The sequence below is a fragment of the Pseudophryne corroboree genome, chromosome 3 (assembly GCF_028390025.1).
Source record: "Pseudophryne corroboree isolate aPseCor3 chromosome 3, aPseCor3.hap2, whole genome shotgun sequence".
Lineage (NCBI taxonomy): Eukaryota > Metazoa > Chordata > Amphibia > Anura > Myobatrachidae > Pseudophryne > Pseudophryne corroboree.
In genome coordinates, this window is record NC_086446.1 from 629,471,848 (window position 1) to 629,616,026 (window position 144,179).

Sequence of the window (144,179 nt, forward strand, 5' to 3'; positions counted from 1 at the left end):
CGTCCACAGCTATTGCCTGAGGGTCTCTTGACCTGGCGCAATATCTGTCCAATTTTTTGTTGAGGCGAGACGCCATCATGTCCACCTTTGGTCTTTCCCAACGGTTCACAATCATGTGGAAGACTTCTGGATGAAGTCCCCACTCTCCCGGGTGAAGGTCGTGTCTGCTGAGGAAGTCTGCTTCCCAGATGTCCACTCCCGGGATGAACACTGCTGACAGTGCTATGACATGATTCTCCGCCCAGCGCAGAATCCTTGCAGCTTCTGTCATTGCTCTTCTGCTTCTCGTGCCGCCTTGTCGGTTTACGTGGGCGACTGCCGTGATGTTGTCCGACTGGATCAACACCGGCTGACCCTGAAGCAGCGATTTTGCCAGGCTTAGAGCATTGTAGATCGCTCTTAGCTCCAGTATATTTATGTGAAGGGACGTCTCCAGGTTTGACCACACGCCCTGGAAGTTTCTTCCCTGTGTGACTGCTCCCCAGCCTCGTAGGCTGGCATCCGTAGTCACCAGGACCCAGTCCTGTATGCCGAATCTGCGGCCCTCTAACAGATGGGCACTCTGCAACCACCACAGGAGAGACAACCTTGTTCTTGGTGACAGTGTTATCCGCTGATGCATGTGCAGATGCGATCCGGACCATTTGTCCAGCAGATCCCACTGAAATGTCCGTGCATGGAATCTGCCGAATGGAATTGCTTCGTAAGAAGCCACCATCTTTCCCAGGACTCTTGTGCATTGATGTACTGACACAGTTCCTGGTTTTAGGAGGTTCCTGACAAGTTCGGATAACTCCCTTGCTTTCTCCTCCGGGAGAAACACCTTTTTCTGAACCGTGTCCAGAATCATTCCCAGGAACAGCAGACGAGTTGTCGGGGTCAATTGAGATTTTGGAAGATTCAGAATCCACCCGTGTTGCTGAAGCACTACCTGGGTTAGTGCTACACCGACTTCCAGCTGTTCTCTGGACTTTGCCCTTATCAGGAGATCGTCCAAGTAAGGGATAATTAATACGCCTTTTCTTCGTAGAAGAACCATCATTTCGGTCATTACCTTGGTAAAGACCCGAGGGGCCGTGGACAAACCAAACGGCAGCGTTTGAAACTGATAATGACAGTCTTGTATCACGAACCTGAGATACCCTTGGTGTGAGGGGTAAATTGGGACATGCAGATAAGCATCTTTTATGTCCAGGGACACCATGAAGTCCCCTTCTTCCAGATTAGCTATCACTGCTCTGAGTGACTCCATCTTGAACTTGAATTTCTGTATGTACAGGTTCAAGGATTTCAGGTTTAGAATAGGTCTTACCGAACCGTCCGGCTTCGGTACCACAAATAGTGTGGAATAATACCCCTTTCCCTGTTGTAGGAGGGGTACCTTGACTATCACCTGCTGAGAATACAGCTTGTGAATGGCTTCCAAAACCGACGTCCTTTCTGAGGGAGACGTTGGTAAAGCAGACTTTAGGAACCGGCGAGGGGGAGACCTTTCGAACTCCAACATGTAACCCTGAGATATTATCTGCAGGATCCATGGGTCCACTTGTGAGCGAGCCCACTGATTGCTGAAAATCTTGAGTCGACCCCCCACCGCTCCTGAGTCCGCTTGTAAAGCCCCAGCGTCATGCTGATGGCTTTGTAGAACCCGGGGCGGGCTTCTGGTCCTGGGCAGGGGCTGCTTGCTGCCCTCTCTTACCCTTTCCTCTGCCTCGCGGCAGATAAGACTGTCCTTGTGGTCGCTTGTTTTTATAGGAGCGAAAGGACTGCGGCTGAAAAGACGGTGTCTTTTTCTGTTGGGAGGGGGTCTGAGGTAAAAAAGTGGATTTGCCGGCAGTTGCCGTGGCCACCAGGTCCGAAAGACCGACCCCAAATAATTCCTCTCCTTTATATGGCAATACTTCCATATGCCTTTTGGAATCCGCATCACCTGACCACTGTCGCGTCCATAAACTTCTTCTGGCAGATATGGACATCGCGCTTACTCTTGATGCTAGAGTACAAATATCCCTCTGAGCATCTCGCATATAAAGAAAAGCATCCTTTAATTGCTCTAGAGTCAATAAAATACTGTCCCTATCCAGGGTATCAATATTTTCAGTCAGAGAATCCAACCACACTACCCCAGCACTGCACATCCAGGCTGAGGCTACTGCCGGTCGCAGTATAACACCAGTATGTGTGTATATACTCTTCAGTGTAGTTTCCAGCCTCCTATCTGCTGGATCCTTGAGGGCGGCCGTATCAGGAGACGGCAACGCCACTTGCTTTGATAAACGTGTGAGCGCCTTATCCACCCTAGGGGGTGTTTCCCAGCGCGCCCTAACCTCTGGTGGGAAAGGGTATAATGCCAATAACTTCTTGGAAATTAGCAGTTTTCTATCTGGGTTAACCCACGCTTCGTCACACACGTCATTCAATTCCTCTGATTCTGGAAAAGCTACAGGTAGTTTTTTCACCCCCCACATAATACCCCTTTTTGAGGTACCAGCAGTATCAGAGATCTGCAAAGCCTCCTTCATTGCCGTGATCATATAACGTGTGGCCCTATTGGAAAATACGTTTGTTTCTTCACCGTCGACACTAGATTCATCTGTGTCGGTACCCGTGTCGACTGACTGAGGTAAGGGACGTTTTACAGCCCCTGACGGTGTCTGAGACGCCTGAGCCGGTACTAACTGGTTTTCCGGCCGTCTCATTTCGTCAACTGACTTTTGTAATGTGCTAACATTATCACGTAATTCCATAACTAAAGCCATCCATTCCGGTGTCGACTCCCTAGGGGGTGACATCACCATTACCGGCAATTGCTCTGCCTCCACACCAACATCGTCCTCATACATGTCGACACACACGTACCGACACAGCAGCAGCCACACAGGGAATGCTCTAATCGAAGACAGGACCCTCTTAGCCCTTTGGGGAGACAGAGGGAGAGTTTGCCAGCACACACCAAAAGCGCTATAAATGTATATAAACAACCCTAGAAGGTGTTGTTTTTGATATAAGCGCTTTTAATATATCAATATCGCCAAATTATGCCCCCCTTCTCTTTGTTACCCTGTTTCTGTAGTGCAGTGCAGGGGAGAGTCCTGGGAGCCTTCCTCACCAGCGGAGCTGAGCAGGAAAATGGCGCTGAGTGCTGAGGAGAATAAGCTCCGCCCCTTTTTCGGCGGGCTTTTCTCCCGGGTTTTAAGAAAACTGGCCTGGGTTAAATACATACATATAGCCTTAATGGCTATATGTGATGTATTTATTTTGCCACTAAAGGTATTTAATATTGCTGCCCAGGGCGCCCCCAGCAGCGCCCTGCACCCTCCGTGACTGAATCAGTGAGACGTGTAGCAACAATGGCGCACAGCTGCAGTGCTGTGCGCTACCTTCATGAAGACTGAGGAGTCTTCTGCCGCCTGCTTTCCGGACCTCCGTCTTCAGCGTCTGTAAGGGGGATCGGCGGCGCGGCTCCGGGACGAACCCCAGGAGGACCTGTGTTCCGACTCCCTCTGGAGCTAAGTGTCCAGTAGCCTAAGACTCCAATCCATCCTGCACGCAGGTGAGTTGGAAATCTCTCCCCTAAGTCCCTCGATGCAGTGATCCTGTTGCCAGCAGGATTCACTGAGATTTAAACCTAAAAAAACTTTTTCTAAGCAGCTCTTTAGGAGAGCCACCTAGATTGCACCCTTCTCGGACGGGCACAAAAACCTAACTGAGGCTTGGAGGAGGGTCATAGGGGGAGGAGCCAGTACGCACCATGTGATCCTAAAAGCTTTATTTAGATGTGCCCTGTCTCCTGCGGAGCCCGCTATTCCCCATGGTCCTGACGGAGTCCCAGCATCCACTAGGACGTTAGAGAAAAGAAATATACTCAGAATGAAGAACTCCCACTCTCAGACGAACTGGAAGAGTCCTTAAGGAAATGACTGCGTCAAAAATCTTGCTGCCATCCACGGCAGTCAAAGAGATGGACGAGGACAGTCTCTCGGTGGGTAGGGACCACCGTTTAACATAAGCTTCGGTTATGAAATTCCCAGCTGCTCCGGAATCAAGGAGGGCAATGACGTTCCTGTAACGTTGAGCAATTTGGAGCGACACTGGGAGGTTACAGTCATGAGGAGATGGAGAGGAGATCATTACTCCTAGCCGGCCCTCTCCTTGGCGAGCTAGGATCTGGAGTTTCCCGGACGTTTGGGACAGGCATTGATAGTGTGCGACGGAGCTGCACAGTAGAGACAGAGAGACTCAGAGAGACGTCTTCGGTGCTCAGCGGGAGATAGACGGGAACGACTAATTTGCATAGGCTCATCCTTGGATGGAGATGGTTGACGAGGAGGAGGAGCATAAGATTTAGGAGTAGATGATCTTCCTCGCTCGGTTGCTCTCTCTCTGAAACGTAGATCAACCTTCGTGCAAAGAGAAATTAGCTCATCCAACTTAGAGGGCAAGTCTCTGGTAGCTAACTCATCCTTGATGCGTTCTGATAAGCCATGCCAGAATGCAGCATACAGGGCCTCGTCGTTCCATGCCAGTTCGGATGCCAGGATTTTAAACTGTATAAGATACTGTCCCACAGTACGTGTTCCCTGGCGTAAACGGAGAATCTCAGATGAAGCAGATGTTATCCGGCCTGGCTCGTCGAAGATGCGCCTGAATGTAGCTACAAAGTCAGTATAGGAGGATAGCAGGGGATCAGACTTCTCCCATAAAGGTGATGCCCAGTCAAGGGCTGAGCCACTGAGAAGGGAGATGATATAGGCAATTTTGGTACGGTCACTGAAGAAATTGCCAGGTAGAAGCTCAAAGTGGATTTCACATTGATTGAGAAATCCCCTGCAGAACCTTGGAGATCCATCAAATTTTGCTGGCGTTGGAAGATGAAGATGTGGACTGGAAATGGGTAAGGTGGGTGGGGTTACAGCTGGTGTCACTGTAGTGGACGCACCGGACGTGCCAGGTCCACGGAGGGTCGTTTGAATCCCATCCAGCCGTGTAGAGAGATCCTGGAGACAGCGGATGATGTGGCCCTGTGCAGCCTCCTGATGTTCAAGTCGGGCTGCCAGTTCTTGCATCGGCCTGGCCGCTTGATCCTGGTCTCCGGCTGGATTCATTAGGTCAGTGCTTACTGTCACAACTGAGGGCCTGAGCTGACGGGAGGCAGCCTCAGTTGTAGGGGCTGAGATGTAACGGAACCTGGGAGGTTGTATCAGACCCCTAGACATGTAAGTAACATGTAGAATAACTGCCCGAAGGCGTGACCACGACAACCAGGATAAAAGTCAATGATGTTTATTATGACAAACTCCGTAACACAGCAGCAGTAAAGGAAACATAATAGTCAACAGAGGATAAATACAATTCCTGGGTACTACAGGGTGGCAAGGGCCACAGGCACTGGTAGTGTGAGACAGTTCTTATAATCTTCTAGTTGGAAAGTCCTTACCAGGCCTGACTGTAGCAATGGAGAGAACCCAGGATCGTACCAGCTGGTGTTCCAGGAAAGGCTGGGCTGCTGAAGATAAAACGGCTGCTGTGGATACTGGCTGGAACCAGACTGTTGTTGGTACGGAGTGGATACTGGCTGGAACCAGTTAAATAATAAACGAACTTGAGAGCGATGAAATAATAATGAAGTTTGGAGTTTGAGAGCGGTGAAATAATAATACCGGTGGAGAGTGGTAAACTGCAGAAAAGGACACCGGCCCTTTAAGAGAAGCTGTACACTGCTGGAAGCTGGGCTGGAAGCAGGTGATTGATAATGAAGTTTGGAGTTTGAGAGCGGTGAAATAATAATACCGGTGGAGAGTGGTAAACTGCAGAAAGGACACCGGCCCTTTAAGAGAAGCTGTACACTGCTGGAAGCTGGGCTGGAAGCAGGTGATTGATAATGAAGTTTGGAGTTTGAGAGCGGTGAAATAATAATACCGGTGGAGAGTGGTAAACTGCAGAAAGGACACCGGCCCTTTAAGAGAAGCTGTACACTGCTGGAAGCTGGGCTGGAAGCAGGTGATTGTTGTAACTGGAAACAGGTGAGTCCAGAATGGATCGGAGAGTCAGGCTACACCGCAGATGGAATGCTGGTGCGGGTCTCTATAGCAGAAGTCTGGAGACAGGAGCTGGAACCTGGAAGACAACCACAGGAGAGAGACAAACTGGAACTAGGTTAGACAACCAAAGCACTGACGCCTTCCTTGCTCAGGCACAGCTTACTTATACCTGCAGCAAGGAAGGGGTTGGCTAGGCAATTATGCAAATCAACAATACAGACAGCAGATTGGTGGAAATGATCAGATGACAAAATCCAAGATGGCTGCGCCCATGCAGACACTTGGAGGGAAGTTTGGTTTGTAATCCATGTGAGAATTGAAACAGTAATGGCGACGCCGGCCACAGGAGACAGGAGACGCCAGACTGACAAGCGCACATTTAACCACGCGGGCACAGCGGAGGCCGCGGCTGATGAAATCACCACTCTGACATTCTGCATGTGGAAACTCAGGAACAGCGGGATCCGGTCCTGGAACGCTGAGCCAGCCTTAGGAGGCATCTGAAGGGTAAGTAATGGCGTCCAGATACCCGGATCGTGACAACCTGCTTAGGTGGTGTGTCAGTAATGTGTAACACATCCCTAATGGCGTCAATCATGAGCTGCACCCCCTTTGCCAGGGATGCTGCCCCTCTAAGCACATCCCCATCACTGTCTGCTTTGTCAGAGTCGGTATCCGTGTCATCTTGAATAATCTGGGCAAGTGCACATTTCTGTAGGAACATGCTAGGGGATTTAGAAGGAATAGGAACAGAACCTGACCAAACTGCCATAGAATTCTTTAAAACCTGCGTCTCAGTCTTAGTATGTGCTACCCTAGTAGATATCTGAGAGATCATTCCCTTAATAGAAGTCAGCCATTCTGGCTCAGTAATAGGAATCTGAGACAAAACAATACATTCCTGGGTACATGGAATGGATTCCTCTGGAGAAGAAATGTCCTCTACAGCATAAGACACCGAGTTCCTGGACATGGCTATGTGAGAAAACATACACCCACACACATATAGGAAAATGTCAGACAGTTTCTGTCCCAAGTACTCTTAGAGAAACACAGAGTTCGGAGCCAGCACACACACAGCGCTTCACTTGGTAGTAATAAAACAAACACCGGCGCTGACTGTGCACCCTTAACAGACTACACAGTAAATAAAAAGCCCCCCCCCCCCCCCCTTCTACAACCCGCTGGTACCGCACATGATAGCTGGAGTCGTGTGGAGGGACAGCTCTCCCTGTCAGCGTCTCTGTAGCTGGATCTGCAGGGAAGAAAATGGCGCTGAACGCTGCTGGGTCCGCTCTGAGAAGCTTCTCCCCCTGAAGATGGCGCGTCTTCCCGCACTTTCAAATTTTATACTGGCCGGAGAATTAGTACTAGCAGTGTAACCTAAGGTCCCTGATAGATGTTTAGTGACCAGTGTAGGGTATTATGTCGCTTGCTCAGGGCGCCCCTCCTAGCGCACTGATGTACCGATGAGCACTCCGGAACACAGATAGTACTGCACTCCTACCCTGTTGCCGCCATTCACACTCGCCACCGGAATCTTCTGGCTCTGTTAGGGGGTGGCGGCATGCTGCTGGAGTGAGCGGTCACCTCGGGCGGCTAACGATCATCACCCTCAGGAGCTCAGTGTCCTGTCATCGGAGACAGTGGCCATTAACCTCTCAGGGTTGGACACTACCCCCCCTCCCTCCTAATGGTGTGCACACACGGTGAGATTTTTTCTTTCGATGTTGAGTATATAGTCAAAATCACAAGAAAAGTTAGTGCAAATCGCAAGGTGTTATGCCACTTGCGATCCCGTTTCGATCCCAATGTGCGGTCCCGCCAGGTCGGTATCGCAAGAAAAGATAGACTGTGCAGGTGAGTCAATCCTTGCTAGATCGGTGTACTATCTAATTCATCTCACATGTCAATTATATCTCACATAAGCCAAAATCTCACATAAACCAAAATCGTAAGCACACATAGTCCATAGCTCAAGAAAAGTTAGTCAAAATCGGTGGTGCTGGGCTCCGGAAAGTTCAGGGGAATCGCAAAGTGAAAATCGGGCATAGCAAGGATCTCACCGTGTGTACACATTAAACGTCCCACGAAGCAGGGAGGCTGTTGCCAGCAGCCTCCCTGTGCTTAACTCTAATAAATATAAGAAAACCCCTATGGAGCTCCCCTAGCTGTGACCAGCTCCGGGCACATTTTCTAAACCGAGTTTGGTAGGAGGGGCATAGAGGGAGGAGCCAGCCCACACTATTAAACGCTTGCCAATGGCTCCTTGTGGTGGATACCGGTAGATGCTAGAATCAAGTGGGCTAAGGGACCTTTTCCGTAAGGGGGAGGAGTTACGACGCAAGGGGGAGGAGCTAGGCCAGCGGGATAGTTCCTCTACTATCCACGCCACCAACTATTACCTTTAGTAATTAGGTGGTGAGCGAAGCGGAGCGGAGCGAGCCACCGTGCCCGAAGCGTGGCGAGCGTACTTTTCGGGTACCCTGTTCGCCCGTAGCTCCTCCCCCTGGTGATGTAGCTCCTCCCCTCAATACGTCACAAGGTCCCTTCAGCCCCTCCGATATAGAACCAACCATGGTACTAACGTGGACCCCAGCATCCTCTAGGACGTAAGAGAAAATCCTACTTAAAAATAAATGTAAAAAAGCTTTCTGCACAGTAAGCGAGATGCCGCCTTGATGCGGCCTGACTCATCACCTGGCTATTGTAGCGTTGCCAGCATTATGCCAGGCCACCCATACTGTGTGTATAATATGTGTACTATGGTAGCGTCTAGTTTGTTTCCCACATGTGTATGTGGTCAGGTCACCAGGCGGAACCGAAGTGTGGTGGGGACGTGGGGGGGGGGTTACTTCCGCCGGAAGGTGTCACATCAGCAGCTGCCCGCCACACACCACCGGCTTTGCCCTCACTTCCTGGATCACTTGAGTCACCTCGCAGTAAGTATAACGTCCGTGTCTCCCCAATGTGTCACTCTCGCCGTACGTCTCCCGCTGTCCTCACGGCCGGCTCGGTCAGTTCAGGCCGCGTGCCCCTCAGTGAGCGTGTGCCCGGGAGAGAGGGAAGAGAGCAGAGGGAAGGTCACAGCAGCGGGCTCCCATGCCGGTCACTGGCACAGCAGCCCAGCGCTGCTTCCCCCAGCAGTCACCCTGCGCGGTCTCTTCTTTTACACAACCCTCCTTATACAGACTGATCACCGCAGTGCCATGTGCTGGAGCTATGTCCTGCATTATCAGCTATTTATTCACCAGTCCTGTATATCATCTGGGACTGTAGGTTCCGGATATTTGTCCCCAGCACATCTGCAGCTTGTGTGAGTGTATATATTATTATTTATTTATTTATTTTTCCAAGTTCTGAACATGGGTTGGCATAACTCGGCTACTTCAGAACATCAGTAAAGGTGGGTACACACTAATAGATATATCTGCAGATCAATTGATCTGCAGATATATCTATGTACGGATCGGGCAGTGTGCTGTGCATACACACTGCCCGATCCGTCGGGGGACTGACGTCATGAACTGGGCGGGCGAGCGGGCGCCCGCCCAGTTCAGCTGTCAATCACCGCCGGCCGCCACAGCATGTGTACGGGCGGTCGGACGACCGCCCCGTACACACACAGCGACGCAACAATATATCGTTAGATATATTGGCCGTCGGCTGTGCTGCGCAGCCGACGCGATACGTCTGTGAACGACGGAGTTCACAGACGTATCGCCCGTACACACTGGCTGACGGTCCCGCAATGTATCGGCCGTTCAAGAGAACGGCCGATATATCGACCAGTGTGTACGGGCCTTAAGGGGCAGTTTTATTAAGCTCGGTGAAGTGATAAAGTGGAAGGTGATAAAGGACCAGCCAGTCAGCTCCTAACTGTCATTTTTCAAACCCAGCCTGTGACGTGGAAGTAAAGGGCCCTACACATATAAAGATCCGCTGCCGAGTTGCCCGACGACGGATATGGCCGATGGGCGACCTGGCGGCGGGGGGGGCAGTGACGGGGGTAGTGAAGTTTCTTCACTCCCCCCCGGCTCCATTGAAGTGTAGGCAAATATGGACGAGATCGTCCATATTGGCCTGCATGTACAGCCAACAGGGGGAACCAGCGATGAACGAGCGCGGGGCTGCGCATCGTTCATCGCTGTTGACTCCACACTCAAAGATATGAACGTTAACTCGTTCAATAATGAACGAGATCGTTCATATATTTGAGGAATATCGGGCAGTGTGTAGGGCCTATTAGGATCTGACTGGCTGGTCCTTTATCACCTTCGACTTTATCACTTCACCGAGCTTAATAAATCTGCCCCTAAACCTGTTTAGAAGTGTACCCTCGCAGGCTTCCTGCGCTGATCACAGGTTATTATTTCCAAATATACCCCTTTCACACAGAAAATGAAATCACCGAAGCAGTTCTACCCGGTAATTTCACGAAAAAATCGGGTCCTTTTTCTGTGTGAGAGGGTTAACCCAGGTTGAAATTCCCGGGACTTAGACCCATGATCTTACCAGGGTTGGCAAAATGGAAATTTCAACCCGGGTTGACCCATTTACACAGACTAAATACCCATGTTGATCCAAAAATTACCAGGTCGAAATTCTTGACCCGGTAATTTGCTTCTCTGTGTGAAAAGGGCGGGGGGATGGGGGGGTCAGACAGGTCCTGGCAACATGACCCACACTAAAATTCTACTGTATGAAAAGGGTAAAGGGTAATAGATGTCCACGCCACGTGTATGGTGTACTGAGACAGTTTGGTTATGCTAGCTCAGGGGGTCCCATGTTCTGAACTTGAGCCTATATATTTATTTCATAGAAGAGGGCATTCTGATGGGATGGAATGTCTATCATAAACATAAAAGTCCACAGTGGTAATATCAGTCCATAACACTTTTGTATCAGAGCGCCCTCGTGAATTGATTTAATTGGATATGTAAGTTTTATTTGAGAGGTGCTGCACATTTACAGTCTTAGATATTAAGCTAAGTATATTTTATTATATAAAGCGCAGTAGGGGTAATTTGTTTACGACATAACAGCAATGAATTGCTCGGGACCCATCTAGTGTCCACCGGTGCGCAAAACACTTGAATTACCCACATAGAGGTGAGGAGCAGTGTGTGTGTATGTGTATATGTATATATATATATATATATATATATATATATATACACACACATACATACATACATACATACATACATACATACATACATACATTATTAATTTCCAGTTCCACGGTACCTCGCATATTCAACTTATTTTCTGTTGTCCTATTGCTCCTGGTTATTCTACTTAGAGTTCTTAGTATCTATACATGTACAGTATGGTGGTGGGGGGGGGCTCTCGGAGTCTTGTACAGACTTGTGGTGAGCAGGGAAATACTATTCGACCCACATCCTGACACCTGTGTCCATGTGCATGATAGGGCATGTTCGTCTTTTTTTTTTTTCTGCCTTAGCAGTACAAAGAAAGTGAAAGTATTTCATGTTACAGTTTAACGAGTTTATGATTTCAATTCACAGATCCCATCAGCGGTGCAGCGCTCCTGTACGTAAATTGCATAGGTATCCATGCTGCACCCCCTCTTTATACTGCCGTCCTTTATGGCAGTCGGTTTATGCACAGTATGTCTAACCGTCTTATTAATGCTGCATATGTTATAGCACCAGTTTCAGCCTGTAGTTGAAGATCAGAGGCGGGCTGGCCCGTGGGGCAGGGTGCCATGTGCCCCCCAGGCAACGCTACTGCCAAGGGTCACAGGCCGCCACCTTCCACTACACCAGCGGTGGCCAACCCCCGGCTCTTTCTATTTTCCGCATGCGGCTCGTAAGCTCCAGTCTGCAGTGCCCGGCGCCGGCCGTGAGCCAATCAGAACTCGCGGACCGTCAGCCAACCAGGAGTCTTAGCTGCCGGTCCACGAACTCTGATTGGCTCATGGACCGGCACCTAATTAGAGAGAATCAACGCCACCGGAAAGTGGAGACTGAGGGGCAGGAGAGGCGCACGCTGCGCTCTTTTCCCCTAGCAAGCAGCAGACTGAGCAATGCAGCACTTTGGGGGGGGGGGAAGGGGGGAGTGTGGGGACATGTGTATCTTACACTGGGGGGAATTGTGTGTCTGGCACTGGGGGGATGTGTATCTGGCACTGGGGGCCATGTGTTTCAGCTACTGGGGGCATATCTGGAACTGGGGGGGACATGTATCTGGCACTGGGGAGATGTGTATCTGGCATTGGGGGCATATTTGGCACTGGGGAGATGTGTATCTGGCACTGTGGGGTCATATATGTATCTGGCACTGTGGGGGCATATGTGTATTTGGCACTGTAGAGGCAGACATTTTTTGATGTTTTTATATGTATGTGGCACTGTACAGGGGCTTTATTTGTATGTGGCACTGTACAACATGACTAAAAATGGGGTTATGACACGAGGTCATACTCCTACAAACGTCAAACCGAAAGGTGTGCGCATAAACATGGGGTGTGTCTTTGTGACAACTATGCCACGCCTCCATTTTTGCTCGCGCGATATGGCTCTTACCTTTCACTATAGATCTTTTCTGGCTCTTTGCCACTGATTGGTTGGCCACCCCTGCACTACACAGCTCTGCTGAAGCCGCGGCCGCACTGACAAATTTATAATAAAGTATCTTTGGTATAATTTACACCAGGCCTAATTTTTTTTTATGAATAAATATTTTTGAAACAAAAAAACCTCCATTTAAGATGGCACCATAACTTATGGGCCAGTGCTCTGGACTTGCCCCCCAGGCTAAAAATTGCCAGCCAGCCCCTGTTGAAGATGGTGTTATACTGGTGTCAGTTTTCATAGACCTTGTGCTAATATAAACCGTAATAGTTTCATAGAACTGTGTATAATGTAGTGAGTTGATAAAGGGCAGCAGATGCTATGATAGGAGCAGTAAATGTGTGGAGACTCTACCTGTAATCTTTGTAGTATAGAAGTCTTGATCTGTTACTAAATCACAAGAACCAGTTACACAGTAAAGAGATATAGGTCTGCTTGCAAGAGTTTACCATTTAATTCGACCAAGCAATCAAGACACTGTAGTAGATTTGTGAAATTGACAAAAATACATATTTTTACTTAATACTTACTGTCCCATCTATTCTTATGATGTTGTTGTTCTTAATAATAATATAAAATTTTATTTATAAGGCGCCACAAGTGTTTCGCAGCGCCATACAAAGGACAGTACAGGGAGACAAAACAAGCATTGCAGTCAATAAATAACAAAAATACAGTACCGGTAACAAAGAGCACCACAATTCTCAAAACATAATACAGCTAAGATGTAAGTAGCGAGGGAGTGATCATCGTTCTACTTAGGGCTGGCGGCCATAGATGTTACGATTACTGTTTTTTTTTTATATTCACTTTTGCTTTCTCTTTCCATATTGCTATTTATATGAAGGTTGCAGCTTGAGCAGTAATCTAGTACTAGTGTTCCTTCTAGAATCAAGAAGGGGCAGGGCGCCGGAGTCCGGGGGCACATTGGCGCTCGCCCGAAACGGGGGCGTGGCCATGCAAGTTAGGGGGCATGGCCACAACCTGTTATTTTAGTGGGAGGTGCGGCCCACAGACGCTGCTATAGAGGACGTCTGTGGCTGTCGACGTCACTGTTCGACGGAGGTGCTGGGCTTCCCCCAGATTCCTCCCAATGCATGAATGGATGCTGCGCGCATGCGCATGGCATCTTGACACGCTGGGAGGGCAGGAAGCAGGAGGCTGTTCTAGCAGGGCGCCGCAAAAGGGGCAGGGCGGATTTTGCCTTTTAAAGATTGGGCAGGGCGCGGCGCCCTGCTAAAACAGCCTAGAGTGAACTCTAAGTACAGTACTTTAGTAAAATAGCTCTTGGCACCATAATATTAGAGAGCAGTGGGTTCCTACTATTAGATTACCCCCAATCTCCCTAATACACAATAAAACCTAGTTTTTGCATAGTTCTGACATTTATTAAACCTCATCTCATGAAGCAAGTAATGTTATAGATTTTACTTTATTATTTATCAAACAGTAATAACATAAAATACCGTATATACTCGAGTATAAGTCGACCTGAATATAAGCCGAGGCACCTACTTTTACCACAAAAACCTGGGGAAACTTATTGACTCGAGTATAAGCCTAGGGTGGAAAATGCAGCTCTAGCCGTACACAGCCCTCAGTGCCAGATATGCCCTCATAGTGCCAGATATGCCCTCATAGTGCCAGATATGCCCTCATAGTGCCAGATATGCCCTCATAGTGCCAGATATGCCCTCATAGTGCCAGATATGCCCTCATAGTGCCAGATATGCCCTCATAGTGCCAGATATGCCCTCATAGTGCCAGATATGCCCTCATAGTGCCAGATATGCCCTCATAGTGCCAGATATGCCCCACAGTGCCAGATATGCCCCACAGTGCCAGATATGCCCCACAGTGCCAGATATGCCCCACAGTGCCAGATATGCCTTCATGCTGCCAGATATGTCCCACAGTGCCAGATATGCCCCACCGTGCCAGTTTGGTTACTTACCCTCCATCGCTCCCGCGCTGTCTTCTGAAGGAGGGCACAGCACGCAGCTCTCCTGTGTCCCTCCTGCGTCTCCGGCGGCAGCGGCGTGTGTGTGTGTTAAAGGAAGTGCCGGTTCGTGCACTTCCTTTAACACACACACGCCGCTGCCGCCGGAGACACAGGAGGGACACAGGAGAGCCGCGCGCTGTGCCCTCCGTGTCCCTCCTAAATCCTGGATCGAGTATAAGCCGAAGTGGCTTTTTCAGCACAAAAAAAAGTGCTGAAAAAGTCTGCTTATACTCGAGTATATACGGTAATAAATTTCCAGTACTGACGGGGAGATTTCTCCCGGAGTTGTGTGCTGAGCGATCTGTCAGTGAACGCTCAGCACACATCCCTCCCCCCACTCAGCACAGCGCGCATGCAGGCCAATCTAGCACCGGCGATAGCGACACGCGGGACTGCGCATCACTATCATTGGGGGGCATCCACACGGAGACATCCGTGCTTCAAATCTAAGCTATCTAGTCAGATTGTATAGATTTTAAGAACGGATCTCTGTGTGTACCCACTTTACATTATAGTTGAGAAGTTTTAACCCTATCCTCGGGCATCAGTTCATTAATGTTTGAGGGTATTCTTTAGGTAAAGCTCTTGATCAGGTGAGCACAGTGGCTACAATGGGGCAGATGTATTAAGGGCCTAATTCAGATCTAATCGCAGCAGCAAATTTGTTAGCTAATGGGCAAAACCATGGGGGTAATTCCAAGTTGATCGCAGCGGGAATTTTTTTTGCAGTTGTGCAAAACCATGTGCACTGCAGGGGGGGCAGATATAACATTTGCAGAGAGAGTTAGATTTGGGTGGGTTATTTTGTTTCTGTGCAGGGTTAATACTGGCTGCTTTATTTCTCTGACGTCCTAGTGGATGCTGGGAACTCCGTAAGGACCATGGGGAATAGACGGGCTCCGCAGGAGACTGGGCACTCTAAAAGAAAGATTAGGTACTATCTGGTGTGCACTGGCTCCTCCCTCTATGCCCCTCCTCCAGACCTCAGTTAGAATCTGTGCCCGGCCAGAGCTGGATGCACCTAGTGGGCTCTCCTGAGCTTGCTAGAAAGAAAGTATTTGTTAGGTTTTTTATTTTCAGTGAGATCTGCTGGCAACAGACTCACTGCTACGTCGGACTGAGGGGAGAGAAGCAAACCTGCGTGCAGCTAGCTTGTGCTTCTTAGGCTACTGGACACCATTAGCTCCAGAGGGTTCGAACACAGGGCCTGACCTCGATCGTCCGTTCCCGGAGCCGCGCCGCCGTCCCCCTTGCAGAGACAGAAGAAGGAGATAAAATCGGCGGAAGAAGACTCCAGTCTTCATTAAGGTAGCGCACAGCATTGCAGCTGTGCGCCATTGCTCCCACTGCACACCACACACTCCGGTCACTGTAGGGTGCAGGGCGCTGGGGGGGGGGGCGCCCTGGGCAGCAATAAGTATACCTTTTGGCAATATATACACATAATACAGTCTAGAAAACTGTATATGTGTAAAACCCTCGCCATTTTTAGTCAGAAACAGGACAGAAGCCCGCCGCTGAGGGGGCCGGGCCTTCTTCCTCAGCACACCAGCGCCATTTTCTCTTCACAGCTCCGCTGGAAGGAAGCTCCCCCGGCAGTATCCTGGTACACAAAGGGTGAAAAGAGAGGGGGGGCACATAAATTTAGGCGCAAAAATTTGTATATACAGCAGCTACTGGGTAAACACTAAGTTGTAGTGTAATCCCTGGGTTATATAGCGCTGGGGTGTGTGCTGGCATACTCTCTCTCTGTCTCTCCAAAGGGCCTTGTGGGGGAACTGTCCTCAAATAGAGCATCCCCTGTGTGTGTGGTGTGTCGGTACGCGTGTGTCGACATGTCTGAGGTAAAAGGCTCCTCTAAGGAGGTGATAGAGCGGATATGTGTGTGAGAGGGTGTCTCCGTCGACAACGCCGACACCTGTTTGGATATGTGTAAGTGCTAAGGTGAATTTATTGCACAAAAGGTTAGGGAACAGACAGGAAATCTACCCATGTCTGTCCCTATGTCACAGAGACCTTCAGAGTCTCTCAATGCTCACTATCCATAATAACAAACACTGGTATCGACACGGAGTTTAACTCCACTGTCGACTACGATAATGCAAAGTTACAGCCAAGATGGCTATAAGGTATTCAATATATGATTATTGAAATAATAGATGATTTGCATATCATTGATGACTCATCTGTCCCTGACACGAGAGTACACATGTTTAAGGGGAAGAATGCTGAGGTAAATTTCCCTCCTCTCATGAGGAAAAAGAGCGGGAATCTCCAGACAAGAGACGGCAGCTTCCCACAAGAGAATTCTCAGGCTGTATTCTTTCCCCACTAGGGCCAGGATATGTTGAGAATCTTCCCCTGGGGTGTCCTGTTTGCACAGATGGTAGCACTTGCTATTCTCAGGGATCCTGCAGATAGCGTGCACATTCTAGTATACTACCCAGACCGGCGATTGTGTCGGCATGGGTTTATAGCGCTGTGGCAGCGTGGACAGGTACCTTATCAGCAGAGATGAGACCCTAGTATGCAATATAAATATATTAAAGATGCTGTCTTAAGTGATAGATATATAGTTATAAAGCATGCCCAAAGAGACATGAGTATACTGGGTCCTAGAGTCAAAGCTATGTCGATCTCTGCTTGACGTGTCCTGTAGAATATGCATTGGACAGATGATGCCGACTTAAGAGGCATATGGAAGGCTGAGGATTGTGTGGAGAAGGGTTCTCGGGCCTGGTCTCCACAGCTATAGCTGGTAATTCTGCTAGTTTGCCTTATATTCCTGCACAGCCTAAGAAAGCACAACATTATTAAATGCAGCCTTTCGTATAAAGAAACAAGAAAGTCTGAGGGGCGTCCTTTCTTGTCAGAGCCGGGCAGCTAGTTCCCAGGAACAGAAGTCCTCCCCGGCCCCTACAAAAATCCACCAATGTCGCTGGGGCTCCACAGGCGGAGCTAGGCCCGGTGGGGACACGCCTTCGTAAGTTCAGCCACAAGTGGGTTCACTCCCTGTTCGATCCCTGGGCAATAGATATTGTGTCTCAGGGATACAAGCTGGACTGTGAGAAGATGCCCCCTCACCGACGGCCCTGCGGGCTTCCCCCCAAGAGAGGGAGCCAGTGTTATCTGCAATTCACAAATTGTATCTTTAACAGGTGGTGGTCAAGGGTCCCCTCCTTCAACAAGAGGGTGTTATTATTAGACCATGTTGTAATCCCGAAACCAGACGGTTCGGTCAGACCCATATTGAATTAAAAATCCCTGAACATATACCTGAGAAGGTTCAAGTTCAAGATAGAATCGCTAAGAGCGGTCAGTGCAAGCCTAAAAAGGGGGAGACTTTATTGTGAATCGGGACATAAGGGATGCATGCCTTCAGGTCCCCATTTATCCACCTCATTAGGCGTACCTCAGAATTGCGGTAAGGGATTGTCATTACCAATTTCAGATGTTGCCGTTTGGTCTCTCCACGGCCCGAGAATATTCACCATGGTAATGGCAGATATGATTGTGCTCCTGCGGAAGCAAAGTGTCACTATTATCACGTACTTGGACGATCTCCTTATAAAAGCGAGATCAAGAGAGCAGTTGCTGAACAGCGTATCACTTTCTCTGGAAGTGTAACGGCAACACGGCTGGATTCTATATATTTCAAAGTCGCAGTTGTTTCCTACAGCTCATCTGCCTCTCCTAGGCACGATCCTAGACACAGACCAGAAAAGGGTTATCTCCCGATAGAGAGAGCTCAGGAGCTCATGACACTGTTCAGGAATCTATTAAAACCAAAACAGTGCATCACTGCACTCGAGTCCTGGGAAGGATGGTGGCATCATACGAGGCCATCCCCTTAGGCAGGTTCCATGCGAGGACCTTCCAATGGGACTTACTGGACAAGTGGTCCGGATCACCTCTTCAGAGGCATCGGTTAATCACCCTATCCCCCAGGGCCAGGGTGTCTCTCCTGTGGTGGCTGCAGAGTGCTCACCTTCTCGAGGGCCGCAGAGTCGGCATTCAGGACTGGATCCTGGTGACCACGGATGCAAGCCTCCGAGGGTGGGGGGCAGTTACACAGGGAAGAAATTTCCAAGGTCTGTGGTCAAGTCAACTGACTTGCCATCACATCAATATCCTGGAACTAAGGGCCATATACAACGCCCTAAGTCAAGCGGAGATCCTGCTTCGCGACCAACCGGTTCTGATCCAGTTAGACCGCAGAGGTTCATGTAAACCGCCAGGGCGGCACAAGGAGCAGGGTGGCGAGGGTAGAAGCCACCAGAATTCTTCGCTGGGCGGAGAATCAAGTAAGCGCACTTTCAGCAGTGTTCGTTCCGGGAGTGGACATCTGGGAAGCAGACTTCCTCAGCAGGCACGACCTCCACCCGGGAAAGTGGGGACTTCATCAGGAAGTCTTCACGCAGTTTGCAAATTGATGGGAACTGCCTAAGGTGGACTAGATGGCGTCCCACCTCAATAAAAAGCTAAAAAAGGTTTTACGCCGGGTCAAGGGACCCTCAGGTGATAGCTGTGGTCGCACTAGTAACATCGTGGGTGTTCCAGTCGGTCTCTGTATTCCCTCCTCTTCCTCTCATACCCAAGGGCTGATAATTGTAATAAAAGGAGGAGTGAAAACAATATTCTTTGCTCCGAATTGGCCAAGAAGGACTCGGTACCCAGAGCTGCAGGAAATGCTCTCAGAGGACTCAGGGCTTCTGCCTCTCAGACAGGACATGTTGCAACAGGGGCCCTGTCTGTTCCAAAATTTACCGCGGCTGCATTTGACGGCATGGCGGTTGAACGCCGGATCCTAGCGGAAAAGGGCATTCCGGATGCAGTTATTCCTACGCTGATAAAGGCTAGGAAAGACGTGACAGCAAGGCTTTTTCACTGTATATGGCGAAAATAGGTTGCTTGGTGTGAGGCCGGGAAGGCCCTACAGAGGAATTCCAGCGGGGTCGATTCCTGCACTTCCTACAGTCAGGAGTGACTATGGGCCTAAAATTAGGATCCATAAATGTCACAATTTCGGCCCTATACATTTTCTCTAAAAATGAACTGGCTTCACTGCCTGAAGTTCAGACGTTGTTCCGGGGGTGCTGCATATGCAGCCTCCTTTTGTGGCACCTTGGGATCTTAACGTGTTGGATTTCCTGAAATCCCACTGGTTTGAGCCACTTAAGACCATGGAGCTAAAATATCTCACGTGGAAAGTGGTCATGCTATTGGCCTTAGCTTCGGCTAGGCGTGTGTCAGTATTGGCGGTTTTGTCATGTAAAAACCCTTATCTGATCTTCCATATGGACAGGGCAGAATTGAGGACTCGTCCCCAATTTCTTCCTAGGGTGGTATCATCGTTTTATTTGAACCAGCCTATTGTGGTGCCTGCGGCTACTAGGGACTTGGAGGATTCCAAGTTGCTGGACGTAGTCCGGGCTTTGAAAATTTATGTTTCCAGAAAGGCGGGAGTCAGAAAGTCTGACTCGCTGTTTATTCTGTATGCAGCCAACAAGGTTGGCGCTCCTGCTTCGAAGCAGACTATTGTTCGCTGGATCTATAGCACGATTCAGCTGGTTCACTCTGCGGCTGGATTGCCGCATCCAAAATGGTAAAAGCCCATTCCACAAGGAAGGTGGGCTCTTCTTGGGCGGCTGCTCGAGTGGTCTCGGCTTTACAGCTTTGCCGAGCTGCTACTTGGTCGGTGTCAAACAAGTTTGCTAAGTTCTACAAGTTTGATACCCTGGCTGAGGAGGACCTTGAGTTTGCTCATGCGGTGCTGCAGAGTCATCCGCACTCTCCCGCCCGTTTGGGAGCTTTGGTATAATCCCCATGGTCCTTACGGAGTTCCCAGCATCCACTAGGACGTCAGAGAAAATAAGAATTTACTCACCGGTAATTCTATTTCTCGTAGTCCGTAGTGGATGCTGGGCGCCCGTCCCAAGTGCGGACTCTCTGCAATACATGTATATAGTTATTGCTTAACTAAAGGGTTATTGTTATGAGCCATCTGTTACTGAGGCTCAGTTGTTGTTCATACTGTTAACTGGGTATGGTTATCACAAGTTGTACGGTGTGATTGGTGTGGCTAGTATGAGTCTTACCCTGGATTCCAAATCCTTTCCTTGTTGTGTCAGCTCTTCCGGGCACAGTTTCCTTAACTGAAATCTGGAGGAGGGGCATAGAGGGAGGAGCCAGTGCACACCAGATAGTACCTAATCTTTCTTTTAGAGTGCCCAGTCTCCTGCAGAGCCCGTCTATTCCCCATGGTCCTTACGGAGTTCCCAGCATCCACTACGGACTACGAGAAATAGAATTACCGGTGAGTAAATTCTTATTTTTTACACTGCTTGGCAGTTGATATGAGGGTTGTGTGGTTATACGCTGTGGGTTTTTTTTTGTTTTGTTTTGTTTTTTAATCGCAAAATATGGCATTCTGCATTGAGGCCAAGTAACTCCACTTTGAACTTGTCTGTTCAGAAGACACTATGCCAGAAATTTTGTGTTTTCAAATGTTTTTTTGCAAACCTACCCTGTTCTGTGATATTTTTTTTTTGTGTGGGGGGAGGGGGAGCTGGAATTCTTTTGTCTACCCTTCCATGAAAGCCTTGTATTTTTCTGATGGTAGTTATGACTTTGACCGTGATGTTACTTACCTGTAGATCCGTGGATATAGCTTTTGGGTTGTTGGTGACTCCTCTGTGCATAATACTTTCCAGTCTTCTGGTGAATTCGCTGAGATACTGAATCAGTCAAACCATCGATCTTTCTATTATGCCTATATGCAGGTTGAGTATCCCTTATCCAAAATGTTTGGGACCAGAAGTATTTTGGATATTGGATTATTCTGTATTTTGGAATAATTGCATACCATAATGAGATATCATGGTGATGGGACACAAGTCTAAGCACAGAATGCATTTGTTTCATATACACCTTATACACACAGCCTGAAGGTCATTTTAGCCAATATTTTTAATAACTTTGTGTATTAAATAAAGTGTGTACATAGACACAATTCATTTATGCTTCATATACACCTTATAGCCTGAAGGTCATTTAATGAAATATTTTTTATATCTTTGTGTATTAAACAAAGTTTGTGTACACTGAGCCATCAGAAAACAAAGGTTTCACTATCTGACTCTCACTCAAAAAATTCCGTATTTCGGAATATTCCGTATTTCAGAATATTTGGATATGGGATACTCAACCTGTAATGAATTTCATACATACAATGTACTTTATTGAACACAGGGAAGATTATTCTCCGTGTTCTCGGTTTGTTATTTTTTTTTCTTGGTTAAATTATGGACTTTAAGTTGCTTGAGGGATAGTCTTATAACAATTCCAGACTGATAAGCTGTAGTAATGGCTGATCTCCTTGGCATGGTGTTAGCATTTTGCTATGATATTGAGGAAGTAACACTTCCCAGTGATGAAATAATGGCGTGTAATTGATAGCGTACAACTGAAATTCATTGATAACACAGTAGAATTACTGATTGAAAATCAGAATGAAGGCAGAAACTTTAGTTCTTAACTGATCCGGAAACAGAAAGGATGGGCATACAAATTGCTTCTACGTATCCGCTTTTTGTACTTTAGAAAAGGTTGCCTGTTAATTGCGCAATAAAATTAGATTAACAGACAAATCCCTAAGGGAATTAGGTAAACAAGCCTAGTTGTTGCAGAACATTCACATTATACTTACCCTAGCTTTGTGGGACAGAAGGGTAGATTTACTAAAGTGTGGGTTTTTAGAAGTGGAGATGTCGCCCAATGCAACCAATCATATTCTAGCCATTATCTTCTAGAAGGTGCTAGATAAATAAGTAGACTCTGTTTGGTGGCTATGGGAAACATCACTTTAGTAAAAAATACCCCATAGAGTCCAAACTTTGGTGATGTAAGAAAACACAAGTTGCACTTACATTCAGTGGAATCTATAGCAAGCCTTATACAGCTGTAATGAATCGATACACGTGCTTACTTATTATACCGCCTTATTAAGACTCCACACCCTTTGGCAAGTAACCTGGAACACCTCTCACCCATCAAAAGGAGATGAACCTTTTGAAGCATGTACTTAAGGAATACCTGAATGGGTTAACCAATATCCACTCATGTACTGATGTGACAGCCATACAACTATCCAATTCTTGTTATATGTGCCACTGAATGTACAGTAGAGCACTGTATACTTCTAAGTTCCATGTTTGTGACTCTTGATTCATTCTCATGCACAACCCCTAGCACCACTGCAGCATCACAAACGCTCGTTTAGTCCACTTTGTAAAGATGATTGCAGTCGATGGCTAGATATTGTCACTTTCATTTTTTTTTTTTTTTTATCAAATATGTTGTAAAGTTCCATTGTATACATAAAATGGGAAGTGGTTAGCATACCGCCAGTGGGGGTCATTCAGACCTGATTGCACACTAGCTTTTTTCGCTGTGCTGCGGTCAGGTCAGAACTGTGCATGCGTATGCACCGCAATGAACAGGCGCGTCGCTCGGGTACAAAGCGGATTGCTACTGTGCAATGGGTTTTACGAAGAATCCATTCACACAGCCGATCATAAGGAGATTGACAGGAAGAGGGTGTTTGTTGGGTGGCAACTGACTGTTTTCTGGGAGTGGTTGGAAAAACGTAGGAGTGTCCAAGCGTTTGCAGGGCGGGTGTCTGACGTCAGTTCCCGGACAGGGTGAAGTGATCGCAGCGGCTGAGTAAGTCCTGGGCTACTCAGAAACTGCAAAAGATCTTTTTATACCACTCGGCTGCACATGCATGCGCACACTTGCACAGCTAAAATGCACTCCCCTGTAGGCGGCGACTATCTGATCGCAGCACTGCAAAAAACTGCTAGCCAGCAATCAAATCTTAATTAGGCCCACAACACAGATGCCGGAATCCCGGCAAGCAGTGAGATGCCGGAATACCAGCTACACAGGCTATTCTCCCTCCGTGGGTGTCCACGTCACCCATAAAGGTAAAATATAACCTGTGGCGAGTGCAGCAAGGGTTTTCTAGCGCTCGCTCCGCTGCCAGCATACTGGTAGCCGGGATGCCGCTGTCTGTATACTGACGGCCGGCATCCCAGACGCAGGTATATCATACTGAATCCCATAAAACAGCATATTAAAATAATGACACTTATATGTTAGCTATTATTGTCAGAAAGCCTTACCTTTATAACATGGGAACTTTTTTCCTGTCTTCTTTAGAGAATGGTCCATGCAGAAGCCTTTTCTCGCCCTCTGAGCAGAAATGAAGTGGTTGGCCTGATCTTCAGGTTGACTATATTTGGTGCTGTCACCTATTTTACCATTAAATGGATGGTAGATGCCATTGATCCGACCAGGAAACAGAAGCTTGAAGCCCAGAAACAGGTAAGGGGCTGTATGAAAATAATCAGAGTTTGCTATAAATATGGAAAACAGTGTGTCTATGAAGGGTTAATGTTAGCCAGTCTGTTCAGCCACACCTCCACAGTCAGTCCTTCCAGGAAGGTATCAGGTTGGACAATGCTTACAAGAATTCATTTACAGTATCTCCTTTCTGTTTTCCAGGCTGAGAAGTTAATGAGACAGATCGGAGTGAAGAATGTAAAGCTTACCGAGTATGAGATGAGCATTGCGGCCCACCTCGTTGACCCACTCAGCATGCTGGTTAGTGTCAAACAATTTTATCTTACTTACAAGTTTTTTGTGAAGAATTGGCATAATAAACTAGTTTGGGTCTCTTAAAGCATTCCAGAGCAGTTTAACTATTATACAAAACATTAGATACAGCAAGGATATATTTAAGGGTAAGGACATCCTTCTTCTGGCAGTTAGGTGTAGATGTGCTGCGACTTTTTCTGTAACCACCCGGAACTCTGCATTGGGCAGACCACTGGTAACACTTCACCTCCAAGTGTACATCCATCTACAGATATGTTCTCATACATCTTTGCTGCAGTCACCGTACCTTGGCACGTCAGGTCGTGTCAGATTCTTTTAGCTTTGGGCATCTTTTCTTTTTTTCTTTTTTTTTTTGCTTCTTTTGCAGCGCAATGCGACTAGGACACTCAAGGAGACTGTGCTGATTATTTTGATATGACACTTGTATATATGTGTGAAACTGATTCTTTGAATCTGTATACTTAGTGCTGCTGTAGCAGACGCAGCTTTTTCCAGTACAAGTTCTGTTCCTCTCTGTACACAGTCTCCATTACACTCAATATAAAAGTGTCTTACCAAAATTATCAGCTCAGTCTCCTCTAGTGTCCTAGTAGCATTGTGTTGCGACTGAGATGCATTTTCAGCAACAACAAGAAAAAAAAGACGCCCAAAGCTGCACGAAACTGACAGCTCACTCGCGCCAGGTGTCTCATGCTGCATGGCGTATTGAGGCTAGATGCACGAGGACACATCTATATCTGTGCAGCTTTCAAATATTAAAGACTTATAAAATGCAACCTTTTATTTTAGAAATGAGTTACTCCATTCTTTGTGGCACTATGTGAGTTAATATCTGAACGTGTTTGACATCATAAATGAATACGATTTTTGTTGAAATTATCCTTTAATATTCAGTAGTTTTATCAACCTTAATTAGTAATTATCCATGACACTCGGCAATACTATTTAACAATGCTTCTTTTTCTTTTTTGTATTAGGCATGTGGCTACATTTTAATATAATATAGAAAGGAAAATGTAATTGGATGTCAGTGTATATGTATTAAAATACATAGCATTTGTCCTTACATTTTTCTCTGAATTTCCAAGAAAATTTACTTTATTTGTTCAATCACCTAATGCAATATCACATAGTATCTCATTTACATTTGGGTTTAGTTACGTATACTGGAATAAAACGGTCATAAAAAAAAAATATGTGGGCCACAAGGATTGTGTAACTGGTAGCAGCAGTCTTTTGTAGCAATCATAAATATCGAGTATATTTTAGTAAACGCACACTTTCTGCTGTCGGTACATTTTACCATGTAAAGTTTCCCATCAGGTAACGTGGAGTGACATCGCCGGCCTCGATGATGTTATAACAGACCTGAAAGATACTGTCATTCTTCCAGTAAGGAAAAAGCATTTATTTGAGAATTCAAGACTGCTGCAGCCCCCCAAAGGTACCAGCCTGTCACTTTGTTGTTTTTAGGTTTAGTAAGCATACATTTATTTTATTGGGATTCATTTGCTGAATAGAACAGTCTCCATTGGTGAAAATATCGTAATAAAAAGAAAGAATTGTACATTTGGAGTGTTCTGTTCCGTGTATTTATACTAGGTTGCACTTTCAATCCTGTAGGAGTTAGGGATACAATGGAACATTACATACAGTAAAATAGACTAAAAAAAAAAGGCTGAATAGGCTCAACTAATAGCTGCTACAGAAGGAGTGTGTGAAACTCCTTAACTGACTATCAGAAATTGTTTTTCTTTTTCATCCACTAGGGGTCACTGGAGTACTCTTGGGATATGGACGGCTTCCACAGGAAGAAGGCACTGAATAAATTAATTTTGGAACTACTCCTCCCCTCCATATCCCACAGTACCTCAGTGTTTTTTCTGTGCTCGACACAGCAAGAAGGCTTGTTGAGTTTGTCCACATTCATTGGAATTTTTTCTAAGTTTTTCAACAATTTCCACATCCCTTCCCCCCTTCCAATAGGCGTGGGTCCGGGATAGTGGAAGCTGCTACTAGCAGCTGTGGGTGTCGGGCCTCTCTAAAAAGAGCTCCCTCACTACCACGTGCAGGACTGCCTGCAGGAAGCTGGACGGAGCTTGAACAAGAAGCCCCGTCATAGCCCTCACTACAGGGAGTCCAGGTATGTTGGGTTGGGGCGGTCAGCTCACGCTCCCGCCCCGCTGTGTGGGGAACTGTATTGGGGAAAGCCGCCCGCCGCCGCTTCCAGCGCTGCCACCACTTACAAGTCCCCGCCGATACCCAGAGCCGCGCGGGCATAGGCCGCTCCACGGCTCTATGCTGTGCGCTCCCGCTAGCCGCCTCCCGGCCGCCGCTTCCAGCGCCGCTGCCGATACCCGGAGCCTCGCGTGCATAGGCTGCTCCACGGCTCTATGCTGTGTGCTCCCCGGCTCCCGCTAGCTGCCTCCCGGCCTCTTCTCAGCCGCATGTAAGCCCGGCTCCGTGTACCGAGAGCAGTACACGGAGCATGAAGGGGGGGGGGGAGGCACATAGAAAATGCACTTAGCAGCAGCGCTGCAGGGGTTTTTAGTAGGCTATTAAGCCTTGGTATCAGGATATATATATATGCAGTTTAGTGGGGATAATCTGCATTTTGTGTTATACTGGAAACTTGGCATATTTAACCATGCTAGCTGTTTTTTTTTCCTGTCTGTTTCCAGAGTTCCTATACTACATCTCTACTTCACTAAGGCGCAGGGGTGTTAGGGGAATTTGGGATCAGGTTTTTCATATTACTGGCGTGCACTGCACTTATATATATATATATATATATATATATATATATATATATATATATATATATATATATACACACACACAAGAACCTTAGTGCTATTTACTGAGTCGTGCAAATTGTCTGTGTTTGTATTGTCTGTCTGCATAATGAGTAAGGCACCAGCAAAGACTAAAAAGCAATTTCCCTGCCATGTCTGTAAAAGTGTGTTGCCTGATGGATCTACCACATGTACAGTATGTTTTGTGAATTCAGCTACAAATACAATTTCCACTCCGGTTTTAAAGCCAGTTTCATCTCCGGACCTTCCATGGGCTATGCTTGCAAATGTCCTGGTTGGATTGCAATCAGAATTGGCTGCCACTCGTCAAGAGCGGGATGCGGCAAGATCTGAGTCTAAGATGAGACCGCTAGAGTTACCGGAGGGGTCTCAATCTTACCAAAAGTCCAAGTCCACCTTGGGTGGAAAGGATAAGTTTCTTTTGTCTTATGATTTGCCAGTTTCTGCTATGCTAGACCTCACTGCGAATGAGGGTGAGGAGGGCGAAATAGACCAGCAGTCAGATAGTGACGATTTTGACAGCCTAGGTATTGATAATCTCATCAGAGCGGTGCGTCAGTCTCTGAAGTTTACAGAAACTGAGGAGCCTCTGACAAATGATGAAGTCGTCTTTACTAAACGACAGAGATCTCCGATGTGTTTTCCTGTTTCGGAATCTCTTAATAAAATGTTACTAGAAACACGAAAGAATCCGGATAAACGGCTTTCTATACCTCGCAGATTTAAGTCGAGTTACCCGTTTCCAGAGTCCATGACGGCTACATGGGAGAATCCGCCATTGGTGGATTCGTCCGTATCTAAACTTACAAAGAAATTAACCATACCAGTACCAACTGCTACTACGCTTAAAGACCCTTCAGACCGTAAAATAGAAGCTATGCTAAAGTCCATGTATATAGCAGCAGGAGTGCTGCTGAGACCTGGTTTGGTTGGCATTTGGGTAACTAAGGCGCTAATGGTATGGATAAAAGAGCTCAAGTCTGCTCTACAGGACGATCATCTTACACTTCTCGCTGATCAAATCTGGGAAGCTGCTGACTATCTATGTACAGCTTCTACTGACGTCTGTCAGCTCACTTCTCGCCTTTCATCATCGCTAGTTACAGCACGACGAGCACTCTGGCTACGTTCTTGGCAAGCGGAGGTCAAAAAAGGTATAGAGGCGTTACCTTACGGTGGCGAGAAGCTGTTCGGTCCTGAATTGGACAGATGGATTTCTGAGGCCACGGGAGGAAAGTCTGTTTTCTTACCATTGCCTCCAACGGTACCTAGACGCAAATACTCTGGTCCGGCGTTCAAATCCTTTAGACCTCAGTCCTTTCGTGGGCGCGGCAGAGGAGCGGCCACACTTGGTAGAAGAGGTCGGGGACGTGGTTTCCAACAAACCAACACAAGTCGTCAGGTCGCTAAGGTCGCCAACAAGCCAGTGGCATGACGGGCTCCCAGCCCATCTCGGATCTCCAATTGTGGGAGCACGCCTTCAGACGTTCCAGGGGGCGTGGCTTCAGACGTCCACAGATGGGTGGATCCGCAATTTAGTGTTAAAGGGTTACAAAATAGAGTTCGATTGTCTTCCGCCAATGCTGTTTTTTAAGACCGGTCTGCCTGTGTCGGACGACAAGAAGGCAGTTCTGCAGATTGCCATTCAGTCTCTGCTGAATGCAGCAGTTTTGATTCCGGTCCCTGTACAACAACAGGGGCAGGGTTATTATTCCAGTCTGTTTGTGGTACCAAAGCCGGATGGCTCGGTCAGGCCAATATTGAACTTAAAACGTCTCAATCGGTACGTCACTTACTACAGATTCAAGATGGAATCTCTGCGGTCAGTAATTGCAGGTTTAGAGCCACAGGTGAAGAACATGACTTTAACCTTATCCAATATGATTTTAGTTTAAAAATTAATAATAAAAAAAAAAAGTCCCCCACCCCCAACATTGGAACATCGGTAGGCACCATCATAAAAACATTGCAACTCTACTTTTTACAGCCCGGACAGCTGCCAGGTACACGGGGGACTTGGGAGGGGGGGGGGGGTTTGATTTACACTTCTGCAGCCGCTGGGTGGGGGGTCCTGCCTTGCTGACCGATCAGCAATGATTGGCAGCTTGGTTAACGCTAGGGGAGGGTGTGGGCCCTCTGACTGCAGCAGCGGAGGGAGGGTTCAGCTGCTAACACTGTTTATCTGACTGGTCGCATCCTATGCGATCAGGTCAGATAAAGCACTTGCAGGTGCGACCATGCCAGGCAAGTGGTTAAATAATTTAGATAAAGCGAGGAGTGCTGGGGTTTGGGAATATAAATAAATATATCTTTTTGATTTACTTGATAATAAACATTTTTAATAAAAATCAATGTATTGTGAACATTCATATATTTATAAGCAGACACGTATAGTAAAGCTGTTTGGTCTGATTAGCTCAGATAATACAGGACCAGTCTCATTAAAAACAGTCTCCGTTCCTTATTTAGGGATATTTAGTATAGGGAGATTCTGGCCTCTTTGCACATCAATGTATAATATAGATGTTAATACCTGGAATTCCGGTGTAATACCTAGCAAGAAGAAAGAAGTGTTGTTACCCAATCAAGATGTGCAGTCCATGCAGTCCCGTTTGCAGGGTATCCTTGCTATATGCAGGTAGGGACGATCGTGATGGGATTCTTTTTGTTCTCTCATTGTTTAAAGCTGGTCCGGAAAAGGCAAAGTTTCCAAACAGACAATATCCAGTGTGTGTTGTAAGATCTCAGTAAGGGCTCAACGCATTATCTGTGGAACAAAACCCACACCTTCATCAGGAGCATCTGATAAGCATTACATAAAATAGACACTAACCATGTTGTGAACGCACTGATGAATATTACACCTTGTGCCCCTGTATTCGAGCAGCTCATGTTAAATATGTATAGTTTCTTATAAAGTAAAGTTAGAAATATTTGTACATGTAATACTGTGAATTGTAATTTTGTCTTCCAGTGAATGTCATTCTAGCTTTGCTTATACTGTAGCACACACAAAAGTCTGTTCTACATTTTAAGTAATTGATTTAAATTAATTAATATGCCTCAATATTGGCATCAATATATTCTTCAGGAAACTTGATTAACCAGTTAATCCATTGTACTTAATACTATTGACGCATTTTGAATTTCTCTTACGTCCTAGAGGATGCTGGGGTCCACATTAGTACCATGGGGTATAGATGGATCCACCAGGAGCCATGGGCACTTTAAGATAATAGTGTGGGCTGGCTCCTCCCTCTATGCCCCTCCTACCAGACTCAGTTTAGAAAATGTGCCCGGAGGAGCCGGTCACAGCTAGGGGAGCTCTACAGAGCTTCTTTAGAAAAAGTTTTTTTTAGAGTTTGTTATTTTACAGGGAGGCTGCTGGCAACAGCCTCCCTGCTTCATGGGACTAAGAGGGGGAGTAGTGTCCGCCCTGCAGGGTCTGAGCCACTATCTCCGCTGACAGGACACTGCGCTCCTGAGGGGATCGATCGTTCCCCGCCACAGGGGATCGCTCACCCCAACAGCATGCCACCACCCCCTTAAAGAGCCAGAAGATTGGTGGCGAGTGAATCACCGACCCCCCTAGCAAGCGAGGGGCCGGTGTGAAGATGGCGGCAACAGGGTATGGAGCTCAGTATTAACTGCGCTCCAAGGCTCAGCGGTACATAGTGCGGCGCTGTGAGGGGCACCCTGAGCCAGCGCCTACACTGGTCACACAGCCTGTGGGGCCCCCGGGATCTCTGCAAGCATAATTCCTCAGGCCAGTATAATCCTATGAAGAGCGGGAAGACAGCGCCACTTTGGGGGCGGAGCTTCTCAGAAAGCGTTCGGCGCCAATTTCCTGCCTGCACAACGCTGTCAGTGAAGAGCAAATCCCTCCAGAACAACTCCAGCTACCACTCACGGTACCAGGTTTTTTCTCTGACGTCCTAGTGGATGCTGGGAACTCCGTAAGGACCATGGGGAATAGCGGGCTCCGAAGGAGGCTGGGCACTCTAGAAAGATTTATGACTACCTGGTGTGCACTGGCTCCTCCCACTATGACCCTCCTCCAAGCCTCAGTTAGATCTTGTGCCCGGCCGAGGTTGGATGCACACTAGGGGCTCTCCTGAGCCCTTAGAAAGAAAGTATAGATTTAGGTTTTTTATTTTCAGTGAGACCTGCTGGCAACAGGCTCACTGCAGCGAGGGACTAAGGGGAGAAGAAGCGAACTCGCCTGCTTGCAGCCGGATTGGGCTTCTTAGGCTACTGGACACCATTAGCTCCAGAGGGATCGACCGCAGGCCCAGTCCTTGGTGTTCGGTCCCGGAGCCGCGCCGCCGTCCCCCTTACAGAGCCAGAAGCAAGAAGAGGTCCGGAAAAACGGCGGCAGAAGACATCAGTCTTCACCAAGGTAGCGCACAGCACTGCAGCTGTGCGCCATTGCTCCTCATACACACTTCACACTCCGGTCACTGAGGGTGCAGGGCGCTTGGGGGGGGCGCCCTGAGCAGCAATAAAAACACCTTGGCTGGCAAAAATACCATAATATATAGCCCTAGAGGCTATATATGTGGTAAATACCCCTGCCAGAATCCAGAAAAAAGCGGGAGAATAGGCCGCGGAAAAGGGGCGGAGCTATCTCCCTCAGACACACTGGCGCCATTTTCTCTTCACAGTGCAGCTGGAAGAAAGCTCCCCAGGCTCTCCCCTGTAGTTTTCAGGCTCAAAGGGTTAAAAAGAGAGGGGGGGCACTAAATTTAGGCGCAATATTGTATATACAAGCAGCTATGGGGGAAAATTCACTCAGTAATAGTGTTAATCCCCTCATTATATAGCGCTCTGGTGTGTGCTGGCATACTCTCTCTCTGTCTCCCCAAAGGGCTTTGTGGGTCCTGTCCTCAGTCAGAGCATTCCCTGTGTGTGTGCGGTGTGTCGGTACAGCTGTGTCGACATGTTTGAGGAGGAGGCTTATATAGTGACGGAGCAGATGCCGATTAAATGTGGGGCCGACACCAGAGTGGATGGTTAGGTAAAAGGTATTAACCGACAGTGTCAACTCCGTACATAAAAGGGTGGATGACGTAACAGCTGTGGGACAGCCGGCTTCTCAGCCCGTGCCTGCCCAGGCGTCTCAAAGGCCATCAGGGGCTCAAAAACGCCCGCTCATTCAGATGGCAGACACAGATGTCGACACGGAGTCTGACTCCAGTGTCGACAAGGTTGAGACATATACACAATCCACTAGGAACATCCGTGACTTGATCCCGGCAATAAAAAATGTGTTACACATTTCTTACATTAACCTCTAAAAATGGGTTTTTATGTTTGGGGAGAAAAAGCAGGCAGTGTTTTGTTCCCCCATCAGATGAATGAATGAAGTGTGTGAAAAGCGTGGGTTCCCCCTGATAAGAAACTGGTAATTTCTAAAAAGTTACTGATGGCGTACCTTTTCCCGCCAGAGGATAAGTTACGCTGGGAGATATCCCCTAGGGTGGATAAGGCGCTCACACGGTTGTCAAAATAGGTGGCACTGCCGTTTTAGGAACGGCCACTTTGAAGGTACCTGTTGATAAAAAGCAGGAGTCTATCCTGAAGTCTGTATTTACACACTCAGGTACTAGACTGAAACCTGCAGAGCGTGCTGCTGCAGCGTGGTCGGTGACCCTGTCAAACATACTAGTTTGCTAACATGAGAACATATTAAAGACGTCGTCTTATATATGAGGGATGCACAGAGGGATATTTTGCCGGCTGGCATCCAAAATGAATGTAATGTCCATTCTGTCAGGAGGGTATTAGAGGTGAGGATTCGTGGCAGACGCACCAGACGAGGAGAGGACGGGGTGCTGACCATTGGAGCTGGTTTTCCCGGGATCGCTGAAACATCTGCACAGCTTACTTTTAAGCGCCTCAAAATTTCCCAAATCTGGTAGGAAGCCACCCTCACAAATGATTGGATGTAGAAGTGGATATATGCTATATCCGTATATGTCTGGATGATATTCCGCGATTGGAACAACTTTTAACATTAAAGAAATTGTTTTTATATATGTGTGGATGACACTCATTGGAAATTAGGATTAATGAATCTATCATTCTTAATTGAGATATTTGTATAATGGTAATACACTAGATTGTGTTTTATATATCTTTTTTACATGGTTTTGACACTGGACTGTTGGATGTTCACTGCTCAGTACTATTCATATTGAAAAACTATTGAGAAGGAAGTAAGACGTGAGAAAAATCTCCTGCCTTGATAAGATAAGTAGAGGTTTACTCCTTCTTTATATAGGAAACTGAACTAGAATAGCGCAGGAGATAAGATATTCAAAAAAATTTTAAATAACATTAGAGCTTTATTGGGGTGAAGGTAACACCCCTCTTTGGATATCTATTCCCCCGCCGCTTGTGAGCGCATTTTCATGCAGGTGTAACCTTCCTATTATTTGTATTAGAGACCTGTCACTGAACAGGTGATGCTGACCTTAAAAGGCGCATAGAGATTCTGCCTTATAAGGGTGAGGAATTATTTGGGGATGGTCTCTGGGACCTCGTATCCGCAGCAACAGCTGGGAAGAAATATTTTTACCTCAGTTTTCCTCACAGACTAAGAAAGCACTGTATTATCAGGTACAGTCCTTTCGGCTTCAGAAAAGCAAGCGGGTCAAAGGCGCTTCCTTTCTGTACAAATACAAGGGAAGAGGGGAAAAAGCTGCACCAGTCAGCCTGTTCCCAGAATCATAATTCTTCTCTCGCTTCCTCTGAGTCCACAGCATGACGCGGGGGCTCCACAGGTGTAGCCAGGTACGGTGGGGGGGCCGTCTCAAAAATTTCAGCGATCAGTGGGCTCGCTCACAGGTGGATCCCTGTTTCATTGAAGTAGTATTTCAGGGGTACAAGCTGGAATTCGAGATGTCTTCCCCCCGCCGTTTCCTCAAATATGCCTTGCCGACAACTCCCTCAGGCAGGGAGGCTGTGCTAGAGGCAATTAATAAGCTGTATTCCCAGCAGGTAATACTTAAGGTGCCCCTACTTCAACAAGGACGGGGTTACTATTCCACACGGTTTGGGGTACCGAAACCGCATGGTTCGGTGTGACCCTTCTTTATATTTAAAATCCTTGAACACATGCAATTCAAGTTCAAGATGGAATCGCTCAGGGCGGTTATTGCAAGCCTGGACGAGGGGGATTACATGGTATCCCGGGACATCAAGGATGCTTACCTGAATGTCCCTATTTACTATCCTCGTCAGGAGTACCTCAGATTTGTGGTACAGGATTACCATTACCAAGTCCAGACTCTGCCGTTTGGACTGTACATGGCACCGAGGGTGTTACCAAGGTAATGGCCGGAATGATGATACTCCTTCGAAAAAGGGGAGTTTTAATTATCCCGTACTTGGACAATCTCCTTATAAGGGCGAGGTCCAAGGCGCAGTTGCTAGTCGGGGTAGCACTATTTTGGAAAGTGCTACAACAGCACGGTTGGATTCTAAACAGTCCAGAGTCACAGCTGGTTCCTACGACATGTCTACTGTTCCTGGGGATGGTTCTGGACACAGACCAGAAATAAGTGTTTCTCCCAGAGGAGAAAGCCAAGGAGCTGTCATCTCTAGTCAGAGACCTCCTGAAGCCAAAACAGTTATCGGTGCATCATTGCACGCGAGTCCTGGGAAAAATGTTCGCTTCCTACGAAGTAATCCCATTCGGCAGGTTCCATGCAAGAACTTTTCAGGGGGACCTGTTAGACAAGTGGTCCGGGTCGCATCTTCAGATGCATTAGGCTGATAACCCTGTCTCCAAGGACCAGGGTATCTCTACTGTAGTGGCTGCAGAGTGCCCATCTTCAAGAGGGCCGCAGGTTCGACATACAGGACTAGGTCCTAGTGACCATGGATGCCAGCCTTTGAGGCTGGGGGGCAGTCACACAGGGAAGAAACTTCCAGGGACTTTGGTCAAGTCAGGTGACTTCCCTACATAAATATTCTGGAACAGAGGGCCATTTACAATGCCCTGAGTCAGGCAAGGCCTCTGCTTCAAAACCAGCCGGTCCTGATCCAATCAGGCAACATCACGGCAGTCGCCCATGTAAACCAACAGGGCGGCACAAGAAGCAGGATGGCGATGGCTGAAGCCACAAGGATTCTCCGATGGGCGGAAAATCATGTGTTAGCACTGTCAGCAGTGTTCATTCCCGGAGTGGACAACTGGGAAGCAGATCTTCTCAGCAGACACGACTTCCACCCGAGAGTGTGGGGACTTCATCCAGAAGTCTTCCAAAGGATTGTACACCATTGGGAAAGGCCACAGGTGGACATGAAGGCGTCCCGCCTCAACAAAAAGCTATAAAAGATATTGCGCCAGGTCAAGGGACCTTCAGGCGATAGCTGTGGACGCTCTGGTAACACAGTGGGTGTACCAGTCGTTTTATGTGTTCCCCCCTCTGCCTCTCATACCAATGGTACTGAGAATAATAAGAAGGCGAGGAGTAAGAACGATACTCGTGGTTCCGGATTGGCCAAGAAGAGCCTGGTACCCAGAACTTCAAGAAAATATATCAGAGGACCCATGGCCTCTGCCGCTCAGACAGGACCTGCTGCAGCAGGGGCCCTGTCTGTTCCAAGACTTACCGCGGCTACGTTTTGATGGCATGGCGGTTGAACGCCGGATCCTAAAGGAAAAGGGCATTCCGGAGGAAGTCATTCCTACGCTGATTCAAGCCAGGAAAGATGTAACTGCAAAACATTATCACCGCATATGGCGGAAATATGTTGCTTGGTGTGAGGCCAAAAAAGGCCCCAACAGAGGTATTTCAACTAGGTCGATTTCTGCATTTCCTACAAGCAGGAGTGTCTATGGGCCTAAAATTAGGCTCCATTAAGATACAGATCTCGGCTCTGTCGATTTTCTTCCAGAAAGCATTAGCTTCAGTACCTGAAGTTCAGACATTGTAAAAGGAGTGCTGCATATTCAGCCCCCGGTTATGCCTACAGTGGCACCTTGGGATCTCAACGTGGTGTTGAGTTTCTTAAAATCACATTGGTTTGAACCACTAAAAACCGTGGATCTAAAATATCTCACGTTGAAAGTGGTCATGTTATTGGCCTTGGTTTCGGCCAGGCGTGTATCAGAATTGGCGGCTTTGTCATATAAAAGTCCTTATCTGATTTTCCATATGGATAGGGCAGAATTGAGGACTCGTCCCCAGTTTCTCCCTAAGGTGGTATGAGCTTTTCACTTGAACCAACCTATTGTGGTGCCTGCGGCTACTAGGGACTTGGAGGATTCCAAGTTACTGGACGTAGTCAGGGCCTTGAAAAATTATGTTTCCAGGACGGCTAGAGTCAGGAAAATTGACTCGCTATTTATCCTGTATGCACCCAACAGGCTGGGTGCTCCTGCTTCTAAGCAGACTATCGCTCGCTGGATCTGTGACATGATTCAGCAGGCGCATTCTGCGGCTGGACTGCCGCATCTTAAATCAGTGAAAGCCCATTCCACAGGGAAGGTGGGCTCATCTTGGGCGGCTGCCCGAGGGGTCTCGGCTTTACAACTTTGCCGAGCTGTTACTTGGTCAGGGGCAAACACGTTTGCAAAATTCTACAAAATTGATACCCTGGCTGAGGAGGACCTGGAGTTCTCTCATTCGGTGCTGCAGAGTCACCCGCACTCTCCCGCCCATTTGGGAGCTTTGGTATAATCCCCATGGTCCTTACGGAGTTCCCAGCATCCACTAGGACGTCAGAGAAAATAAGATTTTACTCACCGGTAAATCTATTTCTCGTAGTCCGTAGTGGATGCTGGGCGCCCGTCCCAAGTGCGGATTGTCTGCAATACTTGTATATAGTTATTGCCTAACTAAAGGGTTATTGTTGAGCCATCTGTTGAGAGGCTCAGTTATATTCATACTGTTAACTGGGTATAGTATCGCGAGTTATACGGTGTGATTGGTGTGGCTGGTATGAGTCTTACCCGGGATTCAAAATCCTTCCTTATTATGTCAGCTCGTCCGGGCACAGTGTCCTAACTGAGGCTTGGAGGAGGGTCATAGTGGGAGGAGCCAGTGCACACCAGGTAGTCATAAATCTTTCTAGAGTGCCCAGCCTCCTTCGGAGCCCGCTATTCCCCATGGTCCTTACGGAGTTCCCAGCATCCACTACGGACTACGAGAAATAGATTTACCGGTGAGTAAAATCTTATTTTTTTAGAAGGGGGGGGGGGGGGGGACTGTATACAGGCTGTGTAACCTATTAAGGTGCACAGTCAGCGCTGGTTGGGGGTCTCCCTTCCCCTAAAAAAGTTTTGTGTGTGGGTTGGCTCCAATCTCTGTGTCTCTCTTGCCATTCTTGGCGATGAAACTCTGTCTGCCCTCCCGTGTGTGTGTGTGTATGTGTGTGTGTGTGTGTGTGGTGTCGTGTCTGTGGTCTCCATTAAGCTATGTCCAGAGACTCTGTGTCATATGCTGCAGAGGATATGTCCTCTCAGGATGATCCCATTCCTTGTAATCAGGATTGCACTGTTTTATCACAGATACTAGCAAGGGAGCCTGAGTGGTTATCCTCTATCAAATCTATGATTTCTCCTTCATCCACTAGGGGCCACTGGAGCGCAGTTACAATGGGGAAATAGTAGGCAGTAATTGGGAGCTGGCACTTTAAAATTCCAACACTGTGGCTAGCTTCTCCCCTACTATCTCCCCTCCAAGCCAGTCTTTAATTTGTGCCCCAGGGAGCTGGTTCACTTGGGTCTTCTATGAAGAAATTTTTTTTTTTCTTTCTTTTCTCTTACTTACACAGACTGGCAGCTCTGCCACTGCCAGTCTGCACCGCGGGAGGCTGCCGGCGGGGTCCCATCGCAGCTGCGTGCGGCTCGGGATGGGCCTCGGCTGAAGGAGACACTGAGCTCTCCGGAGCCGGACGAACACCGCTGCGTGCGGCGCGTGTCGGGGCCGCTCCATCGGCAGAAGATTCCGGCAGCAGTAAGTTTACGTGGCCGGACACCGCGGCGTGTGTCGGGGCCACTCCACCACACGCTGCAAAGGTGAGTGTGTGCTTCCTCTCCCCCCTCTTCCCCCCCTCTACAGTGTTTAATCAAAGGTGGCAGGGGGGGCTTGAAGGTAACTCTGGTTATTTTTTATTTATTTATTTTAAAGAAACTTGTCTCGCGCTCCCGCCCGCCCGCTCGCCCCCCTCTCCGCTAGGATCCCTGCTCAGCGCGGCTCACAGAGCCGCTACGGGGATCCTGCAAGAGGCGCAAAGCATGTTTAAATTTGGTGCCTTTGCGGAGGGGGGCGGAGCTTAGTCCCGCTCTGCGCCGCCGGAAGCAGCGCGCGCTGGCGGCCATTTCCTTTGCTGCAGCGTGGGACGGAGGAGCACCACGGACCTGTGGGGAGCACAGTGAGACTGTTACAGTGGGGAAGGGGGGCACTGGAGGGCACCTAGATCGTCTTTACAGCCTGTCACTGCACAGTATCGTGCAGGACAGATCAGGCTGCTGTGGCTGCATTTTTCCCTACTCTCCCCCCTCCCTCCCCTTCTGCCTATTGCTGGTTTCCTGTGGGGGAGGGTCACAGTGTTAGGTGCTGCCATGGCCAGTAAAGGCTCCAAGGCAACACAAAACAGGGTCATGTTTTATGTGAGGAGTCACAGCCATCTGCTCAGCCCTCCTCAGAACCCCAGAGCGCCCCGGCATGGACGACACAACTCACAGAGGTTATGTCCCTGCTGACTGGGGAACTGAAGGCCTCTCTGGAAGATAGGGAGGCGGCCCGGGTCCGACGGCTTGTCCCGGTACCGGAGCCAGAACCTGCATGGGCTGTCTCATTGGCAAAGTCAGTGGAAGGGCTTTCTAGGGCTGTAATCCCTTCCCAAGCCCCGTCCTTTAGCCCCCCTCAACAGGCTTCTAAAAAGAGATTGCTAGCCTCTGTGTTGCAGGACGTTGATGATGATATGCCTCAATTAGATGAGGCGGGGTTAGATGTACAGGATATACAGGATGTAGATATACAGGATACTGATGACGATCAAGTATACGGGGACTCTGAACCAGTAGCTCAGGGTATAGAGGCTCTTATTACTGCTATTCGCTCAGTATTACAGGTGGAGGAGACGGAGCAGGACGCCTTACGCCCTTCAAGGTTTGGCACCAACCAATGCCTGCCGGTGACCTTTCCAGTTTCGGAGGAGCTGGATGCGCTCATAACGGTAGCCTGGAAACATCCAGACGTAAAATTTCAGGTATCCAGAAAACTGTTGTCTTCCTATCCTTTTCCCGCAGATAGCAGGACACGTTATGAGACCTCTCCGATTGTGGATCCTTCGGTGTCTCATCTGTCCAAAAAGACGGTCCTACCGGTTCCGGGAGCGACTTCGCTTAAGGAGGCGTCCGATAGGAAATTGGAATCTACCTTAAAGAATATTTACTCTGCGGCAGGGGTATTACATCGCTCGGCGCAGGTAGGTTGTTGGGTCAACAAGGCGATCGAAGCTTGGGCGGAGCATTTGTCCTCTGGAATTCGTGACGAATTGCCGGCGGATCAATTGATAGAGTTGGCAGAACACATCCGTGAATCAGCCCTTTATCTTTGCGAAGCGTCCAAGGACATAGGTATTCTCGGAGCTAGAATTTCCGCTTTAGCAATTGCGGCCCGCAGAGCTCTCTGGCTCCGGCAGTGGCAAGCGGATACGGAATCCAAAAGGACGGCAGAAGCGTTGCCCTTTACGGGTGAGGTTCTGTTTGGTAAGGATCTGGATGCCTGGATCTCTCAGGCTACCGGTGGTAAGTCGACTTATCTTCCTTATGCTGCTCCAGCCACTCGCAGGCCATATAGGGGTCCCTCTTTTCGATCCTTTCGTGCCCCTTCCAGGTTTCGAGGCCAGGGGTGGAGCTTCTACCTTCCGTGGCCATAGAGGTAGAGGCGGCGGCAGGGGTAGAGGTTCCGCAGCCTCAGCCCAGTCAGAGGTTAAGTCCTCTACCACTACCACCGCATGACGGGCTTCCCTCCCACCTGGGAGATCACAGGGTGGGAGCTCGTCTGTGGGATTTCAAGGAGGTCTGGGTACAGTCCTGCCCAGACGCTTGGGTCCGGGATCTAATCACTTGCGGTTACAAGCTCGATTTTCAGGAACAACCGCCCCAGCGTTTTTTTTACCACGGGTTTGCCAGTTTCCGACAACCGGGGGGTTGCCTTAAAGGCAGCGGTCCAGAAGCTTCTATCCGCAAGGGTGGTGATCCCTGTTCCCTCTCATCATCGGAAACAGGGCTATTACTCAAGCCTTTCTCTAGTACCGAAGCCGGACGGCTCGGTCAGGCCAATCCTGAACTTGAAAGATCTCAATCCGTATTTGAGGGTATTCAAGTTCAAGATGGAGTCCCTCCAGTCTGTTATTGCGGGGTTGGAAAAAAACGAGTTTCTGGCATCCTTAGACATCAAGGATGCATACTTACATGTTCCCATTTGGCCTCCTCATCAGGCTTTTCTCCGGTTCGCAATACAGGACGCTCATTTATAGTTCCAGGCCCTTCCTTTCGGTCTCTCTTCTGCTCCCAGAGTGCTCACAAAGGTCATGGCGGTCATGATGGCCCTACTTCGGAAGCAGGGTGTGACGATTGTTCCCTATCTGGACGATCTGCTAATAAAAGCAAGCTCGGCAGAACGGTTACTTCAGAATATCCGGATGACGCAGGACCTTCTGATTCGACACGGGTGAATCCTGAATTTCCCGAAGTCTCACTTATGCCCCTCACAACGGCTGTTGTTTCTGGGGATGATTCTCGACACGGTCCGTCAGAGGGTTTTCCTTCCTCAGGACAAGATCCTGTCTCTGCAGACACTGGTAAGGTCGGTTCTTCGACACCGTCGGGTGTCAGTGTATCTGTGCATTCGCCTTCTGGGAAAGATGGTAGCATCGTTCGAAGCTCTTCCATACGGTCGCTTCCACTCTCGACCGTTTCAGCTGTGTCTTCTACATCAGTGGTCAGGATCTCATCTGTTCCTTCATCAGCGGGTGACGCTATCTCCAAAGGCACGGTCGTCGCTGCTCTGGTGGCTCCAGTCGACACATCTGTTGGAAGGAAGACGGTTCGGTGTATGGGAATGGACTCTCCTCACCACGGACGCCAGTCTGCGAGGCTGGGGGGGCAGTGACCCTGGAACATCAGTTTCAGGGGCGCTGGTCAATCCACGAATCCGCTCTCCACATAAACATTCTCGAACTAAGGGCGGTGTACAATGCCCTGCTTCAGGCACATCACCTACTGCGCGGTCGAGCGGTCAGAGTTCAGTCCGACAACGCCACGACGGTGGCATACATCAACCGTCAGGGCGGCACTCGCAGCCGTGCGGCAATGAGGGAGGTCACCAACATCCTTCTCTGGGCGGAGAAGTATGCTCTGTCCTTCTCGGCGATTTTCATTCCTGGAGTGGACAACTTGGAAGCCGATTATCTAAGCCGACAGGACATGCACCCGGGAGAGTGGTCACTACATCCCCAGGTGTTTTGGCAACTGGTACGCCGGTGGGGAAAACCACAGATCGACCTCATGGCATCCCGCCGAAACCATCAGTTGCCTCTTTATTACTCTCGGACAAGGGACCCGGCGGCGGCGGGCGTGGATGCCCTCACGGCTCCTTGGAATTTCCAGTTCGTTTACCTCTTTCCTCCTTTCCCGCTGTTGCCGAGGGTTCTGCAGCGCATCAAGAGAGAAAACGCTCTGGTCCTACTGGTGACTCCGGATTGGCCAAGCAGGGTTTGGTACTCCACCCTACACCTGTTGTCAGTGGCCGAGCCTTGGCCCCTGCCACTACGAGACGATCTTCTACAACAGGGTACTTTTCTTTATCCAGACTTACGCAGGCTACGTTTGACGGCGTGGCTGTTGAGAAAGCCATCTTGAAAAGGAAGGGGATTCCTCGTACAGTTATCCCTACTATGCTTCGGGCTAGAAAGTCAGTCACATCTTCTCACTACTACCGCATTTGGAAGGCTTATGTAGCCTGGTGTGAACGTCGAGAATTTTCTCCTTCCGTGTTTAGCTTAGCCCGACTTCTCCGTTTTTTGCAGGCGGGTTTTTCAGCAGGCCTAAGACTGGGTTCACTAAAGGTGCAGGTCTCTGATCTTTCGGTTTTCTTCCAGAAAAAGTTAGCCTTGCTGCCTGAAGTTCAGACTTTCTTTCAAGGGGTTCTTTGAATACAGCCTCCCTTCCGCCCTCCGGCAGCGCCATGGGACCTCAATCTGGTCCTCTTTTCTGCAGTCTTCATTGTTTGAGCCCCTGGAATCAGTGGAGATAAAATATCTCACCTGAAAGGTGGTTCTTCTCCTGGCGCTGGCTTCAGCTAGACGGGTGTTGGAACTTGGGGCTCTCTCTTGTAGGTCTCCTTACCTGGTGTTTCATGCGGATAGGGCCGAGCTTCGTACTCGTATGTCTTTTCTACCTAAGGTGGTGTCTGATTTTCACATCAATCAGCCGCTTGTGGTCCCGGCCCTCTCGGTGGACTCTCCGGATTCGGGATCATTGGACGTTGTCAGGGCGCTCAAGATCTATGTGGATAGGACTTCAGCTATTCGGAAGTCAGATTCCTTATTTGTTCTCTACGATGCTGCTCGCCGTGGTTGGCCGGCTTCTAAGCAGATCTTGTCTCGATGGATTCGACTGACCATCAGACAAGCTTATTTGGCAGCTTCTCGGGAACCTCCATCTTCCATTTCAGCGCACTCTACGCGCTCTGTGGGACCTTCGTGGGCGGCTGCCCGTGGGGTCTCCATGACTACTTTATGTCGGGCGGCTACTTGGTCGGGCCGACATACGTTTGTCAAATTCTACAAGTTTGACACTTGCGGGCTCTGCATCACAGTTTGGCCGAGCGGTTTTACAGGACTCTCAGCGCTCTCCCACCCGTTTTGGGAGCTCTGGGACGTCCCCATTGTAACTGCGCTCCAGTGGCCCCTAGTGGATGAAGGAGAAATCAGGATTTTGGTACTTACCGATAAATCCCTTTCTCCGATTCCACAGGGCCCACTGGACGCCCACCCAGCACTGTTTCCTCCTCTTTTTCTTTTCTTTTTTTAGTAACGGTTTGCAGATCACTATGTGACTGCTTGTTGAGTTCAGGTTAACCTGTTTTTTGTTAGGTTCTGTTCCAGGTTTGGTTTGTGTTATCCTGGTTTACAGGGCGTCATTAACCTCCTCTACCTTAAGGTTGGTTTATTCCAGCTCTCCTCGGGCACAGTTTTACGTAGCCTGGCTTGGAGGGGGGATAGTAGGGGAGGAGCTAGCCACAGTGTTGGAATTTTAAAGTGCCAGCTCCCAATTACTGCCTACTATTTCCCCATTGTAACTGCGCTCCAGTGGCCCCTGTGGAATTGGAGAAAGGGATTTATCGGTAAGTACCAAAATCCTGATTTCTACTAGGGTTGCACAGAATGAATCTGCAACTCAGGCTTTACAGATCTCTATGGCAGTCTGGCCCATTTCTGTTACCTCAGGATCCCCCGCTGTATATTACCAAAAACGTGCTCTTGCACAGATTATGCAAGATGACACGGATACCGATTCTAACACTGAGGACGGTGATGGTGATGTGCTGAGGGGGGCAGCATCTCTTGCAAAAGGGGTGCAGTTGATGATAGAGGCCATTAGGGATGTGTTGAATATTACTGATACAACACCTGTGCAGGTTGAGGAGGCTTTCTTTACTGAAAATAAGAAAGCCTCGCTAACCTTCCCTGCGTCAAAGGAATTAAATGCTGTTTTTGAAAAAGCATGGGAAAACCCTGAGAAAAAATTACAGATCCCTAAAAGGGTCCTGGTGTCGTTTCCTTTCCCTGTGGAGGATAGAAAAAAAATGGGAAAACCCGCCCATTGTTGACGCATCTGTATCCTGACTCTCAAAAAAGGTGGTTTTACCTGTTCCAGGATCCACCGCCTTGAAAGAGCCGGCTTATCGTAAAATTGATAATACGCTCAAATCCATGTACACGGCTTCAGGCTTCATTACTTGAAGATTTGGATACTATGGATAAATCTGATGTTGAACTGTTTTTGCGTAACATTCAGGATTCGGCAGGATTTCTGGTAGAATCCATGAAAGACCTGGGTTCCATGGCTGCAGGAATTTCTTCCATGTCTCGGCTCGTCGAGGACTGTGGCTGTGACAGTGGTCGGCCGACGCGGAATCCAGGAGAAGTGTGGAGACCCTACCCTACACAGGTTGGGTTCTCTTTGGGGAAGCGTTAGATGTGTGGCTCTCCACGGCTACGGCGGGTAAGTCACCTTTTCTTCTCTCAGCTGCACCTGCTACGAAGAAATTATTTTCTTCAACTGCATCACAGCCCTTTCGGGCTGCCAAGCCACGAAAGGCCAGACCGTCCAACACCTTCTTTAGGGGAGGCCGGCCTAAATCCAAGAAACCGGCTTCGGCAGGTTCTCGGGAAGAGAAACCTGCTTCAGGTACGCCGAAGTCCTCCGCATGACGGTGGACTGCACGCCTCGGAGGTGGGGTCGGTGGGAGCGAGACGCAGGCTTTTCTGTCACGTCTGGTTGTCGTCCGGCCTGGATCCCTGGGTGCAAGATATCGTGTCCCAGGGGTACAGGTGGAATTTCAAGATCTCCCCCATCACCGATTCTTCAAATCAGTCTTGCCAGCTTTGCTGGCAGACATGGCTGTCCTGCAGGCAGCCGTCCAGAAGTTGGTGGAGGCACAGGTTATTGTGCCGGTCCCTCCTCATCTGCAAAACAAAGGTTACTATTCGAATCTTTTCGTGGTACCGAAACCGGATGGTTCGGTCAGGCCCATTCTGAACCTAAAATCGCTAAACCCCTTTCTGAAGAAGTTAAAGTTCAAAATGGAGTCTCTAAGGGTGGTGATTTCAAGTTTGGAAGAGGGAGAATTCATGGTATCCCTGGATATCAAGGATGTGTACCTCCACATTCCGATTTGGCAGCCTCATCAGGCTTATCTCCGATTCGCACTGTTGGACTGTCACTATCAGTTCCAGGCTCTGCCATTTGGCCTCTCCACAGCACCGAGGGTTTTCACCAAGGTGATGGCGGAAATTATGTTTCTCCTCCACAGACAGGGGGTGAACATAATTCCATCTCTGGACGATCTGCTGATAAAGGCACCGTCCAAGGAGAAGCTGTTACAGTCCATCCTTCTCACAACCCACCTGCTCAGGGTACACTGTTGGATCCTGAATTTTCCAAAATCAAATTTGGAATCAACCAGGAGGTTGTCCTTTCTGGGAATGATCCTCAACATGGAAGTGCCGAGGGCGCTTCTTCCAGAGGAAAAAGCGTTGGTGATACAAACAATGGTCCGGGTGTCGGTTCATCAGTGCATTCGCCTTCTGGGAAAGATGGTGGCCTCTTACGAGGCTTTACAGTATGGGAAGTTTCATGCTCGGTCCTTCCAACTGGATCTCCTGGACAAGTGGTCGGGATCCCATCTACATATGCACCAGAGGATACATCTGTCACCAAAGGCCAGGATTTCACACCTCTGGTTGCAACTACTTTACCTTCTGGAGGGCCGCAGGTTTGGGATTCAGGACTGGATCCTTCTAACCACGGATGCAAGTCTCCGAGGCTGGGGCGCAGTCACTCAATGGGAGACCTTCCAAGGAAGGTGGGCAAGTCTGGAAGCCAGCCTGCTGATAAACATTCTAGAACTAAGAGCCGTATGCAACGGTCTTCTCCAAGCGGCCCATCTTCTGAGAAATCGGGCCATTCAAGTGCGGTCGGACAATGTAATGACAGTGGCTTACATAAACCGGCAGGGCGGAACGAAGAGCAGAGCTGCAATGTCAGAGGTAACAAGAATCATCCTCTGGGCAGAAAAAGACGCGTTGGTGCTGTCAGCAATCTTCATTCCGGGAGTAGACAACTGTGAAGCGGACTTCTTCAGCAGAAACTATCTCCATCCGGAGGTGTTCACGGAGGTAACAGTTCTTTGGTGTGTACCTCAAATCGACATGATGGCCTCTCGTCTCAACAAGAAGCTTCGGCGATATTGTTCCAGGTCGAGGGACCCGCAAGCGGTGGCGAGGGCGCCCTGGTGACTCCGTGGGTTTTCCAGTCGGTGTACATGTTTCCACCACTCTCACTCATTCCAAGAGTGCTAAAGCTCATAAGGAGAACAAGGGTTCAAGCGATCCTCATTGCTCCAGACTGGCCAAGAAGGTCTTGGTACACTGATCTTCTGGATCTATTGCTAGAAGAGCCGAGACCTCTTCCTCTTCGGGAGGACCTGCTGCCGCAGGGGCCGTTCGCCTTTCAAGACTTACCGCGGCTGCGTTTGACGGCATGGAGGTTGAACGCCAGATACTAGCTCGGAAGGGCAATCCGAACAATGTTGTTCTTACCCTGATACAGGCTAGGAAAGGAGTTACGTCTAAACATTACCATCGTATTTGGAAAAAATATGTATCTTGGTGTGAGTCCAAGAAGTTTCCTACGGTGGAGTTTCAACTGGGAGGTTTTCTCCTTTTTCCTGCAAGCAGGTGTGGATATGGGCCTGAGGTTGGGCTCCATAAAGGTCCAAATTTCGTCCCTATCCATTTTCTTCCAGGAACAGTTGGCTGCCCTCCCTGAAATTCAGACTTTTTTTGAAGGGAGTTCTGCACATCCAACCTCCCTTTGTGACGCCTACGGCGCCCTGGGATCTTAACGTGGTGTTGCAGTTCCTCCAGTTGGACTGGTTTGAGCCTCTACAGGAGGTTGAGATCAAGTTTCTCACGTGGAAGGCTGTCACTTTGTTGGCCTTAGCTTCTGCTAGACGTGTGTCGGAGTTGGGGGCTTTGTCCTGTATAAGCCCATACTTGATCTTCCATGAAGATAGGGCTGAGCTTCGGACACATCAGCAGTTTCTTCTGAAGGTTGTGTCGGTATTTCATATCAACCAACCTATTGTGGTGCCAGTTGCTACTGACTCCTAAATTTCATCAAAGTCCTTGGATGTTGTAAGGGCTCTGAAAATCTATGTGAAGAGGACTGCTCGTCACAGAAAATCGGACTCTCTGTTTGTCCTGTATGATCCCGAGAAACTAGGGTGTCCTGCTTCTAAGCAGACAATCTCTCGCTGGATCAGGTTCACTATCCAGCATGCGTATTCTACGGCAGGATTGCCATGTCCTACGTCTGTTAAGGCCCACTCTACTCATAAGGTGGGGTCTTCCTGGGTGGCTGCCTGGGGTGTCTCGGCTTTACAACTTTGCAGAGCGGCTACTTGGTCTGGTTCGAACACGTTTGCAAAGTTCTACAAGTTTGATACTTTGGCCGCTGAGGACTTGAAGTTTGGTCAATCAGTTCTGTGGGAGCCTCCGCGCTCTCCCTCCCGTTTCGGGAGCTTTGGTACATCCCCATGGTACTAATGTGGACCCCAGCATCCTCTAGGATGTAAGAGAAAATAGGATTTTGGTTACCTACCGGTAAATCCTTTTCTCGTAGTCCGTAGAGGATGCGAAGTGTCCGCCCAGCGCTTCGTTTTCCTGCTATCGTTATTTGGTTCAGTACAACTTTGTTTTAGTTGAGTACTGCATTGTTACTTTGTAAGTAATGTTTCAGCGGTTGCTGCGTTTCAAGCTAGTTATGATGTGCTTGATGTGCCTTGTATGTGTGAGCTGGTGTGAATCTTGCCACTATCTGTGTAAAATCCTTCTCTCGAAGATGTCCATCTCCTCGGGCACAGTTTCTAGATTGAGTCTGGTAGGAGGGGCATAGAGGGAGGAGCCAGCTCACACTCTGAAACTCTTAAAGTGCCAATGGCTCCTGGTGGACCTGTCTATACCTCATGGTACTAATGTGGACCCCAGCATCCTCTACGGACTACGAGAAAAGGATTTACCGGTAGGTAACCAAAATCCTGTATTTGCTATGGTCATATGATGTCTGGTCAGTGCTGTGTCCTTGCTTATACACAGTATAATGGATTTTTGTAGCACAATCATACCCAATGGATTGTTGTATTGGTTAAGTGTATTGTTCTATGCCTGTACACAGTGTAATAGATTTGTAGTGTGATTATATCAATGGCCTAAGGTTGTATGCATGATTATGGAATTGTAGTTTGATTTTATCCAACTGTGTGGTTGTATTGGATAGGTGCCTTATCTTATGTCTGTGCAATAGGGTTATCATAATATCCCTCTAATCAGGTATGCATATGTGTTAAGGCCAGTACTGACGGGAGAGATGTGTGCTGAGCGATCTTAACACAGACCGCTCAACACACATCTCTCCTCCCACTCAGCACTGCGCGATGTGTGCTGAGTGAGGGGGATGGACGGACGGACGGGCCGCTCATTTCACCCAGCGGGTGAAATGAACAGTGTGCTAGATTGAGCCTGCATGCAGGCCAATTTAGCACCGGCGATAGCGACGCGCGGGGCCGCACATCACTGTCGCTGTGAGGGATACACACGGAGAGATCAGATTGTCAGATTGCTTAGAATTTAAGCACTGATCTCTCCGTGTGTACCCCCCTTTACACAGAAACTGCAATTCATGTGTCCCTGATTAAAGGCATATTCTAGCAACTCTACTGTACAGTGTAATAGATTTGTAGTGCGACTGGACCCAATGGTTCGGTTGCATTGGGGTAGGTGCAGTGTCCTATGTCTGTACACAGTGCAATGGATTTGTAGCGTGTTTGTACCCAATGGTCTGGTTGTATTTGCTGGGTTCATTATCCTACACTAGGTACAAAGTATAATATATTTGTAGTTTGATTATACCCAATGGTTTGGTTGCATTGGGTACCTTTGTGTCCTCTTACATCTTTGCTCTGTGCGCTACAAGCGTTGCACAACGCGAGTGCCGCGTGACTCTGTAGCGCTGAGTGTCTTTTTTGCATTTTTCTCCACGAAAATGCTGATTAAAATGATATGCAGCATGCCTGTATTCTGTGTGTGAATGCGACTGTATTTACATACAAAATGCTATACTACAGTCAGTGATCGCGCTGAGCCCCAAAAAAAGTGGGTCCCAGGGACCCCTCACTTTTAAAAATTGGGGTCCTACCGGTTCTGTTCTGGGTCCCATCGGAATTAAGGTTTTTATTAATATTAATCTTATTTGGACACTACAGAAGTGTTGCAAGGTGGGGGAATGGGGTGACAGTGCTGCTGGGCTGTGTAACATGCAGTACACTCTGCCACAGAGCTTTAACTAGATATTTTGGTGCCCTTTGGCAGAAAGTGAATTGGAGCTCCACCTGCCAGAATCGAAAATTTACGGGCATGGCTTCATGGGGAAGGGGCGTGACCACATAATAGTGCCAATTCACATTACACCACACTGTAGCGCCGCTTATACACATTGCACCAGGTAGAATCTCCTATATACACTGCGCCAGGTAGAGCACGTTATACACACTGCGCCAGGTAGAGCACGTTATACACACTGCGCCAGGTAGAGCACGTTATACACACTGCGCCAGGTAGAGCACGTTATACACACTGCTCCAGGTAGAGCACGTTATACACACTGCTCCAGGTAGAGCACGTTATACACACTGCGCCAGGTAGAGCACGTTATACACACTGCGCCAGGTAGAGCACGTTATACACATTGCGCCAGGTAGAGCACGTACCTTCCGCACCACCAGGGCCCTGTGCTGTCACCGCTGTTTCCGTCAGGTAAAAGAAGTGAGAAGAAGTTTGAGGGGGGGGGGCACCTCGGAAACAGGCTCCCCTGTCACAGGCTCGCTAGCTGGGCGTCTGTAGGGATGCTGGGGACACCTGATGGTAATGGTGCAGCCCGCTCTTCTCACGGCAGCAGTATGGTGGCAGAGCACGGCAGGGGCTGGAGGTGAGGTTCCTGGCCGGTCACCGCTGCTCTCCTTCACACAGATCGCGGGAGAGCACACTGGAGGCAGCCGAGAGGGAGGCAGATATCGGGTTGGGAGGGAGCTGCAGTTCACGGTCTTGGCGAGTCACCGCCCGCCCGCAGCACAGCGTACAGCAGCCGCAGAGCCGTCTTCTCTCTCTGTCCGTCCCCCGTGTGAAGCCACTGCACGTGACCAGGAGGGGGCACCGCCAGACTGCCAGTGGTAAGGCTCCACCTCCGCTCTGTATGGGCAAGAAGCGCCGTCGCCGTCAATTTACAAGGAGTTGGCTGCAGCGGAGCGCGTCCCCGGGGACCCTTACATTTTTGAAAAGTGAGTCCCCGCCTTCAGATCCGGGTAAAATACGCGCTATAGCGCGTATTTGCGAACACTGTACAGTGTTTTCCTGGAAAACAATGTAACATTTAATTTCGGATGCAGATAGAGCCGCAATTACACACACAGAATATAGGCATGCTGCATATAGTTTATCTATTATTTTGTGAAAATTAATTCCACTCAAACCTTAAATCAAAGCAAAGAGTCCTTTCACAGCAAGTATGCTGATAGTTAATCAATGCTGTGCTCCAGTTTTATTTCCGTTCCGGTTTGTTTTATGAAACACCATAAATGTGTGGTCAGTTTCCTGCAGAAGTGGTCCTCGTTGGCAGCGTCTGATCTGGCATTAGGCACAGTACATGGGAGTGGGTAGCTGTGTATTGATCAGTTATCATAAACCTGTTACAGTATTGTCCGGATACCGGTTTCAGTGTATGCTATATTGTATGACTTCTATAGGAATATAATAAATGGGGGGTAAAAAGTATTAATTTAATTCCATGCTTGAAAAAGAGGCCATTGGATGTATCGCTAGTGGAAGTAGCAAAGATTAGGTCGGCAAGTTCAGGAGATATCCAGCAATATCTGCTTTATTCAGCATTCCTTTGTGGTTTTTGTGAGAGAAGGTACGTGCTGATCCAAAAGATTTGATGCGGGTAACTTACCAGGTGCTGAGCTCAAAGAAGACCGAGATGAAGAACTTTCATGCTTTGTATCCAGTAAAACATAATAAAGTGTTATTGCTCTCTTTATTTATCATGAAACCATGATTGCCAGCATTAATGGTGTACTGTATCATTCTATAGGCGTCCTGCTATACGGTCCTCCTGGATGTGGCAAGACTTTGATTGCTAAAGCAACTGCAAAAGAAGCAGGCTGTCGCTTCATCAACCTACAGCCGTCCACACTGACTGACAAGTGGTACGGGGAATCTCAGAAGCTGGCGGCTGCTGTGTTCTCTCTGGCTGTAAAGCTTCAACCGTCCATCATTTTCATTGATGAAATAGGTAAAGTACTTGTAAAATGCCTGTCTCCTGTTGTAGAGTCTGTTTAGCTGAGCAAGTTTCACACACATGGGCTGGTTCAGAGCTAGGAAAAAGACAAAACAAGATCTATTTTGCACCTGGACCAGGGGATTTCTGCTCTCAAAAACTATCCTAGTGTGTCAAATGTATTAATCCGTCACATGCAATATGAATGCCTAAATGGCATTGAATAATTTGATTAATGTGTATAATCACTGAGGATATTGGGGGTCATTCCGAGTTGATCGCTCGCTAGCTAGTTTTAGCAGCCGTGCAAACGCTATGCCGCCGCCCACTGGGGAGTGTATTTTAGCTTAGCAGAAGTGCGAACGCATGTGCAGCCGAGCTCTGCAAAAACAGTTTGTGCAGTTTCTGAGTAGCTCTGAACCTACTCAGCACTTGCGATCACTTCAGCCTATTCGTGTCCGGATTTGACGTCATACACCCACCCAGCGAACGTCCAGCCACGCCTGCAGTTTTTTAGACAACTGCGTTTTTGCAAACACTCCCTGAAAACGGTCAGTTGACACCCAGAAACGCCCCCTTCCTGTCAATCTTCTTGCGGCCGCCAGTGCGAAGGAAACCTTCGCTACAACCTGAGCACAACCACAAAGAGCTTTGCACCTGTACGTCGCGCGTGCGCCTTGCGGGGCATACGCATTCGCAGAAATGCAGTTTTTTCACCTGATCGCTGCGCTGCGAAAATCGTCAGCGAGCGATCAACTCTGAATGACCCCCATTATACAGCGTTGTGTAATTCACAGAGCAACTAGTGGAATATCACATTTTAATGGTTTGTTGCAAAAGAACTGAGGTATTTTGGAAACTTAGATATAATTGCTAAATTTACATCACAGTCATTTTATTGGCAGATATAAACTAAATCTATACATTAGCAGGTGCCAGTGGTAAAATAGTGACATGGTACCCCACACAAATGTGATTTCTTCTTTTTTTAAATCACGATCTTTCATTTCTTTGAGTGTGCTAACGTTTTTCTAATAAAATTTTGCTAAAATGTACTGCTTGTGGATCGTTACACCCTTTTAATATGAATAAAAGTTGAGTATTAAATAGAGAGTAATCCTTTATGCTGTGGACTGCTACAGGTTAATCAAACCACTATATTAATTCTGGTCTTTAATGCACCACAAGATTTGCGCTTTTTTTTTAATCTCTTTTTTTTATTTGCTGTACAGGTTGAGTCTCCCTTATCCAAAATGCTTGGGACCAGAGGTATTTTGGATATGGGATTTTTCCGTATTTTGGAATAATTGCATACCATAATGAGATATCATGGTGATGGGACCTAAGTATAAGCACAGAATGTATTTATGTTACATATACACACTATACACACAGCCTGAAGGTCATTTTAGACAATATTTTTTATAACTTTGTGCATTAAACAAAGTGTGTCTACATTCACACAATTCATTTATGTTTTATATACACCTTATACACACAGCCTGAAGGACATTTAATACAATATTTTCAATAACTTTGTGTATTTAACAAAGTTTGTGTACATTGAGCCATCAAAAAACAAAGGTTTCACTATCTCACTCTCACTCAAAAAAGTCCGTATTTCGGAATATTCCGTATTTCGGAATATTTGGATATGGGATACTCAACCTGTATTTGCATGTAGCTCACAAACACTAGGCAGCTTTTAATTTACTCTGAATTTTAGTGAGCTAGGATGCGCCCCTTCCAATGGTAGTGCCCATCATGTAATTTTCAACAATTTTATATTAATGTTGTATTATAGTAAAGTCATAATTGTCATGTGCAGTTATTAGCTCGTGCCATTTTCTCTAAGGATCCAATAACACTAATCCAGTGGTAGCCAACCCTGGTCCTCGAGAGCTACCAACAGTTCACGTTTTCCAGCTCACCTAGCAGGTGCAGTCATTACTCACTGACACATTTTAAAACATCCACAGGTGGAGCTAATTACCTAACTTGTGATTTTGTGAGGAGACCTGGAAAACGTTAATTGTTGGTAGCTCTCGAGTGCCAGGGTTGGCTACCCCTGCACTAATCTCATTAGTGACAATATGCTGAAAATACAGGGGCTGTTCTCTCTTTTATTAACATTCCAACATCTGAAGATGTAAATTTAGAGGAAACTTTGCAGATGATGTCTTATTTTGTGTTCAGGTTACTGGATAATGGGCAGGTAACCAGGCGTTGTTAACCATTACGTTTGTCTTTTATCCTTTAAAAAGATTCTTTCCTTCGGAGCCGTTCAAGTAATGACCATGAGGCAACAGCAATGATGAAAGCTCAGTTCATGAGTCTCTGGGATGGACTGGACACTGACTACAGCTGTCAGGTAATATAGTTGCCTTGTGACCAAACACTATAGCACACTACAATATACCAGAATACATATAGCCAAATAGCAAAGTGGAGATTATGGGTTTTTTTTTACAATATGTACATACCATTCATCATCTCAAAGATAGCAGTGTAACACATAGGGAGTATTCAATTAGCGTTTTCTCGGTAAAAAGACGCGAAATGACTGCAAATCGAGGTAAAGTTGCGAAAAGAACTGCACTTTTCAATATTTTTTTAGGGCGAATAGGGATTTGCCCAGGGCTATGTCTTCGCCTAGGTGAAAAATTCAGCAGGAGCAAAAAGCATGTGGATCAGCAAATCCACTTGTTTTCTCACCTGCACTGGCAAAAAAGCGGCCTGTTTTCACAGTTTTTTGAGGCATTTTTCACCAATGCATTGTCACCCAAAAAAAAGGTGAAAAGGCATTAGCAAAAATGCCTTAAAAATGGGTGAAAACGGCCCAAAATTGAATATGCAGGGGGTTGAATTCAGTAGCTTTTTAATCTCAAATTAACAGAGCTAATTGAATACCCCTCTATAGGTCAATATTCAGTTAGCCACAGTAATTTACTGTTGCTAATTGAGCCTCCGGGAATATTCTACTGTCCCCGATGCAGACAGGTATATGTAATTTTTTGGCATGCAAAACAAAATCCTAGATAATGAGTTTTGCCACCCCTGTTTTTTTTTTGTTTGTTTTTTTTTTTTTTTTTTTGCAAAAACACATAGGTCCTGGAACTTCTCCTGCATTCTATGTGTTTTCGCACAAAAACGGTATAAGTGAATAGCTCGAAGTGAAACATCAGCCAGAAATTGCGATAATACCCCATTTCGTTGTGCGAAAATTTATAGCGGACAGTTAAATATCTACTTCACTGAAAGAAAAAAGTCCCCCTAGCCATTAAAAACAAAACTCACATATTTTATGTTCAATTCTGTGTATGACTACAATATATTGTAGAATAACATCTGCCAATGAACTAATCCTATGTTGTATTAAAGTGATAGGCACTATAGAAACATGTAACTCTTTTCTTTCAGTAGACTCTTTTTCTGTCTTTTTTTTTTATTTTTTTTAAGTGAAATAGATATTTTAGGTTTTGGGAATGCAGTCATGGCATTCAGTCTTTCATCAGGCTTTCTACATTAGTACAAGAGGCTTCATTAATACTGTGCATGCCGTACATAGGGTCACAGTATCCTAAATGGCTATCTAAATCTTTACTTCAGCAATACAGTGAAGAAGAGGAATGAGATGTTCATTATTCCAGTGTAAGCATCTCTTGTGGTATAAATCTGTTAACCAATGTACCACGAACGTGCTGTGATTCTTGGTAACCATTAGTGGAGATAAAAACTCTCTCATCTTGATTATTCTTTAATTGTAATTTGCTATTATCTATTTATTTTACTGGAGGCAGTGTTGTTGGGACTTTCATCCCAACAGCTAGATGCAGAAAAGATATTGAGGTACAATTTATGTATTGTACTGTAACAGATACACTTCTGGCTGCCTTCATTGCTGAGAGCAGCAAATACAAATGACCCCAGGCCTGCCTAATCCGGCCCCCAGACCCTGCTACTGACTAGTGATGTCTGTGCAGGAACCAGTGACCACCAGCAACTGCAAAAGCTAATTTCTTGCATAATTAACTTGTCCCTCTTCAGCTGTTGTGCTGAGGCTTGTAGTTCCACATCTGAATGACACCCAAAGCTTGAATGATTGTATTGTGCTGCTCTCTGTCTCTTTCACCCAAACTAGCATTAAGTTTTATGAGGCTGTCACTATGTAAAGTGAAAATATTGAGTTTTGCTCATCAGGAAAACCACATTCTGAGAATGTAACAGGTGCCATGATTCTTCCAGTGCTCTTTTTCTACTCTGTTCTATGCTGCTTTGAACTGACTTGTTTTATATAGCCAACTAATAAAGGAGAACGGAAGCCACATGGTTAAAGTGAAGAACATGTTACAGTATAGGCTCGGACAGAGCCTATTTGAATTCTGTTGCCACATCTGACTTCTTGATAATCATCAGTGACTATGTTGCTATTGAGATCAAGTGAGGGGTCACACAATTGCTGCAGTGACACAGAAAGTTCTGACCACCATGGTGTATGAACGTAGGACCTAGATAAGCGCTGTATTCTTGGCACAAGCATGTGGTGGATTCATTAGTGTCTAGACAGTAGGCAAGCGGATGGACCCTGATTGTGGGCCATCTAGTGGGAATACATACGATTTACCGGACAGGCGGGATGCCGGATGTCCATATCCTGACAGAGGCATTCCGCCCGCCAGAATGCCGGCAGCAGGGCTAGCGCAAAAAGTTCCCTTTTGGCTTGGTGGCTTGCTGTGCTCGCCACAGGATCTGTTCCCACTCTATGGGTGTCGTGGACACCCACGAGTGGGAATAGTCCTGTTTTGCTGGGATTCCGGCTGGCTGGATTTCGGCATCTGTATCCTGACAGCTGGGATCCCGACAGCCGGCAAATTGAATGGATCCCATCTAGTGTATCTGGATCTCCAGAGGCTGCATGTCTTCATATGGTGTACTCTAGCTATAGAGTGGACTGTGCTCATTATTAACATGTGCACAATAGAGAACAAAACTAAACAGCACTGAGAAAGATGGATATATAAACTGCCAAAAATATCCTTTGTCCTTTAACAGTAAAAAAATTGGTTGGCTGCTCCTCTTGGTAGGTCCCAGTCAGCGTTGGACCTGAAACAAATCACTCACAAGACAAACTCCAAAAGGGGCACCACTGATGTATTATTTTGTTATACAGGTTGAGTATCCCTTATCCAAAATGCTTGGGACCAGAAGTATTTTGGATAGCGGATTTTTCCGTATTTTGGAATAATTGCATACCATAATGAGATATCATGGCGATGGGACCTAAGTCTAAGCACAGAATGCATTTATGTTTCATATACACCTTATACACACAGCCTGAAGGTCATTTTAGCCAATATTTTTAATAACTTTGTGCATTAAACAAAGTGTGTGTAAATTCACACAATTCATTTATGTTTCATAAACACCTTATACACACAGCCTGAAGGTCATTTAATACAATATTTTTAATAACCTTGTGCATTGAGCCATCAGAAAACAAAGTTTTCACTATCTCACTCAAAAAATTCTGTATTTCGGAATATTCTGTATTTCGGAATATTTGGATATGGGATACTCAACCTGTATAAGAAAAATACTTCAAGTGTTTTTCTTTGATAAAATTTCACTGGTATTCCTTAATCCAACCAGATGCTAATCTCCGTCAATAAAGTATTTCTTTAACGTTTTCACTGGTACTCTTTGTTCCAACCTGATAAGCTTTCTTCCACTTTCTAGTTTTCTGTGGAGGTCCTATAAATAGATCCCTGTACTAGAAGCACCAAGAAAAAGGCAGAAGGCCACTTATTTTGCAATATTTCACAAAATATAATAAAAAAAATTAAAATCTGTATTTAATAAAAAAAATATATATAATTTGAATACTCTTAGATTAGAAAATGTTTTTTGTTTTTTTCTCTATCGTCCTAGTGGATGCTGGGGTTCCTGAAAGGACCATGGGGGGGATAGCGGCTCCGCAGGAGACAGGGCACAAAAAGTAAAGCTTTTTCCGATCAGGTGGTGTGCACTGGCTCCTCCCCCTATGACCCTCCTCCAGACTCCAGTTAGATTTTTGTGCCCGGCCGAGAAGGGTGCAATCTAGGTGGCTCTCCTAAAGAGCTGCTTAGAAAAAGTTTAGCTAGGTTTTTTATTTTACAGTGATTCCTGCTGGCAACAGGATCACTGCAGCGAGGGACTGAGGGGAGAAGGAGTCAACTCACCTGCGTGCAGGATGGATTGGCTTCTTGGCTACTGGACATCAAGCTCCAGAGGGACGATCACGGGTACAGCCTGGATGGTCACCGGAGCCACGCCGCCGGCCCCCTTGCAGATGCTGAAGACAGAAGAGGTCCAGAATCGGCGGCTGAAGACTCCTGCAGTCTTCAAAAGGTAGCGCACAGCACTGCAGCTGTGCGCCATTTTCCTCTCAGCACACTTCACACGGCAGTCACTGAGGGTGCAGGGCGCTGGGAGGGGGGCGCCCTGGGAGGCAAAATGATTACCTATAAAGGCTAAAAATACCTCACATATAGCCCTAGAGGCTATATGGAGATATTTAACCCCTGCCTGATTTCTCTAAATAGCGGGAGACGAGCCCGCCAGAAAAGGGGCGGGGCCTATCTCCTCAGCACACGGCGCCATTTCCTCTCACAGTTCCGCTGGTCAGGACGGCTCCCAAGTCTCTCCCCTGCACTGCACTACAGAAACAGGGTAAAACAGAGAGGGGGGGGCACATTTATGGCGATAATTTGATATAACAAAGCAGCTATAAGGGAGCACTTATTATAAGGCTATCCCTGATATATATATATATAGCGCTTTTGGTGTGTGCTGGCAAACTCTCCCTCTGTCTCCCCAAAGGGCTAGTGGGTCCTGTCTTCGTTAGGAGCATTCCCTGTGTGTCTGCTGTGTGTCGGTACGTGTGTGTCGACATGTATGAGGACGATATTGGTGTGGAGGCGGAGCAATTGCCAAATATGAGGATGTCACCCCCTAGGGAGTCGACACCGGAATGGATGCCTTTATTTATGGAACTACGGGATAGTGTCAACACGCTAAAGCAGTCGTTTGACGACATGAGGCGGCCGGACAATCAATTAGTGCCTGTCCAGGCGACTCAAACACCGTCAGGGGCTGTGAAACGCCCTTTGCCTCAGTCGGTCGACACAGACCCAGACACAGGCGATGACTCCAGTGGTGACGGTGACGAATCAACCGTATTTTCCAGTAGGGCCACACGTTATATGATTTTGGCAATGAAGGAGGCGTTACATTTAGCTGATACTACAGGTACCACTAAACAGGGTATTATGTGGGGTATGAAAAAACTACCTATAGTTTTTCCTGAATCAGAAGAATTAAATGACGTGTGTAATGAAGCGTGGGTTGCCCCTGATAAAAAACTGATAATTTCAAAGAAATTATTGGCATTATACCCTTTCCCGCCAGAGGTTAGGGAGCGCTGGGAAACACCTCCTAGGGTGGACAAGGCGCTAACACGCTTATCTAAACAAGTGGCGTTACCCTCTCCTGAGACGGCCGCACTTAAAGATCCATCAGATAGGAGGATGGAAAATATCCAAAAAAGTATATACACACATGCAGGTGTTATACTACGACCAGCTGTAGCGACTGCCTGGATGGGCAGTGCTGGGGTAGTTTGGTCAGAGTCCCTGATTGAAAATATTGATACCCTGGACAGGGACAATATTTTACTGTCGTTAGAACAAATAAAGGATGCATTTCTTTATATGCGTGATGCACAGAGGGATATCTGCACACTGGCATCACGGGTAAGTGCTATGTCCATTTCGGCCAGAAGAGCTTTATGGACGCGACAGTGGTCAGGTGATGCGGGTTCAAAACGGCATATGGAAGTTTTGCCGTATAAAGGGGAGGAGTTATTTGGAGTCGGTCTATCAGATTTGGTGGCCACGGCTACAGCCGGGAAATCCACCTTTCTACCTCAAGTCACTCCCCCACAGAAAAAGGCACCGACTTTTCAACCGCAGCCCTTTCGTTCCTTTAAAAATAAGAGAGCAAAGGGCTATTCATATCTGCCACGAGGCAAAGGTCGAGGGAAGAGACAGCAACACGCAGCTCCTTCCCAGGAACAGAAGCCCTCCCCGGCTTCTACAAAAGCCTCAGCATGACGCTGGGGCTTCTCAAGCGGACTCGGGGATGGTGGGCGGTCGTCTCAAAAATTACAGCGCGCAGTGGGCTCACTCGCAGGTAGATCCCTGGATCCTGCAGATAATATCTCAAGGGTACAGGTTGGAATTAGAGACGGATCCACCTCGCCGTTTCCTGAAGTCTGCTTTACCAACGTCCCCCTCCGAAAGGGAGACGGTTTTGGAAGCCATTCACAAGCTGTACTCTCAGCAGGTGATAGTCAAGGTACCTCTTCTACAACAAGGGAAGGGGTATTATTCCACTCTTTTTGTGGTACCGAAGCCGGATGGCTCGGTAAGGCCTATTCTAAATCTGAAGTCCTTGAACCTGTACATAAAGAAGTTCAAGTTCAAAATGGAGTCACTCAGAGCAGTGATAGCGAACCTGGAAGAGGGGGACTTTATGGTATCCTTGGACATCAAGGATGCGTATCTCCACGTTCCAATTTACCCCTCACACCAGGGGTACCTCAGGTTCGTTGTACAAAACTGTCACTATCAGTTTCAGACGCTGCCGTTCGGATTGTCCACGGCACCTCGGATCTTTACAAAGGTAATGGCCGAGATGATGATTCTTCTTCGAAGAAAAGGCGTATTAATTATCCCATACTTGGACGATCTCCTAATAAGGGCGAGGTCCAGAGAACAGCTAGAGATGGGATTAGCACTGTCTCAAGAAGTGCTAAAACAGCACGGGTGGATTCTGAATATTCCAAAATCCCAGTTAATGCCGACAACTCGTCTGCTGTTCCTAGGGATGATTCTGGACACGGTTCAGAAAAAGGTTTTTCTCCCGGAGGAAAAAGCCAAGGAGTTATCCGAGCTTGTCAGGAACCTCCTAAAACCAGGAAAGGTGTCTGTACATCAATGCACAAGAGTCCTGGGAAAAATGGTGGCTTCTTACGAAGCAATTCCATTCGGCAGATTCCACGCAAGAATTTTCCAAAGGGATCTGTTGGACAAATGGTCAGGGTCGCATCTTCAGATGCACCTACGGATAACCCTGTCTCCAAGGACAAGGGTGTCTCTTCTGTGGTGGTTGCAGAGTCCTCATCTATTGGAGGGCCGCAGATTCGGCATACAGGATTGGATCCTGGTGACCACGGACGCCAGCCTGAGAGGCTGGGGAGCAGTCACACAAGGAAGAAACTTCCAGGGAGTATGGACGAGCCTGGAAACGTCTCTTCACATAAACATTCTGGAACTAAGAGCAATATACAATGCTCTAAGCCAGGCAGAACCTCTGCTTCAGGGAAAACCGGTGTTGATCCAGTCGGACAACATCACGGCAGTCGCCCATGTGAACAGACAGGGCGGCACAAGAAGCAGGAGTGCAATGGCAGAAGCTGCAAGGATTCTTCGCTGGGCAGAGAATCATGTGATAGCGCTATCAGCAGTGTTCATCCCGGGAGTGGACAACTGGGAAGCAGACTTCCTCAGCAGACACGATCTTCACCCGGGAGAGTGGGGACTTCATCCAGAAGTCTTCCACATGCTGGTAACCCGTTGGGAAAGACCAATGGTGGACATGATGGCGTCTCGCCTCAACAAAAAACTGGACAGGTATTGCGCCAGGTCAAGAGATCCGCAGGCAATAGCTGTGGACGCCCTGGTAACGCCTTGGGTGTACCAGTCGGTGTATGTGTTTCCTCCTCTGCCTCTCATACCAAAAGTATTGAGAATTATACGGCAAAGAGGCGTAAGAACGATACTAGTGGTTCCGGATTGGCCAAGAAGGACTTGGTACCCGGAACTTCAAGAAATGATCACGGAAGATCCGTGGCCTCTACCTCTAAGGAGGGACTTGCTTCAGCAGGGTCCCTGTCTGTTTCAAGACTTACCGCGGCTGCGTTTGACGGCATGGCGGTTGAACGCCGGATCCTAATGGAAAAAGGCATGCCGGAAGAAGTCATTCCTACTTTGATTAAAGCAAGGAAAGAAGTAACCGTGCAACATTATCACCGAATTTGGCGAAAATATGTTGCGTGGTGCGAAGATCGGAGTGCTCCGACGGAGGAATTTCAACTGGGTCGATTCCTACATTTCCTGCAATCAGGATTGTCTATGGGTCTCAAATTGGGATCTATTAAGGTTCAAATTTCGGCCCTGTCGATTTTCTTTCAAAAAGAATTGGCTTCAGTCCCTGAAGTCCAGACCTTTGTGAAGGGAGTGCTGCATATACAGCCTCCTGTGGTGCCTCCAGTGGCACCGTGGGATCTCAATGTAGTTTTGGATTTTCTAAAATCTCATTGGTTTGAACCACTAAATAAGGTGGATTTGAAATATCTCACTTGGAAAGTGACCATGCTTCTAGCCCTGGCTTCTGCCAGGAGAGTGTCAGAATTGGCAGCTTTATCTTACAAAAGCCCATATCTGATTTTCCATTCGGACAGGGCAGAACTGCGGACTCGTCCGCATTTTCTCCCTAAGGTGGTGTCAGCATTTCATCTGAACCAGCCTATTGTAGTGCCTGCGGCTACAAGTGACTTGGAGGACTCCAAGTTACTGGACGTTGTCAGAGCATTAAAAATATATATTGCAAGAACAGCTGGCGTCAGAAAATCTGACTCGTTGTTTATATTGTATGCACCCAACAAGATGGGTGCTCCTGCGTCTAAGCAGACGATTGCTCGTTGGATCTGTAGCACAATCCAACTGGCACATTCTGTGGCAGGCCTGCCACAGCCTAAATCTGTAAAGGCCCACTCCACAAGGAAGGTGGGCTCATCTTGGGCGGCTGCCCGAGGGGTCTCGGCATTACAACTTTGCCGAGCAGCTACGTGGTCAGGGGAGAACACGTTTGTAAAATTTTACAAATTTGATACTCTGGCTAAGGAGGACCTGGAGTTCTCTCATTCGGTGCTGCAGAGTCATCCGCACTCTCCCGCCCGTTTGGGAGCTTTGGTATAATCCCCATGGTCCTTTCAGGAACCCCAGCATCCACTAGGACGATAGAGAAAATAAGATTTTACTTACCGATAAATCTATTTCTCGGAGTCCGTAGTGGATGCTGGGCGCCCATCCCAAGTGCGGATTATCTGCATAAATTGTACATAGTTATTGTTAACTTATTCGGGTTATTGTTGTAGGAAGCCATCTTTCAGAGGCTCCGCTGTTATCATACTGTTAACTGGGTTTAGATCACAAGTTGTACGGTGTGATTGGTGTGGCTGGTATGAGTCTTACCCGGGATTCAAAATCCTCCCTTATTGTGTACGCTCGTCCGGGCACAGTACCTAACTGGAGTCTGGAGGAGGGTCATAGGGGGAGGAGCCAGTGCACACCACCTGATCGGAAAAAGCTTTACTTTTTGTGCCCTGTCTCCTGCGGAGCCGCTATCCCCCCCATGGTCCTTTCAGGAACCCCAGCATCCACTACGGACTCCGAGAAATAGATTTATCGGTAAGTAAAATCTTATTTTTACAATGAAAGTTTTTTTTTGTGGTTTTTTTTTTGTGGGTTTTTTTTTCAGCATTACATTTTTATTTATATTATAGAATTAAAACGAATACAGAAAAAACAAAAGAGAATAGGGTAACAATAGGGGAAAAATAATATAGGGGGAGAGACGGGACATCCAAAAGCATCACGTAAAACATACAATTACTTACAAATCATGAATTTCTTCAGATAAAGGGTTGCTCAAGTCACAAGGAGGGCTCTGTAGGGTAGGGGACGAAGGGGAGACTTCCTTAGTCTCAGAAATATATATATGCCATGGAAGCCACTTCATAATAGGAGAAGAGGGAATTGTAGAGTATGTAGTTTCCCTGGTCTCCATCTCGAAATGAAATTGGGTCTTAGAGATAACTTTTTCAAAGGGAGTGGGGGAGGAAGATTTCCAGTTTGGAGCAATTGTAGCTCTGGCTGCAATTAGAACGTGACCAAGGACATAACGAGTAGATTTGGGGACAGTGTCAGGGTACCAGTGCAGCAACGCTAAAAAAAGGGTCTTGAGTCAGTCGAAGACCAGTGATCTAATGGATAAGATCATATACTTTATACCAAAAGGAACGTAGGGCAGGGCATTCCCAAAAAATGTGTAAGAGTGTACCTTCGTAGTGGCAAAGGCGCCAACAGAATTTAGAGGTAGTTGGCCAAATCTTACGCAGTTTATATGTAAAAGTTACATATATGTAAAAGTTTATATGTAAATTTTTATATGTAAAGTTTATATGTAACAGTTACATATATGTAAAAGTTTATATGTAAATTTTTATATGTAAAGTTTATATGTAAAAGTTACAGTTTATATGTAAAAGTTACTATGTAAAAGTTTAATATGCATTTTAGTGTGGTTGGTACATTTAGAAAGGGAGAAGGAAGAAAGATGAATAGATTCCCATTGTTTAATAGTGAATGTGCGATGGAGATCAACTTCCCACTTAATTTGAATGGCAGATTTAGGTGTGGCGTCTGGAGGTGTCAGCAGACCATACCAAGAAGATATAGCTCCGAGAGATGAAGTTTTAGCCAGTCTATTCAGGACACTGCTAAGGGGGAATTGGAAGACGATAGGGCTAGTGGTCATATCATCTATCCAATGTTTAAGTTGGTAATAATAGAGCCAAGCTGAGGGGTCGAGACTGTACTTAGCGCGTAGAAGATGGGGAGAAGACATCAGCAAGGGAATCTATACCTAAACGTCTCCAATAGGAGAAATGAAGATGAGGCAATACTTTAACTAATGCAGACAGAGAAATGTTTCTAGTGGGAACAGTAATGTCAAAGGAAGACGAGAGTCTAGAATCCCAAATTGTTAAGGTATCGGATATGGCAGAAGGTAATAATGAATAGTGGGGACGGAGTTGTCAGGGTAGCCACAGAAGGTCATTGAGGGGGAAATCTTGAAAGAGGGCACGTTCTAGATCCACCCACGGTTTAGAGTGAGAGGGGAGAAATAAATCGCATAGATGCTTCGTGATACCTGTTTAAATCAGGGAGAGTGAGGCCTCCCTGTGACTTAGAGTGAATCATACATGTGTAGGCCAATCGAGGAGGTTTACTTCTCCAAATATATGACAGCATTAACTTTCGCATCTGGGTTAACCATTTACGAGGAACCGCGTAAGGGATGGCTCGGAATAAATACATTAGTTTTGGTAACAACATAATCTTAAATGCCGCCAAGCGGCCCAATCAGGAGACCTCGTAACCCATCCAAGCAGAAGTCAGTTAAGTTAGTTGAGCCAATAGTGGCACATAATTGACAGAGTGTACATTCTGGATATGAGAAGGGATGGAGACTCCTAGATATGTTAGGGAGGAATCTTTCCACATATATGGAAAACTGTATATAAAACCTGTAGTTGGGATATTAATAGGAAGAGCATCCGATTTCGTGGTGTTCAACTTATAATATGAAGCAGCGCTAAAGCGTCCTAAAATTTCATGTAGGATGGGTAAGGAAGTCCCCGGACCATATACAAACAATAAAACATTGTCTGCAAAAAGGCAGAGTTTGTGGGAGGTGTTACAAACCGTAAGACCGGGAAATTTAGGAGAGAGCTGAATCGTTTGGGCAAGGGGTTCTAAAGCCAACACAAATCTCAACGGGGAAAGGGGCACCCCTGCCTGGTACCATTGGAGATATGAAACGGGGAGGAAAGAAAACCATTACTAAATATTCTAGCAGAAGGGCCATCATAGAGAACTAATCTAGAATGATGGATGTTCTCTTGGAGTCCAAACTTGGACAACACCCGGCGCATATAACCCCAATGGAGGCGATCAAACGCCTTTTCGGCTTCGTGAGAGAGTAAGAGAAATGATGATTCAGTACGGGAAGACCACTCAACTAGATCGAGGACTCTTCGAGTGTTGTCAGGGGCCTGACGGCCATAACAAAACCTACTTGGTCTGAATGTATGAGTCGTGGGAGTAAAGGATTCAACCGATTGGCTATTAGTTTAGCGTAAATTTTTAGATCAGTGTTAAGGAGAGCAATAGGTCGGTGATTCTTGCAGTCAGAGGGGTCTTTACCTGGTTTTAGGATAGTTACGATTTGGGCTTCAACCATTCCCGCCGGGAAAGATCCAGTATTGGAAACTTGGGAATAGAGTTGCAGGAGGAGAATGTAGAGTAGAAAGAGTTAATAAAACCAACAGGCCCTGGAGCTTTGTCTTTTGGCAATTGCCGAATTACGAGTTGAATCTCTTCCAGAGACCATGGGGCATTCAGAGATGTCAAGGTGTCATCATCCGAGGGGGGAGGGGAAGGTCATCTAAAAAAGCGGAGATAGAAGCCGTCGAGGGCTGAAGTATAGAGTAATCCTCATTTAAGTTATATAATTGAGCATAGAATGTTGAAAATAAATTAGAAAATGTTTGTTTGTGCACCACTTTGGAACTCCTCTTTAGACTGTTGATGTTCACCCCCTCCAGCAATTATGAGCTTTGTGGAACTAGGAAAGTTATTTTAAAGAGAGTCCTCTCGCCAACTACCCAACGTGTTTAGTCTTTCTTGACTTCTTCAGGGGTGTACTTGGCAATACTTGATCCTCTCTTGTCTTTAGTTTTGTCAGAAATGGCATGTATCTGCTGTGTTTGATATGTTTGCGGGTGGACAGCATTCTGCAGACTTGTATTCTATATAATTAAAGCAGGAGTACCCTTAGCGCCAATGTTTTGGGTCTATAAAAACCCATCTTCAAGGAACAACAAATATATAGAATGTCCCAATACATATAAATTGTTACTGTGTCTGTAATTGCTAATTTTTTGGGTGATTTCAACTTTGTCGTATAGTTTTATAGCAGTGGTTCTCAAACTCGGTCCTCAGGACCCCACACAGTGCATGTTTTGCAGGTAACCCAGCAGGTGCACAGGTGTATTAATTATTCGCTGACACATTTTAAAAGGTCCACAGGTGGAGCAAATTATTTCACATGTGATTCTGTAAGGAGACCTGAAAAACATGCACTGTGTGGGGTCCTGAGGACCGAGTTTGAGAACCTGTGGTTTATAGGGTACCTAGACCAAATTTACCACTTTTAGAATTCGACTGAACCGATTTTGATATAACTTTACCTGTTCTATTTGGTATAAATCAGTCAATGGGATAGGCTATATAACATCGCACCCATACTTAGTGGCGCTTAGTACTAAACAAAAAAAATTATTGTGCTCAGGGCCTTGTGATCTTGAGACAAATATTGGCTGAAGTCTGTGTGCAAGGCTGCATGACTCCGGGGTGAGTGTTGGGTAAAGGTGATGGCTGCTCCCAATCTGTGTAAAGCTGGGTACATACTAGGCCACATGTCCGATCCGACAGATTGGGCCGGCATATCATTCACATTGGCGTGCGTTGGGCAGTGTGTATGCCCAATATGTGCACCCCCACCGTCCTTAACAATGCAGTATGGCATCCCACATCACTTCGTTGCCCCCCCTACGTAAGCATGTGTATGCACTTGCCAATGCTGGGTCCCGTCGTCCATCAGATCGGCTGGGTACACACGTAGTCTAGTGTATACCTAGCTCAACTCTGCTGGTTGCACAATGTTATTTAAGTAATCCTCAGTACAACAAACGCTGCAAATCTGCCCCCCCCCCCTCAAAAAAAAATTGTAAACACAACTTTGGTGCGCGTGAAGCCGCAGGCAACAGCTAATATAAAATTATATGTGTACATATATACGTTGTCTATGCTAATTTTATGCCTTTGTAAAAAGTGTGTTTTAAAGGTATTTAAAATATGCTCTGTTTATTTATTTATTTTATAGATTTTTTTTTTTTTTCATGGGTGTTTTTTTTTTCTCTGTGTTATTACATACTGTAAACCTCACATGGTGGTCACTACCTCTGTAGTCTAGAGCTGTTTTTCCAATTGTAATGCACAACGGAATATGCTGCGCTATATAAGAAACTGTTAATAAATTAAATAAATAAGACTCGCTGGTACGGGAGAATGCTGATGACCACTTTAGTTTTAATACCGTGTACTCCACACATAGCTACATTTATTTTATGGTGTTCGTATTAAATTGGTTAACACTGAGTAGGACATATAAACAGGAATGCTGTGCACCCCTTTGTGAAGTACCAGGCTAATCCTAACCGCTTTAAACAGAATTGGATATAATCATCTCACCTCATGTAACAATGTTTAGATTGTAAGCTTGTGTGAAGGGGGCCCTCTGCCCTCACAAGTGATAGCAGTGATATGTGCAAGGTTCTAACGCATCATCCAATCAGCTCCTATCATTTTTCAAATCCGTAATGATTGGCTGGTTCGTTATCACCTTGCACTTATCACTGCTTTATCACTTTTTTATCCCTTCTCCAGGTTTAATACATATGCCCTTATATAATAGTGATCACTACACCCTGATTACGTGAAGAAGTGAGCCTGTGGAGAAGTTGCCCATGGCAACCAATCGACTGCTCCGTACAATTGTACAGTATGCAAATTATAAATGTTACTTCAATGCTGATTGGTTGCCATGGGCAACTTCTCCACAGTCTCACTTCTCTACTCTTTTCACTGCCTCATGAATAGACCATATATAGGGAGAGATGTATCAAACCTTTAGAGAGCGATAAAGCACCAACCAATCTGCTGATTACTGGCATTTTCTCTATCGTCCTAGTGGATGCTGGGGTTCCTGAAAGGACCATGGGGAATAGCGGCTCCGCAGGAGACAGGGCACAAAAAGTAAAGCTTTTTCCGATCAGGTGGTGTGCACTGGCTCCTCCCCCTATGACCCTCCTCCAGACTCCAGTTAGATTTTTGTGCCCGGCCGAGAAGGGTGCAATCTAGGTGGCTCTCCTAAAGAGCTGCTTAGAAAAAGTTTAGCTAGGTTTTTTATTTTACAGTGATTCCTGCTGGCAACAGGATCACTGCAGCGAGGGACTGAGGGGAGAAGGAGTCAACTCACCTGCGTGCAGGATGGATTGGCTTCTTGGCTACTGGACATCAAGCTCCAGAGGGACGATCACGGGTACAGCCTGGATGGTCACCGGAGCCACGCCGCCGGCCCCCTTGCAGATGCTGAAGACAGAAGAGGTCCAGAATCGGCGGCTGAAGACTCCTGCAGTCTTCAAAAGGTAGCGCACAGCACTGCAGCTGTGCGCCATTTTCCTCTCAGCACACTTCACACGGCAGTCACTGAGGGTGCAGGGCGCTGGGAGGGGGGCGCCCTGGGAGGCAAAATGATTACCTATAAAGGCTAAAAATACCTCACATATAGCCCTAGAGGCTATATGGAGATATTTAACCCCTGCCTGATTTCTCTAAATAGCGGGAGACGAGCCCGCCAGAAAAGGGGCGGGGCCTATCTCCTCAGCACACGGCGCCATTTCCTCTCACAGTTCCGCTGGTCAGGACGGCTCCCAAGTCTCTCCCCTGCACTGCACTACAGAAACAGGGTAAAACAGAGAGGGGGGGGCACATTTATGGCGATAATTTGATATAACAAAGCAGCTATAAGGGAGCACTTATTATAAGGCTATCCCTGATATATATATAGCGCTTTTGGTGTGTGCTGGCAAACTCTCCCTCTGTCTCCCCAAAGGGCTAGTGGGTCCTGTCTTCGTTAGGAGCATTCCCTGTGTGTCTGCTGTGTGTCGGTACGTGTGTGTCGACATGTATGAGGACGATATTGGTGTGGAGGCGGAGCAATTGCCAAATATGAGGATGTCACCCCCTAGGGAGTCGACACCGGAATGGATGCCTTTATTTATGGAACTACGGGATAGTGTCAACACGCTAAAGCAGTCGTTTGACGACATGAGGCGGCCGGACAATCAATTAGTGCCTGTCCAGGCGACTCAAACACCGTCAGGGGCTGTGAAACGCCCTTTGCCTCAGTCGGTCGACACAGACCCAGACACAGGCGATGACTCCAGTGGTGACGGTGACGAATCAACCGTATTTTCCAGTAGGGCCACACGTTATATGATTTTGGCAATGAAGGAGGCGTTACATTTAGCTGATACTACAGGTACCACTAAACAGGGTATTATGTGGGGTATGAAAAAACTACCTATAGTTTTTCCTGAATCAGAAGAATTAAATGACGTGTGTAATGAAGCGTGGGTTGCCCCTGATAAAAAACTGATAATTTCAAAGAAATTATTGGCATTAAACCCTTTCCCGCCAGAGGTTAGGGAGCGCTGGGAAACACCTCCTAGGGTGGACAAGGCGCTAACACGCTTATCTAAACAAGTGGCGTTACCCTCTCCTGAGACGGCCGCACTTAAAGATCCATCAGATAGGAGGATGGAAAATATCCAAAAAAGTATATACACACATGCAGGTGTTATACTACGACCAGCTGTAGCGACTGCCTGGATGGGCAGTGCTGGGGTAGTTTGGTCAGAGTCCCTGATTGAAAATATTGATACCCTGGACAGGGACAATATTTTACTGTCGTTAGAACAAATAAAGGATGCATTTCTTTATATGCGTGATGCACAGAGGGATATCTGCACACTGGCATCACGGGTAAGTGCTATGTCCATTTCGGCCAGAAGAGCTTTATGGACGCGACAGTGGTCAGGTGATGCGGATTCAAAACGGCATATGGAAGTTTTGCCGTATAAAGGGGAGGAGTTATTTGGAGTCGGTCTATCAGATTTGGTGGCCACGGCTACAGCCGGGAAATCCACCTTTCTACCTCAAGTCACTCCCCCACAGAAAAAGGCACCGACTTTTCAACCGCAGCCCTTTCGTTCCTTTAAAAATAAGAGAGCAAAGGGCTATTCATATCTGCCACGAGGCAAAGGTCGAGGGAAGAGACAGCAACACGCAGCTCCTTCCCAGGAACAGAAGCCCTCCCCGGCTTCTACAAAAGCCTCAGCATGACGCTGGGGCTCCTCAAGCGGACTCGGGGATGGTGGGCGGTCGTCTCAAAAATTACAGCGCGCAGTGGGCTCACTCGCAGGTAGATCCCTGGATCCTGCAGATAATATCTCAAGGGTACAGGTTGGAATTAGAGACGGATCCACCTCGCCGTTTCCTGAAGTCTGCTTTACCAACGTCCCCCTCCGAAAGGGAGACGGTTTTGGAAGCCATTCACAAGCTGTACTCTCAGCAGGTGATAGTCAAGGTACCTCTTCTACAACAAGGGAAGGGGTATTATTCCACTCTTTTTGTGGTACCGAAGCCGGATGGCTCGGTAAGGCCTATTCTAAATCTGAAGTCCTTGAACCTGTACATAAAGAAGTTCAAGTTCAAAATGGAGTCACTCAGAGCAGTGATAGCGAACCTGGAAGAGGGGGACTTTATGGTATCCTTGGACATCAAGGATGCGTATCTCCACGTTCCAATTTACCCCTCACACCAGGGGTACCTCAGGTTCGTTGTACAAAACTGTCACTATCAGTTTCAGACGCTGCCGTTCGGATTGTCCACGGCACCTCGGATCTTTACAAAGGTAATGGCCGAGATGATGATTCTTCTTCGAAGAAAAGGCGTATTAATTATCCCATACTTGGACGATCTCCTAATAAGGGCGAGGTCCAGAGAACAGCTAGAGATGGGATTAGCACTGTCTCAAGAAGTGCTAAAACAGCACGGGTGGATTCTGAATATTCCAAAATCCCAGTTAATGCCGACAACTCGTCTGCTGTTCCTAGGGATGATTCTGGACACGGTTCAGAAAAAGGTTTTTCTCCCGGAGGAAAAAGCCAAGGAGTTATCCGAGCTTGTCAGGAACCTCCTAAAACCAGGAAAGGTGTCTGTACATCAATGCACAAAAGTCCTGGGAAAAATGGTGGCTTCTTACGAAGCAATTCCATTCGGCAGATTCCACGCAAGAATTTTCCAAAGGGATCTGTTGGACAAATGGTCAGGGTCGCATCTTCAGATGCACCTACGGATAACCCTGTCTCCAAGGACAAGGGTGTCACTTCTGTGGTGGTTGCAGAGTCCTCATCTATTGGAGGGCCGCAGATTCGGCATACAGGATTGGATCCTGGTGACCACGGACGCCAGCCTGAGAGGCTGGGGAGCAGTCACACAAGGAAGAAACTTCCAGGGAGTATGGACGAGCCTGGAAACGTCTCTTCACATAAACATTCTGGAACTAAGAGCAATATACAATGCTCTAAGCCAGGCAGAACCTCTGCTTCAGGGAAAACCGGTGTTGATCCAGTCGGACAACATCACGGCAGTCGCCCATGTGAACAGACAGGGCGGCACAAGAAGCAGGAGTGCAATGGCAGAAGCTGCAAGGATTCTTCGCTGGGCAGAGAATCATGTGATAGCGCTATCAGCAGTGTTCATCCCGGGAGTGGACAACTGGGAAGCAGACTTCCTCAGCAGACACGATCTTCACCCGGGAGAGTGGGGACTTCATCCAGAAGTCTTCCACATGCTGGTAACCCGTTGGGAAAGACCAATGGTGGACATGATGGCGTCTCGCCTCAACAAAAAACTGGACAGGTATTGCGCCAGGTCAAGAGATCCGCAGGCAATAGCTGTGGACGCGCTGGTAACGCCTTGGGTGTACCAGTCGGTGTATGTGTTTCCTCCTCTGCCTCTCATACCAAAAGTATTGAGAATTATACGGCAAAGAGGCGTAAGAACGATACTAGTGGTTCCGGATTGGCCAAGAAGGACTTGGTACCCGGAACTTCAAGAGATGATCACGGAAGATCCGTGGCCTCTACCTCTAAGGAGGGACTTGCTTCAGCAGGGTCCCTGTCTGTTTCAAGACTTACCGCGGCTGCGTTTGACGGCATGGCGGTTGAACGCCGGATCCTAATGGAAAAAGGCATGCCGGAAGAAGTCATTCCTACTTTGATTAAAGCAAGGAAAGAAGTAACCGTGCAACATTATCACCGAATTTGGCGAAAATATGTTGCGTGGTGCGAAGATCGGAGTGCTCCGACGGAGGAATTTCAACTGGGTCGATTCCTACATTTCCTGCAATCAGGATTGTCTATGGGTCTCAAATTGGGATCTATTAAGGTTCAAATTTCGGCCCTGTCGATTTTCTTTCAAAAAGAATTGGCTTCAGTCCCTGAAGTCCAGACCTTTGTGAAGGGAGTGCTGCATATACAGCCTCCTGTGGTGCCTCCAGTGGCACCGTGGGATCTCAATGTAGTTTTGGATTTTCTAAAATCTCATTGGTTTGAACCACTAAATAAGGTGGATTTGAAATATCTCACTTGGAAAGTGACCATGCTTCTAGCCCTGGCTTCTGCCAGGAGAGTGTCAGAATTGGCAGCTTTATCTTACAAAAGCCCATATCTGATTTTCCATTCGGACAGGGCAGAACTGCGGACTCGTCCGCATTTTCTCCCTAAGGTGGTGTCAGCATTTCATCTGAACCAGCCTATTGTAGTGCCTGCGGCTACAAGTGACTTGGAGGACTCCAAGTTACTGGACGTTGTCAGAGCATTAAAAATATATATTGCAAGAACAGCTGGAGTCAGAAAATCTGACTCGTTGTTTATATTGTATGCACCCAACAAGATGGGTGCTCCTGCGTCTAAGCAGACGATTGCTCGTTGGATCTGTAGCACAATCCAACTGGCACATTCTGTGGCAGGCCTGCCACAGCCTAAATCTGTAAAGGCCCACTCCACAAGGAAGGTGGGCTCATCTTGGGCGGCTGCCCGAGGGGTCTCGGCATTACAACTTTGCCGAGCAGCTACGTGGTCAGGGGAGAACACGTTTGTAAAATTTTACAAATTTGATACTCTGGCTAAGGAGGACCTGGAGTTCTCTCATTCGGTGCTGCAGAGTCATCCGCACTCTCCCGCCCGTTTGGGAGCTTTGGTATAATCCCCATGGTCCTTTCAGGAACCCCAGCATCCACTAGGACGATAGAGAAAATAAGATTTTACTTACCGATAAATCTATTTCTCCGAGTCCGTAGTGGATGCTGGGCGCCCATCCCAAGTGCGGATTATCTGCATAAATTGTACATAGTTATTGTTAACTTATTCGGGTTATTGTTGTAGGAAGCCATCTTTCAGAGGCTCCGCTGTTATCATACTGTTAACTGGGTTTAGATCACAAGTTGTACGGTGTGATTGGTGTGGCTGGTATGAGTCTTACCCGGGATTCAAAATCCTCCCTTATTGTGTACGCTCGTCCGGGCACAGTACCTAACTGGAGTCTGGAGGAGGGTCATAGGGGGAGGAGCCAGTGCACACCACCTGATCGGAAAAAGCTTTACTTTTTGTGCCCTGTCTCCTGCGGAGCCGCTATTCCCCATGGTCCTTTCAGGAACCCCAGCATCCACTACGGACTCCGAGAAATAGATTTATCGGTAAGTAAAATCTTATTTTACAGACTGGGGTCTAAGTACTAAGACTTGGATGGAGATAAAGTAGCAACCAACCATCTCCTTACTAATTTTTAAACACAGCCTGTAACGTGGCAGTTGGGAGGTGATTGGCTGGTACTAAGGGGTACATTTACTAAGCAGTGATAAGAGCGGAGAAGTGGCCTCATCAACCAATCATTCTATAGTATGCAAATTATAGATGTTACTTCAGCGCTGATTGGTTGCCATGGGCAACTTCTCCACTGGCTCACTTCTCTGCTCTCATCACTGCTTAGTAAATGTCCCCCTCCGTCCACTTTATCGCTCTCCAAGGCTTAGTACATAAACCCTTGTGTTTGAAAAAATAGCAGAAGTTGATTGGTTGATCCTTTATCTCTCTCCAAGGTTTGTTACATTTACAGCTATTAGGGGTATTCAATGCATGTCAGATCCTCTCCGACGGAGAGGATCCGAAAGTGCAGTATTCAATTAGCGGGCAATTCCTACAGGTTTTGCCTGTTTTCGACAATGCTGATCTGACTTTTTTTAAAGTCGGATCAGCATTGTCGAAAACGGGCCAAAATCCTGTCTGATTTGGCCGCTAATCCGACAAAACACGTGGATCCGCGGCTAATCCACCGAACCACTTGTTTTCCAACAAGTCGCAATTGTCGACCAGTCTGAAAAACGGCAGTACCAGTGAATAGGTCGAATCATGATTCGACCTAAAAAAGTCGGAAACTGCCGTCTTTCCGACTAGACGGCCGTTCCAACTTCAATTGAATAGACCTATATGCCTTTATGTGAAATAGTCATCTTATTTGTGCTCTCTATTCTATACTCATGTAACCTATTGGCAGTTATAGTCTCCCTGTCCTGCGCCACAGAACCCTTGTGACGCCTTTTAAATGATTATAATGATAGTTGTAATATAAGATACTATCATCTTTTTTTTTTTTTTTCTTCCATATAGGTGATAGTAATGGGAGCCACAAACCGTCCTCAGGACCTCGACACTGCAATTATGAGGAGAATGCCCACAAGATTTCATATCAATCAGCCGGTACAATACAATACAATTCAGAAACTTATTTGCAGCCAACTTCATTGCAATTATAGCCATATTCAATATTGATAATAATATGATGTTTTAATTGTTGTCCTGGCATATTTTGCCCGGTATGTAGTCAGGTGACCTGTGGTCGGGGTCTCTGTAGTCAGCATAGAGACGCCGGGATCCCAGCTGCCAGGATGTTGGCAGGGGGCTCAGGGCTATTCCCACTCGTGGGTGTCCACGACACCTATAAAGTGGGAATTGATCTTGTGGCGAGAGCAGCGAGCGACCGAGCACGCAAGGGCCTTTGTTGCGCTCGCCCCCCCCTGCTGCATCCTGGCGGCTGGGATCCAGACGTTGGTATGCTCACCGCCAGTCACCCAACCCTTCTGGCCTTTTAACCTACCCATAGAGCTGCCTTTCAGACCTCTTGTGTAACCACTGCTAGTATTTACAAGCGGATAGCCTGGAATTCTCATTATTCTAAGAATGTCAGTCCACCAAAAATATTTATAGTTTAATAGTGTATCTATGTGTTAACTAAAGTATTAAAATCTTTAGAAAATGCGTCAGTCTGTGTCCTCTTATTTCCCTTGAGCAATAGCATTTTTTGTATTTTCTTTTCCAGTCTACGAGGCAGCGAGAGGCAATCCTTAACCTCATACTGAGAAATGAGAATGTGAGTAACTCTTCTTAATCCTACGTCCACATTTACGCCCCAGCTTTAATTAGCGTTTACCCTTGTTTCCTTTTCTGTATATGCTCCTTAAAGCATATGGAAATAGGTAATTGTAGACAAAGACAATCCTTTTGGTTTCATTATTTACATGTTACTTCAGTGGAAACTGCCATTCTAGTACTTTGTTCAATAAAATAAATAAAAATAAGACTAAAGGGACAGTGTCAGAAAAATGATTGTGAAATACATTGATCATTTTATCCACTTGCCGACCATGCTATGGAAAGCAGGGTTTAGTGATGTGGACCGGGGCCATTACCATTGCTAAACTGTACACTGTACATAAAGGCTAAATACAGCTTAATGGGGAATACTGGGCTTATGTGTTGATACTGTGAAATCACCAGGGAACTTCCTGCTGCTGTAGTGGAGATCCCAGATGTTATTTGGCTGTCTAGTAACATAAATGACTTATCTGCTGCCATTCGATTCATGTAGCACCAAATCTACCAACGCTGCCAAAGGGGCCCTGGACCAGGCCGTCTGGATTACAAAAACAATTGTTTTTCTCAGTAGTTTTCTGTGGACTGTAATACTGTCATCTTGTATAAAAGATGCATATTTAGTATCCTTATGTCTGGGACAACTATTTAAATAATGCTTGTAAAATGCTTTTCCAGTTGCACTAATTGAGTCGAAGTATAATAATTACAGGCTTTTTTCCCCCTCTGATTTTATTTGTACAGTGTTTTTAAAATAACAGTATTTGCTTCATTATTGCACTAAGTGGGATACAGAGTTGTTTTCTCTAATCGGGGCCATTTCACATGAGCCCCTCTGCTTATGAGCCATCATTATCATCCTTTATACATAACGAGCTGGAAGGATATTCTGCAGTGCAGTGGGGAGTTAGAACTAAATCACCAATGCTGTATATAGCTAGACCCTAGGGGTGTGTGCGGCTTTCTAGCTCTTGCAGTGCAGTAAAGATGTTGGTTAATATTTTTTACTTTCATTCTACTGTAAACACTGATGGTCTTTTCCCCTTGTGCCCCAGGTGGACGGACATGTGGATTTGGTGCAGGTGGCCAGTGGTACCGATGGCTTCTCTGGAAGTGACCTGAAGGAGATGTGCAGGGATGCTGCCCTCCTGTGTGTCAGGGAAAGCGTGACCAGCAGCTATGAGGAAAGGTTGGCATACATACCAGGGCATGCAGAGCTGTCAGTCTTTATGAGACTGCATTGGCTGATCCCTCATTGGAGCGTTTATTTTTAATTCCTTTATTTTTGCGCCATTATAAATAAAAGTTAATGGACATGCTTTTACTATGTAAGATACTGGTGTGTAGTAGGTCGACATTCATCAAGTCAACATAAGAATGTTGACATGCAGCATTTAAACACTGCTGAAATTTCAACATGATTGAATGCGACTTCGAGGACCCAGTGGTCATGTGAGGAGCCGTTCTCCTCCTAGTGCCTGACTCTAATTCCCCCCGCCTGCCTATCCCTATCCTTCTCCTAGTGCCTAGCTCTAACCCTTCTGTCCCGCAGCCTAACCCTAATGTCCACATTATTGACTTCATATGTTGACATTGTGGTGTCGACATTATAGTTGTCGATATTGTGAATGTCTGCCTTATGACTGCTTCCTGTAAGATATTCTGGCTAGTAGGAGTAGAACTTACTATCACCCGATATGTCTGTCAAACATAGTAATACAAACTATGGGAAGCCTGACACTAATGTGAAACACCTTCATATGTTACCACGGATAACTTTGATCCATGCCTGGATCTGTTCTCTCTACCCCATCCCATGACATCAGTGACAGAATAGTGTTTTCAGAATATGGTATGATGTTATTGTTTGCTGGTTTCCATGAAGTCATGGTTCTTGGTACACAATACCCAAATATTACCTAGCTTGGATGTGGTGGGTAAAGTCAGGAATTGGTAAATTATGGGAAGCTTACAAAAAATGTTTTGAAGCTATATACATTTATTTTTTCTTGGTAAACCATGTTCAAACAGTAATCCTGTATATTACAATTAAGCTCTGCTTGTAAATGTATAAACACAGTTTCATACTTCAACGTTTTAAAATGATCCATTATGAGTATATGTAATGTGCCAGTATGAACTTATAATAACATTCCTAAGAATTAGACATGGATTAACAAAATCAATTATGCAAAGAGGGAATTCAGTTCTCAACAGTGTACTGCATCAGTGTCTGAGTACATCACCGATATTATGGTAAGGAATCGTTGCCCATTTTCCTGCACACCTCTGTGGGTTACTAGGAAAAATAAGCGGTTATACGTTGGCATGGAGGGCACATTGCTGAGACTTGCATCGCCGCCACAAAGTGTAGAACAAGACACCCGAGTCTGGGAACTCTGAGCTGGTGCAAATATCAAGTCTTTGTGGGGTGAAAACTCCCATTCTAAAGATGCTCCCTCTCATCTCTTAATCACACTCAAACTAGTTTTTACATTGCTCCTCAGGATAAGGCACCCTCCATGCAAGGACCACCTTCGCTTCTCATCCCATACAAACTGCTCATCTGCAAACTCTGCATCTTGCCTCACAAACAAATGTTCTTTGATGCATATTCAGGCGTACTACCAAAGCTATTCCTGCTGCATGCATTTGCTGTCTTGCTCTCCATAGATGACCAGTATATAATTTCGCTTTGGCATTTTTCATATCTAAACGTTTCGCTTTTACTATGATTAAGCTGCCAATTAAATAGCAAAAATGTCAGCATGTGTGTTTGTCTTACCTGAAATTATTTTTTTCTGGTTTCTTTTCAGCCTCTGTGAGGAGATCCGACCAATCCAACAAAAAGATTTGATGCGGGCTATTGACAAAATGAAAAAATCCAAGAGCGCAACGAACCAGGGGGTTTTAATGCACGTTAGCTTGGACTGAATTCCCATCATGTGGAGTCACCGAAGTGGAGATAGCTGGACCAGGATATCCAAGGATGCAGGTGTCCGAGTAGAGCATCTTTTATTGGTGACCAGACTTTATGAAGTTCAACCACCTTTGCTGGACCTTCGTAACATTTCACTATAAAGAATCTTTTAGAAGAAAAGATGTCACAAGAGCTGCAGTTGTAACAACAGTGTGTGTGTGTGTGTGTGTGTGTGTGTGTGTGTGTGTGTGTGTGTGTGTCATAATGTTTACTGTAAGATCACTTTGTGTGAGGAAGGGATTTGGGGTATCTGGCAAAGGGACAAAGCTAAGCTGGACTGCTATATATTATGTAGTTCACATCGGAAAGATGCAGATATTTCCATTCTTACTAAATAAGTGTCGGCCATGTGTTCATTTACCGTCCCATGTTTTAGTCTTTTGAAAGACCTACCCACACAACGGCACATGATTTCTTTCTGTATAATGTGCGTTTATCTATATTGAAAAGTAATATATAATGCGGGCATTGGCTGATAATGTCCTGCCATTTGCTTGGGTGTGCCAATGCGTCTATGGGGATAATGTAATAGCCTGCAGAATGTGCAGTAATTCCGGCGAATCTGACTATATTTTTAAAGCAGCAATCATTAGAAAGTCAAAACAGGGTTGGTTCTGCCTTTTAAATGATTGCCGCTTTAAAATAATATTGGCAGACTCGCCAAAATTTCCGCTTAGCCTGCGGTTCTCAGGCTCTAAGCCCTTTATTTGTGTTCTTATTGACTAGCATGGATTCCTTGGGTCCATATTGTAGATAATATTCCCAGCGACATTGTCACGGTCTTCGAATTCCCTGCATGGTGCCGTGCTAGGTGATGTCAGAGTACGTAATTTTACTCCTGGCCATTTTGTTCTTAATGCAGAGATGGTTTGTAAAGTATATGCAATTTTGTTTCTGTCTTATAAAATGACAGTGTGTGGGTATCTTGTAAGTTCTTACAAAGATTAATTAAACCAGTGCTATGTACTCACAAATATTTCATATTGGTCGTTGGATAGGAGATTCTTGCTTTGTAAATAAGCTTGGTACACAGACAGGTTTATCTGAATTTTATTTTTTCTCCACATTAAAATAGACGGAGCACCTACTGTAGGAGAGGCTAAAATGTATCACCATAATGCGTGTCATTCATTTTCTCTATTAGCACCAGTGTACACAAAGATAGAAGCAGACCATGTAGAAAGTATGTTACATATAATGGCTTGGATGTTTGGTTTGTGTATTCAACGAAATTTCCTTTATAAAACAGAATTCATTGTAGAGAATTGGCTTGTATCGGCTGTGCCACTGCTGCATGGTGGAGAGGTACCCACAGCAAATGTTGCCATCCGAATAGTCTCTGCTTGAGATTTACGGGGCAGATGTATCACATTTTGAAATAAGTTGCTCATGGCAACCAATCAGACTCTACCTTGCCTTTTATAGAATGTATATGATATCTAGAAGCAGGATGGTTGCTATGGGCAACTTCTCTTGTCTTCCCTAAAAGGTTTGATACATTTACCTCTTAGTTTTTTTTTTTTTTTCATCCACTAGGGGTCACTGGAGAACTCTTGGGATATGGACGGGGCTTTAGCAGGGATAGGCACATTTAAATATTTAAATTAGTAACCCTTCACCCCCTCCATACTCCCAAAATACCTCAGTGGGGGTTTTTTGTGCCTCACCGGGAAGGCACACATTTGGAGGGATCTCCAGACTTAACGTTTCTTTTTAAAGACTATTTTCTTTTGACAATTCCCAATTACTACCCAGCTTACTGAGAAGCGTGGTTCCAGGCTTGGGGGTGTGGCTGAGTGTAGCATAGGCTTGTCGGCGCTCAGGAGAGGATCCCCGCCCTAGACCTAATCATCGGTAGCTGATTCAGCCTAAGACTGCAGTAGCTGGACAGCGCTTATTCAGGAAGCCCCGTCAGAGCCTCCAAGTTACGCAAGTAAGGAGCGGGCAGGCAACTCACACTGCCGTCGATACGTTAAACATTGTACATGTCTTCAGCTGGGGAGTGGAGCGGTCCGAACATGCTGCTGCTCCGTCATGTGTGGGAAGTTCATGATTTACTTTCACCTGCCACTGCGTCCCCCTCCAGGCCGGCCGCAGTCAGCTAAACTGACGCAGCTGTGCGCCCACTGTGTTCAGGATCGCTCAGCCACGCTGCCGTCGATGGGCTCCTGCTGTGTCTCGGATCGCTCAGCCGCAGACAGCCGCGCTGCTGCCGCTGGGCGCCCGCTGTGTCCTGACTCCCGCGCTGACCGCCTGTCACTTCTGCTCTCACTGCCACAGCTTCCCCTGCCGCCCAGCCAGCACTGTTACTCTTAACGGCCACGGACAGCTCCCTCTGCTGCCGCAGCCCACCGTCCATCTCCGGCATTGCCTCTCACAGGAAGAGGTAAAGGGGGGATGTTATGCTTTTTAGTCAAAAGTAGCATGTGTACAGAAGCAGCAAATGGTGGGGGACAGGTAATGGGGTCCCTAGTCCAGCGTTCCCCTCATATAAGGGGCGATGGCAATGGATTGTCCGTTTTACAGGTTATTAAGTCTGGAACTGTGTTTTGCATGGTACAGGTGTAGATCTATTAAGGGTCTATTGTATATGTTTTACATGAAAAAGTTATACATGGTGGGACGCCATTTTACATGACTTCTGTTTCTTTCTACAGGAATTTGCTCGGTCCTACAACACACAGCCACTGGAGGGTGCAGGGGTGTTAGTAGGAATTTAAGTGAAACACATATTTACCAGATTTTAGTGTGTGCCAAGTGCGGTGCACTTCTGGCTTCTACGCACTTTTTTACTGAGTTGTGGGAACTTGTTTCACTGTATACCTGTCTGTCTGTGTGCATGATGAGTAAAGCTAATGCAAAATCAAAAAAGCAGCTTGTCTGCAATGTCTGTGAGAGTGTGTTACCTGATGGAACTTCCACTTGCACAGTGTGTCTTGCAAATACGGGTCCAAATACGAACCTCTACTCTAATCTTCCTTGGGCTATCATGGCAGGTTTTGTGACTGAGTTAAAGTCAGAGTTGGCCGCTGCGTGAAAAGATTGTGATGCTGCTAGGTCTGATTCTAGGTTAATACTGTCTGAGCTGCCAGAGTGGGATCAGGATATGTCATGGACTTTGCAGGATTTGCGAAAGTCCAGGTATAGCTCAATTCCTAAGAGTAGTCATCGTTTGTCTCATAATTTACCAGTTTCAGCTGTGTTGCATTCTGATAATTCATTGCCAGACCTTATATCTCAGGAGGAACAAGGGGAAGGTGAATTGTGCCAGGATTCAGATAGTGAGGTTACTGATAGCCCGGCCATTGATATTCTCATCAGGGCAGTACGCCAGGTACTAAATTTTAATGAGACTGATGACCCTCTATCAAATGATGAAGTTTTATTTGCTAAAAAACAGAGGGCAACTATGTGTTTTCCTTAATCAGATTCTCTTAATAAGCAGGAAGCATGTAAAAATCCAGATAAACTTTTCTATGCCTAGGCGGTTTCTGTCTAACTACTCGTTCCTAGAGTCTATGACAACTAAATGGGAAGATCCACCAACAGTGGATTCCTCAGTTTCAAAACTTTCAAAGAAGTTAACCATTCCAGTCCCAGCTGCAACGACGCTTAAAGACCCATCAGAGCGTAAGCTAGAAGCTATGCTAAAGTCAATATATACAGCAGTAGGGGTGTTGCTTTGACCTGCTTTAGTTGGAGTTTGGGTTAACAAGGCTGTAGTTGCATTGGCAACACAGCTCAAGTTAGGCCTACAACAGGGTCTTTCCTTAGACCAGCTTATACTTTTTGCTGATCTCATTTGTGAATCGGCTGAGTATTTAGGTACGGCTTCTATGGACGTCGGACAGGTTAGTTCTCGGCTTTCAGCTTCACTAGTTGCGGCCCGATGGGTGCTTTGGCTGCGTTCTTGGCAAACGAGGAATAGAAGCATTGCCTTACACTGGCGATATGTTATTTGGTCCTGAATTGGACAACTTGATTTCTCAGGCTACTGGGGGAAAGTCTGTTTTCCTGCCATTGCCCACACCAGTTCCTAAAAGGGAATATGCTGGACCAGCATTCAAATCTTTTAGACCTCAGTCCTTTCGAGGCCATGCTAGAGGAACAACCATACAGAGTAGACGTGGTAGAGGACATGGTTTTCAACAAACCACTAACCGTCGTCAGGACACAAAGTCCGTTGACAAGCCAGTGGCATGACGGGCTTCCAGCCCATCTCAGATCTTCAGTTGTGGGAGCACGCCTTCAAACGTTTCACTTAGCGTGGTTTCAGACATCCACAGATGGGTGGAACCGCAAGTTAGTGTTCAAAGGTTACAAAATAGAGTTCGATTGTCTACCACCAATGCAGTTTTTCAAGACAGGCCTGCCTGTGTCATGAGACAGAAAGGCGGTTCTGCAGACATCAATTCAATATCTCGTAGTTTCAGCAATTTTGATTCAGGTTCCACTTCACCAACAGGCTCAATGTTATTATTCCAATCTTTTTGTAGTACCAAAGCCGGACGGCTCGGTCAGACCTATATTGAACCTAAAGGGGATCAGTCAGTGCGTCACTTACTCATACCTCCCAGTTGTTCTGATTTTTGCGGACTGTCCCACCCGCGGGCCGCAGTGTCCTGCGGTGGGGGGACAGTTGGGAGGCTCCTGCAGTTGCTGGCGCAAAGCGTCTATTTAGTGGAGACAGGAGGAGAGTGGGCATGCCAGCAGCTCACAGAGCGCTGGGCATGGCCACTCAGTGACGAAAACAGGGCGTGGCTCGTGGGGCCTCCCGCTAAGCCACACCCCCTTTTCAGGCGGGCACGCGCAGATGTCCCTCCTACTGATGAAAAGTAGTTGGGAGGTATGCTTACTACAGATTCAAGATGGAATCCCTGCGGTCAGTGATCGCAGGTTTAGAACCACAGGAATTCATGATTATGCTGGATCTCAAGGATGCGTACGTACACATTCCAATTTGGCCACCACATCAGGCGTATTTAAGGTTTGCAATACAACAAAACTATTATCCATTTTAGGCACTACCGTTTGGCCTCTCATCAGCGCCTCAGGTATTTACAAAGGTGATGTCTGTGATGATAGCTCATCTCAAATCCCTTGGAGTGATAATTGTTCCATACTTATACAACCAAACAGACCTTGCCTAGCTGGATTAAGCTGACCATTCATCAAGCTTACTTTTATGCTAGTCTGCCACCGCCTGCATACGTTTCAGCACATTCCAAGCATTCTGTGGGAACGTCATGGGCAACAGTTTGTGGAGCTTCTATGACGTAACTTTGCCGTGCAGCTACATGGTCATCTATGCACACGTTTGTGCGCTTTTACAAGTATGATACGTTTGCGGCATCATCATCTAGCTTTGGCCGTCTAGTGTTATAGGTGCCAAGCAGTTCTCTGGCCCAAGGGGGAAACTTTCTTATGTCCCAAGAGTACTCCAGTGACCCCTAGTGGATGAAAAAGAAAATAGGATTTTGTTACTTACCAGATAAATCCTTTTCTTTGAATCCACAGGGGGCACTGGACGCCCACCCAGAGCAGTTTCACCTGGCTTGTAGTAAGTTCAGTAGATCTTATGGTAACACATTCTCACCGACTTGTTGAAATGTTAAGGTAATTGTTATCTATTGTCGTGTCAACTTTCTAGTTGTCCGTTATGTTATAATGTTATATGTAATTCTCCATTGTTCATCTCTTTCGTTCCTGTTCAGCTTAGTAAAAAAAATACACTGAGGTATCTTGGGAGCTTGGAAGGTTACTAATTTAAATAATTAAATGTGCCTATCCCTGCTAATGCCCCATCCATATCCTAAGCGTACTCCAGTTCCCAATGTGGATTCAAAGAAAAGGATTTATCTGGTAAGTACCAAAATCCTATTTTTAGTGACTCTAAAGGTCTAGTTGCTTTGCAGAGTGCCACTGCCTTCCCTAGTTGAGCTGGCTGTCACTGTCCACTAGCTCTCCAAGGGATAGAATAATCCCTATACACTTGTAGCGCCTGAGATGAATGCAGCCATGGCTGCCTCATGTGCCTCGGTCACGTCTGCTTCCTTTTTACCTCTCTGTCCCCATGTACTGAGTGATTTCCACTCCAACAACCAGCGACTCAAAGCAAGTTTCTCACAGTATATAAATGACAGTAGGGCTGTAATATGTCAGATCAGTTACTCTTTGTCCATTTCCAATTGTATTCTCGAATGCTTGATATAACTTGAAAGCTGTCCATATGCAGGACAACTCTGGCAAACTGAATACAAAATTACCTTTAATGTGCGGCCAAAATGATCACGTGGCATTCTTTACACCCCGTGACAATTTAGCTCCTGTGTGGCCAAACAGGCACAGATATCATCTGGCATACTCCCGGGTCACTTCCTGCCTAGTGGGACTTTGTGTACAGTTGTACATTTTCCAGTGTGCTCAGCAAACCAATTTGTAAGCATTGTAATGTCAATTAGACTAATCTCCACTGTGCAGTGCAAAGAATGGTTTCCATATACCTTAGGTTTCTCCGTTGTCTTCCCTCTATGGTCACCACCTCGCCTCTATAGTAGAGTACATATGGTCACTTGCCGGCTCAACTAATCCGCTGTAGATTTGCTAGGGTTACAGTCTTTACATGGAATGCATGCTCAATGACCTATATGTGAAGTTGAAAATACTGGTATCACAGCTCATCTATAAAGGGCTGCATTACCATCCTGAATGTATCACTGAAACATTTACATTAAAACAAATGTTATGTGACTGGTGACTGTTAATTTTACCATATTTCTATTTATGTAAAGGTGTCATTTCTGTCCTACAATTACTTTTTGCCTCAAGCACAATACTCAGTGGACCTCAGATTCAGTGAAAGTGGAAGGAATGATCAATTTTAATGAGTATGCCTCTTGGCTGTCATAAAGTAATATATGTGAATCCATAGGATGGGAAGAGCTATTACAGATGTACAGGAAATTATATTTTAATATTTTATTATATGGCACTTTATTCCAATCTAGTATGTGTTTCCCAGAGACACCCAGGGACCATGCTTGTAAAACAAGTGACAATTTGTTGATCTCTTCAGAACAGTCTTTAGTTTGTGTCTCGTGGGTAAACTAATGCCATGAAAAAGAAAATGAAAAGCTACTGTATTTTGCCCTTAAGAAAGATGCTGCATCCCTGAAATCTGTGTGTGAAGCTGTAGTGTTATGCTTATGTTAGATTGGGTCAGATCAGTCTCAGCCGGTGGATTCTGCAGCATGTGGTTAGCACTAGGCTGCAGTAAGGTATAAGGCTCTGATGGGAAAGTTGAACACAAATCAGTTTTACAGGAGGTTCTTTGGTAACCTTGCTCATGCATGCTACGGAACCTAGGGGGTAATTCAGAGTTGATCGTAGATGTGCTACGTTTAGCACATTCTACGATCCTTTACTCAGACATGCGGGGGGATGCCCAGCACAGGGCTAGTCCGCCCCGCATGTCAGGCCCTACCCCCCTGCACAGGTACAAAAGCATCACACGGCGGTGATGCTTTTGTACCTAGCGAGTAGCTCCCTACCCGCGCAGCTCCTGTGCGTTGGCAGGGAGCTACCCACTGCATTCCGGGTTGCATCGGCTGCGTGTGACATCACGCAGCCGCTGCAGCCCGCCCCCACAATGGTCCGGACACACCTCCGTTGTCTGGACCGCGCCCCACCAACGCCGTTCTAATGCCATTGGCACGCCACCTACTGCTCTGCGACCACCTCTGCTTATCAATCAGGCAGAGGCGATCGCAGCCAGTGAGATGCTGATAGCATCTCACTGGGCTCCCGGGGTGCGCGTGCGCACTCCACTAAGTAATTCAGACTGCAATCACTGCAGATGCAGCGATCCAGTCTGAATTACCCCCTATCCCACACATCTGCAGGCAATTCATACGCAACTGATTTGCACCTGCAGCTGAGTAGCGTAACTGGGTGATAATGTGGTGCTCGCACACAGGTTATGTTAAACGGAGGAGTGTCAACTACATGTCAGCAGATTTGCAGGCTATACAGTGTTGTGTATACACAGACATCTATTTACAGGTGGATCCTGTAAATAGATAATTCTGTGAAACAGATTATGACTAGGGGCAGTGCGGTCACATAGATGCGACCGTTCTGCATATGGGTAAATTATGTGAATTTTGCTATGTGCATGTAGTATGGGTGTATTTATAGTAACATATATATTAACATAGTTAATTAGGTTGAAATAAGACAAGTTGTCCATCGAGTTCAACCTTTATATTTCTCTTACGTCCTAGAGGATGCTGGGGACAACGCAAGGACCATGGGGATAGACGGGCTCCGCAGGAGACATGGGCACTTTAAGAAAGACTTTAGATTTGGTGTGCAATGGCTCCTCCCTCTATGCCCCTCCTCCAGACCTCAGTTTGATACTGTGCCCAGAGGAGATTAGGTGCATTACAGGGAGCTCTCCTGAGTTTCCTGTCAAAAAGTATATTTGTTAGGTTTTTTTATGTTCAGGGAGCCTGCTGGCAACAGACTCCCTGCATCGAGGGTCTGAGGGGAGAGAAGCAGACCTACTTCTGTGAGTTTCAAGGCTCTGCTTCTTAGGCTACTGGACACCATTAGCTCCAGAGGGATCGGTACGCAGGTCTCACCCTCGCCGTCCGTCCCAGAGCCGCGCCGCCGTCCTCCTCGCAGAGCCGGAAGATAGATGCCGGGTGAGTGAGAAGAAAAGAAGACTTCAGAGGCAGCAGAAGACTTCATGATCTTCACTGAGGTAACGCACAGCGGTGAAGCTGTGCGCCATTGCTCCCATACACCTCACACACGGCAGTCACTGTAAGGGTGCAGGTCGCAGGGGGGGCACCCTGGGCAGCATATAAACCTCTCTCTGGCAAAAATAGATATATATACAGCTGGGCACTGTATATATAAAGAGCCCCCGCCAGTTTTTAGTATATTTGAGCTGGACAGAAGCCCACCGCCGAGGGAGCGGGGCTTCTCCCTCAGCACTCACCAGCGCCATTTTCTCCACAGCACAGCGCTGAGAGGAAGCTCCCCGGACTCTCCCCTGCTTAATCCACGGTGAAAGAGGGTTTTGAAGAAGGGGGGGGGGGGCACATAATTTGGCGCATTTATATATTACAAACAGCGCTACTGGGTAAACATATTTCTCTAACGTCCTAGTGGATGCTGGGGACTCCGTCAGGACCATGGGGAATAGCGGCTCCGCAGGAGACAGGGCACAAAAAGTAAGCTTTTAGGATCACATGGTGTGTACTGGCTCCTCCCCCTATGACCCTCCTCCAAGCCTCAGTTAGGTTTTTGTGCCCGTCCGAGCAGGGTGCAATCTAGGTGGCTCTCATAAAGAGCTGCTTAGAAAAAGTTTTTTAGGTTTCTTATTTTCAGTGAGTCCTGCTGGCAACAGGCTCACTGCTACGAGGGACTTAGGGGAGAGAAGTGAACTCACCTGCGTGCAGGATGGATTTGCTTCTTAGGCTACTGGACACCATTAGCTCCAGAGGGATCGAACACAGGCCCAGCCATGGAGTCCGGTCCCGGAGCCGTGCCGCCGACCCCCCTTGCAGATGCCGAAGTTGAAGAGGTCCAGAGGTCCGGAAACAGGCGGCAGAAGACTTTCAGTCTTCATAAGGTAGCGCACAGCACTGCAGCTGTGCGCCATTGTTGTCGGCACACTTCACACCAGCGGTCACTGAGGGTGCAGGGCGCTGGGGGGGGCGCCCTGGGCAGCAATGTATAATACCTTTTTCTATGGCTAAAATAAATCACATATAGCCCTTGAGGCTATATGGATGTATTTAACCCCTGCCATATATCGCAAACTCCGGGAGAAGAGCCCGCCGTTTTAGGGGGCGGGGCCTATTCTCAGCACACAGCGCCATTTTCCTGCTCAGCTCCGCTGTGAGGAAGGCTCCCAGGACTCTCCCCTGCACTGCACTACAGAAACAGGGTAAAACAGAGAAGGGGGGCATATTTTGGCGATATTTTTATATATTAAGCGCATATAACAGAAACAACACCTTTTAGGGTTGTTTATATACATTTTTATAGCGCTTTGGTGTGTGCTGGCAAACTCTCCCTCTGTCTCCCCAAAGGGCTAGTGGGGTCCTGTCTTCGATAAGAGCATTCCCTGTGTGTCTGCTGTGTGTCGGTACGTGTGTGTCGACATGTATGAGGACGATGTTGGTGTGGAGGCGGAGCAATTGCCGGTAATGGTGATGTCACCCCCTAGGGAGTCGACACCGGAATGGATGGCTTTAATTATGGAATTACGTGATAATGTTAGCACGCTGCAAAAGTCAGTTGACGACATGAGACGGCCGGAAAACCAGTTAGTACCTGTCCAGGCGTCTCAGGCACCGTCAGGGGCTGTAAAACGTCCCTTACCTCAGTCAGTCGACACAGGTACCGACACAGATGAATCTAGTGTCGACGGTGAAGAAAGAAACGTATTTTCCAATAGGGCCACACGTTATATGATCACGGCAATGAAGGAGGCTTTGCATATCTCTGATACTGCAGGTACCTCAAAGGGGGGTATTATGTGGGGTGTGAAAAAACTACCTGTAGCTTTTCCAGAATCAGAGGAATTGAATGACGTGTGTGATGAAGCGTGGGTTAACCCCAATAGAAAACTGCTAATTTCAAAGAAGTTATTGGCATTATACCCTTTCCCACCAGAGGTTAGGGCGCGCTGGGAAACACCCCCTAGGGTGGATAAGGCGCTCACACGCTTATCAAAACAAGTGGCGTTACCGTCTCCTGATACGGCCGCCCTCAAGGATCCAGCTGATAGGAGGCTGGAAACTACCCTGAAGAGTATATACACACATACTGGTGTTATACTGCGACCAGCAATAGCCTCAGCCTGGATGTGTAGTGCTGGGGTGGTGTGGTCGGATTCCCTGACTGAAAATATTGATACCCTGGATAGGGACAGTATTTTATTGACTATAGAGCAATTAAAGGATGCTTTTCTTTATATGCGAGATGCTCAGAGGGATATTTGCACTCTGGCATCGAGAGTAAGTGCGATGTCCATATCTGCCAGAAGAAGTTTATGGACGCGACAGTGGTCAGGTGATGCGGATTCCAAACGGCATATGGAAGTATTGCCGTATAAAGGAGAGGAATTATTTGGGGTCGGTCTATCGGATCTGGTGGCCACGGCAACAGCCGGAAAATCCACTTTTTTACCTCAGGTCACCTCCCAACAGAAAAAGACACCGTCTTTTCAGCCGCAGTCCTTTCGTTCCTATAAGAACAAGCAAAAGGACAGTCATATTTGCCCAGAGGCAAAGGAAGGGGTAAGAGGGTGCAGCAAGCAACTACTTCCCACGAACAGAAGCCCTCCCCGGCTTCTACAAAGCCCTCAGCATGACGCTGGGGCTGTGCAAGCGGACTCAGGGGCGGTGGGGGGTCGACTAAAGATTTTCAGCACACAGTGGGCGCGCTCACAGGTGGACCCTTGGATCCTGCAGGTAGTATCTCAGGGTTACAAGTTGGAATTCGAAAAGTCTCCCCCTCGCCGGTTCCTAAAGTCTGCTTTACCAACGTCTCCCTCAGAAAGGGCGACGGTATTGGAAGCCATTCACAAGCTGTATTCTCAGCAGGTGATAGTCAAGGTACCCCTCCTACAACAGGGAAAGGGGTATTATTCCACACTATTTGTGGTACCGAAGCCGGACGGTTCGGTAAGACCTATTCTAAATCTGAAATCCTTGAACCTGTACATACAGAAATTCAAGTTCAAGAGGGAGTCACTCAGAGCAGTGATAGCGAATCTGGAAGAAGGGGACTTCATGGTGTCCCTGGACATAAAAGATGCTTATCTGCATGTCCCAATTTACCCTTCACACCAAGGGTATCTCAGGTTCGTGATACAAAACTGTCATTATCAGTTTCAAACGCTGCCGTTTGGTTTGTCCACGGCACCTCGGGTCTTTACCAAGGTAATGGCCGAAATGATGGTTCTTCTACGAAGAAAAGGCGTATTAATTATCCCTTACTTGGACGATCTCCTGATAAGGGCAAGGTCCAGAGAACAGCTGGAAGTCGGAGTAGCACTAACCCAAGTAGTGCTTCAACAACACGGGTGGATTCTGAATCTTCCAAAATCTCAATTGACCCCGACGACACGTCTGCTGTTCCTGGGAATGATTCTGGACACTGTTCAGAAAAAGGTGTTTCTCCCGGAGGAGAAAGCAAGGGAGTTATCCGAACTTGTCAGGAACCTCCTAAAACCAGGAAATGTGTCAGTACATCAATGCACAAGAGTCCTGGGAAAGATGGTGGCTTCTTACGAAGCAATTCCATTCGGCAGATTCCACGCACGAATATTTCAGTGGGATCTGCTGGACAAATGGTCCGGATCGCATCTGCACATGCATCAGCAGATAACACTGTCACCAAGAACAAGGGTGTCTCTTCTGTGGTGGTTGCAGAGTGCCCATCTGTTAGAGGGCCGCAGATTCGGCATACAGGACTGGGTCCTGGTGACTACGGATGCCAGCCTACGAGACTGGGGAGCAGTCACACAGGGAAGAAACTTCCAGGGCGTGTGGTCGAACCTGGAGACGTCTCTTCACATAAATATACTGGAGCTAAGAGCGATTTACAATGCTCTAAGCCTGGCAAAACCGCTGCTTCAGGGTCAGCCGGTGTTGATCCAGTCGGACAACATCACGGCAGTCGCCCACGTAAACAGACAGGGCGGCACAAGAAGCAGGATGGCAATGGCGGAAGCCACAAAGATTCTTCGGTGGGCAGAGAATCACGTGCAAGCACTGTCAGCAGTGTTCATTCCGGGAGTGGACAACTGGGAAGCAGACTTCCTCAGCAGACACGACCTCCACCCGGGAGAGTGGGGACTTCATCCAGAAGTCTTCCACATGATTGTGAACCGTTGGGAAAAACCAAAGGTGGACATGATGGCGTCCCGCCTCAACAAGAAACTGGACAGATATTGCGCCAGGTCAAGAGACCCTCAGGCAATAGCTGTGGACGCTCTGGTAACACCGTGGGTGTACCAGTCCGTGTATGTGTTTCCTCCTCTGCCTCTCATACCAAAGGTACTGAGAATTATACGGCTACGGGGAGTAAGAACAATACTCGTGGCTCCGGATTGGCCGAGAAGGACTTGGTACCCGGAACTTCAAGAGATGCTCACGGAAGAGCCGTGGCCTCTACCGTTAAGAAGGGATCTGCTTCAGCAGGGACCTTGTATGTTCCAAGACTTACCGCGACTGCGCTTGACGGCATGGCGGTTATACGCCGGATTCTAAAAGAAAAGGGCATTCCAGAGGAAGTTATTCCTACCTTGATTAAAGCCAGGAAGGAAGTGACCGCACAACATTATCACCGCATTTGGAGAAAATATGTTGCGTGGTGTGAGGCCAAGAAGGCCCCAACGGAGGAATTTCAATTGGGTCGATTCCTACATTTCCTGCAGGCAGGATTGTCTATGGGCCTCAAATTGGGGTCTATTAAGGTTCAAATTTCGGCCTTATCGATTTTCTTCCAGAAAGAATTGGCTTCAGTGCCTGAAGTACAAGCCTTTGTCAAAGGTGTACTACATATACAGCCCCCGATTGTGCCTCCAGTGGCACCGTGGGATCTCAACGTAGTTTTGGATTTTCTCAAATCCCATTGGTTTAAGCCGCTCAAATCGGTAGATTTGAAGTATCTTACATGGAAAGTAACCATGCTACTGGCCCTGGCTTCAGCCAGGAGAGTATCAGAGTTGGCGGCTTTATCGTACAAAAGCCCATATCTGATTTTCCATTCGGACAGGGCAGAACTGCGGACGCGTCCTCAGTTTCTGCCTAAGGTGGTTTCGGCTTTTCACTTGAACCAGCCTATTGTGGTGCCTGCGGCTACTAGCGACTTGGAGGACTCCAAGTTGCTGGACGTTGTCAGAGCATTGAAAATATATATTTCAAGGACGGCTGGAGTCAGAAAATCTGACTCGCTGTTTATCCTGTATGCACCCAACAAGATGGGTGCTCCTGCGTCTAAGCAGACGATTGCTCGTTGGATCTGTAGCACAATCCAACTTGCACATTCTGTGGCAGGCCTGCCACAGCCTAAATCTGTAAATGCCCACTCCACAAGGAAGGTGGGCTCATCTTGGGCGGCTGCCCGAGGGGTCTCGGCATTACAACTTTGCCGAGCAGCTACGTGGTCAGGGGAGAACACGTTTGTAAAATTTTACAAATTTGATACTCTGGCTAAGGAGGACCTGGAGTTCTCTCATTCGGTGCTGCAGAGTCATCCGCACTCTCCCGCCCGTTTGGGAGCTTTGGTATAATCCCCATGGTCCTGACGGAGTCCCCAGCATCCACTAGGACGTTACAGAAAATAAGAATTTACTTACCGATAATTCTATTTCTCATAGTCCGTAGTGGATGCTGGGCGCCCATCCCAAGTGCGGATTGTCTGCAATACTTGTACATAGTTATTGTTACAAAAATCGGGTTATTATTGTTGTGAGCCATCTTTTCAGAGGCTTCTTCGTTGTTATCATACTGTTAACTGGGTTCAAATCACAAGTTGTACGGTGTGATTGGTGTGGCTGGTATGAGTCTTACCCGGGATTCAAGATCCTTCCTTATTGTGTACGCTCGTCCGGGCACAGTACCTAACTGAGGCTTGGAGGAGGGTCATATGGGGAGGAGCCAGTACACACCATGTGATCCTAAAAGCTTACTTTTTGTGCCCTGTCTCCTGCGGAGCCGCTATTCCCCATGGTCCTGACGGAGTCCCCAGCATCCACTACGGACTATGAGAAATAGAATTATCGGTAAGTAAATTCTTATTATTTATATAGTGTTTTTTCCTGGGTCATGTAGCGCTGGGTGTGTGCTGGCATACTCTCTCTCTGTCTCTCCAAAGGGCCTTGTGGGGGAACTGTCTTCAGATAAGAGGATTCCCTGAGTGTGTGGTGTGTCGGTACGCGTGTGTCGACATGTCTGAGGTAGAAGGCTTTCAGGAGGAGGAGGAGGTGAAAATGAATGAGGTGTCTCCGTCGACAACGCCGACACCTGACTGGATGGATATGTGGAATGTTTTAAGTGCTAATGTAAATTTATTGCACAAAAGATTAGACAAAGCTGAAGCTAGGGAACAGCCAGGGACTCAACCCATATCTGCCCCTATGTCGCAGGGACCTTCGGGGTCTCAAAAGCGCCCACTATCCCAAATTGTAGACACAGATACCGACACGGATACTGACTCCAGTGTCGACTACGATGATGCAAAGTTGCAGCCAAAATTGGCTAAATGTATTCGATATATGATTATTGCAATAAAAGATGTTTTGCATATCACAGAGGAACCCCATGTCCCTGATACAAGGGTACACATGTATAAGGGAAAGAAACCTGAGGTAACCTTTCCCCCCTCACATGAGTTGAACGAATTTATGTGAAAAAGCTTGGGAATCTCCAGACAAAAAACTGCAGATTCCCAAAAAGATTCTTATGTCGTATCCTTTCCCGCCAACAGACAGGATACGGTGGGAATCCTCCCCTAGGGTGGATAAAGCATTGACACGCTTATCCTAAAAAGGTAGCGCTGCCATCCCAAGATACGGCTACCCTCAGGGATCCTGCTGACCGCAAGCAGGAGGTTACCTTGAAGTCCATTTACAAACATTCTGGTACCTTACTCAGACCGGCGATTGCGTCGGCCTGGGTTTGTAGCGCGGTAGCAGCATGGACAGATACCTTATCAGCGGAAATTGAGACCCTAGATAAGGATACCATTTTATTGACCCTAGGGCATATAAAAGATGCTGTCCTATATATGAGAGATGCTCAAAGAGACATTAGTCTACTGGGTTCTAGAATCAACGCTATGTCGATTTCTGCTTGACGAGTCCTATGGACCCGGCAATGGACAGGTGATGCCGACTCAAAGAGGCATATGGAGGTTTTACCTTACAAGGGTGAGGAATTGTTTGGAGAAGGTCTCTCGGACCTGGTCTCCACAGCTACAGCTGGTAAATCAAATTTTTTGCCTTATTTCTCTGACGTCCTAGTGGATGCTGGGGACTCCGTAAGGACCATGGGGAATAGACGGCTCCGCAGGAGACTGGGCACATCTAAGAAAGATTTAGGACTATCTGGTGTGCACTGGCTCCTCCCCCTATGACCCTCCTCCAAGCCTCAGTTAGATTTCTGTGCCCGGCTGAGCTGGATGCACACTAGGGGCTCTCCTGAGCTCCTAGAAGAAAGTATAGTTTAGGTTTTTTATTTTCAGTGAGACCTGCTGGCAACAGGCTCACTGCAACGAGGGACTAAGGGGAGAAGAAGCAAACCTACCTAAGTGGTGGTAGCTTGGGCTTCTTAGGCTACTGGATACCATTAGCTCCAGAGGGATCGAACACAGGACCCGACCTCGTCGTCCGTTCCCGGAGCCGCGCCGCCGTCCCCCTTACAGAGCCAGAAACAAGAAGGTGGTCCGGAAAATCGGCGGCTGAAGACTTCTGTCTTCTCCAAGGTAGCGCACAGCACTGCAGCTGTGCGCCATTGCTCCTCATGCACACCACACACTGCGGTCACTGATGGGTGCAGGGCGCTGGGGGGGGCGCCCTGAGCAGCAATAATGACACCTTGGCTGGCAAAACTAACACCATATATAGCCCCAGAGGCTATATAGGTGTATATTAACCCCTGCCAGAAACGATAAAATAGCGGGGGGAAAGGGGTGGAGCCAACTCCCTCAGCACACTGGCGCCATTATTCCCTCACAGCTTCGCTGGAAGGAAGCTCCCTGGCTCTCCCCTGCAGTCCTGCACTACAGAAAGGGTAAAAAAGAGAGGGGGGGCACAATTTAGGCGCAGTATATATATATTATAGGCAGCTATAGGGGAAAACACTCTGTATAGTGATATCCCTGTGTTATATAGCGCCCTGGTGTGTGCTGGCATACTCTCCCTCTGTCTCCCCAAAGGGCTTTGTGGGGTCCTGTCCTCTGTAAGAGCATTCCCTGTGTGTCTGCTGTGTGTCGGTACTGCTGTGTCGACATGTATGATGAGGATAATGATGTGGAGGCGGAGCAAATGCCTGTGAATGTGATGTCACCCCCTGCTGGGTCGACACCAGTGTGGATGGACTTATGGAAGGAATTAAGTGACAGTGTCAGCTCCTTACAAAAAAGGTTTGACGACATAGGACAGCCGGCTACTCAGCTTGTGCCTGTCCAAGCGTCTCAAATGTCATCAGGGGCTATAAAACGCCCGCTACCTCAGATGACAGATACAGATGTCGACACGGATACCGACTCCAGTGTCGACGATGATGAGACGAGTGTACCCTCCAATAGATCCACCCGTTATATGATTGAGGCTATGAAAAATGTTTTACACATTTCTGATGATACCCCAGGTACCACAAAAAAGGGTATTATGTTTGGTGAGAAAAAACTACCAGTAGTTTTTCCTGCATCTGACGAATTAAATGAGGTGTGTGAGGAAGCGTGGACTTCCCCAGATAAGAAATTGATCATTTCTAAACGGTTAATGGCTGCGTACCCTTTCCCGCCAGAGGATAGGTCACGCTGGGAAACACCCCCTAGGGTAGATAAAGCATTGACACGCTTATCAAAGAAGGTGGCACTACCGTCTCCGGATACGGCCGCCCTAAAAGAACCTGCTGATAGAAAGCTGGAAAGTACCCTAAAAGCTATATACACACACACTGGCATTATATTGAGACCCGCTATTGCATCAGCTTGGATGTGCAGTGCTGCTGCTGCGTGGTCAGACTCCCTGTCGGAAAACATTGATACCATGGATAGGGACAATATTTTGCTAACGATTGACCATATAAAAGACGCGGTCTTATACATGCGTGATGCACAGAGGGATATTTGCCGGCTGGCATCAAAAATGAGCGCTATGTCCATTGCCGCCAGACGGGGGTTATGGACTAGGCAATGGTCAAGTGATGCCGACTCCAAGCGGCACATGGAAGTTTTACCCTATAAAGGGGTGGAACTTTTTGGGGAAGGTCTTTCAGACCTCGTTTCCACAGCTACTGCTGGGAAATCGACTTTTTTGCCACAGGCTACCCCACAGCAAAAGAAAGCACCGTATTATCAGGTACAGTCCTTTCGGCCCCAGAAAAATAAGCGGGCTAGAGGCTCATCCTTTCTGCCGAGGGGCAGAGGAAGGGGGAAAAAGCTGCAGCACACAGCCAGTTCCCAGGAGCAGAAGTCCTCCCCTGCGTCCGGTAAGTCCACAGCATGACGCTGGGGCTGCTCAGGCGGAATCGGGAACGGTGGGGGCACGTCTCAGGTTTTTCAGCGCACAGTGGGCTCTCTCACAAGTGGATCCCTGGGTCCTTCAAGTAGTGTCTCAGGGGTACAGGCTGGAATTCGAGACGTCTCCCCCCCGCCGTTTCCTAAAATCTGCCTTGCCGGCAACTCCCTCTGCCAGGGAGGCAGTGTTGGTGGCTATTCAAAAACTGTATTCACAGAAAGTGATCGTCAAGGTACCCCTCCTTCAGCAAGGAAAGGGTTACTACTCCACAATGTTTGTGGTACTGAAACCGGACGGTTCGGTGAGACCCATCTTAAATTTAAAAACCTTGAACACTTATATCACAAGGTTCAAGTTCAAGATGGAATCGCTCAGGGCGGTTATTGCAAGCCTGGAGGAGGGGGATTACATGGTATCCCTGGACATCAAGGATGCGTACCTGCATGTCCCCATTTACCCTCCGCACCAGGAGTACCTCAGATTTGTGGTACAGGACTGTCACTATCAGTTCCAGACGCTGCCGTTCGGGTTATCCACGGCACCGAGGGTCTTTACCAAGGTAATGGCCGAAATGATGATACTCCTTCGCAAGAAGGGAGTTTTAATTATCCCGTACTTGGACGATCTCCTGATAAAGGCGAGGTCCAAAGAACAGTTGATAGTGGGGGTGGCACTTTCTCAGGAAGTGCTACAACAGCACGGCTGGATTCTAAACATTCCAAAGTCACAGCTGGTCCCGACGACACGTCTTCTGTTCCTGGGAATGATTCTGGACACAGACCAGAAAAGAGTGTTTCTTCCACTGGAAAAAGCCGAGGAATTGTCATCTCTGGTCAGAGACATCCTAAAACCAGGAAAAGTGTCGGTACATCAATGCACACGAGTCCTGGGAAAAATGGTAGCTTCGTACGAAGCAATTCCATTCGGAAGGTTCCACGCAAGAACGTTCCAGTGGGACCTGTTGGACAAATGGTCCGGGTCCCATCTCCAGATGCAACAGCGGATAACCCTATCGGCCAGAACCAGGGTGTCGCTGCTGTGGTGGCTGCAGAGGGCTCATCTACTAGAGGGCCGCAGATTCGGAATACAGGACTGGGTCCTGGTGACCACGGATGCCAGCCTTCGGGGCTGGGGGGCAATCACAAAGGGAAGAAATTTCCAAGGACTGTGGTCAAATCAGGAGATTTCTCTTCACATAAATATCATGGAGCTAAGGGCCATTTACAATGCCCTAAGCCAGGCAAGACCCCTGCTTCAAAACCAGCCGGTACTGACCTAGTCAGACAACATCACGGCGGTCGCCCATGTAAACAGACAGGGCGGCACGAGAAGCAGGATGGCGATGGCAGAAGCCACAAGGATTCTCAGATGGGCAGAGAATCATGTGTTAGCACTGACGGCAGTGTTCATTCCGGGAGTGGACAACTGGGAAGCAGACTTCCTCAGCAGGCACGACCTCCACCCGGGAGAATGGGGACTTCATCCAGAAGTCTTCCAAATGCTGGTCAACCGGTGGGAAAAACCACAGGTAGACATGATGGCGTCCCGCCTCAACAAGAAGTTGAAAAGATATTGCGCCCGGTCAAGAGACCCTCAGGCGATAGCGGTGGACGCTCTAGTGACACCATGGGTGTACCAGTCTGTTTATGTGTTTCCTCCTCTACCTCTCATACCCAAGGTACTGAGAATAATAAGAAGGCGAGGAGTGAAAACCATACTCGTGGTTCCGGATTGGCCAAGAAGAGCTTGGTACCCGGAACTTCAAGAGATGCTTACAGAGGACCCTTGGCCTCTGCCGCTCAGACAAGACCTGCTGCAGCAGGGATCCTGTCTGTTCCAAGACTTACCGCGGTTGCGTTTGACGGCATGGCGGTTGAACACCGGATCCTGAAGGAAAAGGGTATTCCGGAGGAAGTCATCCCTACCCTGATCAAAGCCAGGAAGGATGTCACCACAAGACATTATCACCGCATTTGGCGAAAATATGTTGCTTGGTGGGAGGCCATGATGGCCCCGACGGAGGAATTTCAACTGGGTCGATTCCTGCACTTCCTGCAAGCAGGGGTGACGTTGGGCCTCAAATTGGGGTCCATAAAGGTCCAGATTTCGGCTCTGTCGATTTTCTTCCAAAAAGAACTGGTTTCACTACCCGAAGTTCAGACTTTTGTCAAAGGAGTACTGCATATTCAGCCTCCTTTTGTGCCCCCAGTGGCACCTTGGGATCTCAATGTGGTTTTGGCATTCCTGAAATCACATTGGTTCGAACCACTTAAGACTGTGGATTTAAAATATCTCACGTGGAAAGTGGTCATGCTGTTGGCCTTGGCGTCGGCCAGGCGGGTTTCAGAAATGGCGGCTTTGTCTTGTAAAAGCCCGATAGGGCAGAATTGAGGACTCGTCCTCAGTTTCTCCCAAAGGTGGTCTCAGCTTTTCACTTGAACCAACCTATTGTGGTGCCTGCGGCTACTAGGGACTTGGAGGATTCCAAGTTGCTGGACGTAGTCAGGGCCCTAAAAATTTATATTTCCAGGACGGCTGGAGTCAGAAAGACTGACTCGCTGTTTATCCTGTATGCACCCGCTAAGCTGGGTGCTCCTGCTTCTAAGCAGTCTATTGCGCGCTGGATTTGTAGCACTATTCAGCTGGCGCATTCTGCGGTAGGCTTACCGCAGCCTAAATCTGTAAAAGCCCATTCCACACGGAAGGTGGGCTCATCTTGGGCGGCTGCCCGAGGGGTCTCGGCTTTACAACTTTGCCGAGCAGCTACTTGGTCGGGGGCAAACACGTTTGCAAAATTCTACAAATTTGATACCCTGGCTGAGGAGGACCTGGAATTCTCTCATTCGGTGCTGCAGAGTCATCCGCACTCTCCCGCCCGTTTGGGAGCTTTGGTATAATCCCCATGGTCCTTACGGAGTCCCCAGCATCCACTAGCACGTCAGAGAAAATAAGAATTTACTCACCGGTAATTCTATTTCTCGTAGTCCGTAGTGGATGCTGGGCGCCCATCCCGAGTGCGGATTGTCTGCAATACCTGTACATAGTTATTGTTACAAAAATCGGGTTTTGTTGTGAGCCATCTCTTCAGAGGCTCCATTTGTTATCATACTGTTAACCGGGGTTCCTATCACGTGTTATATGGTGTGATTGGTGTGGCTGGTATGAGTCTTACCCGGGATTCAAAAATCCTTCCTTATTGTGTCAGCTCTTCCGGGCACAGTTCCTAACTGAGGCTTGGAGGAGGGTCATAGGGGGAGGAGCCAGTGCACACCAGATAGTCCTAAATCTTTCTTAGATGTGCCCAGTCTCCTGCGGAGCCGTCTATTCCCCATGGTCCTTACGGAGTCCCCAGCATCCACTACGGACTACGAGAAATAGAATTACCGGTGAGTAAATTCTTATTATTCCCTCACAGCCTAAGAAAGCGCCACATTATCAAATGCAGTCCTCTCGATCACAAAGAAACAAGAAAGTACTAGGTGCGTCCTTTCTTGCCAGAGGTAAGGGCAGAGGAAAAAAGCTGCACAACACAGCTAATTCCCAGGAACAGAAGTCCTCCCCGGCCTCTACAAAATCCACCGCATGACCCTGGGGCTCCGCTACAGGAGTCCGCCCCAGTGGGGGCATGTCTTCGAATTTTCAGCCACATCTGGGTTCACTTACAGGTGGATGCCTGGGCAATAGAAATTGTTTCCCAGGGTTACAAGCTGGAATTCGAAGAGGTGCCTCCTCGCCGGTTTTTCAAATTGGCCCTACCAGCCTCTCCCCCAGAAAGGGAGATAGTGTTAAATGTAATTCACAAATTGTATCTGCAACAGGTGGTGGTCAAGGTTCCCCTGCTTCAACAAGGGAGGGGATATTACTCAACCCTGTTTGTAGTCCCGAAACCGGACGGTTCGGTCAGACCCATTTTAAATTTAAAATCCCTGAACCTATACTTGAAAAGGTTCAAGTTCAAGATGGAATCTCTAAGAGCGGTCATCGCCAGCCTGGAAGGGGGGGATTTTATGGTATCTCTGGACATAAAGGATGCATACCTTCATGTTCTCATATATTCACCTCATCAGGCGTACCTGAGATTTGCGGTACAGGATTGTCATTACCAATTTCAGACGTTGCTGTTTGGGCTTTCCACGGCCCGAGGATTTTCACCAAGGTGATGGCGGAAATGATGGTGCTCCTGCGCAGGCAAGGTGTCACAATTATCCCGTACTTGGACGATCTCATAAAAGCGAGATCAAGAGAGCAATTGCTGAACAGCGTCTCGCTCTCACTGAAGGTGTTACAGCAACACGGCTGGATTCTCAATATCCCGAAGTCACAGTTGGTTCCTACGACTCGTCTGACTTTCTTGGGCATGATTCTGGATACAGACCAGAAAAGAGTTTATCTTCCGATAGAAAAAGCTCAGGAACTCATGACTCTGGTCAGGAACTTATTGAAGCCAAAACAGGTGTCAGTGCATCACTGCACTCGAGTTCTGGGAAAGATGGTGGCATCATACGAAGCCATTCCCTTCGGCAGGTTCCATGCGAGGACTTTCCAATGGGACCTACTGGACAAGTGTTCCGGGTCTCATCTACAAATTCATCAGTTGATCACCCTGTCCCCCAGAGCCAGGGTATCTCTCCTGTGGTGGCTGCAGAGAGCTCACCTTCTAGAAGGCCGCAGGTTCGGCATTCAGGACTGGATCCTGGTGACCACGGACGCGAGCCTCCGAGGTTGGGGAGCAGTCACGCAGGGAAGAAACTTCTAAGGTCTTTGGTCAAGTCAAGAGCCTTGTCTTCACATCAACATCCTGAAACTGAGGGCCATATACAACGCCCTACGTCAAGCGGAGACCTTACTTCGCGACAGACCAGTTCTGATCCAGTCAGACAACATCACCGCAGTGGCTCATGTAAACCGCCAAGACGGCACAAGGAGCAGAGTGGCAATGGCGGAAAATCATGTAAGCGCACTGTCAGCAGTGTTCATTCTGGGAGTGGACAACTGGGAAGCAGACTTCCTCAGCAGACACGACCTGTGGGGACTTCATCAGGAAGTCTTCGCACAAATTGCAAGTCAGTGGGGACTGCCCCAAATAGACATGATGGCATCCCGCCTCAACAAAAAGCTACAGAGGTATTGCGCCAGATCAAAAGACCCTCAGGCGGTAGCTGTAGACGCCCTAGTGACACCGTGGGTGTTCCAGTCGGTCTATGTGTTTCCTCCTCTTCCTCTCATCCCAAGGGTGTTGAGAATAATAAAGAAAAGAGGAGTACAGACAATTTTCATTGTTGAACGCCGTATCCTAGCGGAAAAGGGCATTCCGGATGAGGTCATTACTACTCTGATAAAGGCTAGGAAGGACGTGACAGCTAAACATTATCACTGTATATGGCGAAAATATGTTGCTTGGTGTGAGGCCAGGAATGCTCCTACGGAAGAATTCCATCTGGGCCGTTTCCTTCACTTCCTACAAACTGGAGTGAATTTGGGCCTAAAATTAGGCTCCATTAAGGTTCAGATTTCGGCCTTATCCATTTTCTTTCAAAAAGAATTGGCTTCTCTCCCAGAAGTACAGACTTTTGTGAAGGGAGTGCTGCATATTCAGCCTCCTTTTGTACCTCCGGTGGCGCCTTGGGACCTTAATGTGGTGTTGAGTTTCCTTAAGTCGCACTGGTTTGAACCACTTAAAACGGTGGAGTTAAAATATCTCACTTGGAAAGTGGTCATGTTGTTAGCCTTGGCTTCGGCTAGGCGAGTGTCGGAATTGGCGGCTTTGTCTCATAAAAGCCCCTATCTAGTGTTCCATATGGATAGAGCGGAATTGCGGACCCGTCCTCAATTCTTGCCTAAGGTACTGTCATCTTTTCATATGAACCAACCTATTGTGGTGCCTGTGGCTACACGAGACTTGGAGGATTCCGAGTCCCTTGATGTAGTCAGGGCTTTGAAAATTTACGTAGCCAGAACGGCTAGAGTCAGAAAAACAGAAGCACTGTTTGTCCTATATGCGGCCAACAAGGTTGGCGCCCCTGCTTCAAAGCAGACTATTGCTCGCTGGATCTGTAACACAATTCAGCAGGCGCATTCTACGGCTGGATTGCCGTTTCCAAAATCTGTTAAGGCCCATTCCACTAGGAAGGTGGGCTCGTCTTGGGCGGCTGCCCGAGGGGTCTCGGCACTGCAACTATGCCGAGCTGCTACTTGGTCGGGTTCAAACACCTTTGCAAAGTTCTATAAGTTTGATACCCTGGCTGAGGAGGACCTCCTGTTTGCTCAATCGGTGCTGCAGAGTCATCCGCACTCTCCCGCCCGTTTGGGAGCTTTAGTATAATCCCCATTGTCCTTACGGAGTCCCCAGCATCCTCTAGGACGTAAGAGAAAATAAGATTTTAGACCTACCGGTAAATCTTTTTCTCGTAGTCCGTAGAGGATGCTGGGCGCCCGTCCCAAGTGCGGACTACTTCTGCAAGACTTGTATATAGTTTTGCTTACATAAGGGTTATGTTATAGTTTTCATCGGTCTCCGACTGATGCTATGTTGTTTTTTTCATACTGTTAACTGGTTAGTTTATCACAAGTTATACGGTGTGATTGGTGTGGCTGGTATGAATCTTGCCCTTGGATTAACAAAAATCCTTTCCTCGTACTGTCCTTCTCCTCTGGGCACAGTTTCTCTAACTGAGGTCTGGAGGAGGGGCATAGAGGGAGGAGCACACCCATACCTGAAGTCTTTCTTAAAGTGCCCATGTCTCCTGCGGAGCCCGTCTATCCCCATGGTCCTTACGGAGTCCCCAGCATCCTCTACGGACTACGAGAAAAATATTTACCGGTAGGTTTAAAATCTTATTTTTTACCCTATAGTATTCTCTATATAACCATAGGTTAACCCATAATGACTCAGTGAAGACTGTTTTTCGTCTAGTTGACAACTAGAATGCATAGTTTCTCTAACATCCTAGTGGATGCTGGGAACTCCGAAAGGACCATGGGGAATAGCGGGCTCTCCGAAGGAGGCTGGGCACTCTAGAAAGATTTAGGACTACCTGGTGTGCACTGGCTCCTCCCACTATGACCCTCCTCCAAGCCTCAGTTAGATTTTGTGCCCGGCCGAGGTTGGATGCACACTAGGGGCTCTCCTGAGCTCTTAGAAGAAAGATAGTCTTAGGTTTATTATTTTCAGTGAGACCTGCTGGCAACAGGCTCACTGCAGCGAGGGACTAAGGGGAGAAGAAGCGAACTCGCCTGCTTGCAGCCGGATTGGGCTTCTTAGGCTACTGGACACCATTAGCTCCAGAGGGATCGACCGCAGGCCCAGCCTTGATGTTCGGTCCCGGAGCCGCGCCGCCGTCCCCCTTACAGAGCCAGAAGCAAGAAGATGGTCCGGAAAATCGGCGGCATGAAGACATCAGTCTTCACCAAGGTAGCGCACAGCACTGCAGCTGTGCGCCATTGCTCCTCTCACACTTCACACTCCGGTCACTGAGGGTGCAGGGCGCTGGGGGGGGGGCGCCCTGAGGCAGCAATAAAAACACCTTGGCTGGCAAAAATACCTCAATATATAGCCCCAGGGGCTATATATGAGGTAAATACCCCTGCCAGATTCCATAAAAAAGCGGGAGAATAGGCCGCGGAAAAGGGGCGGAGCTATCTCCCTCAGCACACTGGGCGCCATTTTTCCCTCACAGTTCCGCTGGAAGGAAGCTCCCTGGCTCTCCCCTGCAGACTACTCTACAGAAAAGGGTAAAAAAGAGAGAGGGGGGGCATTTAATTGGCGCAGTATATAGTTTATATTAAAAAGCAGCTATAAGGGACATAACTCAGTTAGTCCCTGCCTTATATAGCGCTCTGGTGTGTGCTGGCATACTCTCACTCTGTCCCCCCAAAGGGCTTTTGTGAGTCCTGTCCTCTATATTGAGCATTCCCTGTGTGTGTGGAGTGTGTCGGTACGGCTGTGTCGACATGTTTGATGAGGATAATGAGGTGGAGGCGGAGCAGATGCCTTTAGAAGGGATGTCACCCCCTGGGGGGCAGACACCTGAGTGGATGTGCTTATGGAAAGAAATGAGTGCACGTATAGACTCATTACATAAGAAATTTGACGACATGCCGACTGCGGAACAGCCGAGTTCTCAGCTCTTGCCTATCCAGGTGTCTCAAAAGTCATCAGGGGCTCTGAAACGCCCGCTATCTCAGATGGCACAAGTAGATGTCGACACGGATACTGACACCAGTGTCGACGACGAGGAGTCAAATTTAATGCCCATTAAGGCCATTCACTGCATGATTGAGGCAATGAAAGAGGTGTTAAATATCTCTGATTTACATCCAGGTACCACAAAAAAGGGTATTATGTTTGGGGAGAAAAAACTACCTGTAGTTTTTCCCCCGTCAGATGAATTAAATGAAGTGTGTGAAGAAGCGTGGGCTTCCCCTGATAAGAAATTGGTAATTCCTAAGAAGGTACTAATGGCGTTCCCTTTCCCGCCAGAGGATAGGTTACGTTGGGAAACACCTCCTAGAGTGGATAAAGCGCTCACACGTTTCTCTAAAAAGGTGGCACTACCGTCTCAGGATACGGCCGCCCTTAAGGAACCTGCTGATAGAAAGCTGGAGGCGATCCTGAAGTCTGTATATACACACTCAGGCATTATACTTAGACCAGCTATTGCGTCAGCATGGATGTGCAGTGCTGCCGCTGCGTGGTCGGATAAACTGTCAGAAAATATTGACACACTAGACAGACACGATTCTGCTAACAATTGACCATATCAAAGACTCAGTCTTATATATGAGAGATGCACAGAGGGAAGTCTGCCGGCTGGCATCTAAAATAAGTGCATTGTCCATCTCTGCTAGGAGATGCTTATGGACTCGCCAGTGGACTGGAGATTCAGATTCCAAAAGGCACATGGAAGTTTTGCCTTATAAGGGGGAGGAATTATTTGGGGATGGTCTCTCCGACCTAGTTTCCACAGCAACGTCTGGGAAGTCAGCATTTTTACCCCATGTCCCCTCACAGCCTAAGAAGGCGCCATTTTATCAGGTTCAGTCCTTTCGGACCCAGAAAAACAAGCGGGGAAAAGGAGGGTCTTTTCTCTCTAGAGGCAGAGGTAGGGGAAAAAGGCTGCAACAAACAGCAGGTTCCCAGGAGCAAAAGTCCTCCCCCGCTTCCTCTTCCAAGTCCGCCGCATGACGGTGGGGCTCCACAGGCGGAGCCAGGTACGGTGGGGGCCCGCCTCATGAATTTCAGCGATCAGTGGGCTCGCTCACAGGTGGATCCCTGGATCCTTCAAATAGTATCTCAGGGGTACAAGCTAGAATTCGAGGCGGCTCCACCCCACCGGTTCCTAAAATCTGCCTTGCCGATTGCTCCCTCAGACAGGGAGGCGGTGCTAGCAGCGATTCACAAGCTGTATTCCCAGCAGGTGATAATCAAGGTACCCCTACTTCAACAAGGCCGGGGTTACTATTCCACACTATTTGTGGTGCCGAAACGGACGGTTCGGTGAGACACATTTTAAATTTGAAATCCTTGAACACATACATAAAAAAATTCAAGTTCAAGATGGAATCGCTCAGGGCGGTTATTGCAAGCCTGGAGGAGGGGGATTACATGGTATCCCTGGACATCAAGAATGCTTACCTGCATGTCCCCATTTACCATCCTCACCAGGAGTACCTCAGATTTGTGGTACAGGATTGCCATTACCAATTCCAGACGCTGCCGTTTGGACTCTCCACGGCACCGAGGGTATTTACCAAGGTTATGGCGGAAATGATGATACTCCTTCGAAAAAAGGGAGTTTTAATTATCCCATACTTGGACGATCTCCTAATAAAGGCACGATCCAAGGAACAGTTGTTAGTGGGAGTAGCACTATCTCAGGAAGTGCTGCGCCAGCACGGCTGGATTCTGAATATCCCAAAGTCACAGCTGGTCCCGACGACACGTCTAATGTTCCTGGGAATGATTCTGGACACAGTCCAGAAAAAAGTGTTTCTCCCGGAGGAGAAAGCCAGGGAGTTGTCTTCTCTAGTCAGAGACCTCCTAAAACCAAAACAGGTATCGGTGCATCACTGCACGCGGGTCCTGGGAAAGATGGTAGCTTCTTACGAAGCAATTCCATTCGGCAGGTTCCATGCCAGGAGTTTTCAGTGGGACCTGTTGGACAAGTGGTCCGGATCGCATCTTCAGATGCATCGCTTGATAACCCTGTCCCCAAGAACCAGGGTGTCTCTTCTGTGGTGGCTGCAGAGTGCTCATCTTTTGGAGGGCCGCAGATTCGGCATACAGGACTGGGTCCTGGTGACCACGGATGCCAGCCTACGAGGCTGGGGGGCAGTCACAAAGGGAAGAAACTTCCAAGGACTATGGTCAAGTCAGGAGACTTCCCTTCACATAAATATTCTGGAACTAAGGGCCATTTACAATGCCCTAAGTCAAGCAAAATCCCTGCTCCTACACCAGCCGGTGCTGATCCAGTCAGACAACATCACGGCAGTCGCCCATGTGAATCGACAGGGCGGCACAAGAAGCAGGATGGCAATGGCAGAAGCCACAAGGATTCTCCGATGGGCGGAAAATCATGTACTAGCACTGTCAGCAGTGTTCATCCCGGGAGTGGACAACTGGGAAGCAGACTTTCTCAGCAGGCACGACCTCCACCCGGGAGAGTGGGGACTTCATCCAGAAGTCTTCCAAATGATTGTAAATCAGTGGGGTCGTCCACAGGTGGACATGATGGCGTCCCGCCTAAACAAAAAACTAGAGAGGTATTGCGCCAGGTCAAGAGACCCTCAGGCGATAGCTGTGGACGCTCTAGTGACACCGTGGGTGTACCAGTCAGTTTATGTGTTCCCTCCTCTACCTCTCATACCAAAGGTATTGAGAATAATAAGAAAGCGAGGTGTAAACACAATTCTCGTGGTTCCGGATTGGCCAAGAAGAGCGTGGTACCCGGAACTTCAAGAGATGATCTCAGAGGACCCGTGGTCTCTGCCGCTCAGACAAGACCTGCTACAGCAGGGGCCCTGTCTGTTCCAAGACTTACCGCGGCTGCGTTTGACGGCATGGCGGTTGAACGCCGGATCCTGAAGGAAAAGGGCATTCCGGAGGAAGTCATTCCTACGCTTATTAAAGCTAGAAAAGAGGTTACAGCAAATCATTATCACCGCATATGGCGGAAGTATGTTGCATGGTGTGAGGCCGAAAAGGCCCCAACAGAGGAATTTTAACTAGGTCGATTTCTGCATTTCCTGCAAGCAGGAGTTAATATGGGCCTAAAACTAGGCTCCATTAAAGTACAGATCTCGGCTCTGTCGATTTTCTTTCAAAAAGAACTAGCTTCAGTACCTGAAGTTCAGACATTTGTGAAAGGAGTGCTGCATATTCAGCCCCCATTTGTGCCTCCTGTGGCACCTTGGGATCTCAACGTGATGTTGAGTTTCTTAAAATCACATTGGTTTGAGCCACTAAAAACCGTGGATCTGAAATATCTCACGTGGAAAGTGGTCATGTTATTGGCTTTGGCTTCAGCCAGGCGTGTGTCAGAATTGGCGGCTTTATCATGTAAAAGCCCTTATCTGATTTTCCATATGGATAGGGCAGAATTGAGGACTCGTCCCCAATTTCTCCCAAAGGTGGTGTCAGCGTTTCACCTGAACCAGCCTATTGTGGTGCCTGCGGCTACTAGGGACTTGGAGGACTCCAAGTTGCTAGACGTTGTCAGGGCCCTGAAAATATGTTTCCAGGACGGCTGGAGTCAGAAAATCTGACTCGCTGTTTATCCTGCATGCACCCAACAAGCTGGGTGCTCCTGCTTCTAAGCAGACTATTGCTCGCTGGATTTGTAGTACAATTCAGCTTGCTCATTCTGTGGCAGGCCTGCCACAGCCAAAATCTGTAAATGCCCATTCCACTAGGAAGGTGGGCTCATCTTGGGCGGCTGCCCGAGGGGTCTCGGCTTTACAACTTTGCCGAGCAGCTACTTGGTCAGGGGCAAACACGTTTGCAAAATTCTACAAATTTGATACCCTGGCTTAGGAGGACCTGGAGTTCTCTCATTCGGTGCTGCAGAGTCATCCGCACTCTCCCGCCCGTTTGGGAGCTTTGGTATAATCCCCATGGTCCTTTCGGAGTTCCCAGCATCCACTAGGACGTTAGAGAAAATAAGAATTTACTCACCGGTAATTCTATTTCTCGTAGTCCGTAGTGGATGCTGGGCGCCCATCCCAAGTGCGGTTTATCTGCAATACTTGTACATAGTTATTGTTAACTAAATCGGGTTATTGTTGAGCCATCTGTTGAGAGGCTCAGTTGATTCATACTGTTAACTGGGATTCATATCACGAGTTGTACGGTGTGATTGGTGTGGCTGGTATGAGTCTTACCCGGAATTCAAAATCCTTCCTTATTGTGTACGCTCGTCCGGGCACAGTGTCCTAACTGAGGCTTGGAGGAGGGTCATAGTGGGAGGAGCCAGTGCACACCAGGTAGTCCTAAATCTTTCTAGAGTGCCCAGCCTCCTTCGGAGAGCCCGCTATTCCCCATGGTCCTTTCGGAGTTCCCAGCATCCACTACGGACTACGAGAAATAGAATTACCGGTGAGTAAATTCTTATTTTTTCTAAAATGCTTTCTCTATATAGCCATAGATTAACCCATAATGACTCAAGTGAATTGCTTTCAGATCTGCATCAGCCACTTTGTGTGCTGGATTTTCCCCACACTAAAAGCTTTTAGCTGATGTCACCCTAGATGCCCACAATACAATAACACCATGTAAGGCCAGTACTATTGTGACTAGCTGAAATCCATTTGTGCACTGACATCTATAACGGGTCCTGCCCTCCATCTATATTTGTTTCAGACATAACTAGCGCCAATATTTAATATTTCTAACAGTTCATATTAACACAACATTATTTTGCTGGGCTCAGAATACACATGAGCTAGTGGGAAGATTTAGTTAGGATTTTATTTCCTAGATTTAAACAATTTTATTGTTTTATTTTTCATGTGTTTAATAAATAGATATTTAATTTAAGCACAACCGTTTCCAGCTCTTTGATAGACTAGAGAGTGTACAGGTTGAGTCTCCTGTATCCAAAATTCTGAAATATGGATATTGAAAGCACAACTCAAATGGTGGCACCTTTGTTTTTCTGATGCTGCAGTGTACACAAACTTTGTTTAATGCACAAAATTATCTAACCACTTAACTGGCATAGCCAGATCACATGCAAACGTGCCGCCCCTCTGTGTCCCCCAGTTTTTGTCAAGGAGATCCGTTCTGGAGTTATGCATAATATAATATTTAAATATTTAAATAAAACAAAACACTTTAAACTATATTGAATAAAAAATATTTTGAAAACAATGTTATGAAAGGTTTTAAAGGGAAAAATTGTCAGTTAAGTGGTTTAAGTATTGTATACAATTACCTTCAGGCTGTGTATATGAAACAAATGCATTCTGGTTTAGACTTGGGTCCCATTCCAAAGATATCTCATTATGGTATGCAAATATTCCAAAATACTTATTCCGATATCCAAATTATTTCTGGTCCCAAGCATTTTGGATATGGGAGACTCAACCTGTATTTATTAAATTGCACAGCCGAGTTGGTACACTTCAGCATTAAATGTATTTACTGGGCTGTCTATGTGCTAAATCATGGGTCTTCAACCTGTTCAGCAAGTAAACAAAGCATTGTGTGAAATAACTACATTGCAACTACAAAAAGGCGCTTCAGCGATGTAATATGAAATGCATGGCTAGACGTGGGAATTGTGCTAGCCCCCATAGAAAAATTGAGTGGCCCTGGCCCTTCTCATGCATGGGGGCCCTGCTCTAATAAAGAGTTAGAGGAGCTGGTGGCAGCATGATATTGCATTCCACTACTCTCTGAGACCCATAACTGCCACATCCACTGTGTCGCTACGTCACAAAGCTGTCATGCAGCCCCTGTATAGGAGGGCTCGGTCAGAACAGTGCATAGAAAAGTAGGAGAAGGGGTTATGTTCTATGTAGCTTATTTTATGAATGACAGATATGTAATTCATACATTTGTGTCCCAGTGGACTGCTGTAGTGTATGCTGCTAGGTGTTGAAGGAGAGGAGTATTATCAGTACAGCTTAGCCTGTAATAGGGCTTGTCCAGTTTTGATAGTCACACCTTGTTACTATGTGTTGGGAACCAGACTGCGTTGCATTTGTGATGACAGTCATGGCTCAGGAGAAACCAAGCCTTATTCAGTGATTTTCCAGAGGAAGGTAACTACACCCTGAACTTACCACAATTATTGCAGGAGGCTCTGCAACTTGGCACGGTGCAGTGAGAGAGGAATAAATGTCAAGAGTTGTGGAGCAAGACCAGAGGTATAGTAAAGACTAGTGCTGACCAGTTACATCAGGCATTCCCAAACTCAGTACTCAAGGCACACTAACAGTCCAGGTTTTAGGGCTATCCAGGCTTCAGCACGATGGCTAAATCAGCATACCTGAGGTACTAATTATGTCACCTGTGCTTAATCATAGATAGCACTAAAACATTGACTGTTAGTTGCATTGAGGACCAAGGTTGGGAAGGCCAGAGTTAGAGAGTTGGGAGTCCAGAATCATGGATGTTCACTGTTAGTCAGATGGAGCAGGCTCTAGACTGGTTCTAGGTAGAGATGAGCGGGTTCGGTTCCTCAAGATCCGAACCCCCCCGAACTTCACCTATTTTACACGGTTCCGAGGCAACCTTGGATCTTCCCGCCTTGCTCTGTTAACACGAACACGGCCGAACGTCATCATCCCGCTGTCGTATTCTCGCGATATTCGTATTGCATATAAAGAGCCACGCGTCGCCGCCATTTTTTATTTGTTTATTAGGCAGATGAGATACAAACTGGAGCAGGCAGTAGTACTGAATCAAGTTATACTTACAGAGTCAAAAGTACATGGTAAACATCCACTTGGGGGTGAGCAAAAATTGACAGACTAAGTAGTGTGAACCTGATTTCTATCTAGACAAAACTTATACTCATCAATTTTTTGAAGATATTATGAGACAGTATAAGAATGGAAAGAGCAGCAGAGAGAGAAAAAGAAGAGGGGAGAAACAGAGACACAAGATCAGAAACCAGGGGCGAGGAAGGTAAGTATGAATGGTGAGGGGTAGGGTGACTCGGCCGGCCCCGTCCAAAGGAAAGGAGCCAAAAAAGAAAACGGTATGTGAGAATGCACATTGTTTGGAGCTGGCGATAGAGCCAAGCCTCATTAGCGGAAAGGGGGAGAGGTCTTAAAAAAGGACGTCCACGGTTCCCAGGTCCTAAGAAAGGCCTCCGAAGAGCCCTTCAAGATACTAGTGTTATGTTCCATAGTATAGATGTGCCATATTTTCCCCACAATTTCTCCCTGGGTAGGAGCCTCAGTGGATTTCCAAGTCGATGCAATGGCACATCTAGCTGCCAGGACCATATGGGTGAACAATTTAATCTGACATCGCGAGCCCCCAGGGATTGATACAGAGAGGAGGAAGTGCTTGGGATAAAAGGGGATATTGATCTCCAGGATTGAACTGAAAAGAGATCCCAATTCCCTCCAGAGAGGGAGGAGTCTATGGCATTCCCACCAAATATGCAAGAACGTACCACCCATTGTTTTACATCTCCAACAAAGTGGAGAAGTGTCTGGAAACGTCTTGGCAAGTCGGGTGGGAACATAATACCATCTATAGAAGAGCTTGTATGCATTTTCCTTTGCTCGCACACAAATCGAGCTAGATGCTAAGCTAGCGTAGATATCTGTCCACTCCTCAGTCAAATATTTCTCCCAAATCCGATTCCCACGCCCTTTCATGAGGCTCCTTATCTAGTTGCCCTGGGGGAATCAGTGATCTATAGATAGTGGAAATAAGTCCCTTAGTCGAGTTCGTGCGTGTTGCATGAACTTCCAAAGAAGTTAACGGCCTATGATTAATCTGTGTAAGAAGCGTGGAGTGGAAATGACGAATTTGCAGGTATTGGAAGAAGATTGAATGAGGCAGTGCATATTTAGATTGCAATTCTGCAAAGGTTGGGAACACTGAATCTGAGGTCAGATCATTTAGTAACCTGATCCCCTCGCCAATGGGGCAAGGCATTAGGGTGACGGCCTGGATAAAACAAAGGGTTATCAAATATCGGGACTAGGGGGCGGTGCCAACTGGAATTTTCGATTAGCCCAATCCCAGACGTCTAGGGAGTGGGAAACTACTGGGTGTGATTTGATGGAGCGGGGGCGTGTCGACGAGGGAAGCCACAATAAAGAGGAAAGATAGTTCAAATTAAGAGAGTCGGCCTCTATTGAGAGTGAGACCCATACCCTCTCTACTTTTGGAGTATTCCATAGAGTACATTGTGCTAGGGTGGCCGCTATATAATAGGCCTTGAAGTCTGGGATTCCTAGGCCGCCCTCCGAGGTGTGTTTTTGTAGTATAACGCGTTTCACTCTGGGCTTCTTTTTGGACCAGATGAATTGGGAGGCTTGCTGGTGGTTTTTAAAGACATAAGGTGGCACTCGAACAGTGAGAGTTTGAAACAGATAGAGGAGTCTGGGCAACAGGTTCATTTTAACGGCATTGATACGACCGATCCAAGAGATATACTGGCTACTCCAGTTTTCAAGGTCTTTCTGAAGTCGGGCGATCAGGTTGGGGTAATTGGCCTGAAAAAGGTGAGAGTAATATTTGGTTATTGCAACTCCCAGGTACGTAAGTTTCTTTGCATTCCAGCGAAAATTGAACCTGTGTGTTAAATTATCCTTCATATTTTGCGGGATGTAAAAGTCTAAGACCTCAGTCTTATCAGTATTAATTTTATAGCCAGAGTGTGCACCAAACTACTCTATTTCACGAAAGAGATGGGGCAATGAATGTACAGGGTCAGAGATCGTAAGCAACACATCGTCTGCATATAACGCAATTTTGTGTTCAACAGCACCCACCTTTATCCCCCTAATGAGTGGATTGGCTCGAATCCGCGCAGCAAGGGGTTCTATAGTTAGAGCAAATATTAAAGGAGAGAGCGGACAGCCTTGCCGCGTGCCATTAGCTATCCGAAAAGGAGAAGACATCACTCCATTGGCAAGTACAGACGCCCTGGGGTTATATAATGCTGTCACTCCCTGAAGAAAGCGGCCCAAAATCCCCACCTGTTGTAACGTGTGGAAAATAAACGGCCATTGAATCCGATCGAATGCCTTCTCGGCGTCTAAACCCAGGACCATAGCCGGCTGTTTTTGCTTGTGTATTTCGTGTATTAGATCCACCGTTCTGCGCGTGTTATCTAAGGCTTGGCGCCCAGGTATAAAACCGACTTGGTCGGGGTGGATCAGTTGAGGGAGCAAGGGCCCCAGCCTATTAGCCAACAATTTTGAGTAGATCTTAATGTCAACATTTAAGAGTGATATGGGCCTATAATTGGTAACCAGCTCAGGATCTCGACCGGGTTTAGGGATCACAACTATACTTGCCAAATAAGTCAGGATATCAAAAGCACCGCGCAATATATCATTAAAAAATTTAGAGAGAAAGGGAGTAAGTTCCGTCGCACACTTTTTATAGTATATAGGGGAAAAAACGTCCGGGCCTGGGGTCGCTGACACTTTAAGATTCTTAATGGCACTTAGAATTTCTATATCCGTAAAGTCAGCGTTTAGGTCCAAGAGGTGTTGGTCAGAAACACGAGGGAGTATAATATTAGTGAAAAAAGAGGAAAGAGAAGGAGCATGTTGTACATTGCCGTATGTTGTGTTGGGGGGTGGAAGTAGGGAGATTATAAAGTTTCATAGTAGGTTTGAAATTCCCGTACAATTGTCTCTGGGTCATATGTGACGGCCCCTGAGTGAAGAGACCTCAATTTATTAATTAAATTCGAGGCCTTTTTTTCCCGAAGCTTATTAGCTAAAACAGAATCAGCTTGGTCTGCCTTATCGTAGTATTTCTGTTGGAGCCGTCGTAGAATAAAGGCCGATCTACGGGACAATATAGTGTTGAGTCTGCCTCTTAGCGTGTTTATTTGAGAAAGTAAGGTAGAGGAGGGGTGTAATTGATGTTCGAGCAATAGAGACGATATTTCAGTTTCTAGAGAAATCTCACTTTGGGTCTGCTTTCGACGATGAGAAGCTGCGCTAATGAGCTTACCTCGAATCGTGGCTTTATCAGCCTCCCAGACAACACTATTAGCTATCTCATCAGATACGTTAATCACAAAGTATTCCGATATGGCAGATCTAACGTCTCGGAGAGTAGATGGATCCAATAATAGGCTATCATCCAACCTCCAGGACCCAGACCTACCCCCCCGGAGCTACAGAGATCAAAACTCTCGCTTTGTGACCCCCATACCCAGAGCTCCTGCACTTAACATAAAGAAAACTGAAGGCCCTCTGGTATGCCCAATCAGGTCAGTCCTTTGTAATGCCAGATCTATAAGAAACAAGACTGCAACAATTGCTGACCTTATTGAATCTACAGATCTAGCCTGTATTACAGAGACCTGGCTAGACGAAAATGCAGCACCTATATTGGAGGCTGCGGTACCAACAAACTACTCTGTCATCCACAACCCAAGACTGGACCGCAGGGGTGGCGGGGTGGCTATCTGCTTCAAAAAAGAACTTAAACTTAGGGTCCACCCTATTGAAATTACTCGCTCATTTGAGTGCATTGCTGCCCAGAGTTCGACAGGATTAGGTTTCAGAGTACTTCTCATCTACCGGCCACCTGGAGATGGAAAGATATTTCTACAAGAAATTGCAGACACTGTTGCTGGCCTGGTTCTGGAACATCAAAGATGGCTCATCCTCGGGGATTTCAATGCATGGGTGGATGATGAGCTCTCACGCCTTGGCCAAGACCTCCTGTGCACAATGAATGGTCTGGGCTTCACACAGATAATTCCCTCTGCCACACATAAAAGTGGTCACACTCTTGATCTTGTCTTTCAGATTGGATTAGAAGTCACTGACCTAAAAATAAACCCAGTCATCTGGTCAGACCACTACTCCCTCTGGTTCTCAGTTGCAACCCCTCAAATAAGATCTCTGCCCGTGGAGTTGTCCAGGTACCGTCCAAGGAGGGGTATGACTCCCCAGGCTCTTGCAGCAAATATGGATCTCTCTGCTATACTGGGTGCCTGTGAAGATCCCTGTTCCCTAGTCCGTTATTATAATAGGGATGTTAAGGCTGCAATTGATATTATCGCCCCTGTGCGTATAAGACCTCGTAAACCACATCGTCAAGCTCCATGGTACGACAACAGTGTTAGTGAGCTCAAGAAAAGGGGGCGTAGACTGGAAAGACGATGGAGGAAGACTAACCTAGTGGATGACAAAATAAAACTAATAAAGCATAACGAAGAATATCAATCGACAATCACTCGCAAGAAATCACAGTTCCTGTCAAATGAGATCACAGCAGCAAACAATAGGCCAGCTCAACTTTTCCGCACAGTGGAGATGCTTTGCAAGCCAGCATGCCTGCAGACTGATGAGACCCTTTCCCAAGCAAGATGCAACGAGTTTGCAAACTTCTTTGCAGATAAAATATCCACCATCCGGGCTGGAATATCCACAGTGCCATCAAAGGAGAGCCAAACTACAAAGCCTGCCAATATAAGCTACCTGCCTTCATGGACCAGCTTTGACCCAGTGGATGTAAAGGACACTGCTGAAATTGCTCGGATTTTGCGTCCCACCACCTGTGGCCTGGACCCAGCCTCAACCAAGCTTCTAATAGGTTGTACGGATATAATCGGTCCTGTCTTTGCAAAAATTGTTCAATGCTCTTTGCAGACAGGCATTTTTCCTGGACCCCTAAAGGAAGCAATTGTTAGACCACTTCTTAAAAAACCTAATTTAGATCCCGACTGCATGTCCAACTACAGACCGGTATCAAACCTTCCTTTCCTAGGAAAGGTTATTGAGAAAGTGGTTGCAAATCAACTGGAAACTCGCCTGACAACCCATGATATTTATGATCCATTTCAATCAGGATTCAGGAGAAGACATAGCACTGAAACAGCCCTGGTGTGTGTGTTAAATGATCTTCTGATGGCAAAAGACAGAGGTGACTGTTCAATATTAATCCTTCTGGATCTCTCGGCAGCATTTGATACCGTGGACCACGGGCTTCTGATTGAGCGACTGATACACTTCTGTGGTCTGGATGGCACAGTCCTAAACTGGTTCAAATCATTTCTCACAGGCAGGTCACAGAGAGTATCATCTGGATTATACTCATCACCACCAGTGCCATTGCCATGTGGTGTCCCACAAGGTTCTATACTATCCCCCATGCTTTTTGCAGTATACATGCTCCCATTGGGCGAAATAATCAGGCGCCATGGCCTGGTCTACCACTGCTATGCAGATGATACACAACTGTACTTGTCCTTTGCTCCGGGCACTGATAACCCAGTAGCAACCCTGAATGGCTGTCTAGCTGAACTACAGGAGTGGATGAGCGCCAGTTGGCTGCGACTGAACCCGGATAAAACAGAGGTCCTTATAATACGACCGCAACATCAAAGGACAAGACTGCAGCATAGCCAACCAACTGGACTTACACTCGGGGATTCAGAATTACAGACCAGTGATCATGTGCGGAATCTTGGCGTTGTCCTGGATGATGGCTTGACACTTAAACATCAGATATCAGCCACAATCAAATCCTCATTCTTTCACCTGAGGAACATAGCCAGAATCAAGCACCTAATTCCCTCAGATGATATGCCAAAAGTCATACATGCATTTGTATCATCTCGATTAGACTACTGTAATGCCCTCTACCTTGGTCTACCAGCAAAAGAATTGCAACGCTTACAGCTGGTGCAAAACACAGCTGCCAGGCTGTTAACCAACCAGCCCCGTTCCAGCCACATAACACCCATCCTCTACTCCCTTCACTGGCTGCCTGTAAGATGGCGAATCCTCTTCAAGATTGGCTTACTGAGTTTCAAAGCATTACATGACCAAGGCCCAAGGTACCTGAAACAGCTTCTGATCCCATACTGCCCCACTCGATTACTGCGATCTGTAGATGAAGGACTTTTAGCAGTACCTAGAATCTACCGTAATTCATCTGGGGGTCGAGCTTTTAGTCATGCGGCTCCGACTCTATGGAACTCACTTCCCAGCACAGTGCGAGAGGCCCCAACTATAGAATCCTTCAAAAGTAGACTCAAGACTTTCCTGTTTACTCAAGCATTTCCATAGTGTCTCTTTTAGTATCTTCATGCTTCTGTATTTTATGAAAAATGTACTTCATTATTTTTCTGTACTATATTATGCTGTGTATCTGTTAAGCGCCTTGAGTCCTATTGGAGAAAGAGCGCTATATAAATAAAATTATTATTATTATTATTATTATTATTATTATAGTTCCCAAGTGGTCTGTCCACGAGATGGGCTTTATACCTGCATAAGTGACCCTCGGTGCTAAGGAACGGGAGACTAGAATCATATCAATTCTGGCATATATTTGGTAAGGAGCAGAGTAATGGGTATAGTCCCTAGCCATAGAATTTTTGAGGCGCCAGGAATCTAGCAACATCATCCTATTAATACAGTTTCCCAATACCTGTGCCGTTCGCAGTACCTCAGGGGAATGTTTAATTAGAGTGGGGGCCTTTTTATCAAGGGACGGGTCGAGCACTGCATTAAAATCCCCACCAATAAGAATATGGCCTTGTGAGAACCGCTCTATTTGCCGAAATGTACTACGGAAGAAGCGGCCCTGACCAGTATTTGGAGCATACAGATTAACTAGGGTGATCATCTCAGCTCCAATGGTACCCAACAGCATAAGAAATCTGCCTTCCTGGTCTATCAGGGATTTAGAGAGAGTAAAGGGAACCTTATTAGAAATCAAGATTGCAACCCCCCTTTTTTGCACGGGGCAGAAGCAAAATAGGATTGTGGAAAGCGCTTACCTCGTAATTGAGATGAGTGCCAGTCATGTGAGTTTCCTGGAGCATCACGATGTTAGCTTTCTCCCGCCTACAAGTATCCAGGACCATTGTACGCCGCCTAGGGGAATTGAGGCCATTGACGTTCAAAGAGAAGACCTTCAGACCCATGGGGGAGGCCAGACACGAAAAGCTCTTATATTCTGCTGAAAGAACCTTGAAAAATTGAACAGGGCCGGTCGAGCCAGGGGAAGAGAGGAGGAAAGAAGAAAAAGGGGGAGAAAGGATAAGGACAGAAGAACAAGAAAAAGAGGAAAAACAAGAACAAAAGGCCTGAGCAGGCCAAAACCCCTTATAAAATGATCCCAAACGATAGGGCCATTCATAATGACAGGGAAACACACACTAGAATAAAGAAGGGGAAAAGGAGAACACTAAGTAAACAGGTACTAAAACAATATCCTCCAGGGGTGGAGGGGAGAAATCTAGGGCCGGTAAGACACCATGGGCCCCCAAACCAGTCAAAAGACCTCCCAGAAGGGGAGGAGCAAAGGAGGTGGATCCGTGATGTACACATCGTAATGTGTAACGTACAAACAAAAACGCAATATAGCAAATGACATTTAAAACAAACATAGAGATAGAGTCATCCAAGTATCTAAACAAAATACCAAAAATAAACCTATCAACAATAAAAACTAAGGATAGGCAAAATGTTGGCCAAAATTGAGGCCAAAATGCTGGCTATCTGAGACGCTAGTCAACTATAAAAGTGTCAAAAACAAGCATTACTACTATACAGCACTAAGGAAGCCGTGATACACCTGTAGAAATACTAAGTAGCAAGTAACATATAAAACAAAAATAGAATTATCCAAGCAGTGAGACAAAATACGAGAATTAGGCCTATCGACACTGAAAACTTAATGATAGGCAAAATGTAGGTCAGTAAGTGACCTAAAGTGCTAACAAGCTATAAGAACGTTAAATGGCAAACATTAATACTGTACTGCATGAATAAGGTTATAAATGAGGAGTTTAAACCTTGAATATAGGACAGATACTAGCAAGTAAACCATCCTACTTCCGGCCATGATCGGAGTGCATAACCAAGTGAGCGAAAGTCCCAAGTCACGGAGGGGCAGAGTCATTCTTCGGACCGTGACGAACTTGCTGCCACGTCACTTGCGGAGGTCAGTTACGATGAGGCTTGGGAGAGCTCGATGGGACAGTACCAGTGGTAGGTTCTGGAAGAATATCCAAGTCCTCAAGTAATTTTTGGCCTTGTTCCAGCGTTTTGGCTGTGCGTACAGTGTTGTCCGCTAAGACTTGCAATTGGAAAAGAAAGTTCCATCGATATTTTATATTGTGGTGTCGCAGGATTCTTGTGATCGGTTGCAGATCTCTCCTTTTCTGTATAGTCAAAGGTGCTAGATCTTGGAATAGTTGGACTTGCGTGTCCCTAAATGCAATGGACGGCGTATCTCTAGTCGCAATGACTAGCTTCTCTTTCGTCTGGTAGTAGTGTAGTCGGGTGATAATATCCCTGGGTTGTTGGCCAGGAGGAGGCCTGGCTCTAAGCGCACGGTGCGCCCTATCAAGGAGGAGTTCGTTATCCTGAAGACCGGGAAGGATATGCCTAAAGAGATCCTTGAGAAATGCAGATATAGACGGAGCCGAGACAGTCTCAGGAACCCCCCGGCCCCTTAGATTATTCCTGCGCGACCTGTTCTCCATATCTTCTTGTTTCTCCTTAAGGTCGGCAATTTCGGATCTGAGGAGGGAGAGCTCTCTCTCTACCGAGCCTTGGTATTGGCATATTTCATCCGTTTTGGACTCCAGGGCGTCCGTTCTCGTACTAAGAGAAGTCAGTTCTGATTTAAAGTTGTCCACCGCCCGCTTGAGCTCTTGTTGAAATGTCAGTTTTATCCCGTCCACTAGGGTAGTGAGGACAGAATGTATAGACGGGTCTATGTCCAGCTCTGACGGGGAATCGGAGGGAGAAGACCCCGCACAATACGTATTCTGCGACGGCGCTTTGGGTGTAAATATAGAAGGAGTAGTCGCAGCCGAAGCTTTGCAGTTCTTGTTAGACATATTAAAAGCCGGTGACAAATAGCTTGGAAACACTACATACGGATCCACAGAAAGAATTAAAAAATCGAGGCGCAGGGGCCACACTGAGGTACCATCAGTCCATCACATGGGTCGATCTGACAATGCAGGTAGAAACAGAGGTAAGGGGAGTGTGGTACGTCCTCTAACATCAAAGCACCACGCCTGGGCCTTAATGATCTATTAATGATCTATGCGTCCCTGTGCGGGGACGGTGGCGATATGGAGAGGGGTGAGTGGTGTGACGGAGGAGGTCCTCTGAGTGTAATGGACACAAGGAGGTGCAGAGGGAGCAGATAGGGGATGGCAGCCAGCGGATCTTATGAAAGCTCTATTTGTGACAGTTGTTGCAGAGGATGCAAGCCTATATAGTTAAATGACAGTGTGCTTGACACACATACGTGGTACCTGTAACGTGTGTAGAATAGTCCCAGCTTCAACTGGCAGCGTGCTGGCTGTGGCCAGTGGGTCTCCAACGCCTCCAGTAACCCTGAATGGTCATCCGCAGCAGGCGCCTTCCGTGCAGCGCCAGCAGCAGGTCTCCCGGAATGAGCGCGGGCCAGGCAGCCTCAGAGGGATATAGAAAAGCTGCGTATCGCCCCACGACCGCTTCACAGGGCGGGCGGCGGCTGATGCACGGCTCCGAGAAGGCGGCTCCCTACCGGAAGCATGGCCCGCGTCCCCCGGGCCCCAATTACTCCTCCGGCAGGCCGTCCACAGCAGTGCGGGGAGACTCCAGGTGAAGGGAGGCTGTGCCGCTGGCTGCAGAAGGGCCGCCCAGGCTCTCGGCAGGAGGAAGGCCCACTTGGACCGAGCGTCCCCTGCGTCCTTCTCCGGCTCCCGAGGCTTAAGATGGCCACCGGGACTTCGGACTTCCCACGCTGCGTTCGGCCGGTCTCTCAGTCCTCCCGCAGCGCCGCCGATCTCTGCAGCCCAAGCGAGGTGGTCCGGCGGCAGGGGGTTCAGAGCGAGGGTCCCCCGTCAAGCGCTCCACGGGTAAATGCTTTGGGCGGCCGGCACCCAAATCGAGGCCCCGGCTTCTGGGCGGTGGACAGGCTGCAACCCGCAGGAGCCAGTAGACCGGCTCCCCGATTCCGCAGCACTAGTCCACCACGGAGGGGGGGTCTCCATGGCTGCAGGGGCTAAGGTTAGGAGGGTTATAAGGCACAAGGGAAGAAAAACGAGGGTATTTTCTCCTCAGCTATAGTGGAGCTCCCCGCTCGTGCTGCCGTTCAGTTCAGCCTCCAGGCCACGCCCCCCGCGTCGTCGCCATTTTCACTCGTGCATTGGAGATGATAGTGAGAGGACGTGGCTGTTCTCTCAGTTTCTGTGTTCAGTGTGCTGCAAATATCTGTGCTCAGTGTACTGCAAATATCTGTGCTCAGTGTGCTGCAAATATCTACGTTCTCTGCCTGAAAACGCTCCATATCTGTGCTGCATTGTAGTTGTGCGCTGTTTATAGTAGGACGACAGTGCAGAATTTTGCTGACCACCAGTATATATATAGCAGTACGGTACAGTAGTCCATTGCTTTACCTCTGTGTCGTCAAGTATACTATCCATATCTGTGCTGCATTGTAGTTGTGCGCAGTATATAGTAGGAGGACAGTGCAGAATTTTGCTGACCACCAGTATATATATATAGCAGTACGGTACAGTAGTCCATTGCTCTACATCTGTGTCGTCAAGTATACTATCCATATCTGTGCTGCATTTTAGTTGTGCGCAGCATATAGTAGGACAGTGCAGAATTTTGCTGACCACCAGTATGTATGTGTGTGTGTGTGTGTGTGTGTGTGTGTGTGTGTGTGTGTGTGTATATATATATATATATATATATATATATATATATATAGCAGTACGGTACAGTAGGCCATTGCTATTGACATATTACTGGCATATAATTCCACACATTAAAAGATGGAGAACCAAAATGTGGAGGGTAAAATAGGGAAAGCTCAAGATCCACTTCCACCTCGTGCTGAAGCTGCTGCCACTAGTCATGGCCGAGACGATGAAATGCCATCAACGTCATCTGCCAAGGCCGATGCCCAATGTCATAGTAGAGAGCATGTAAAATCCAAAAAACAAAAGTTCAGTAAAATGACCCAAAAATCTAAATTAAAAGCTTCTGATGAGAAGCGTAAACTTGCCAATATGCCATTTATGACACGGAGTGGCAAGGAACGACTGAGGCCCTGTCCTATGTTCATGGCTAGTGGTTCAGCTTCATATGAGGATGGAAGCACTCATCCTCCCGCTAGAAAGATGAAAAGACTTAAGCTAGCACAAGCACTGTACGTTCTTCTAAATCACAAATCCCCAAGGAGAGTCCAATTGTGTCGGTTGCGATGCCTGACCTTCCAAACACTGGACGGGAAGAGGTGGCGCCTTCCACCATTTGCACGCCCCCTGCAAGTGCTGGAAGGAGCACCCGCAGTCCAGTTCCTGATAGTCAAATTGAAGATGTCACTGTTGAAGTACACCAGGATGAGGATATGGGTGTTGCTGGCGCTGAGGAGGAAATTGACAAGGAGTATTCTGATGGTGAGGTGGTTTGTTTAAGTCAGGCACCCGGGGAGACACCTGTTGTCCGTGGGACGAATATGGCCATTGACATGCCTGGTCAAATTACAAAAAAAAAATCACCTCTTCGGTGTGGAATTATTTTAACAGAAATGCGGACAACAGGTGTCAAGCCGTGTGTTGCCTTTGTCAAGCTGTAAAAAGTAGGGGTAAGGACGTTAACCACCTAGGAACATCCTCCCTTATACGTCACCTGGAGCGCATTCATCAGAAGTCATTGACAAGTTCAAAAACTTTGGGTGACAGCGGAAGCAGTCCACTGACAACTAAATCCCTTCCTCTTGTAACCAAGCTCCTGCAAACCACACCACCAATTCCCTCAGTGTCAATTTCCTCATTAGACATGAAAAACAATAGTCCTGCAGGCCATGTCACTGGCAAGTCTGACGAGTCCTCTCCTGACTGGGATTCCTCCGATGCATCCTTGAGTGTAACGCCTACTGCTGCTGTTGTTGCTGCTGGGAGTCGATCGTCATCCCAGAGGGGAAGTCGGAAGACCACTTGTACTACTTCCAGTAAGCAATTGACTGTCCAACAGTCCTTTGCGAGGAAGATGAAATATCACAGCAGTCATCCTGCTGCAAAGCGGATAACTCGGGTCTTGGCAGCTGCGGTGGTGTTAAACGTGTGTCCGGTATCCACCGTTAATTCACAGGGAATTAGAGAATTGTTTGAGTTACTGTGTCCCCGGGACCAAATACCATCTAGGTTCCATTTCTCTAGGCAGGCGATACCGAGAATGTACACAGACGTCAGAAAAAGACCTCACCAGTGTCCTAAAAAATGCAGTTGTACCCAATGTCCACTTAACCACGGACTTGTGGACAAGTGGAGCAGGTCTATATGACTGTGACAGCCCACTGGGTAGATGTATTGCCTCCCGCAGCAAGAACAGCAGCGGCGGCACCAGTAGCAGCATCTCGCAAACGCCAAATCGTTCCTATGCAGGCTACGCTTTGTATCACCGCTTTTCATAAGAGGCACACAGCTGACAATCTCTTACGGAAACTGAGGAACATCATCGCAGAATGGCTTACCCCAATTGGACTCTCCTAGGGATTTGTGACATTGGACAACGCCACCAATATTGTGCGTGCATTACATGTGGGCAAATTCCAGCATGTCCCATGTTTTGCACATACATTGAATTTGGTGGTGCAGATTTTTTAAAAAAACTACTGGGGCGTGCAAGAGATTCTGTCGGTGGCCCGAAGAATTGCTGGCCACTTTCGGCATTCAGCCACTGCGTGCCGAAGACTGGACCACCAGCAAACACTCCTGAACCTGCCCTGCCATCATCTGAAGCAAGAGGTGGTAACGAGGTGGAATTCAACCCTCTATATGCTTCAGAGGATGGAGGAGCAGCAAAAGGCCATTCAACCCTATACAGCTACCTACGATATAGGCAAAGGAGGGGGAATGCACCTGACTCAAGCGCAATGGAGAATGATTTCAACGTTGTGCAAGGTTCTGCAACCCTGTGAACTTGCCACACGTGAAGTCAGTTCAGACACTGCCAGCCTGAGTCAGGTCATTCCCCTCATCAGGCTTTTGCAGAAGAAGCTGGAGAGATTGAAGGAGGAGCTAAAACGGAGCGATTCCGCTAGGCATGTGGGACTTGTGGATAGAGCCCTTCATTCGCTTAACCAGGATTCACGGGTGGTCAATCTGTTGAAATCAGAGCACTACATTTTGGCCACTGTGCTCAATCCTAGATTTAAAACCTACGTTGTATCTCTCTTTCCAGCAGACACAAGTCTGCAGAGGTGCAAAGACCTGCTGGTGAGACACTTGTCAAGTCAAGCGGAACGTGACCCTTCAACAGCTCCTCCTTCACATTCTCCCGCAACTGGGGCTGCGAGGAAAAGGCTAAGAATTCCGAGCCCACCCGCTGGCGGTGATGCAGGGCAGTCTGGAGCGAGTGCTGACATCTGGTCTGGACTAAAGGACCTGCCAACGATTACTGACATGTCATCTGTCACTGCATATGATTCTGTCACCATTGAAAGAATGGTGGAGGATTATATGAGTGACCGCATCCAAGTAGGCACGTCAGAATGTCCGTACGTATACTGGCAGGAAAAAGAGGCAATTTGGATGCCCTTGCACAAACTGGCTTTATTTTACCTAAGTTTCCCCCCCTCCAGTGTGTACTCCGAAAGAGTGTTTAGTGCAGCTGGTCACCTTGTCAGCAATCGGTGTACGAGGTTACTTCCAGAAAATGTGGAGAAGATGATGTTCATCAAAATGAATTATAATCAATTCCTCCGTGGAGACATTCACCAGCAATTGCCTCCAGAAAGCACACAGGGACCGGAGATGGTGGATTCCAGTGGGGACGAATTAATAATCTGTGAGGAGGGGGATGTACACAGTGAAAGGGGTGAGGAATCGGACGATGAGGAGGAGGTGGACATCTTGCCTCTGTAGAGCCAGTTTGTGCAAGGAGAGATTGCTTGCTTCTTTTTTGGTGGGGGCCCTAACCAACCAGTCATTTCCGTCACAGTCGTGTGGCAGACCCTGTCGCTGAAATTATGGGTTTGTTAAAGTGTGCATGTCCTGTTTATACAACATAAGGGTGGGAGGGCCCAAGGACAATTCCATCTTGCACCTCTTTTTTCTTTAATTTATCTTTGCATCATGTGATGTTTGGGGCCAATTTTTTTAAGTGCCATCCTGTCTGACACTGCAGTGCCACTCCTAGATGGGCCAGGTGTTTGTGCCGGCCACTTGGGTCGCTTAGCTTAGTCATCCAGCGACCTCGATGCAAATTTTAGGACTAAAAATAATATTGTGAAGTGTGAGGTGTTCAGAATAGACTGGAAATGAGTGGAAATTACCAAACAGGTGTATTGGGCTCTCTGCAGATGGGTTACAATTACATGGGATAGACAAGGCAGAGAAGGTTTTGGTTTAAAGTGGAGAGCCCTTTGATCCATATATCTGTCTTACAACTTACCTTTCTCTTACATCCTAGAGCATGCTGGGGTCCACATTAGTACCATGGGGTATAGACGGGTCCACTAGGAGCCTTGGCACTTTAAGAAATCAATAGTGTGTACTGGCTCCTCCCTCTATGCCCCTCCTACCAGACTCAGTTTAGAAAATGTGCCTGGAGGAGCCGATCACGCTCAGGGAAGCTCCTGAAGAGTTTTCTGCATCTAGGTTCTGTTTGTTGTTTTCAGGCAGGTCTGGTTGGCACCAGCCTGCCTACTTCGGGGGGAGAACGGCCCAACTTCCTAAAGAGTTAATGGTCCCGTTTCCCAGCTGACAGGACACTGAGCTCCTGAGGGAGTAATTCGTAAGCCCCACCACGGCGAGCGTACCCTCCAGCAGCACGCCACCACCCCTAACAGAGCCACAAGATAGAAGAGTGGTGAGAACAGCGCCGGCGTCCCGGTTAGCGGGAATGGCGGCACAAGGGTAGGAGCACAGCGCTGATGCAGGCTGCGCTCCAGGGGGCTCAGGAGGACATACACATAAGTGTCCCGCTGTGAGGGGCGTGCTGAGCCACCAGTGATTACCCGCACTGGCTAACAGACCTAACAAGGGTTTTAATCCTCTGTTAGGCACACTAATACCTCAGGCCAGTATAAAAAAAAACAGGAAGCCGAGCGCCATTACTAGAGCAGGGCTTCACTATGAGCGGATCCAGCAGCTCACCAGCGCCATTTTCCCTCTGCAGCTTACACTGACAGGAATGACAGGGAAGCGCAGCTCCTCCATGAAGACTCCATGTCTCCTCAACGGTACCAGGGGGTCTTAGAAAGGTGGGGAGTGTTGTAGTATACTAAGCCCTATTAGGGGACTTAGTGTGGCGACCCAGCTGAGTTTTTACTTGGCTACAAGAGCGCTGTGTGACTGGTTCCATTTTCCGTGTCTCCCTGTGTGTGTCCCTACACGTTACCATGTCCAGGGACTGTGTTTCCTGCACAGCAGAGTGTGTGTCTTCCCCCGGAGACTCACTACCATGTATTCAGGATAGTGTACATTCTCAGGCTAGTGGGGCTGAACCCCCATGGTTAGATTCCATTAAAGGGATGATATCCAGTATTTCTACTAAATTATCCCATACTGAGAAAGAGAGGCAATTCTTAAGACCGTTTATGGATGACCTGATGAATAGAGATTCAGTTCCCATACCAGCGTCTCAGACCCCTGCCATTTGCCCACAAAAGCGTACTCTGGCCCAGCTCATGCAGGATGATACTGATGATGATCAGACCCAGGGGAGGGTGAAGTGGATGCGAGTGGGGGGGATGCTGTCCTGTCAAAGGGAATAGATGCCCTGATGGAAGCTATTAGAAATGTCCTGCACATTCCTGACAGGGTGACGGAGGTAGAGGAGGAATCTTATTATAATGTAAATAAGAAATCCTCAGCAACTTTTCCTGCATCAAAGGAATTGAATGCCCTGTTTGAAGAAACTTGGGCTAATCCTGACAAAAAGTTTCAGATCCCTAAAAGATACTTACATCCTTTCCCTTTCCTCTGGAAGATAGCAAGAAATGGGAAAACCCGACGATTGTGGACGCATCAGTGTCTAGGTTGTCACATAAGATAGTCTTACCTGTTCCTGGGGCAGCATCTTTAAAGGACACTGATGACCGCAAGATTGAGACCACTCTCAAATCTTAATACACTGCTGCTGGGGTGGCCCAGAGACCCACTATTGCTTGTGCTTGGATCACTAAGGCCATTGCTAAGTGGTCAGGTAACCTAATTGACGGATTAAATTCCTTACCCCGGGGGGAGATCATTTTACTCCTGCAGCATATTCAAGACTCTGCTAACTTTATGGTGGAGGCCATAAGTTAAATTGGTTTGTTTAAAGCACGCACCACTGCCATGGCAGTGTCAGCACACAGGGGCTTGTGGCTACGCCAGTGGACTGTGGATGCGGATTCCAGAAAAGGTGTGGAAAGCCTACCATTCACAGATGAGGCCCTTTTTGGAGATGAATTGGATAAGTGGATATCCAAGGCTACGGGGGGGGGTAAGTCTACATACCTTCCTTCCACAGCACCCCCAGCTAGGAAAACCTCCCCTGCTCCAACTCTGCAGTCCTTTTGGACAGCGAAATTTAAGGGCAAACCCAAAGGTTCTTCTATCGCCTTCAAAAGCAATAAAAGTAAACCCAGAAAACCAGCAGCTTCAGGTTCTCAGGAACAGACCCCCGAACTGCTTCCTCAAAGCCTTCAGCATGACGGTGGACCGCACTGCCTGGAAGACAGGCAGGTGGGAGCCCGGTTACATTGTTTCAGTCACATTTGGGCAACATCTTGCCAGGATCCCTGGGTAAAAGACTTATCACACAGGGATACATACTGGAGTTTCAGGAACTCCCACCTCACAGATTCTTCAAATCAGGCTTACCAGCTTCTCCAGAAGCAAGTATGACCTTGCAAGCAGCCATTCAAAAACTTGTACAGACTCAGGTCATTGTCCCAGTTCCACCTCAACGGGATCAGTACTAATTGCCGCCGGTCGGAATCCCGGCGGTCGAAATACCGACGCCGGAATCCCGACCACACAATCCCGACGGGTGGTGAGCGGAACGAAGCCCCTTGCGGGCTCGCCACGCTGCGGGCACGGTGCCTCGCTACGCTCGGCACACTATTATATTCTCCCTCTATGGGTGTCATGGACACCCACGGAGGGAGAATATGTCGGGATTGTGGCGGTCGGGATTCCGGCGTCGGTATTTCGACCGCCGGGATTCCGTCCGGCGGCATCCTGACCGCATCCCACCTCAACTACAAAACAGGGGTTATTACTCCAACCTGTTTGTGGTACCGAAACCGGACGGTTCGGTAAAGCCCATTTTAAACCTCAAATCACTGAACTTGTATTTGCGGGTGTTCAAGTTCAAGATGGAGTCTCTGAGAGCAGTGATCTCAGGTCTGGAGGAAGGGGAATTTCTGGTTTCTCTGGACATCAAGGATGCGTACATTCATATTTCGATTTGGCCGCCGCCTCAGGCTTATCTAAGGTTTGCACTACAGGACTGTCACTGCCAGTTCCAGGCTCTGCCATTTGGCCTCTCCGCGGCACCAAGGGTGTTCACCAAGGTGATGGGCAGAGATGATGTTTCTCCTCCGCATACAAGGAGTGAACATAATACCATACCTGGGCGATTTGCTGATAAAAACACCATCCAGGTAGAGGTTGTTGCACAGCATTGCCCCCTCCACACGACTTCTCCAGGATCACGGGTGGATTCTGAACCTGCCAAAATCTCACCTGGAACCAATACGGAGGCTTCCGTTCCTGGGGATGATACTGGACACGGAGGTACAGGAAGTATTTCTTCCTCTGGAAAAGGCATTGGTAATTCAGTCAGTGGTGCGGGACGTCCTCAGGCCGACCTGGATATCGGTGCATCTGTGCATTCGCCTCCTGGGGAAGATAGCCTCTTACGAGGCATGGCCTTATGGAAGGTTTCACGCAAGGCCTTTCCAGCTGGATCTGCTGGACAAATGGTCCAGATCGCGTCTCCACATGCACCAGAGGATACGTCTGTCGCCAAGAGCCAGGATTTCTCTTCTGTGGTGGCTACAGACTTCTCACCTGACCGAGGATTCTGCTGACCACGGACGCAAGCCTCAGAGGTTGGGGAGCAGTCACCCAAGGAGAACACTTCCAAGGAAAATGGTCAAGTCAGGAAACGATTGTTCTGATCAACGTTCTGGAACTAAGGGATATATACAACGTCCTTTTGCAGGCAGCACATCATATTCAAGATCGAGCCATCCAAGTTCAGTCGGACAATGTGACGGCGGTGACGTACATAAACCGACAAGGCGGAACGAAGAGCAGAGCAGCAATGTCAGAGGTGATAAGGACTTTCCTCTGGGCAGAGAGACACGCTGTGGCACTGTCCGTAATCTTCATTCCGTGAGTGGACAACTGGGAAGCAGACTTCCTCAGCAGACACGACCTCCACCCAGGAGAGTGGGGCCTTCATCCGGAGGTGTTCGGGTGCTTGACTCATCGGTGGGGGACTACACAGATCGACATGATGGCCTCTCGTCTTAACAAGAAGCTCCAGCGGTATTGCTCCAGGCCAAGAGACCCACAGGCGGTGGCGATGGATGCTCTGGTGATTCCGTGGATCTATCAGATTTTGTATGTCTTTCCACCACTTCCATTGATCCCAAGAATTCTCAAAAGAATAAAAAGGGAAAGGGTTCAAGCAATTCTCATTGCTCCGGATTGGCCAAGAAGGGCTTGGTACGCAGATCTACTGGAAATGCTTCTGGAGGACCCGTGGCCTCTACCTCTTCAGGAGGATCTTCTACAACAGGGAACGTTCGTCTATCAAGACTTACCGCGGCTACGTTTGACGGCATGGAGGTTGAGCGTCAGATTCTAGCCCAGAAAGGTATTCCGGACAGGGTAGTTCCTGCCTTGATCCAAGCCAGGAAAGGGGTAACGTCAAAACATTACCACTGTGTTTGGAGAAAATACGTCTCTTGGTGTGAAAACAGGAATTTCCTGCGGTGGAATTTCAAATGGGTCGTTTTCTGCTTTTTCTGCAGTCTGGTGCAGATGTGGGCCTACGTTTAGGATCCATAAAAGTCCAGATTTTGGCATTGCCCATTTTCTTCCAGAAACAGTTGGCTTTGCTTCCTGAGGTTCAGACCTTCTTGAAAGGTGTTCTGCACATCAAGCCTCCCACAGTACTTTGGGTTTTTAACGTGGTGTTGTAATTTCTGCAATCAGATTGGTTTGAGCCTTTACAGGAGGTGGATGTAAAGTTTCTTACATGGAAGACCGTCACACTATTGGCCTTGGCTTTGGCACGGCGTGTTTCGGAATTGGGAGCCTTGTCTCACAAGAGCCCCAATTTGATTTTTCATGAAGATAGAGCTGAACGCAGAACTCGTCAGCAATTTCTTCCAAAGGTGGTGTCTGCGTTTCATATCAACCATTGTGGTTCCGGTGCTTGCGGACACCTCTTCTACTTCAAAGTCCCTGGATGTTGTGAGGGCTTTCAGAATCTATGTCAAACGGACGACTCATCACAGAAAATCAGACTCGTTGTTCGTGCTTTGTGATCCCAAGAACATTGGGTGTCCTGCTTCTAAGCAGTCTATTGCTCGCTGGATCACGCTGACTATTCATTATGCTTACTCTACAGCAGGCTTGCCGGTTCTTAAATCTGTTCATGCCCACTCTACTCGGTCGGTGGGTTCTTCCTGGGTGGCTGCCCGGGGTGTCTCGGCTTTACAACTCTGCCGAGCAGCTACTTGGTCTGGTTCGAACACGTTTGCTGAGTTCTACAAGCTCAATACCTTGGCCTCTGAGGATCTTCATTTAGTCAGTCAGTCCTGCAAGAACCTCAGCACTCTCCCACCCGGTTTGGGAGCTTTGGTACATCCCCATGGTACTAATGTGGACTCCAGTATCCTCTAGGACGTAAGAGAAAATAGGATTTTAATTATCTACCTGTAAACTCTTTTCTCGCAGTCCGTAGAGGATACTGGGCGCCTGCCCAGTGCTTTGTGTTTCCTGCACTGTTACTTCGTTAAGTAATATTGTTAGTTCAGCTGTTGCTGTTCAAGTTTTGGTTAGCATGGCTTTTGTGTATGCTGTTTCTAATCTCACCACTGTTCTGTTACATCCTTCCTCAGGATATGTCAGTCTCCTCGGGCACAGTTTGTAGACTGAGTCTGGTAGGAGAGGCATAGAGGGAGGAGCCAGTGCACACTATTGATTTCTTTAAAGTGCCCAAGGCTCCTAGTGGACCCGTCTATACCCCATGGTACTAATGTGGACCCCAGTATCATCTACGGACTATGAGAAAAGGATTTACCAGTAGGTAATTAAAATCCTATTTTCTCTGCAGAAAGGAATTATTACCAATTTCTCTGACGTCCTAGTGGATGCTGGGAACTCCGTAAGGACCATGGGGAATAGACGTGCTCCGCAGGAGACTGGGCACTCTAAAAGAAAGATTAGGTACAATCTGGTGTGCACTGGCTCCTCCCTCTATGCCCCTCCTCCAGACCTCAGTTAGAATCTGTGCCCGGCCAGAGCTGGGTGCTCCTAGTGGGCTCTCCTGAGCTTACTAGAAAAGAAAGTATTTGTTAGGTTTTTTATTTTCAGTGAGATCTGCTGGCAACAGACTCACTGCTACGTGGGACTGAGGGGTGAGAAGCAAACCTACCTGCTTGCAGCTAGCTTGTGCTTCTTAGGCTACTGGACAACATTAGCTCCAGAGGGTTCAAACACAAGGCCTGACCTCGATCGTCCGTTCCCGGAGCTGCGCCGCCGTCCCCCTTGCAGAGCCAGAAGACAGAAGAGAAGCGATGAAATCGGCGGCAGAAGACTCCTGTCTTCATTAAGGTAGCGCACAGCACTGCAGCTGTGCGCCATTGCTCCCACAGCACACCACACACTCCGGTCACTGTAGGGTGCAGGGCGCTGGGGGGCGGGGGGCACCCTGGGCAGCAATTATAATACCTTTTGGCATAAAATACACATAATACAGTCAGTTAACTGTATATGTGTAAAAAAAAAACGCCATTAAGTTACAGAAAACGCGGGACAGAAGCCCGCCGCTGAGGGGGCGGGGCCTTCTTCCTCAGCACACCAGCGCCATTTTCCCTTTACAGCTCCGCTGGAAGCAGCTCCCCAGGCTCTCCCCTGCAGTATCCTGATACAAGAAGGGTGAAAAAGAGAGGGGGGGCACATAAATTTAGGTGCAAATAAGATATTTAAGCAGCTATTGGGTAAATCACTTTTTATAGTGTGAATACCTGTGTTATATAGCGCTGTGGTGTGTGCTGGCATACTCTCTCTCTGTCTCCCCAAAGGACTTTGTGGGGTCCTGTCCTCAGTCTGAGCATTCCCTGTGTGTGTGCGGTGTGTCGGTACGGCTGTGTCGACATGTTTGATGAGGAGGGTTACGTGGAGGCGGAGCAGGGGCAGATAAATGTGGTGTCGCCCCCGACGGGGCCGACACCTGATTGGATGGATATGTGGAAGGTCTTAACCGACAGTGTCAACTCCTTACATAAAAGGTTCGATGACGCAGCAGCCTTGGGACAGCCGGGGTCTCAGCCCGCGCCTGCCCAGGCGACTCAGAAGCCGTCGGGGGCTCATAAACGCCCGCTAGCTCAGATGGTAGACACAGATGTCGACACGGAGTCTGACTCCAGTGTAGATGAGGATGAGACAAATGTACAGTCTACAAAGGCCATCCGATGCATGATTACTGCAATGAAAGATGTATTGCACATTTCTGACATTAACCCGGTTACCACCAAGAGGGGTATTATGTTTGGGGAGAAAAAGCAGCCAGTGACTTTTCCCCCATCTGATGAATTAAATTAATTGTGTGAAGAAGCGTGGAGTTCCCCTGATAAGAAACTAGTGATTTCTAAGAGGTTACTGATGGCGTACCCTTTCCCGCCAACGGATAGGTTACGTTGGGAAACATCCCCTAGGGTGGACAAGGCGCTCACACGCTTATCTAAAAGGGTGGCACTGCCGTCTCAGGATACGGCCGCCCTAAAGGAGCCTGCGGATAGAAAGCAGGAAGCTATCCTGAAGTCTGTGTATACACACTCTGGTACTCTACTGAGACCTGCTATTGCTTCAGCCTGGATGTGTAGTTCTGCAGCAGCATGGACTGATACCCTGTCAGACAACATTGATTCCCTCGACAGGGATACTGCTTTGCTAACCCTCGAACATATAAAAGACGTCGTCTTATATATGCGGGATGCCCAGAGGGACATTTGCCTGCTGGCATCTAGAATTAATGCAATGTCCATTTCTGCCAGGAGAGTATTATGGACTCGGCAGTGGACAGGTGATGCTGATTCTAAAAAACACATGGAGGTTTTGCCTTATAAGGGTGAGGAATTGTTTGGGGACGGTCTCTCGGACCTCGTATCCACAGCAACAGCTGGGAAGTCGACTTTTTTGCCTCAGGTTCCCTCACAGCCTAAGAAAGCACCGTATTATCAAGTGCAGTCCTTTCGGCCTCAGAAAGGCAAGCGGGTCAGAGGAGCATCCTTTCTGGCCAGCGGCAAGGGTAGAGGAAAGAAGCTGCTCCAGGCAGCCAGTTCCCAGGAACAAAAATCCTCCCCTGCTTCCACTAAGTCCACCGCATGACGTTGGGGCTCCACAGGCGGGAGCCAGGTGCGGTGGGGGCGCGTCTCCGAAACTTCAGCAACCAGTGGGTTCGCTCACAAGTGGATCTATGGGCTGTACAAATTGTATCTCAGGGATACAAGCTGGAGTTCGAGGCTACTCCCCCTCGCCGTTACCTCAAATCTGCCTTGCCAGCTGCTCCCAGGGAAAGGGAGGTAGTACTGGCGGCAATTCACAAGCTGTACCTCCAGCAGGTGATAATAAAGGTCCCCCTCCTTCAACAGGGAAGGGGTTACTATTCCACAATGTTTGTGGTACCGAAACCGGACGGTTCGGTGAGACCCATTCTGAATTTAAAGTCCTTGAACACTTATATAAAGAAATTCAAGTTCAAAATGGAATCGCTCAGAGCGGTCATTGCAAGCCTGGAAGAGGGGGATTTTATGGTGTCGCTGGACATCTAAGATGCTTACTTGCATGTCCCCATTTACCCACCTCACCAGGAGTACCTCAGATTTGTGGTACGGGACTGTCATTACCAATTCCAGACGTTGCCGTTTGGCCTGTCCACGGCACCGAGAATATTTACCAAGGTAATGGCCGAAATGATGATACTCCTTCGGAAGAAGGGAGTTATTATTATCCCGTACTTGGACGATCTCCTTATAAAGGCGAGGTCCAGAGAGCAGTTGTTGGTCAGCGTAGCACTCTCTCAGGAAGTGTTGCAACAGCACGGCTGGATTCTGAATATCCCAAAGTCGCAGCTGATTCCTGCGACGCGTCTGCTTTTCCTGGGCATGATTCTGGACACAGAACAGAAGAAGGTGTTTCCCCCGGTGGCGAAGGCCCAGGAATTGTCATCTCTGGTCAGGGACCTCCTGAAACCAAAACAGGTGTCGGTGCATCACTGCACGTGAGTCCTGGGAAAGATGGTGGCTTCTTACGAAACAATTCCCTTCGGCAGGTTCCATGCAAGGATCTTTCAGTGGGATCTGTTGGACAAATGGTCCGGATCGCATCTTCAGATGCATCGGTTGATCACCCTGTCCCCAAGGGCCAGGGTGTCTCTGCTGTGGTGGCTGCAGAGTGCTCATCTTCTCGAGGGCCGCAGGTTCGGCATACAGGACTGGGTCCTGGTGACCACGGATGCAAGCCTCCGAGGATGGGGGGCAGTCACTCAGGGAAGAAACTTCCAAGGACAGTGGTCAAGTCTGGAGACTTCACTACACATAAATATACTGGAACTAAGGGCCATTTACAACGCCCTGAGGCAAGCAGAGCCCCTGCTTCAAAACCAACCAGTACTGATTCAGTCAGACAACATCACGGCGGTCGCCCATGTAAACCGCCAGGGCGGCACAAGAAGCAGGACGGCAATGGCAGAAGCCACAAGGATTCTTCGATGGGCGGAGAATCACGTGCTAGCACTGTCAGCAGTTTTCATTCCGGGAGTGGACAACTGGGAAGCAGACTTCCTCAGCAGGCACGACCTCCACCCGGGAGAGTGGGGACTTCATCAAGAAGTCTTCACACAGATTGTAAATCGCTGGGAACTGCCACAGGCGGACATGATGGCGTCCCGCCTCAACAAAAAGCTAAAAAAAATATTGCGCCAGGTCAAGGGACCCTCAGGCGATAGCTGTGGAAGCACTAATGACACCGTGGGTGTACCAGTCGGTTTATGTGTTCCCTCCTCTTCCTCTCATACCCAAGGTATTGAGGATAGTAAGAAAGAGAGGAGTAAGAACTATACTCATCGTTCCGGATTGGCCAAGAAGAACTTGGTACCCAGAACTACAAGAAATGATCTCAGAGGACCCATGGCCTCTCAGGCAGGACCTGTTACAGCAGGGGCCCTGTCTGTTCCAAGACTTACCGCGGCTGCGTTTGACGGCATGGCGGTTGAACGCCATATCCTAGCGGAAAAGGGCATTCCGGATGAAGTTATTCCTACGCTGATAAAGGCTAGGAAAGACGTGACAGCAAAACATTATCACCGTATATGGCGAAAATATGTTGCTTGGTGTGAGACCAGGAAGGCCCCTACAGAGGAATTCCAGCTGGGTCGATTCCTGCACTTCCTACAGTCAGGAGTGACTATGGGCCTAAAATTAGGATCCATAAAGGTCCAAATTTCGGCCCTATCTATTTTCTTTCAAAAAGAACTGGCTTCACTGCCTGAAGTTCAGACGTTTGTTAAGGGAGTGCTGCATATTCAGCCCCCTTTTGTGCCTCCAGTGGCACCTTGGGATCTTAACGTTGTGTTGGATTTCCTGAAATCACACTGGTTTGAGCCACTTAAGACCGTGGAGCTAAAGTATCTCACGTGGAAGGTGGTCATGCTGTTGGCCTTGGGACTTGGAGGCTTCCAAGTTGCTGGACGTAGTCCGGGCTTTGAAAATTTATGTTTCCAGGACGGCTGGAGTCAGGAAAACTGACTCGCTATTTATCCTGCATGCACCCAACAAGCTGGGTGCTCCTGCTTCAAAGCAAACTATTGCTCGCTGGATCTGTTGCACGATTCAGCTGGCACATTCTGCGGCTGGACTGCCGCATCCTAAATCAGTAAAAACCCATTCCACAAGGAAGGTGGGCTCTTCTTGGGCGGCTGCCCGAGGGGTCTCGGCTTTACAGCTGCTACTTGGTCGGGTTCAAACACATTTGCTAAATTCTACAAGTTTGATACCCTGGCTGAGGAGGACCTTGAGTTTGCTCATTCGGTGCTGCAGAGTCATCCGCACTCTCCCGCCCGTTTGGGAGCTTTGGTATAATCCCCATGGTCCTTACGGAGTTCCCAGCATCCACTAGGACGTCAGAGAAAATAAGAATTTACTCACCGGTAATTCTATTTCTCGTAGTCCGTAGTGGATGCTGGGCGCCCGTCCCAAGTGCGGACTCTCTGCAATACATGTATATAGTTATTGCTTCACTAAAGGGTTATTGTTATGAGCCATCCGTACAAGGAGGCTCAGTTGTTGTTCATACTGTTAACTGGGTATGGTTATCACAAGTTGTACAGTGTGGCTGGTATGAGTCTTACCCTGGATTCCAAATCCTTTCCTTGTTGTGTCAGCTCTTCCGGGCACAGTTTCCCTAACTGAGGTCTGGAGGAGGGGCATAGAGGGAGGAGCCAGTGCACACCAGATAGTACCTAATCTTTCTTTTAGAGTGCCCAGTCTCCTGCGGAGCCCGTCTATTCCCCATGGTCCTTACGGAGTTCCCAGCATCCACTACGGACTACGAGAAATAGAATTACCGGTGAGTAAATTCTTATTTTATTTATTGCAAACCACGGGTATGCTCAGCATTTTTATATGGTTGGGGCCCTTTTCTTCACCCCCCCCCCCCAAGAGTGGTGGGGGGTGTCCATTTCATGCTTGGGCCATCTGATCTCCTGGGGATTCACTCATAACACTAGATGTTACAGAGACTGTTAGTGAGTTATTGTTTTGTGGTAAAATCTTTTTTTTTTTTTTAAATGAGAGAAGTCAGGTGAGATTGGGCAGCACTAACTTAAAGAAACATATGTTACACAATAGAAGAGCATCTTGCAGTGGATGAGTTACAGAAAAGGGAGTAGCTAACATAGGTGCAGAAAGTGTTGCTGCTATGGGACCCAGAGCTGAGAGGGGCTCATCTTCGCTGTCAAAGTTACATGTGTTTTATGCAGTGGCAGCTCCTACGTACATTTAGGAGGGGAGCTGCTGCTACCCCTGTGTCCAGAGACGAGACAACCAGCCCCAGGTTCCGGCACCTGCGCAATGGATCCAGCAGGTGCTGGGACCGGCACATGTGGAGAAGCCGCAGTGTGCTTGCAGATACGCAAACCCCCAGCTTCTATGGACTGCAACCAATAGAATGATAAAGCTAAATATTTATCTTATATAATACCCTTTATGAGGTCTAAGAACACTGTACGCTATTTACGTATGAAGTACCGTAAGGGTACGCTCGTTGCGTAACAATCGCTTAGTCGTAGTCGAGACGCTCAAGCGTCACGTTCGCTCACGGCCAAGAGATCACAGGCAGGCACGCTATTGGCTGCCGACTAACCTAATGATTCGCTGTAGCGTAGCGGACGCTCGGGACCACGAGGAGATCACCAGCGGCGCTGACGCTCACAATGTTAAACCTTTGTATCTAAACCATAAACAGTGTATTGTGCAATAAAACCTTAGTGTAATGATAGAGTGTAAATGCAACACAGTATAACCTTATTACCTTTAAAGCTGTTCTAGCGTCACCGACGCTCTGAGAATACTTAACACTATAAGAAATACACAGATACCTGGGCTTAGGGTCCAACGCCTAATATATATATATATTATGAATGATATACTTGCAAAAGAATTAATACAAATACAAATCATACACTACAATATAACATAGACTACCTAACCAGATAACTACACAGGAAATACAATACAATTACTATTTAAGGGAAAATAAGAGAGAAAGAGGAGAAGAGAGAGAGAGAGAGAGAAAAATTGGCCCACAATAACAAGAAGATCAATATAGTTGCGGAGAAACACTTACGCACAAGGGGAAACGATCGCATGCGCCTCGATATCCAGCTCCCGATTATCAGCAATGAGAACCGTTGAAGAGAGTGAACTGGATATGGTCGGCCTGCCTATTTATGCCCCACACACAATACAATTCAATGGTCCCTACAATCTCATTGTTCATTGGACACAGGAATTCGGCTTCGCATTATAACAAAAGGTCATAGGTTGATTCATACAGGTGGGCTGTGACTGCTTCCAACTGTTCAGGTGGGTGGGATACTGGGTTTCCCGCCGCATGACTAAATAAGAACAAATAATAGTAAATGGACATAAACTTCTTATGTCCATAACTATTCGCACGAGCGATTAATCCGCTCCAAACCAACACCGGAATATTGCTATTTAAATACTCTTCCGATGGGTACCAAACACTACTGTATGACCCCTGTTAGACCCTTCGTACAATACAAAGAGGGATCTCTCTGTTCAGGAACATGCTATGTTAACTAAACTTTCAGAATCTATCAAAGGGACCATGATCTACAAAATACATTATATAGTGAAAATATGTAATGATTTAGTCGCACGCTACGATCACATAAACTCTACCGTAAATACGCATACCGTGCGCCTGCGGGTGCCCGCGACTGTGAGTATGCGCACGTACGGGAGAGCGTACGCATGCGCAGCACGGACCTGTGTGAGGTGCAAATATGGTAGTGTGCATAGAGATATTTTTCTGACTTTGACAGTCCACCCTTTGGCAGTCAACAATAACTGCCACCTTCTAAAACATTTCAAAAAGAGAAAAATATATGTCAGGGGTTAATACATTTACATGGTTGGGTAGGGGAGGAGAGGAGAAGGTAGGAAAAGGGTATGACCTAATGAGATAGCAGAAGCATGTGTGTATGAATCCGTGCTTGGGGGTCATGTATCATCGTGCCGTACGTGTTTTAAATCAAGCTTCGAGGTATTGCGAAGTATACATTTGAATTCCTTCTTATCCCGTGGTACGGGTCTGTGGATGGGCTGTCAAACTTTACCGAGCTCTTTTCGGCTTTGGTTGTAACAAAATGGGGGAGCACATTTTAGTTGATGATACATGAATGGGGGAGATATGTGATTGCTGATATCTGTGCCTGTATTCCCTATCGACTATGTGTGTCATTACCTGAGGGTTGTAGAAATGAAGAAAAGACATAATTACGGTAAATGCGGTGGTATTCTATGTCAGGTAAATGTACATTCGTCGATTGAGGTCTTGTTTGGTGTCTGTTGAATGCAGTCTTCTTTGTGCTTTTGCCCATAAGGTGCGAGCAAAAGCTGTCAATGTCCATAGATTTACAAAAGTGTTGGGCTAGCGTAATTTTAAAATTTCTAGGGAAACTGGGGATCCATGGCATAGTTCATCAAAAATCTGTGTATCAGGTTGTCAAAACTTCTTCTTTAATCCATCTGTTGTCTGTATATCGGCTCATCAAATTCCTCGTCCAAGTGGGTCTTTTTACCTTGGAGGAAACGGAAAAACAGGTGAAAGAAACGGACCGTAGAAATCGCATTTTCATCACATCATTGTTTCTACATTTGGGTCATAAATCAAGTCCATTGGAATTACAGTTTCCTCACTCCTCAAACTCATTACCCTAGTACGACGATTGCACCTCATTAAAGCCTGACCGCATCTAAATATCAAACCAATCGTTATGATAACACCTAAGATACATAGGAGAAACTTCCCAACATCCATTATGACTCCTTGAGCCCAGTCTCCTAAACCAGAGAACCAATTTCGCGGGTTCAACCATGACACCCAACCAGTCAGCTCATTACCTACAGCAGCAAGAGTGAGATTGTGTCTCCTGCGAAATTCCCACTTCAGTTGGAGAATATCGTCCATCTTTTGGTCTATGACCTCGACCGGGTCCTCGGTGCTATTCGTAATATATGTGCAACATTTCACGCCGTATTGTGTTGCCAGTGTGACACAATATCCGCCTGTCACTGCTGTGAGGTAATTAAGAACCATTCTATGCTGTACCAGTTCTGTTTTATAAGCCTGAAGTTCTCTTCCAGTATACCTAAACGTGTCATCATACATTTCAGTGATATTATCTAACAAATTGGCGAGCGCGGATATGTATTTATAATTCAACACTCCTCTAGCGGTGTGAGTGATATCTAACGCGATTAGAAACTGAATCCCGGTGGATTCATGGATCATGTCAGAGGCCGGATGCTCTGTTCTTTCTATCAGGTGCCGTTTAACTACGTGCTCGTAATGGGTGTGAGTATAAGGAGTTTGGGCAACACGGTGTATGTCTTTCATTTTGTCATGTGATACAGTCATTACTTCAGGCAGTACTTTTCCAATATAACACAATCCTTCAGAGTTTGGGGCAAGCCACTTATACGCCTTTCTCCCGCATATGAAATATGCATCATCGGGGAGAACATATGGGACGGAGTAGGACATAACCATATTACACACCTTCCATGTGAAATCTCCTACCCCTAATTCTTCCATCTGCTTAGTACACGTATCAGGTTGTACGATATGTGCACAGTATCCTGGTGATACTTCTCCAACTCTCGTAATCCTATTTCCTAAGGTATACCTATACCGGAAAGATTTTCCTCTACTGGCTATGTGGCGTATAAGCTCTGTATCTGTAGGCATTCTATCTGCTCTATGCGAAAAGGTCATGGTTTGATTACTCCATGACACTTCCCAATTTCCCGGCTTTCGGGGATTGGAGATGTTAAAACATAATAGGGACCTATCCACATGGTATTGGTGGAGCTTCAAACTAGGAGGGCTGGAGATATTAAACCTCCTGTCCACCGGTCTCCCACCACTTAACTCAAGTACCTCCCCTAACGTTAAAGGAAATGGTACTAGCCCTGATTTGCTATGACCTTGAGGTACTTGAGAGCATACCCAACAATCTGTTTTATTTAACACACTACCCACTAAGGAGTGATAGTCACTCAATGGATGCCGGTCCATATGGATATTAAAACTGGATTGGCATTTCTTTATGCACCCATCCTCAATGACATTGTTACAGAGCCGACAGATACAGTTTTCTTCAGCTAACAATCATTCACAATTCCTTCTATGGTCAATGCTATCGGATCGTTTTCTGATACTCGCCTTTGCTTGTTGATTATGTTGTTCTTGGAAAACTACGCCTCCATCTCTGTCATCAGAACCCATTCCAGAACCTCTCTCGACCTCCATGGTACTCTCGCCGGAACAGACTGCTCTGGTCAACATCATGGTCAACAGGAAAATCCGGATCACAGTCTCTTGGGGCAAGTCCATCTTGAAGGAGGAAACGGAGAAGAATGAGAAGGGGGAAAAAATAATTTGAGGGAGAGGGGATGGGAAGTTGGATAAAAACAATAAAAGGGAACAGGGGATCGACAACTGCTTTTGGTCTTGTGATTTTCAATGCTCAGGTGCCGCCTCAATCCTCCTGGATCAGACACTCCAGTGATACAACCTCTACCGTCTGTTCCTTATCACGGGGCCTCTCTGGATCAGCAACCTTTTTACAGTGGGACGAATGAACCCAAGTCTCTCTCTCAGCAACCTTCAATGCTGTGGTGCTAGTCAATAAGACCTGGTATGGTCCTTCCCATCTGTCAATAAGGCAACCTGAGCGTAGAAAATTCCGTATCATTACATAATCCCCAGGTTCAATGTCATGACAATTACTATCTGGTAAATCAGGAATCACTAACTTCAGATTATCATTTTGATTCCTTAACTGTTTACTCATGTTAATCAAGTATTTTACAGTCACTTCATTGTTACACTTCAAATCATCCTGAGGGTTAATCATAACATGCGGTTGTCGACCAAACAAGATTTCAAAGGGAGACAGATTAAGAGGGGGCCTGGGAGTGGTTCTGATGCTGTACAGTACAATGGGTAAAGCTTCTGGCCATGTCAGTCCTGTCTCTGCCATCACTTTACTCAGTTTATTTTTAATAGTGCTGTTCACTCTTTCCACTTTCGCACTCGCCTGTGGACGGTATGGAGTGTGCAGCTTGCTATCAATTCCCATCAATTTACACATTCCTTGAAAGACATCACCTGTAAAATGGGTACCCCTATCACTTTCGATAATTCTAGGGATACCATATCTACATACAAATTCCTGCACAATTTTCTTAGCAGTAAACATAGCGGTATTTGTGGCCGCTGGAAATGCTTCGACCCAATTTGAGAAAACATCTATACAAACAAGTACATATTTCAAATTTCGACAAGGGGGTAATTGAATGAAGTCAATCTGTATTACCTGGAAAGGGCCGCCGGCAGGTGGGATATGAGATGGTTCTGTAGGTATTGCCTTTCCGATGTTCTTTCTCAGACAGGTAAGGCATGACATTGCCCTTTTACTCGCATGAGATGAAAATCCTGGGGCACACCAATATGCTCTTACCAACTTGCACATCCCTTCCTTGCCCAGATGAGTCAGCCCGTGAGCTGCCTCAGCTAAACATGGAAGGTATGCTTTGGGGGCCACTGGTTTACCGTGTCCATCCGTCCAGAGTCCTGAGGACTCCTGACCATATCCTTTTGCCTTCCAGACTGCCTTTTCCTGTGTGGAACACAAATTTTGCATCTCACACAACTTCTGTGTGTTGATGGTATTAAATACCATCAGTTGTGTGGTGTCTGTCTGTCTGGGGGTAGCAGCTGCTAACTTAGCAGCTTCGTCTGCTCGGCTGTTACCAAGTGATACTGGGTCTTGGCTATATGTGTGTGCTTTACATTTGATAACAGCCACTCTGTCGGGTTCCTGTATCGCTGTTAGAAGCCTTTTTATGTGAGCTGCATGCGCTACCGGTGTACCAGCTGCCGTCATGAAATTTCTGAGGCGCCATAGGGCTCCGAAATCATGGACTACCCCGAATGCGTATCTAGAATCAGTGTAGATATTGGCTGATTTGCCCTTAGCCAATTCACATGCTCTGGTTAGGGCGACCAGTTCAGCAACCTGGGCTGAGTGAGGTGGGCCTAGCGGTTCCGCTTCTATGGTGCCTTGGTCATCTACGACTGCGTATCCAGTACACAAGTCTCCCGAGTCTGACTGTCTATGACAACTACCGTCCGTGTAGAACGTAAGTTCTACATCTTCCAGTGGGTTGTCACTGATGTCAGGCCTTGCGGTAAAATTTTGGGTCAAATATTCCATACAATCATGTGTGTCTTCCTTTGCATTAAATTCTCCTTCCCCACCACTCTCATCCTCCCCCCTTTG

The 144,179-nt window shown here is 47.3% G+C and overlaps 1 protein-coding gene across 2 annotated transcripts; it reads left to right on the forward strand.

Moving 5' to 3' along the window:
• The first annotated feature begins 8,878 nt into the window (after positions 1-8,878).
• On the forward strand, positions 8,879-79,362 carry ATAD1 (ATPase family AAA domain containing 1). Of its 2 annotated transcripts, none has more exons than XM_063961713.1 (10): positions 8,879-8,983; positions 23,865-24,029; positions 24,210-24,308; positions 25,647-25,767; positions 51,099-51,299; positions 53,549-53,655; positions 74,647-74,736; positions 75,356-75,406; positions 76,464-76,597; positions 78,225-79,362. In XM_063961713.1, exons 2-10 carry the CDS (start codon positions 23,868-23,870, stop codon positions 78,340-78,342), a joined length of 1,083 nt encoding a protein of 360 aa, XP_063817783.1. In that variant the 5' UTR covers positions 8,879-8,983; positions 23,865-23,867; the 3' UTR covers positions 78,343-79,362. The 2 variants fall into 2 exon arrangements, with proteins under 2 accessions (XP_063817783.1, XP_063817784.1); XM_063961714.1 differs by lacking the exon at positions 8,879-8,983 and adding an exon at positions 9,024-9,357.
• Positions 79,363-144,179: the final 64,817 nt, after the last annotated feature.

Coding starts and splice junctions, on each gene's coding strand:
- ATAD1 (XM_063961713.1), top strand. CDS start 23,868: ATGGTCCATGCAGAAGCCTTTTCTCGCCCTCTGAGCAGAAATGAAGTG. Junction 25,768..51,098: donor ACTGCTGCAGCCCCCCAAAG/GTACCAGCCTGT, acceptor ATCATTCTATAG/GCGTCCTGCTATACGGTCCT. Junction 53,656..74,646: donor ACACTGACTACAGCTGTCAG/GTAATATAGTTG, acceptor TCTTCCATATAG/GTGATAGTAATGGGAGCCAC.